A 144179-nucleotide genomic window follows, 5' to 3' on the forward strand; every position below is an offset into this window, starting at 1 on the left:
CCCAGGTTAAAAGACATACTATTAAATGTATTAAAAATGTACTTGAGCGTTTTTAGTAGGCCTACATTACAAATATAGCCTACTTTAATGCATTTTTTTTATACATTTAACAGAACGTATTTTCACCTGGGTTACATTTATTTAGTATAGGCCTATTTTATTGATTAATTTAAACCTTAAACAACAACACTAAATAATAATAATAATAATAATAATAATAATAATAATAATAATATGAAGAAGAAAAACCAGGAGGAGAAAAGTTTTATTCTGTCACGAAACGTCTGCTATTCCTCTGCTGTCGTCGCTTCAGTGATGGCTCTCCTCATCAAAGCTTCCGCCGTTTGTTCGGCTCTCCGTTACAAGGTTTGTAAACTCGCCAAATAAATATAAATACAGAGTGTACTCACTATCAAACACACACACATATATAAGCTAAATGTAGGCTATTATATTACCACGTTTTTACAGTGTTTACCACTTGTTATCTGGTATGAAGGTTTTGGCCGCGATGCTAACTACGTTGATCTAATGAACAAATGGAAATTACTGACTTATTGTCTTAGATTGATTTAGTCATTCAATTCAACATATTCTGTACAACTGTGTCTTCAAATTGCTGATATAGCCTATAATTTAGCTGATTCCTGTTGTCGTCATTGGCATTTGTTATGAATAACAAAAGCAGGTTAATACAGTTTGGTCTGTTTTTGTTTAGCGTTAGCCTAACTTAACGTTATTACAGGTGTCCTCTTTCTTTCAAATACCATTTTAAAGCCATTAACTGGTCAATAAATATTATGTTGTGAATAATCAGCTTTGTTATTTTGTTACTACCAGTACATTTCTAAAATAATCTGAACATTTCAGTGGCAACATTGAATTACAGTAATTTACCTGCACCACATGCAAGTACTTTATTACTATGAACTTTCTCTGTGAAATTGTATTGTTTGACTGTGTACTTGTGTTTTTTAATCAGTTATTCTCTGAAAATCTTCCCTCATGCTCTCAAATCTTATTAATGTTACTCAGAAAAATAATATCACAGGTTTGGTGCCAATAATGCTATGCATTTTTTCTTATATCTTTATCATTTGCATTTGAATGTAAGACATTTTAACTCTGAATTACAACTTCAAGTTTAGTCTTTTTCGACAAAAAAAAAAAGGAAAAATCTATTATATGGCTTCAGAAGACTTACAACACAACCCATAACACATGAGTTGTGAATTGATTATTTTTAGGATCTTTTCTGGGACATTTTGGAGCTTAACCATTTTTACATAAATTGTTGCATTGAATTGAACTAGACAAGTGTACATAAGAATGGTTTCATGAATGATTTATTTTTTTTCTGCTTGTGTTTCATGCAGTGAAAGCGGACGGTGACTGGGGTTGCATTATGCCTGAGATCTGCTTTTGGGTTCACAGACAGAAAGTCAAACAGGTTTGGAACGTCACAAGGCTGAGGAGATTATTTAAATTTCACAACTATCACATTAATAACCTTACTAACTGTAAATTTTGTACTTTGCAGGGATCTCAGTAAGCTGAAATAGCCTACAAGATTGAACATGAATAAAAATCCTCCTGTAGACCTGAAAATCACTGAAGTACCTGGACCATCCACCAGAAAAGAGGAAAAACAAACGGAAAACGAATCTGCTGTACCTTTTCACTTTTCTAACTCTTTAAGTATGATTCCTGTAACATGTCCCTTGTGAGGATTTTATTATTGATTGCATTTTATGTTGCAGCGAATAAAAGGTGCGGTAACATTTTTGAATTTTGTGAAATTACACAGGCAAAAAAGTCCATTGACCATTGTCAGCAGTGTAGCGGCGTAATGTATGAAGCACAGCTCACACAGGAGTCACTTTCAAGCAGCTTTCTGTTGGTGAAATCTAGCGAATTCCAGTGACTAACCTGATCCCATAGTGACATTTTTGACCAGAAACGAAATTGCTGATCATGTGGATTCTTATTGAAATGACTGGAATTCACCAGTGAACATTCACAGAACAACAGATAATTTTACTGCACCTTAATACTGTTTCCAGGTCGAACCCTCTACTCTATCTTGTTTCATGAGAATACTCAACAACCAATTCGTAACGGTCACCAGCTGGAGTGCCCTTGAGAGCAACCAGAGGGCACTCCACACCAGACTATCATATTTCACTCACAAACTACATTTCCCAGAACTCACTGCCCAGACTCATCAAAACTCATTATCACATTCACCTGTGTCTTGTTATCTTGTTTAGTTCACCCCATATAAGCCTGGTTCACCCCTTCACTCACTGCAAAGTTTTGTATGTTGTTGCACTGCACTTCTGAGCGTTTTCCCTGGTTTCATGTCTCTTGGTTTTTGGATTTCTTGCCTGTTCCGTGGATTACTCTCTTGCCTCTGCCCCCTGCCTGTTTTGTTTGTTTGTTTGGACTGTCTACTTGTGTTTTGACCCTTTGCCTGTTTATTGGATTTCATCTTTGGATTACCCCTTAATAAAGCTGCATTTGGATCCTCAACCTTTGTGTCTCGGAGCAGTCGTAACACATTTATTAACACTGTTGATTCAAGTCACATATTTATTGTAATGACCCTGACAAGTGCATTCAGCTTTGGGGAAGAAAGTATATTTTTACTCAAAAATAATATATTTATGGTATATTTCTTGTTTGTTTGGAAGACACTCTTAATTAATTTGTAATGTACTTGTAATATAAAAAAGTATGCTTTAATAGCACTAATCAAGCATGAAAATACGCATGTACTTAAAGTGTGCTAAGTATACTTAAAATTGTCTCGATTTAGCATCAAAAAGTACACTAAATACACTTAAAAGTTATACTTTAATATAATTTAATTATAATTAAAATACACTTAGTACAAAAAAATTATCCAAAATAGCACACTTCAAGTTAACTAATTATTAACACACTTGAAGTATACTGACAATTAGTCTGGCTGCAAGTATACTTAGCATACTTTTTTTCACTAGGGATGTCTATGATGTTAACAATATTTGAAGTCAAATTTTGGTTCGTTCTAAAATGATCAGGGATATGCAACTTTAGGTAATAATTATAAATAAATAAATTACTTTAAGGACTCAGTTTCATTGATCATTTAAATTTCATTTTTAAAAGAAATGTTTAATTGTTCAACATACAACAATTTAAACCACTTTACAGTCATTCAATTATAAGATTTAAATGGCTCTGAAGCAAAGACATTTCAGATATGTTTGGCGTAGTGGCCTCACAAGGTAGCGTAAGGAGGGAATTCTGTTGCGATTATCACAATACTTGAAACTATAAAAATACATCTCAATGTTTCTTGATTCTTGTTTGGTTGTCATGGTGATGACGAAATGCCCGCGTAGCGCATTTCGCAGTCAGATTGCGAACAGCCCATCCCCCCTTCACAACGACGAGCACATTTCACAGAGGGACACTTAAGTTTAGCTAAGTATGTTAAACTAAAATGAAACAGAGCAACTTACTAAAGTTCGTGTCAAGTCAAGTCACTAGCCGCCAGGGACGTCGTTAGGCCTAATTAGGGGGGCTGAAACTACCCCAAAATGTTCCTAAGCCCCCCTATGATAAGAAAAACACTAACAATTAGATTTATCAATAACCGTATCCTCATTCACATTTAGATACAACCAATGATATATATCCAACTACAAAAAAAATAACCAAAAAGTCGGAAGTTGGACAGAAGTACTAAGAGTCGTAAAAGAGCTGCCAACTCTCACGCATTCACCGTGAGACACACGCAATTGACACTTTTCACACGCTCTCACGCCACACATCCATTTTCTCACGCACATAAAAATCGCGAAGCAAAGAGGACACGGTCACGGAGACCAACAGACTAGACAGAGCAGGTTACTTTATGATATAAAAGAATCTCAACTCTCAGATTCTGTCAACTTTATTACGAAATTCAAACAATAAATACCGCTTTGGCGTTTGTAAATGTGACGTGACAGATCCCTAGCGCACGTGAACCGATCATCTCTTCTAGCTAATAGTAACAAGAACACTGTTGAAAGATACAGTAGTAGGCTACAACTTACCGAAATGTATATTCCTTATACAAAATATCGATCAATCAGTCTTTTTTTAATCAGCGTGAAGAGGTCAATAACATAGCTGGAGAACAATTGTCACATTTACCTCAGGAAAGCCATTTGATGACAATAATATAGCACGTAGTTGGCAAGAAAAAAGAGCTATAGAGAGTATTTCGCTAAATATGTGTTCTATATTAAATATTTATTATATTTTTACTTATATCATTAAATAAAGTTGTTATTATAAAAAAAAAATGCATTATATTTAATTTGAGTTATTTTTAACCCTTAAATAATACTACCAGCTGATAGGGCTGAATGTTTACAGCATTAGGTGAGTTGTTTTTTTCTTGAGAAAAATTAACGCCTCTTGAGTACCTAATATTTATCCAAATAAGTCAATATTAAGTCATATCACAATAATTGAATTGAATTGAAATAATAAAAAGCATAGCTTACCAGAAATTGTACCATGCACCATACAATTTACATATAATTTTACACTTATGCTATAGGCTACTAAAGCCTGAAATGGGCACTTTTTGTGACAGCAACCCTATAATTTTTTTATAAAAGATGTGGCTTGTAGCGTTTATACGCCCGTATAAATATAATTAATTATTATTCATAACAAAGTATGATCAATAATTAATCATTTAATTATTTTCAAAATTTACTGTAGCAGAATCAATAGTATGATCATTTTATCAGTTCATCCAATGAACAGAAAGCATAAACAATTATTAACTCTAGGAAATATAATATCTTCCTGGCCAAGAAAGAATAATCCCCAGCTAACAGTAAATTAAGAACTAAATCAAGGGTAAAAGCATCGGTAACTTATGGCGCTTTTCCACTACACAGTACCAGCTCGCCTCGGCTCGGCTCGGCTCGACTTGGCTCTGTTTGGTTTTCCACTGTGTAAAAGTTGTACCTGTACCTGCTTCCAGGTACTTTTTTTCGTACCACCCCCGGCGAGGTTCTAAGCGGGCTGAGGCGAGCTGAGGCGATACTAAAATGTGACGTGAAATCACGGTAGACTGCTGATTGGTCAGAGAGAATCATCACTATTCACTGCGTCATCATTGCACGCGACGCAGTATCCTGAATAAAAAAAAACAGCAAAAACATCCAAAAACAGCATACCGGTACACCTGATTTCCTCCATTGTCCTGTGTGTGTGGGTAGCGGGTGTGTCTCGCGCGTCTCGCGTAAAAGATTAAGTCATGGCAGTTTCCTGCGGCGTCGCTATGACGACCAGGTACTATTGTGGAGGTACTAGCTATCTGCAATGGAAAACGGAACGAAAAGCGAGCCGAGCCGAGCCGAGGCGAGGCGAGGCGAGGCGAGTCAAGCCGGTACTGGTAATGGAAAAGCGCCATTAGATCGAAGTTCAAGACAATAAATCCGTAAGCACATAACACAAGTAATCTCTTTTCAAATACAAACAATACTTTATTGATTATATACTAACACATAAAACTAATATCTAACACAAACACATGCACACGCATACACACACATTCATACAAGTTGCTGAAGAAAGGGAGTGAGAAAGATTTTGGAAAGAATGGGTTTAAGAGTGAGATGATGAAATCTCAAGATTCTATATGCACTTATAAGACATGACCTGGAACGAACCATCAATCATTAATTAACACTTCTATCGTTTCTTAGACAGGTTATTAAATTTATATCAATACACCAGTTCAGCTTAAGAGTCTGGAGGTACTTGCTCATTTTTGCTTTTGGGGATTCCCTTCTGTCAGAAAGGGGGTTTCCCGTTTGTTCATTGGCTGGTCTCCTCGTGCCTGGTCTGAGGCGGCCAATCACGTGGTGTACTGGCGGGTTGATGGAAGTCTTTGTTTGAAGCTGGCTTTGCAGAAGAAACGTGGACTGAAACTTTGCCGCAAAACTTAACTTAGAACCGAGACTCACAACGGAAAATAAAGGAAAACTTAGAAAAGAAAATTGAGACGAGAGTAGTAAGATGGCTTGAATAAAGCTGTTGAACCCGTTCTTCTGATCTTAATTTGGGTTCTTTGTGGGCCAATCCCAATTCTACCCCTTACCCCTTTACTTTCCCCTTCCCCTCTGTTTTGCGTGTGCACGTGAAGGGGTAGGGCTGTCTCAATTCTCTTTTGGTTGGAGGGGTAGGGGTAAGGGGAAGGGCCAGATAGCCCTTGAAACGAAGATTTTTCGGGACCACACTTCAAACGAAGGGGTATGAGAAATGTACCTGCATACACCGGCTACAGAGGCAACATGACTGCCAATAATCATTTTCTTTGTCACATTCAATCTTGTGTTCATATTTACGGTCATGTTCTTCAAAGAAACGGTTGCAAAAAAAAATCGTTAAAGTTCGTTAACAATATGACGCGTGTAAAAAGCAAAAGTTTGAAACGAAGTGGACGCGCGAATGAGGCGAATTTGCGTCCACCGCACCGCACTAAACGCCTCATTCACGAGTTCACACTTACATATAATGAAGGGGTAAAGTTTAATGCGTATTTGGCGTGCTGTCCGGAGGGAGGGCTCCGAGCTCGGAGTTTGGCCCGAACCCAGAGTACTCCCCCCGTATGTAAGTGTTTAGGACTAGAAGCGTGGAGAAGGGGTGGTGGAGGGATGCTGCAAACTGTCAATGGAATGAGGTGAGACTGCTGAGTATATATACACACCTCTTACCATTGATTGCTGAGTGCTCTCCACTTGTGTTAATTACCTGAACGTGTTCCTCCCGAACCTTGTTAATAAAACATCATTTCGCGACACAAGACCTCCAGATGCGCGTAATCGCGTCTTAACATTGAAATCACTCGCGCCAAACGCTCTATTCGCGTTTGGTGTGAACGCAATATTAGGCGTCGAAGATATCGTCATCTCTGTTGTTTTCTGCAAACTTCAGAAGAAAAATGCAAAAAAAATAGCTGTAACTCATGTAAGACTACAGCTGACGATGGCATCTTGGAAGTTTGTGATAAACATTGGCGCATCTCCTGTGATGTAGGCGCTAGCGACGATGTATAATGACATGTAATGGTGTAGTAGTGGTGTCCCATTTCTTAGGGGAATATTTTCACCCCTACGCCTTGACACTCTGTTTCAAGGGGCAAGGGTAAGGGGTAGGCGAAGGGTTAGGGGTAGGCGAAGGGGTATAAAATAGAATTGGGATTGAGCCTTAGTGTCTTTCACTGCCATGAAGCATCGGTATAAGAACAAATCCATTCCCATAGGGAAGACAAACCACTTTCTTATTTAGTTCCTTCTACTCAATGAGCTTTCTTTTCCCCGGTCTTCTTTCATCCTTTAGACGGGCTATGTTTATGAGCTTGGAATCACATGGACTGTCAAAGAAACTCTCTAAACTGTCAAGGTGGAACAAGTCACACACACATTTGATCAGATCTCTTTTCTTTGACAAATGCAAAGCCATCTTCAACCATAAAACAGGAGTCCTTTGTTTTTGTAGACACAGATGCCCGGTGGGGTGCTGGTATAGTATGAACTTTGGCATTATCCATCTCAGTGATTCTCTTGGAAAGCTGTGAAATTGGATTTGTTGCATTCCTGACACTCTTCTTTAGCTTGTGCTGATGGTTTTCGAATGGAAAAGCACAGATCTCGTTTAAAGACGTTCCAAAATGTCTAACGTCTTCTGCCAAGTGGATATGAGAATGCACATTGTACAACGGAAAGACAGGGCTGTAGAGTTTAGTAGATGTTTTATAAAAGTGCTCTTCAGCATAGGATGTATATGCCTTCCTCGTGTCATCATCAGCGTCCAACAGTATGGACATGGCAACGGTCAGTGTTAGAAAGTGGTGGTTGAAGCTGTCAGGCAACACATCACGAAGAACAACAGGTCCAGTATAGAATAAGAATTGCCGGAATTCGGTTGCTTTCCATCTTTCAAGAGAAGCAAGAGAACGTGGCTGTCTGGCAAATTCCCTTGGGAGTTTTCCGTTGAGAGACTCAAGCTTGGATGAAATCTCTCGAATTTGCCTCTGCGAAATTTTGCACTCTCTGGGACCCTGTTTCAAGAAGACGAGTAAGCATCTTACCACCCCTAGACAGACCAGATGCATGTAATCCAAGACAAAAGATTGTATGCATGACAAGCCTGCATCTACAAGGGGTGAGAGTCCATTTTGGTGGAAAGGGTAGGACAAACTACCAAATTCTCTTCTGTTCTCGACAAAGTGGTAATTGTGGTTGGTAATTGAAGACCAACCTGTGGTTCACGTAATTTCCTTCAATAGTGCATCACTCGCAACTATTGTAGGCATTGTGCCCCTTTATGCACTTTAAAAAAGCTCTCACTGGAGCATCACAGATGAAAACATTGACCTTGACATTTAAGGTTTCACCTTTGAATGAAATTCCATCATGCTGAAGCCTAGTGAGCTCTTCAAGAAATTCCGACATGAAATCCCTCACCGAATTGGGTTTTCCATTTCCACAAAACACGGCAACAACAAATGGCTTAAACCTCTTTACACTACACAGAATTGGCCAAATCTGGATATTAGATGATTTGAACAACAGTTTTAAAATTGAGAAGGACATGATTTTCTCTGGGTACTGTGAGCCCAGACTCAAGAACGAAATACATATTTTGACCACCACACAAATTCTGTGCATCTACATGGCGAGGCATCCCCAAAAGTTTTCTGGCATCCTTCGGCAGCCGATGTCTGTGTTTTCTCAACACAGAAAGGAGCTCATCTAGAGATGTCCGTGTTGTTTTGTTCCGAACCACCCATTTCGCCAAATCACTCCTTAAGTCACTGATTTCATCGGAAGAGGAGCCTGTTTCAGTGTCATCACTTTCACTGCTGTACTGCTGGTCATCCAGATACCATCAATTATTTAGGTTAGGTTACCATCAATTAAGTTAGGTTTGTAGTTATCCTAGGGTTATGTTGGTAACAGTCCATGTTTATTTATTACTATCTTGATATTAAGACGGTAGTTTCCAGTAAATTGCATTGTCTTACATAGTTGTTGTTCATTGCTACACCCATTTATAGAGGGTTTATCAAATAATTTACCTTACACTTACCTGGTAACTACCCCGCAGGAACAGTTTTCCCTAATGTCATGGCACATCTTAAATACTGGGTATGTTCTTGCAAATGTTTTTACAATTTACTCAGTAAGTAAAGTGCAACTGTACTGTAAAATGAAGCCTTGTTTATTTCCATGGTATTACCGAAATTGTACCATATGACCTGATAATTCCCTTTTTCATATAGTCACAATTTTTTACCTTGTATGTCCTGCAACGTTACCAAGGAAAACATGACAATTTACTCGGTAAGTAAAGTGTAACTGTACTGTAAAATTAAGCCTATTTACTATTGTGATTCTTAATATTCCAGATTAGTAATATTATATCAAAAAAAAAAAAAAAAAAAAAAAAAAAGGCAGTTGACTAAAATCTTCCATATCACAAATGTGAAAGCAAAATGGCCAGGATCTGTGCATGACTTTAGAATTTTCAGAGATTCAGATTTATGCACATTATTTGAAAGTGGTAAGGAAAGTTCCACAATTAAATATCAAGCTCACTGTATTACATACACTTATGCTGATCCTAACAGAACTGCATTTTTTCATAGGTGATTATGACATGTTCCTGCAGACAGGTGTTTTATGACCCCATTCCCTGACCCAAACCAGTTACAATGCAGCTCTAGCCAGGACAAGGGCACACAATGAAATGAACTTTGGCTAAAGGGAAGATTTCAGTGTCTGAAAAGTCTGAGGGTTGCACACCTGACAGGGCCTGTGACATTGTTGCATGTGCCATATTACACAACACTGCCAAAAAAAAAAAAAAAAAAAACTTTTCATTAAATGTTTAATAAAAGACAAATATGCTTAGTTCCTTGAGTTTTATTTCAGTTGTTCTTTGTAAAGAAAAGCCAGTGGTCAAGTGCCTGCAACAAGAGATATTAGACACATGCCTCATGCAACAAATAAAAAAGGAAAAGTTGGCTATACACTGCCCACCTGTAGGCCTATGTCTCCTCTGTGCAGACTCTTCTGTAGGCCTTTCTGTAGATGAGGAATCCTGCAGCTTATATTGCAGCCATAAAGCATACAAGTATACCGGTAAATGAAGTAAAGTTATTTATGCACTTGCAGGTAGGCTAGTTCCTCCATATGACAGTTATCTGAGAGGCTTTATTAACTATCCAGTGCAATGGAAACAAATGGACATTACAAAGTCTTATACTTTCTTTCCTTTGGAAAGTTAGAAAATGTCCACTTACTGCACATATTTCAGCACCACTTTCTTGGGAACAGATACAAGTGTTGGTGTATTATGTAAAAGTGCACAAAAGAGGAAAACACAATGGCCCTTATTTATCAAAAGTGTGTACACCAAATTTCCAGTGTACACCCAAAACCACGGTGACTTTGAGATTTATCAATATGGACGTTGGCGTACGGCACGCTCAAATCCTACGCCAGCTCAGGAGGTGGGGTACGCACGTTTTGAGTTAGTGCGGAAATGCGCAGAAAAACAATTCCTAACACCACAAAATGCACTGACAAACTAAAAGATATGATATATTATGACCCACTGTAAAAAAACAACAACAGCATAGTAATTATAAACTTCAGTGTTTAATTTGTGTGACTTTACCAAGCATTTGATTTGTAAGGCAAGGCAAGGCAAGGCAAGGCAAGTTTATTTATATAGCACATTTCATACACAATGGCAATTCAAAGTGCTTTACATAGAAGAAATTTAAATAATAAAAGAAATAAGAATAATTAAAACAGTTAAGAAAAATAAAATAAAATACAGTACTGTACAAACAGTCGGACGAGCATTGGCACAGTGCTCATTCAGTAAATGCACAGCTAAACAGAAGTGTTTTGAGTCTGGATTTGAATGTGACTACAGTAGGAGCACATCTGATCTCCTCTGGAAGCTGGTTCCAGCTGCGGCTGGCATAATAGCTAAAAGCAGACTCGCCATGCTTAGAGTGAACCCTTGGTATTTCTAGCTGATATGATCCTAGTGATCTGAGTGATCTGTTGGGTTTATATTCAGTGAGCATATCTGCAATGTATTGAGGTCCTAGGCCACTGAATGATTTATATACCAGTAATAATACTTTAAAATCAATCCTAAATTTAACTGGGAGCCAGTGTAAAGACCTGAGGACTGGTGTGATATGTTCATATTTTCTGGTTCTGCTCAGAATCCTGGCGGCAGCGTTCTGTATGAGCTGACACGGTCTTATTGTCTTTTTGGGAAGGCCAGTGAGGAGTCCATTACAATAATCCACCCTGCTGGTGATGAAAGCATGCACAAGTTTCTCTAAGTCTTGTCTGAAAACAAAGCATCTTATTCTTGCAATATTTTTCAGATGATAGTATGCTGATTTAGTTATTGCTTTGACATGACTACTGAAACTAAGGTCTGACTCTAGTGTCACACCAAGATTCCTGACTTGATTTTTAGTTGTTAGACCCCTAGAGTGAAGGTATGCGTTCACCTTGAGAACTTCATCTTTGTTTCCAAACGCAATGACTTCAGTTTTGTCTTTAGCCCCTTTCACACAGAGATTCCGGAAAATACACGGATAAAGTGACCCGGGATTTGAACCGGGTTCGTTTGATTTTGGCTCATTCACACTGCCAGTGATTTTCCGGAATCAGAGAGTCTTGAAATGTCTCAGCAGCGTCTTAAGTTTGCGTATGAGCTGCGATCTCTCTCAAGAAACCACGCTTGTGCATTTTTTTTTCTCTGAATCGATCATAAACTTGTGCTTAATGTACCGTTTCACAGCTGGCGAACGATCCCGGCTTCAGCATCATCACTACGTACACAGCATTATTACGGCTTTTGTTCACACAGTGCGCGTTCCGGAACTGAACACGGCAATGTTACTAGGTCCCCAACCCGGCATCGATCCCGGCATAAATCCCGGGTCGAGTTTGCGTTCACACAGAAGGCGCTCTGGCAATTTGCCGGCAATTTCCCGGGTTCAAAGCGCTGTGTGAAAGGGGCTTTTGTTTAATTGAAGAAAGTTTTGACACATCCAACTGTTTACTTCATCAATGCATTGGCACAGGGAGTCAATGGGGCTGTAGTCGTTAGGCGATAGGGCTAAGTAAATCTGTGTGTCGTCTGCATATCTGTGGTAAGAGATTTGGTTCTTTCTCATTATTTGGCTCATTGGGAGCATAAACAGGTTGAACAGGAGTGGTGCAAGAATTGAGCCTTGGGGGACTCCGCATGTCATGGATGTCCACTCAGACTTATGGTCTCTTATACTCACATAATAACCTCTCCCATCTAAGTATGACCTGAACCATTTTAGGACTATCCCAGAAAGCCCCACCCAGTTTTCCAGCCTGTCAAGAAGTATGTTATGAACGACAGTGTCAAATGCAGCACTGAGGTCGAGTAGTACCAGCACTGATAATTTGCCTGAATCAGTATTTAAGCGAATATCGTTTATTATCTTCTCTGTGCTGTGGTGCGGTCGGAAACCAGATTGAAAATGGTCAAAGGATCCATTCAAGCTCAAGAATTTGTTCAGCTGATTGAAGACAACTTTTTCAATGATCTTGCCTATGAAAGGAAGATTTGAGATCGGTCTATAGTTGCTTAATATGGTCTTATCCAGATTGCTCTTTTTCAGGAGGGGCTTGACAACTGCAGTGTATGGCATAGGCATATGTATTCCTTCAGTTGCGAGTCTGTGCGGTTTACCTGACGTTTCAGGGTTAGGCCCGGCAGGTGTGCACGGACTGGGTTCAGTAATGAAAGGCTTTCAGTGACCAAAAAATAATTCAGACTGACAAAATAATAAAAATGACATTCTTCTTCTTTAAATAATAATAATAATAACGACATTCTTCTTCTAAATAACAATAAGCATCATTAGTAATAAAAATCACAATAATAAGTAGAACAATATTACAAATTGTCATGCAATTATTAATGTGAATGAATGGTACTCCACATCTATGGAAGCTTGTTTCCGCCACAAAATAAAACATTTTAAAAGATAATTTCGACTTTTTATCTCACAATTGCGAGTTTACATCTCGCAACTCTGACTTTATAACACATAATTGCGAGTTTATATAATGTAATTCTGACTTTATATCTCGCAATTGCGACTTTATTTCTCAGAATTGTGACTTTATTTCTCACAATTCTGACTTCATACCTCGCAATTGTGAGAAAAAAAGTCAAAATTGTGAGATAAAAAGTCGCAATTATATTTATTATTATTTATTTATTTATTATTCAGTGGTGGAAACAAGCTTGAAGCTTCCATACACATCACATCATCATCACTATTGTACACCCCAATACATGTGAAGTGATGCGAAATTAAATGCTAATTGTTTCAAAACACGTGCTGTAAAATAATGCATTGTGATAGGTCATTTGCTCATCCAAGTTTCTCTTCTTTGCCGTCTTCCGTGTGTCCATGGCGTAAAATGAGGGCGTGGGGGAAGCGGAGACTTGAATATATAGGGGCGTGTTATTCTAATGACGATCGTTTTCAGCCGTGGCATTTATCAAGCGCAGGTATTGCGTACACCTGGATTTCAAAGGTACGCACAGCTTTATAAATCAGGTGGTGAGAGGAGTGTAAGCATAATCTTACGCCAACAAATACGCCCATTTCTACGCAAGAATGATAAATGAGGGCCAATATCATTACAATGAACTACACTCTGGAAAAATGTGATCAATAACTCATGGCAAAATATTTTTACATTAACATAAATTTTCACTTTCACAAGTCAAAGCAATTCATCATTACTCAAGATCTAACAGTTAAAATTACTATACGGCCTTAATTTAATGCAGCAAAAATGATTTTACAGTGTAGGCTACTAAGATCTTTTTTCTTTTTTTCTCAGCCTTTTTCTTGGTTGCTTTTATAATCAGACAACCATTTATTTAACAGTGCCTTTTATAAAAGACACTATATAAATAAAAATTACCATTATGTAGAATATTTTTGTACTTCACTTTTATTTGTTACCATGTTCTAGTGTGGTGACTCTGACATTACAATGATCAACATAATTATGCAATTATTAAAATACAAAAATATAGGCTAATAAGTGATAAAAACATCTAACATGGCCACTTCTAACGGATTTAAATTGTCTGCTACTTTTTGCCAGCCCTCTCTCCTGGCTTTTGCAGACTTTGAGGTGTTCCCTGGCGTTTTAATTAAACATTAAAATTCTGAATAAACTTCGACTGTTCTTGCTCTGCTGAGGAGAAGGTTTCATGATAAAAATGTAAAATGATAATAAAATAATTAAATCTGCAAGCAGCATTTATCGGGGTTCAAGCAGTTAAGGCCTTTAAGGCCTTTAAGCACACAAGCATCAAAAGACATTAAGTTTTATTTAGCAAGCATTTAACAACTGCCATCATAGATGAAAAAGTCAATTTACAGCCAATACAGGCAGTTTACCATAGGAAATATATGGTTTTAAAGCGTTTTTACAGTTATAGCACCTTTTTGCCTGAGTCTTCTTACAGTCTTGCCTGATCTCCACCACTTTTATTAGTAGTACTCAAAGTGTGTCCATATATATGTGTCAAATTTGTTGTAAATATGTAATTTTGATAAGGAGTTTAGACAATTATATTCAGTGGCGTAACGAGCCAACACCGGGCCCTTAAGTAGGATTATCAAGGGAGGGCCCCTTGATGACGCAATTGATGACATTGATGACGCAATGTCCGCGAGTAGGCTACCATGAATAGGGCAGGATATGATCATACACAGCATATAAGAGATGAGATGACTAACAAAATCAGGAGTAGCCTATGCTCACCAAAAAAAAAAAAAAAAAAAAACAACAACAAAAACACACTGGTGACAGCGCACCATAACACATTGTTAGTTCTAGGTCCAAATACATGAAAAAGATGCTCTCTTACATTATAGCGGGATTTTCCGGGCTTTCCTATGTGCAATTGCAAAGTTGTCGATTAGATCAGGATAGTGCGCACGGGCATTCTCAATTGACCCTTCGCAGGGAGTTTGATTGACAGGCGATCTGACTAATCATAATCCGCCATTTTGTCCCACAAAGCAGTCAGGAGAGTTAGTAGATTAACATTGGAGGATTTAAATTTGAAAAACAAAGTGTACTGACGTCTTAGCACTTTAAAACAACATTCCTTTTATGTTCATTCATTATTATTTTAATGCTATAAATTAACTAGAAGGAAGAGATGATCGGTTCACGAGCAGCTTTAACTGAGCCTTGAGTCTACAGCGATCTGTCTGACACATTAAAGAGTCACAAAACGGTATTTATTGCTTAAATGTCTCTAAAAAATGACTACATTTGAAAGGTGAGACTTTGTTTCATGTCAAAAGTACTTGTCTGTCAGCGCGCAGTCTCCTCTCTGATCTGCAATGTATTTTTCACTGCGTGAGAACTTGGTGTGTCTGTGAGTGTGGCGTCGCTTGTCAGATATAGCAACAGCAACTAAAGTGGGCGGGTCTTTGCGAACGGTCATTGACAGTATGGACGGGGATTCGCCAGTCCCAATTCAAAACAAATTTCATCACAATCCATCATTGTTCGTTTCAAACATGTGAGAGCATCAAAATGATCCATGGGTGAAATTGATTGGATTTAATTGATTTTTTTGTCAGTTTTTTTGTTGTTGTCTCGATCGGACTAACGGCTTTGAAGATAACCACAATTTTTTAAAGCTCTAAGTGACACTTACAAAAACCATAAGGCGAAACCTGGCATGTTTGGGTATTGTTGGACTCGGCAAGGATTCAGGAGTCTGTGAAAAAACACTGGCTTGAAACTTCTAAGGCTCCTTCAAGGCATTGTGCCAATGACATATACTGAGTTTTTTGAGATACATGTTCTCATAGACTATCATGGCACCCTGGACAAAGACACTGCATGCCAATTTTCAGTAGACTAACGGTTGGGAGCGCTTAGGGGAGAGTGGGGTGAGTTGTGCCAATTTTTACTCAGAGTGACTTTAAAGTGAGGCCATGGCAGTAATGCCTTCAACTTAAGGATGTACATATATTTCAGGATGTGGTGCATCCCTGAGAACAATAACTTTGGATCTGAAATAAATTGTTTCAGAAATATAGCTCTTGAAAAAAAAGTGGTCTCATGGCACAACTTGCCCCTGGTGCGGGGTAAGTTGTGCCTTTTGGGGAAATATGTTGGGGTAAATTGTGCCAGTGCTTTCTGAAGTAAAACAGAACATTTTAATGTATGAACCATACTGCTATATGAAAGCAAGATAAATTCAATACAAAATTACTCATTTAAGGTTTATTTAGATATTGTCACCCTGGAATACCATAGCATGCGTTTTTCCTACTATGGTCAACTGCATAGGGATTTTGTATTGAACACAACTCTGGATCACAGTGTCACAGAGACAAGGGGCAGGCTCATTTTACTCAGACGACCAATCAGTCTCTCAGGATCATTGTGAAGCTATCAAGCTACACCCTAGCAACCATTTAGAGCACCATAGCAACACAATATATGATATTTGTGAATCATTTCAGGCAAAAAGGCTTTGGCAATAGATGCCTGTTGACATAGCGCTGTCTGTCAATTATGTAACATATAAGAATAAAGTGACTAGGCTAATTTCTAAACATCATATTGTGACATAGGCCACTTAAAAATGGAATAAAACTTCTCTTTAATAACATAGTGCAAACTCAAAACTGAAATCAGTGTTAGCTAAATTAAACAAATAACAGGCAGGCCCAAGTAAAACAATGATGAGGCATGCCCATCTCCTCACTTCTCAAGATTATCCCCTGTGAGTATGTAGGTCTCTAGGTGGTCTGGATCTGGCACAACTTACCCCATGCCCTTTGGCACAAATCACCCCAGACCCACAAGTTTGAAAAACTAGCATGATCCAGCAGTTAAGAGCTAACATCATGCTAACTGTATAGACTCATTGTGTAGCGTACTAAAGCACTGAAACATGTGTGAATTGTTTTCAAACTTGTCTATAATTGTTCAGACACTACAATCAAAAAACCTTAATCATAGAAATTTTACTTTGAAAGGGAAAAAACAGTTTTTTGCACTAAAATATGCTTAACTCTCATGCCATGTGTCTCTCTTCTTTGGAGGACGAGTAAAAGTGATTGCTTTTCAAAATTATGTGGTCACATGACCAATTTCTTCTATGGTTTTCCAGAAACAAGGGTGGAACAACTTCCCCCCCTGGCACAAATCACCCCACTCTCCCCTATAGCTATTTTCATGATTTTTTTCACTGTTATAGCGCCACCAAGTGGCCAATTGTCACGATTTTTTTCATGTCAACTCAGATTAAGCTTATGAATATGTCCCAAGTTTAGTGAAAATATCTCTTTCTGCTCACAAGTTACAACCATTTTATAGCGCCACCAAGTGGCCAATTGTCATGATTTTTTTTCACGTGACCTCAGAATGAGCTCATGAACGTGTCCCAAGTTTTGCGAAAATATCTCTTTCTGTTCACAAGTTATTACCGTTTTATAGTGCCACCTAGTGGCCAATTGTTGCGATTTTTTTCAAGTGATCTCAGATTGAGCTCAGGAAGATGTATCCCAAGTTTAGCAAAAAAATCTCTTTCCGTTCACAATTTATAACCGTTTTAGTAAAAGTGGCCCTGGTGCCATCAAATATTTTGGTTCCCCTTATCGACCGTTAATTTAAATTTAGATTTTTTTGGATGATTATTGATTGTCAGACTCCAGAGAATATTCTTGCAGTAGTTTGGTTCCGATCGGACCAAAAACCTAGGAGAAGTTAGCAAAAATAGGTTTTTCAAAAAAATGTCATTTTACTCGAAATTGGAGCCTGAAGGGCAAGCAAATCAGAGATAGCCATTTTGTCCGCCTTGAGCCACGGATTCCAACGATATAAGGCACTTGATCCTGGGACAAACGGTCTAAGAGTTATGAGCAATTTTGAACTTTTGGTTGCTGTATCGCCACCTATGGGCCATTCGGGGTCATACTCTGATAGGTTGTCCCCAAATTGAGGCCTACCATCTGGCCAGGTTTCAAGTCTCTAGGCCTTATGGTTTGGCCTGCACGATGTGTTTTACAAATCCTTACAGTAGGGTTTCAGCATTTCATGCTTGAACCCCTAATAATGATGATCTTAATAATAATTTAAAAGGCAGAAATTATTTATTCTGTACATACATTAAGATATTCAACATATAGATCTTGTAAAAAAAAAATCAAAGTTGATTTATAAGTGTTTTTATTACCCTTTTTCAACCATTTAGCATTAAACATTATTTGAACGTGGTTTCAACATTGAAACAACAACTGTCATTATTTCAACCATATTTCAACGTTGAAGGTTGGTCATGTACCGGTTGGTTTTCAACCGTTAAGCATTAAACATTGTGTCAAACCATATTTCAACGTTGAAGGTCGGTCATGTGCCGGCTGGGTAGTCGCTACAATGGTCTATTGCTGAGCTCCTCAGTTCATTTGAATAATTAAAAAGTGCAAAAAAGTTTTGTCTCTTAGTGCAAAGTAATGATTTTAGAAAACTTCCAACAGCTCTGAGTTCATGAGATTTCTTTCTGTACGATGACATAAACAGTCGATTAGAGCATGGCTTACAGTTTCTATTTCTCCACATATATGCTTGTTTTCCAACCATCCTTCCTAAACCTATTAATGGCTTTGAGGTTTTGAGGCAATTAAATTATGCATGTTAGGTGATCAAATGAACTGATTTAGGCTAATGTATGTATTTAACAACCTTTGAAACCACGTGCTGAATATATTATGATGTTCGTTGATGTATTATTCTACATCATCAGTTAAATAATCATTAAAATACAGTAAAATACAGGATGAACTCTATCGGTGGCCCTTATTGGCTGCGGGGGTGTTCCGTTCGCGCATGCGTTGGAGGCCGATGACGCCACCGCTCGCTCGCGACGTCTCTTCCTCCTCATTTCAGTTTCAGCTTCGAGTCTTCTGAGATGAGGAGAGCAGTTCACGGTATTTTTCATATTTACACAACCATCACACACACTTTATACAGTTTGATTAAGCGTCAGACTCATTTCTGTATTGTTTTCATCGATCACAGCGATATTTGTGCGTCTTTTCTGGCGTCTTCCTACTGAAATAAACATTTAGTGCAGCAGCAGCGAGCATGAGGAGAATATGTTCAGTTCATTCAGACCTGAGCGATTTTGTGTTCGTTTGTGTGATTGTCTCGATGTTTGTGTGAGAACTGTTACTGAATGTCGAGTGAAGAGTTAAACTTAGAGATCTGTGAGGGGAATTGCTGCTACCGTTTTATGTCTAGCGTTACTCTTTTCACATCTTTAGCAGATCAGATTTGTTAATACAGGAACAGATACTGATAAATACTTTGTAAATAATACTTTGTGCCAATAGTGAGCCACGTGAGCTATTTTAAACTTAGGCTATAGGCTACATAAATGCTAATAGGTCTATAGCCTAGATAAATATGAATACAGTTTGATATAGACTAAACAATATTGTTTTGTGGTGCTCTTTATTTTAATACAGTTGTTGAACTTATAATCATTGTCAGTTTCTGAACAGTAACTTATACAAAACTGTAACACGTTAATGATCTCTAATTACATTATTGCAATGAATGTAGCCTAGTTATTAAAATGTCGAACTATATTGGAACATTTTATGGTTTAGTAGGGTAGTTAGGCCTACCTGAGTGTCAACAGTGTTTTTGTTTTTGCCATATTTTATGTTTTATGTGTGTAATATTGCGAGATACAGTATTGTCTTTTAATATAGTTGTCTTTCAGTATAGTTCATTATAGCTTTATAGTCATCTATCCTGACTCACATAATGTGTTTCTAACAGCAAACACTTAGAATAAAGTGAGATGATCTGCTGATGATCCTGAATGGCTTGTTGAATGAGTGTTGATAGTCTGAGGCTCATCAATATTAACAGATCTGCTGAAAACACTCTTTATTTCATGACAATAGTTCCTGTTTTCACCTCATTTATTATGCTGATGTCTTCAGATCTCCTGTAAATTGACACGTAAAGCTCATTTCATTGGTGTCAGCAGACTGAGGGTATTTGATGGTTACTATATGTAGCCTCTGTTTATTTCTGTTTATGCTTTCAACTGTTTTTCTTACCATTATTTATATTTGGGAGAATTTACATTATTATATTCTGTTGTCCATAAGCCACAAAAAAAAAAAAAAAAAAACTGTAACTGATATATTTTAGATTTTGGCAGATCAGCTCCTCCCACAGCAGTCACATCATCAGTGAAGCTCCTCCCACTGCTGAAATCTGCAAAGACTGAATTTATTAAAGAGGACAGTGAGAACATGAGTGATCCAGAACCCTGCAGAATGAAACACACTGAAGATCCTGAAGAACAAAGAGGTTGGTGTTTATTCTACATTCATTCATGATGCTGAAGAACATTCATGTTAGAAACATTCAAGCACTTCATCACTTTTAGATAATCAGTTCAACTATGAAATGGCTGCAAAAGTTTATTCAAATGGTCAGTAAAGGGAGGTTTCATATTGATTGTCAACATCAGGTCAAACTCAATTCAAATATTTTAACTGTTTTATTTTACATTTATTTTATATATGGTTTACAATTTGTAAGAATTTTACCAGAATTTGACCTGAATTTTGTGCATATTTGTACAAACATATAACAAAAAGTAATAATTCCAAAATGTACGAATGTTTTACTTTACTGCAAACATTTGTGTTCTTTCTCGCAGTGAAATTCACTTGATCTTGTGTTTCTTGTGTCACACTTTCACATGTGTGTGAAGTCAATGGAAGGAGAAGTTTAGTGTGAACGGCCCTTAAAGGGACAATGTGTAGGAATTTCTCCCATCTAGCGGTGAAATAGTATTTTGCATTCAAACAAATAGTGCTCTACAGCGCCTCTCTTTTTCAAATGCGTGTTGCTTCTCTGGTAGCCGTTATGTACCAAAAAGCTATTACAAGATGTCTTCTAATAGCACTTCATCGAGTTTTCCTTCGGGTGAACAGGTTTGTTATTTCAAACAAACTGCAACTTGACACAACAAACAAACGGGTGTTTGATAGAATTGAAAGTTTCCAAAGGCAAAGAAGCGACCAAGCAATGAAAATTGTAATTTAGACCATAATGTTGACTAACCTGTTGAGAAGAAAGCAGGCAAGTTCAGCGTCTCATTTGAAAGATTTCTCCTGCATCAACTCTTTCCACCTGGAAAAAGCTATCCCGACATTAACCCTTGTTTTTTTGCAATCTCCGGTCCTTTGGCTCCACATAAGTATGTTCCTCAATTATAAACTAGATGCAAAAGTTCGTCGAGACAAACTTTAAGTTGGCTTGAGAAAGTTTGGACCAGAAAGTTTGAAGAAGTTTAAAATAGTTTGGAGTTTAAATTAGTTTAAAGTTTAAAGTAGTTTAAATTAGTTTGAAGTTTAAAGTAGTTTAAAGTTTAAATTAGTTTGAAGTTTAAATTAGTTTAAAGTTTAAATTAGTTTAAATTAGTTTAAAGTTTAATGTAGTTTAAAGTTTAAATTAGTTTGAAGTTTAAAGTAGTTTAAAGTTTAAATTAGTTTGAAGTTTAAATTAGCTTAAAGTTTAAATTAGTTTGAAGTTTAAAGTAGTTTAAAGTTAAAAAGTTGTTGGGGGTTATCTAGTGGGTTGCTAAGGTGTTTTGGTTGTTGCTAGGTGGTTGCTTGTGTTTTCTGGGTGGTTGCTAGGGTGTTGCTAAGCGGTTGCTAGGGTATTTTTGGTGGTTGCTAGGGTGTTGCTAGGCAGTTGCTAAGGTATGTTGGTGGTTGCTAGGCGGTTGCTAGGGTGTTCTGGGTGGTTGCTATGGTGTTGCTAGGCGGTTGCTAAGGTATTTTGGGTGGTTGCTAGGGTGTTGCTAGGCGGTTGCTAGGGTGTTCTGGGTGGTTGCTAGGGTGTTGCTAGGCAGTTGCTAGGGTATTCTGGGTGGTTGCTAGGGTGTCTTGGGTGGTTGCTAGGCGGTTGCTAGGGTGTTTTGGGTGGTTGCTAGGCGGTTGCTAGGGTATTCTGAGTGGTTGCTAGGCGGTTGCTAGGGTGTTTTGGGTGGTTGCTATGGTGTTGCTAGGCGGTTGCTAGGGTGTTCTGGGTGGTTGCTAGGGTGTCTTGGGTGGTTGCTAGGCGGTTGCTAGGGTGTTTTGGGTGGTTGCTATGGTGTTGCTAGGCGGTTGCTAGGGTGTTCTGGGTGGTTGCTAGGGTGTCTTGGGTGGTTGCTAGGCGGTTGCTAGGGTGTTTTGGGTGGTTGCTAGGCGGTTGCTAGGGTGTTCTGGGTGGTTGCTATGGTGTTGCTAGGTGGTTGCTAGGGTATACTGGGTGGTTGCTAGGCGGTTGCTAGGGTATTCTTGGTGGTTGCTATGGTGTTGCTAGGCGGTTGCTAGGGTATTCTGGGTGGTTGCTAGGCGGTTGCTAGGGTATTCTTGGTGGTTGCTAGGGTGTTGCTAGGTGTTTGCTAGGCTGTTCTGGGTGGTTGCTATGGTGTTGCTAGGGTATTCTGGGTGGTTGCTATGGTGTTGCTAGGCGGTTGCTATGGTGTTCTGGGTGGTTGCTATGGTGTTGTTAGCTGGTTGCTAGGGTATTCTGTAGAGGTCGACCGATAGTGGATTTTACCGATAACGATAGCTAGGTTGGGCCATACTTGCCGATAACCGATTAATGAACTGATAGTTTTTAAAATTGATACTGGATAAAAACAAATTGCACCTTGATCATTCATGTTAGTTTGATGGTTAACAAATGGTAAACAAATAAAAACCTTAATTTAAAAATGTATTAGTACATGTTAATTAACAAACAAACAATGAACAATCCTTATACAGCAGTTATTAACCATAGTTAATGTTACATATGGAATTTTATTGTAAGTGTTATCATTTCATATAAATCCAAACAGTCATGCTTAAAGATGGCCAACTTTAAATATCTACAACGCCAGAGCATTGAAATGACATAAATATTACATGTATAGTCTCACACTTTTGCTTCTATTTTATAAACACTTGATGATTATCTAATCAAAATAACAAAATACATATTAAAGTGATGATGAAAAAATAACCGAAATCGAATGCTTTTCTGATTTATGTTTCTGTCGGCTGTATAAACATATCAGTTTGCTATCTTACATCTCTAGCTTTAAATATGCAACTTCTCTGCATATTTAATGCATAAAAGTGACTAGCTGGATATAAACTAATGCAAATAGATGTTAACAATTGTGACATTAAACATTCGGTTCGGACTTAGTTTATTTTTGTCTGTGTTTTAACCACTTGAGGTACTGGTACTAATGTTAGCGTCCTCTCAGCCTCGAAGGCAAACAAACAAACTGTTGTGCTGTTCTTTCTCTACTAATGCAGCATTTAGTCAACAAATTAATCGCTTTAAAATGATATGAAAAATACCTTTTAGCTGTTGGTGGGTTAAACGCGCATCTGAGCGCTCTCCACGCAGCGTGTGCTCTCAGTGCAGCACGCAGAATCACGTGTGGAAATAAACAACAGGAGGCATCAGTGATAGTTTGTATTACACCTCTAGAGGCCGCTCTTGTACTGCATGATGCCAGCAGAGCCTTCTCAGCTCTCTCTTACTGTGTAATGAATGACAGCGCGCGCTTCTCAGCCGCTCCAGCAACAGACGCAACCAGGAAAAACTATCGGTATGTATTTTTGCCGATAACGATAGTTCCACCAATCAACTATCGGTGCCGATTAATCGGCAAAACCGATGAATCGGTCGACCTCTAGTATTCTGGGTGGTTGCTAGGGCATTGCTAGGCGGTTGCTAGGGTATTCTGGGTGGTTGCTAGGGCGTTGCTAGGCAGTTGCTAGGGTATTCTGGGTGGTTGCTATGGTGTTGCTAGGTGGTTGCTAGGGTATTCTGGGTGGTTGCTAGGGCGTTGCTAGGGTATTCTTGGTGGTTGCTAGGGTGTTCTGGGTGGTTGCTATGGTGTTGCTAGGCAGTTGCTATGGTATTTTGGGTGGATGCTAGGGCGTTGCTAGGCAGTTGCTAGGGTGTTCTGGGTGGTTGCTAGGCAGTTGCTAGGTGTTCTGGGGGGTTGCTAGACAGTTGCTAGGGTGTTCTGGGTGGTTGCTACGGTATTTTTGGTGGTTACTAGAGCGTTTCTAGACGTTGCTAGGGTGTTCAGGATGGTTGCTAAGGTATTTTTTTTAGTTGCTATGGTGTTACTAGGTGGTTGGTAGTTGTCAAAGATGGTTGCTATGGAGTTTTTATAGAGTTATTAAAATCTTTAATAACGAGTGCCTTCAGTACGGCACTCGGCCTGCGGCCTCGTGCCTATGGCCGAATAGGCACAAGCATGGAGCAATATCGCAAGGCCACGAGTGTAATATTGCGTTAAAAAATACAAAAAAATGTAAAAAACATTTTTTTTTGGTTTAGGGTGGTTGCTAGGGAGGTCTTAGTGGTTGCTAGGGTGCTGAAACTGTTTGCTAGGGTGTGGCTATGAAGATTTTAGGCCATTACTTATTGGCTGCTTGATAATATAAATCCTCTGAGGGAGAGAGAGAGGGAGAGACGCAGGGGTGTCAGGCCCTTTGGAGTCTGTGTGTGTGAAAACGTCGGTTGGGATTCAAATATTTTTAGAACTCCCAATGTAAAGTCAATGGGACTTTTTTGGCCGCTTTTTTGCCCGCTGTGCGAACATCGTACACCCGATCGCTTAGAAAAGTCATAGCACACCTCTCCTTAATGAGCCGGTCGATTTGATGCCTCACTCAGTGGTCTGAGACAAACGGTGCGGGGCGAGTTTCGCGCCAAACTTTGTCCAGAATAAAAATAAGAATAACTAGAATGTACATTTCCTGAAGAAAATGTGAAGTGGTGCTTGCAGTGACAAAACTCACCACTCGGTTGCTAAAGTGCGTTTAGCTAGTTTTTAGCAAGATTATAACAAAATTATCATCATGCTAGCATTATAAGCATGTGACTAACATAATGCTAGCATGTTGCTAGCATGGTGCTAATATGATTTGCATGTTGCTAGCATCATGCTAGCATGTTTTTAGCAAAAGCTAACGTGAATGTAGCTAGCATGATTAGCATGTTGTTAGCATGATGCTAGCATTTTTTAACAAGATGCTAACATGAATAGCACGTTTGCTAGCATGTTTGTAGCAAGAAGCTAGCATGATTAGCATGTAGCTAGTATCATGCTAGCATTATTAGCATGTTGCTAGCATCATGCTAGCATTATTAGCATCATGCTAGCATCATGTTAGCATGATTAGCATGTAGCTAGCATGATGCTAGCTTGTTTTACCATGTTGCTAGCATGGTTTACCATGATTTACCATAGTTTACCATGATTTACCACAATTTACCATAGTTTACCAGATTTACTATAGTATACCATGATTTACCATGTTCAAGTATGATTTACTATGATTCTACCATGATTTACCACGATTTACTATAGTATACCATGATTTACCATGTTGAAGTATGATTTACTGATTCTAGCATGATTTACCATAGTTTACCATGATTTACCATAGTTTAACATGATTTACCACAATTTACCATAGTTTACCATGATTTACTATAGTATACCATGATTTACCATGTTCAAGTATGATTTACTGATTCTAGCATGATTTACCATAGTTTACCATGATTTACCATAGTTTACCACGATTTACCACGATTTACTATAGTATACCATGATTTACCATGTTGAAGTATGATTTACTGATTCTAGCATGATTTACCATAGTTTACCATGATTTACCACGATTTACCATAGTTTACCATGATTTACTATAGAATACCATGATATACCATGTTCAAGTATGATTTACTGATTCTAGCATGATTTATCATAGTTTACCATGATTTACCATAGTTTACCATGATTTACTATAGTATACCATGATTTACCATGTTGAAGTATGATTTACTGATTCTAGCATGATTTACCATAGTTTACCATGATTTACCATAGTTTACCATGATTTACCACGATTTACCATAGTTTACCATGATTTACTATAGTATACCATGATATACCATGTTCAAGTATGATTTACTGATTTTAGCATGATTTATCATAGTTTACCATGATTTACCATAGTTTACCATGATTTACCATGATTTACTATAGTATACCATGATTTACCATGTTCAAGTATGATTTACTATGATTCTAGCATGATTTACCATAGTTTACCATGATTTACCATAGTTTACCATGATTTACCACGATTTACCATAGTTTACCATGATTTACTATAGTATACCATGATATACCATGTTCAAGTATGATTTACTGATTCTAGCATGATTTATCATAGTTTACCATGATTTACCATAGTTTACCATGATTTACCATAGTTTACCATGATTTACTATAGTATACCATGATTTACCATGTTGAAGTATGATTTACTGATTCTAGCATGATTTACCATAGTTTACCATGATTTACCATAGTTTACCATGATTTACCACGATTTACCATAGTTTACCATGATTTACTATAGTATACCATGATATACCATGTTCAAGTATGATTTACTGATTTTAGCATGATTTATCATAGTTTACCCTGATTTATCATAGTTTACCATGATTTACCATAGTTTACCATGATTTACCATAGTTTACCATGATTTACCATGTTCAAGTATGATTTACTATGATTCTAGCATGATTTACCATAGTTTACCATGATTTACCACGATTTACCATAGTTTACTATGATTTACTATAGTATACCATGATTTACCATGTTTTAGTATGATTTACTATGATTCTAGGATGATTTACCATAGTTTACCATGATTTAGTCAAAAGAGCCAAGTCCCATCTCTATACTATGTTTTGATGCAGAGATATACGTTTTGCTAAACGGTTGCTAGGGTACTCTTTTTGGTTGCTATGGAGTTACTTGGCAGCTGCCAATGATGAAATTCCAAAGGCTTCTTGTCACTATGAATGATATAAACCAACTCCCATGCCTCTGTGACATTCAGAATGGAAGATATCCCTCTTTGGATTTTGGTTGCTAGGGTACTCTGTTTGGTTGCTAGGGAGTGGCTTGTCAGCTGCCAATCATGAAACTCCAAAGGCTGCTTGTCAGTATGAATGATATAAACCAACTCCCATGCCTCTGCGACATTCAGAATGGAAGATAACCCTCTTTGGATTTTGGTTGCTAGGGTACTCTGTTTGGTTGCTAGGGAGTGGCTTGTCAGCTGCCAATCATGAAACTCCAAAGGCTTCTTGTCAGTATTAATGATATAAACCAACTCCCATGCCTCTGTGACATTCAGAATGGAAGATATCCCTCTTTGGATTTTGGTTGCTAAGGTGCTCGACAATGGTTGCTAGGGAGGGGCTTGGAAGTGTTTAGGTGATTCATGATTGGCTGTTTGCTGCCCCGAGTCAAATGAGACCACCCCCATGTTTCTATGACAATTCAGTCTGGAGATATCTCTTTGAACTCTTTCAATGGAAGTCTATGGAACTTGTTGCTAAGGGGCTCTAAATGGTTGCTAGGGCGTGGCTTGATAGCTTCACAATGATCCTGAGAGACTGATTGGTCGTCTGAGTAAAATGAGCCCTCCCCCTTGTCTCTATGACACTGTGATCCAGAGCTACGTTCAATACAAAGTCCCTATGCAATTTACCATAGTAGGAAAAGCATGTGTGTTTCACGGGACGTTCCTTCCCCATAGTAAGTCAAAGGGGCAACTTTGGGCATCTCCTGCCCCCCAGGGGTGCAACTTTTACCCCATTGAGAGGTATGTTCTTACAGAGCCTGTCAGCCTCTTCAAATGTGGCAAATCACACGTTTCTGCGAAATCGTCGCTCAGAGTTATGACTCGTCAAAGTTTGTCGCAATGTTAAGTCTATGGGATTTTTCGGACGCTTTTTCGCCCCTGGGGCGAACACCGCACCCCCGATCGCTTATAAAAGTCATAGCACACCTCTCCTTAATGAGCCGGTCGATTTGACACCTCATTCATGGATCTGTGACAAACGGTGCGGGACGAGTTACGCGCCAAACTTTGTGTGGAATAATAAAAAGAAGAATAATAACTAGAATGTACATTTCCTGAAGAAAATGTGAAGTGGTGCTTGCAGTGGCAAAATTCACCACTGGGCAGATGCTAACACAATTAACATGTTGTGATACCATGATATACCACATTTTAGCATTATTTACCACGATTTACCATGTTTCTAAGATGATTTATTACGATTTACCACATTCCAGCATGATTTACTATGATTAACATGTTGTTAGAATGATGCTAGCAGGATTAGCATGTTGTTAGCATGATTAGCATGTTGGTTGGATGATGCTAACATGATTAGCATGTTGCTAGCATGCTTTTAACAAGATGCTAGCATGATTAGCATGTTGCTAGCATGCTTTTAACAAGATGCTAGCATAATTAGCATTTTGCTAGCATGTTTTTAGCTAGATACTAACATGATTAGCATGTTGTTAGCATTATGCTAGCTTTATTAGCATGTTGCTAGCATGATTAGCATGTTGCTAGCATGATGCTAGCTTGATTAGCATGTTGCTAGCATAATGCTAGCATGATTAGCATGTTGCTAGCATGATGCTAGCTTGATTAGCATGATGCTAGCATTATGCTAGCTTGATTAGCATGTTGTTAGCATGATGCTAGCTTTATTAGCATGTTGATAGCATAATGCTAGCATGATTAGCATGTTGCTAGCATGATGCTAGCTTGATTAGCATGTTGCTAGCATGATTAGCATGTTGCTAGCATGATGCTAGCTTGATTAGCATGTTGATAGCATGATGCTAGCTTGATTAGCATGTTGCTAGCATGATGCTAGCTTGATTAGCATGTTGCCAGCTTGTTTTTAGCAAGATGCTGTTGCCAGGTGGTTGCTAGGGTGTTCTGGGTGGTTGCTAGGCAGTTGCTAGGGTATTCTTGGTGGTTGCTAGGCAGTTTCTAGGGTATTCTTGGTGGTTGCTAGGGCGTTGCTAGGTGGTTGCTAGGGTGTTCTGGGTGGTTGCTATGGTGTTGCTAGGCAGTTGCTATGGTATTCTGGGTGGATGCTAGGGCATTGCTAGGCAGTTGCTAGGTGTTCTGGGTTGTTGCTAGGTGTTCTGGGTGGTTGCTAGGCAGTTGCTAGGTGTTCTAGGTGGTTGCTAGGCAGTTGCTAGGGTGTTCTGGGTGCTTGCTAGAGTTTTTTGTGGTTACTAGAGCATTTCCCGACGTTGCTAGGGTGTTCAGGGTGGTTGCTAAGGTGTTTTTGTTAGTTGCTATGGTGTTACTAGGTGGTTGGTAGTTGTCAAATATGGTTACTATGGAGTTTTTATAGAGTTCTTAAATTTTTTAATAACGAGTGCCTTCTGTACGGCACTCGGCCTGCGGCCTCGTGCCTATGGCCGAATAGGCACAAGCATGGAGCGATATCGCAAGGCCACGAGAGTAAAATTGCTTTAAAAAATATTAAAAAAATAAAAAAATGTTTTTTTTTGGTTTAGGGTGGTTGCTAGGGAGCTCTTAGTGGTTGCTAGGGTGCTGAAACTGGTTGCTAGGGTGTGGCTATGAAGATTTTAGGCCATAACTTATTGGCTGATTGATAATATAAATCCTCTGAGGGAGAGAGAGAGGGAGAGACGCAGGGGTGTCAGGCCCTTTGGAGTGGTGTGTGTGTGAAAATGTCGGTTGGGATTTGAATTTTTTTAGAATGCCCAATGTAAAGTCAATGGGGACTTTTTTGGCCGCTTTTTCGTCCGCTGTGCGAACATCGTACACCCGATCGCTTAGAAAAGTCATAGCACACCTCTCCTCAATGAGCCGGTCGATTTGACACTTCACTCAGGGGTCTGTGACAAACGGTGCGGGGCGAGTTTCGCGCCAAACTTTGTCCAGAATAATAATAATAATAATAATAATAATAATAAGAATAATAAGTATGAGCAATAACAATAGTGATGCCTTGCTTTCAGCAAGCACCACTAACTAGAATGTACATTTCCTGAAGAAAATGTGAAGTGGTGCTTGCAGTGACAAAACTCACCACTCGGTTGCTAGGGTGTTGTACATGATTGCATACGAGCCAACAACCATGCCTGTACGATGTTGTGGAGCTGAAATATGGCTTCTATATGTTGCAATATGGTTGCTAGGTGGCTCTAAATGGTTGCTAGGGTGTGAATACACAGTTACCATGGTGATATTTACAGACTGTTTTCCAACTGAAACTAATGAGCCAACCCCCATCTCTATACGATGTTCTGATGCAGAGATATATGTTTTGCTAAACGGTTGCTAGGGTACTCTATTTGGTTGCTAGCGAGTGGCTTGGCAGCTGCCAATGATGAAACTCCAAAGGCTTCTTGTCACTATGAATGATATAAACCAACTCCCATGCCTCTGCGAACTTCAGAATGGAAGATATGCCTCTTTGGATTTTGGTTGCTAGGGTACTCTGTTTGGTTGCTAGGGAGTGGCTTGTCAGCTCCCAATCATGAAACTCCAAAGGCTTCTTGTCACTATGAATGATATAAACCAACTCCCATGCCTCTGCGACATTCAGAATGGAAGATATCCCTCTTTGGATTTTGGTTGCTAGGGTACTCTGTTTGGTTGCTAGGGAGTGGCTTGTCAGCTGCCAATCATGAAACTCCAAAGGCTTCTCGTCACTATGAATGATATAAACCAACTCCCATGCCTCTGTGACATTCAGAATGGAAGATATCCCTCTTTGGATTTTGGTTGCTAAGGTGCTCGACAATGGTTGCTAGGGAGGGGCTTGGAAGTGTTGAGGTGATTCATGATTGGCTGTTTGCTGCCCCGAGTCAAATGAGACCACCCCCATGTTTCTATGACAATTCAGTCCGGAGATATCTCTTTGAACTCTTTCAATGGAAGTCTATGGAACTTGTTGCTAAGGGGCTCTAAATGGTTGCTAGGGCGTGGCTTGATAGCTTCACAATGATCCTGAGAGACTGATTGGTCAAATGAGTAAAATGAGCCCTCCCCCTTGTCTCTATGACACTGTGATCCAGAGCTACGTTCAATACAAAGTCCCTATGCAATTTACCATAGTAGGAAAAGCATGTGTGTTTCACGGGACGTTCCTTCCCCATAGTAAGTCAAAGGGGCAACTTTGGGCATCTCCTGCCCCCCAGGGGTGCAACTTTTACCCCATTGAGAGGTATGTTCTTACAGAGCCTGTCAGCCTCTTCAAATGTGGCAAATCACACGTTTCTGCGAAATCGTCGCTCAGAGTTATGACTCGTCAAAGTTTGTCGCAATGTTAAGTCTATGGGATTTTTCGGACGCTTTTTCGCCCCTGGGGCGAACACCGCACCCCCGATCGCTTATAAAAGTCATAGCACACCTCTCCTTAATGAGCCGGTCGATTTGACACCTCATTCATGGATCTGTGACAAACGGTGCGGGACGAGTTACGCGCCAAACTTTGTGTGGAATAATAAAAAGAAGAATAATAATAACTAGAATGTGTACATTTCCTGAAGAAAATGTGAAGTGGTGCTTGCAGAAGCAAAACTCGCCACTCGGTTGCTAGGGTGTTGTACATGATTGCATTTGAGCCAAAAACCATGTCTGTACGATGTTGTGGAGCTGAAATATGGCTTCTATATGTTGCAATTTGGTTGCTAGGTGGCTATAAATGGTTGCTAGGGTGTGAATACACAGATACCATGGTGATATTTACAGACTGTTTTCCAACTGAAACTAACGAGCCAACCCCCATCTCTATACAATGTTCTGATGCAGAGATATAGGTCTTGTAAAATGGTTGCTAGGGTACTCTGTTTGGTTGCTAGGGAGTGGCTTGGCAGCTGCTAATGATGAAACTGCAAAGGCTGCTTGTCAGTATGAATGATATAAATCAACTCCCATGCCTCTGTGACATTCCGAATGGAAGATATGCCTCTTTGGAGTTGGTTGCTAGGGTACTCTGTTTGGTTGCTATGGAGTGGCTTGTCAGCTGCCAATCATGAAATTCCAAAGGCTTGTTGTCAGTATGAATGATATAAACCAACTCCCATGCCTCTGCGACATTCAGAATGGAAGATATCCCTCTTTGGTTTTTGGTTGCTAGGGTACTCTGTTTGGTTGCTATGGAGTGGCTTGTCAGCTGCCAATCATGAAATTCCAAAGGCCTGTTGTCAGTATGAATGATATAAACCAACTCCCATGCCTCTGCGACATTCAGAATGGAAGATATCCCTCTTTGGATTTTGGTTGCTAGGGTACACTGTTTGGTTGCTAGGGAGTGGCTTGTCAGCTGCCAATCATAAAATTTCAAAGGCTTCTTGTCACTATGAATGATATAAACCAACTCCCATGCGTCTGTGACCTTCAGAATGGAAGATAGCCCTCTTTGGATTTTGGTTGCTAAGGTGCTCGACAATGGTTGCTAGGGAGGGGCTTGGAAGTGTTGAGGTGATTCATGATTGGCTGTTTGCTGCCCCGAGTCAACTGAGACCACCCCCATGTTTCTATGACAATTCAGTCTGGAGATATCTCTTTGAACTCTTTCAATGGAAGTCTATGGAACTTGTTGCTAAGGGGCTCTAAATGGTTGCCAGGGCGTGGCTTGATAGCTTCACAATGATCTTGAGAGACTGATTGGTCGTCTGAGTAAAATGAGCCCTCCCCCTTGTCTCTATGACACTGTGATCCAGAGCTACGTTCAATACAAAGTCCCTATGCAATTTACCATAGTAGGAAAAGCATGTGTGTTTCACGGGACGTTCCTTCCCCATAGTAAGTCAATGGGGCAACTTTGGGCCTCTCCTGCCCCCCAGGGGTGCAACTTTTACCCCATTGTGAGGTATGTTCCTACAGAGCCTGTCAGCCTCTTCAAATGTGGCAAATTACATGTTTCTGCGAAATCCTCGCTCAGAGCTCCGAGTGCTCAAAGTTTGGCGCAATGTTAAGTCAATGGGACTTTTTGGGCTTTTCGTTCGCCCCTGGGGCGAACACTGTACCCCCGATCTCTTATAAAAGTCAGTGGACACTTCTCATCAATAGGCCGCACGATTTGACGCCTCATTCATGGGTCTGTGACAAAAGCTGCGGGAGGAGGAGTGCTCTAAAAAAATTTACGGAATAGTAAGAATGTAATACTAGAAAAATTTCAATGGGGAAACTTTGGGACGCTCCTGCCCCCCAGGGGTGCAACTTTTACCCCATTGTGAGGTATGTTCTTACAGAGCCTGTCAGCCTCTTCAAATGTGGCAAATCACACGTTTCTGCGAAATCCTCACTCAGAGCTACGAGTGCTCAAAGTTTGTCGCAATGTTAAGTCAATGGGACTTTTTGGGCCGCTTTTTCGCCCCTGGGGCGAACACCGCACCCCTGATCGCTTATAAAAGTCATAGCACACCTCTCCTCAATGAGCCGGTCGATTTGACACCTCATTCATGGGTCTGTGACAAACGGTGCGGGACGAGTTACGCGCCAAACTTTGTCCAGAATAATAATAAGAATAACTAGAATGTACATTTCCTGAAGAAAATGTGAAGTGGTGCTTGCAGTGGCAAAACTCGCCACTCGGTTGCTAGGGTGTTGTACATGATTGCATACAAGCCAACAACCATGTCTGTACGATGTTGTGGAGCTGAAATATGGCTTCTATATGTTGCAATATGGTTGCTAGGTGGCTCTAAATGGTTGCTAGGGTGTGAATACACAGTTACCATGGTGATATTTACAGACTGTTTTCCAACTGAAACTAATGAGCCAACCCCCATCTCTATACGATGTTCTGATGCAGAGATATACATTTTGCTAAACGGTTGCTAGGGTACTCTATTTGGTTGCTAGCGAGTGGCTTGGCAGCTGCCAATGATGAAACTCCAAAGGCTTCTTGTCACTATGAATGATATAAACCAACTCCCATGCCTCTGCGACATTCAGAATGGAAGATATGCCTCTTTGGATTTTGGTTGCTAGGGTACTCTGTTTGGTTGCTAGGGAGTGGCTTGTCAGCTCCCAATCATGAAACTCCAAAGGCTTCTTGTCACTATGAATGATATAAACCAACTCCCATGCCTCTGCGACATTCAGAATGGAAGATATCCCTCTTTGGATTTTGGTTGCTAGGGTACTCTGTTTGGTTGCTAGGGAGTGGCTTGTCAGCTGCCAATCATGAAACTCCAAAGGCTTCTTGTCACTATGAATGATATAAACCAACTCCCATGCCTCTGTGACATTCAGAATGGAAGATATCCCTCTTTGGATTTTGGTTGCTAAGGTGCTCGACAATGGTTGCTAGGGAGGGGCTTGGAAGTGTTGAGGTGATTCATGATTGGCTGTTTGCTGCCCCGAGTCAAATGAGACCACCCCCATGTTTCTATGACAATTCAGTCCGGAGATATCTCTTTGAACTCTTTCAATGGAAGTCTATGGAACTTGTTGCTAAGGGGCTCTAAATGGTTGCTAGGGCGTGGCTTGATAGCTTCACAATGATCCTGAGAGACTGATTGGTCATCTGAGTAAAATGAGCCCTCCCCCTTGTCTCTATGACACTGTGATCCAGAGCTATGTTCAATACAAAGTCCCTATGCAATTTACCATAGTAGGAAAAGCATGTGTGTTTCACAGGACGTTCCTTCCCCATAGTAAGTCAATGGGGCAACTTTGGGCATCTCCTGCCCCCCAGGGGTGCAACTTTTACCCCATTGTGAGGTATGTTCTTACAGAGCCTGTCAGCCTCTTCAAATGTGGCAAATCACACGTTACTGCGAAATCCTCGCTCAGAGCTACGTGTGGTCAAAGTTCGTCGCAATGTTAAGTCAATGGGACTTTTTTGGCCGCTTTTTCGCCCCTGGGGTGAACACCGCACCCCCGATCGCTTATAAAAGTCATACCACACCTCTCCTCAATGAGCCGGTCGATTTGACACCTCACTCAGGGGTCTGAGACAAATGGTGCGGGGCGAGTTACGCGCCAAACTTTGTCCAGAATAATAAGAAGAATAATAATAATAAGTATGCAAGAGAACAATAGTGATGCCTTGCTTTCAGCAAGCACCACTAACTAGAATGTACATTTCCTGAAGAAAATGTGAAGTGGTGCTTGCAGTGGCAAAATTCGCCACTGGGCAGATGCTAACACAATTGACATGTTGTGATACCATGATATACCATATTTTAGCATTATTTACCACAATTTACCATGTTTCTAAGATGATTTATTACGATTTAACATATTCCAGCATGATTTACTATGATTAACATGTTGTTAGAATGATGCTAGCAGGATTAGCATGTTGTTAGCATGATTAGCATGTTGGTTGGATGATGCTAGCATGATTAGCATGTTGCTAGCATGCTTTTAACAAGATGCTAGCATGATTAGCATGTTGCTAGCATGTTTTTAGCTAGATGTTAACATGATTAGCATGTTGCTAGCATGATTAGCATGTTGCTAGCATGATGCTAGCTTGATTAGCATGTTGCTAGCATAATGCTAGCATGATTAGCATGTTGCTAGCATGATGCTAGCTTGATTAGCATTATGCTAGCATTATGCTAGCTTGATTAGCATGTTGTTAGCATGATGCTAGCTTTATTAGCATGTTGGTAGCATAATGCTAGCATTATTAGCATGTTGCTAGCATGATGCTAGCTTGATTAGCATTATGCTAGCTTGATTAGCATGTTGCTAGCATGATTAGCATGTTGTTAGCATGATGCTAGCTTGATTAGCATGATGCTAGCATTATGCTAGCTTGATTAGCATGTTGTTAGCATGATGCTAGCTTTATTAGCATGTTGGTAGCATAATGTTAGCATGATTAGCATGTTGCTAGCATGATGCTAGCTTGATTAGCATGTTGCCAGCATGTTTTTAGCTAGATGCTGTTGCCAGGTGGTTGCTAGGGTGTTCTGGGTGGTTGCTATAGTGTTGCTAGGCAGTTGCTAAGGTGTTCTGGGTGGTTGCTAGGCAGTTGCTAGGGTATTCTTGGTGGTTGCTAGGCAGTTGCTAGGGTATTCTTGGTGGTTGCTAGGGCGTTGCTAGGTGGTTGCTAGGGTGTTCTGGGTGGTTGCTATGGTGTTGCTAGGCAGTTGCTATGGTATTCTGGGTGGATACTAGGGCATTGCTAGGCAGTTGCTAGGGTGTTCTGGTTGGTTGCTAGGTGTTCTGGGTGGTTGCTAGGCAGTTGCTAGGTGTTCTAGGTGGTTGCTAGGCAGTTGCTAGGGTGTTCTGGGTGCTTGCTAGAGTTTTTTGTGGTTACTAGAGCATTTCTAGACGTTGCTAGGGTGTTCAGGGTGGTTGCTAAGGTGTTTTTGTTAGTTGCTATGGTGTTACTAGGTGGTTGGTAGTTGTCAAATATGGTTACTATGGAGTTTTTATAGAGTTCTTAAAATCTTTAATAACGAGTGCCTTCTGTACGGCACTCGGCCTGCGGCCTCGTGCCTATGGCCGAATAGGCACAAGCATGGAGCGATATCGCAAGGCCACGAGAGTAAAATTGCTTTAAAAAATATTTAAAAAATTTAAAAATGTTTTTTTTTGGTTTAGGGTGGTTGCTAGGGAGCTCTTAGTGGTTGCTAGGGTGCTGAAACTGGTTGCTAGGGTGTGGCTATGAAGATTTTGGGCCATTACTTATTGGCTGCTTGATAATATAAATTCTCTGAGGGAGAGAGAGAGGGAGAGACGCAGGGGTGTCAGGCCCTTTGGAGTGGTGTGTGTGTGAAAACGTCGGTTGGGATTCAAATATTTTTAGAACTCCCAATGTAAAGTCAATGGGACTTTTTTGGCCGCTTTTTCGTCCGCTGTGCGAACATCGTACACCCGATCGCTTAGAAAAGTCATAGCACACCTCTCCTCAATGAGCCGCTCGATTTGACCCCTCACTCAGGGGTCTGTGACAAACGGTGCGGGGCGAGTTTCGCGCCAAACTTTTGTCCAGAATAATAAAAAGAAGTAGAATAATAATAACTAGAATGTACATTTCCTGAAGAAAATGTGAAGTGGTGCTTGCAGTGGCAAAACTCGCCACTCGGTTGCTAGGGTGTTGTACATGATTGCATATGAGCCAACAACCATGTCTGTACGATGTTGTGGAGCTGAAATATGGCTTCTATATGTTGCAATATGGTTGCTAGGTGGCTCTAAATGGTTGCTAGGGTGTGAATACACAGTTACCATGGTGATATTTACAGACTGTTTTCCAACTGAAACTAATGAGCCAACCCCCATCTCTATACGATGTTCTGATGCAGAGATATACGTTTTGCTAAATGGTTGCTAGGGTACTCTATTTGGTTGCTAGTGAGTGGCTTGTCAGCTGCCAATGATGAAACTCCAAAGGCTTCTTGTCACTATGAATGATATAAACCAACTCCCATGCCTCTGCGACATTCAGAATGGAAGATATGCCTCTTTGGATTTTGGTTGCTAGGGTACTCTGTTTGGTTGCTATGGAGTTACTTGGCAGCTGCCAATGATGCAATTCCAAAGGCTTCTTGTCACTATGAATGATATATAAACCAACTTCCATGCCTCTGTGACATTCAGAATGGAAGATATCCCTCTTTGGATTTTGGTTGCTAGGGTACTCTGTTTGGTTGCTAGGGAGTGTCTTGGCAGCTGCCAATGATGAAATTCCAAAGGCTTCTTGTCAGTATGAATGATATAATCCAACTCCCATGCCTCTGTGACATTCAGAATGGAAGATATGCCTCTTTGGATTTTGGTTGCTATGGTACTCTGTTTGGTTGCTATGGAGTTACTTGGCAGCTGCCAATGATGCAATTCCAAAGGCTTCTTGTCACTATGAATGATATAAACCAACTCCCATGCCTCTGTGACATTCAGAATGGAAGATATCCCTCTTTGGATTTTGGTTGCTAGGGTACTCTGTTTGGTTGCTAGGGAGTGTCTTGGCAGCTGCCAATCATGAAACTCAAAGGCTGCTTGTCAGTATGAATGATATAAACCAACTCCCATGCCTCTGCGACATTCAGAATGGAAGATATCCGTCTTTGGATTTTGGTTGCTAGGGTACTCTGTTTGGTTGCTAGGGAGTGGCTTGTCAGCTGCCAATCATGAAACTCCAAAGGCTTCTTGTCACTACGAATGATATAAACCAACTCCCATACCTCTGCATTATTCAGAATGGGAGATATCCTTCTTTGGATTTTGGTTGCTAGGGTACTCTGTTTGGTTGCTATGGAGTGGCTTGGCAGCTGCCATTTATGAAACTGCAAAGGCTTCTTGTCACTATGAATGATATAAACCAACTCCCATTTATCTGTGACATTCAGAATGGAAGATATCCCTCTTTGAATTTTGGTTGCTAGGGTACTCTGTTTGGTTGCTAGGGAGTGGCTTGTCAGCTGCCAATCATGAAACTCCAAAGGCTTCTTGTCACTATGAATGATATAAACCAACTCCCATGCCTCTGTGACATTCAGAATGGAAGATATCCCTCTTTGTATTTTGGTTGCTAAGGTGCTCGACAATGGTTGCTAGGGCGGGGCTTGGAAGTGTTGAGGTGATTCATGATTGGCTGTTTGCTGCCCCGAGTCAAATGAGACCACCCCCACGTTTCTATGACAATTCAGTCTGGAGATATCTCTTTGAACTCTTTCAATGGAAGTCTATGGAACTTGTTGCTAAGGGGCTCTAAATGGTTGCTAGGGCGTGGCTTGATAGCTTCACAATGATCCTGAGAGACTGATTGGTCGTCTGAGTAAAATGAGGCCTCCCCCTTGTCTCTATGACACTGTGATCCAGAGCTACGTTCAATACAAAGTCCCTATGCAATTTACCATAGTAGGAAAAGCATGTGTGTTTCATGGGACGTTCCTTCCCCATAGTAAGTCAATGGGGCAACTTTGGGCATCTCCTGCCCCCCAGGGGTGCAACTTTTACCCCATTGTGAGGTATGTTCTTACAGAGCCTGTTAGCCTCTTCAAATGTGGCAAATCACACGTTTCTGCGAAATCCTCGCTCAGAGCTACGTGTGGTCAAAGTTCGTCTCAATGTTAAGTCAATGGGACTTTTTTGGCCGCTTTTTCGCCCCTGGGGCGAACACCGCACCCCCGATCGCTTATAAAAGTCATAGCACACCTCTCCTTAATGAGCCGGTCGATTTGACACCTCACTCAGGGGTCTGTGACAAACGGTGCGGGGCGAGTTACGCGCCAAACTTTTGTCCAGAATAATAAAAAGAACTAGAATGTACATTTCCTGAAGAAAATGTGAAGTGGTGCTTGCAGTGGCAAAACTCGCCACTCGGTTGCTAGGGTGTCGTACATGATTGCATACGAGCCAACAACCATGTCTGTACGATGTTGTGGAGCTGAAATATGGCTTCTATATGTTGCAATATGGTTGCTAGGTGGCTCTAAACGGTTGCTAGGGTGTGAATACACAGTTACCATGGTGATATTTACAGACAGTTTTCCAACTGAAACTAATGAGCCAACCCCCATCTCTATACAATATTCTGATGCAGAGATGTAAGTCTTGTAAAATGGTTGCTAGGGTACTCTGTTTGGTTGCTATGGAGTTGCTTGGCAGCTGCTAATGATGAAACTGCAAAGGCTTCTTGTCAGTATGAATGATATAAACCAACTCCCATCTCTATACGATGTTCTGATGCAGAGATATACGTTTTGCTAAACGGTTGCTAGGGTACTCTGTTTGGTTGCTAGGGAGTAGCTTGGCAGCTGCCAATCATGAAACTCCAAAGGCTGCTTGTCAGTATGAATGATATAATCCAACTCCCATGCCTCTGTGACATACAGAATGGAAGATATCCCTCTTTGGATTTTGGTTGCTAGGGTACTCTGTTTGGTTTCTATGGAGTGGCTTGGCAGCTGCCAAAGATGCAATTCCAAAGGCTGCTTGTCACTATGAATGATATAAACCAACTCCCATGCCTCTGCGACATTCAGAATGGAAGATATGCCTCTTTGGATTTTGGTTGCTAGGGTACTCTGTTTGGTTGCTAGGGAGTGGCTTGTCAGCTGCCAATCATTAAAGTCCAAAGGCTTCTTGTCACTATGAATGATATAAACCAACTCCCATGCCTCTGTGACATTCAGAATGGAAGATATCCCTCTTTGGATTTTGGTTGCTAAGGTGCTCGACAATGGTTGCTAGGGAGGGGCTTGGAAGTGTTGAGGTGATTCATGATTGGCTGTTTGCTGCCCTGAGTCAACTGAGACCACCCTCATGTTTCTATGACAATTCAGTCTGGAGATATCTCTTTGAACTCTTTCAATGGAAGTCTATGGAACTTGTTGCTAAGGGGCTGTAAATGGTTGCTAGGGCGTGGCTTGATAGCTTCACAATGATCCTGAGAGACTGATTGGTCGTCTGAGTAAAATGAGCCCTCCCTTTTGTCTCTATGACACTGTGATCCAGAGCTACGTTCAATACAAAGTCCCTATGCAATTTACCATAGTAGGAAATGCATGTGTGTTTCACGGGACGTTCCTTCCCCATAGTAAGTCAATGGGGCAACTTTGGGCATCTCCTGCCCCCCAGGGGTGCAACTTTTACCCCATTGTGAGGTATGTTCTTACAGAGCCTGTTAGCCTCTTCAAATGTGGCAAATCACACGTTTCTGCGAAATCCTCGCTCAGAGCTACGTGTGGTCAAAGTTCGTCGCAATGTTAAGTCAATGGGACTTTTTTGGCCGCTTTTTCACCCCTGGGGCGAACACCGCACCCCCGATCGCTTATAAAAGTCATAGCACACCTCTCCTTAATGAGCCGGTCGATTTGACACCTCACTCAGGGGTCTGTGACAAACGGTGCGGGGCGAGTTACGCGCCAAACTTTTGTCCAGAATAATAAAAAGAATAATAATAAGTATGAGCAATAACAATAGTGATGCCTTGCTTTCAGCAAGCACCACTAATAACTAGAATGTACATTTCCTGAAGAAAATGTGAAGTGGTGCTTGCAGTGGCAAAACTCGCCACTCGGTTGCTAGGGTGTTGTACATGATTGCATACGAGCCAACAACCATGTCTGTACGATGTTGTGGAGCTGAAATATGGCTTCTATATGTTGCAATATGGTTGCTAGGTGGCTCTAAATGGTGGCTAGGATGTGAATACACAGTTACCATGGTGATATTTACAGACTGTTTTCCAACTGAAACTAATGAGCCAACCCCCATCTCTATACGATGTTCTGATGCAGAGATATACGTTTTTCTAAACGGTTGCTAGGGTACTCTATTTGGTTGCTAGCGAGTGGCTTGTCAGCTGCCAATGATGAAACTCCAAAGGCTTCTTGTCACTATGAATGATATAAACCAACTCCCATGCCTCTGCGACATTCAGAATGGAAGATATGCCTCTTTGGATTTTGGTTGCTAGGGTACTCTGTTTGGTTGCTAGGGAGTGGCTTGTCATCTGTCAATGATGCAATTCCAAAGGCTTCTTGTCAGTATGAATGATATAATTCAACTCCCATGCCTCTGTGACATTCAGAATGGAAGATATGCCTCTTTGGATTTTGGTTGCTAGGGTACTCTGTTTGATTGTTTTGGAGTTACTTGGCAGCTGCCAATGATGCAATTCCAAAGGCTTCTTTTCACTATGAATGATATAAACCAACTTCCATGCCTCTGTGACATTCAGAATGGAAGATATCCCTCTTTGGATTTTGGTTGCTAGGGTACTCTGTTTGGTTGCTAGAGAGTGTCTTGGCAGCTGCCAATCATGAAACTCAAAGGCTGCTTGTCAATATGAATGATATAAACCAATTCCCATGCCTCTGTGACATTCAGAATGGAAGATATCCCTCTTTGGATTTTGGTTGCTAGGGTACTCTGTTTGGTTGCTATGGAGTTGCTTGACAGCTGCCAATGATGAAACTGCAAAGGCTTCTTGTTATTATGAATGATATAAACCAACTCCCATGCTTCTGTGACATTCAGAATGGAAGATATCCCTCTTTGGATTTTGGTTGCTAGGGTACTCTGTTTGGTTGCTAGGGAGTGGCTTGTCAGCTGCCAATCATGAAACTCCAAAGGCTTCTTGTCACTATGAATGATATAAACCAACTCCCATGCCTCTGCGACATTCAGAATGGAAGATATCCCTCTTTGGATTTTGGTTGCTAGGGTACTCTGTTTGGTTGCTAGGGAGTGGCTTGTCAGCTCCCAATCATGAAACTCCAAGGCTTCTTGTCACTATGAATGATATAAACCAACTCCCATGCCTCTGCGACATTCAGAATGGAAGATATCCCTCTTTGGATTTTGGTTGCTAGGGTACTCTGTTTGGTTGCTAGGGAGTGGCTTGGCAGCTGGCAATCATGAAACTCCAAAGACTGCTTGTCAGTATGAATGATATAATCCAACTCCCATGCCTCTGTGACATTCAGAATGGAAGATATCCCTCTTTGGATTTTGGTTGCTAGGGTACTCTGTTTGGTTGCTATGGAGTGGTTTGGCAGCTGCCAATGATGAAACTCCAAAGGCTGCCTGTCAGTATGAATGATATAAACCAACTCCCATGCCTCTGTGACATTCAGAATGGAAGATATCCCTCTTTGAATTTTGGTTGCTAGGGTACTCTACTTTGTTGCTAGGGAGTGGCTTGTCAGCTGCCAATCATGAAACTCCAAAGGCTTGTTGCCACTATGAATGATATAAACCAACTCCCATGCCTCTGCGACATTCAGAATGGAAGATATCCCTCTTTGGATTTTGGTTGCTAGGGTACTCTGTTTGGTTGCTAGGGAGTGGCTTGTCAGCTACCAATCATGAAACTCCAAAGGCTTCTTGTCACTATGAATGATATAAACCAACTCCCATGCCTCTGTGACATTCAGAATGGAAGATATCCCTCTTTGGATTTTGGTTGCTAAGGTGCTCGACAATGGTTGCTAGGGAGGGGCTTGGAAGTGTTGAGGTGATTCATGATTGGCTGTTTGGTGCCCCGAGTCAAATGAGACCACCCCCATGTTTCTATGACAATTCAGTCTGGAGATATCTCTTTGAACTCTTTCAATGGAAGTCTATGGAACTTGTTGCTAAGGGGCTCTAAATGGTTACCAGGGTGTGGCTTGATAGCTTCACAATGATCTTGAGAGACTGATTGGTCGTCTGAGTAAAATGAGCCCTCCCCCTTGTCTCTATGACACTGTGATCCAGAGCTACGTTCAATACAAAGTCCCTATGCAATTTACCATAGTAGGAAAAGCATGTGTGTTTCACGGGACGTTCCTTCCCCATAGTAAGTCAATGGGGCAACTTTGGGTATCTCCTGCCCCCCAGGGGTGCAACTTTTACCCCATTGTGAGGTATGTTCTTACAGAGCCTGTCAGCCTCTTCAAATGTGGCAAATCACACGTTTCTCCGAAATCCTCGCTCAGAGCTACGAGTGGTCAAAGTTCGTTGCAATGTTAAGTCAATGGGACTTTTTTGGCCGCTTTTTCGCCCCTGATGCGAACACCGCACCCCCGATCGCTTATAAAAGTCATAGCACACCTCTCCTCAATGAGCCGATCGATTTGACACCTCATTCATGGGTCTGTGACAAACGGTGCGGGACGAGTTACGCGCCAAACTTTGTGTGGAATAATAATAATAAGAACTAGAATGTACATTTCCTGAAGAAAATGTGAAGTGGTGCTTGCAGTGGCAAAACTCGCCACTCGGTTGCTAAAGTGCGTTTAGCTAGTTTTTAGCAAGATTATAACAAAATGATCATCATGCTAGCATTATAAGCATGTGACTAACATAATGCTAGCATGTTGCTAGCATGATGCTAATATGATTAGCATGTTGTTAGCATCATGCTAGCATGTTTTTAGCAAAAGCTAACGTGAATGTAGCTAGCATGATTAGCATGTTGTTAGCATGATGCTAGCATTTTTTAACAAGATGCTAACATGAATAGCATGTTTGCTAGCATGTTTGTAGCAAGAAGCTAGCATGATTAGCATGTAGCTAGTATCATGCTAGCATTATTAGCATGTTGCTAGCATCATGCTAGAATTATTAGCATCATGCTAGCATCATGTTAGCATGATTAGCATGTAGCTAGCATGATGCTAGCTTGTTTTACCACGTTGCTAGCATGGTTTACCATGATTTACCATAGTTTACCATGATTTACCACAATTTACCATAGTTTACCAGATTTACTATAGTATACCATGATTTACCATGTTCAAGTATGATTTATTATGATTCTAGCATGATTTGCCATAGTTTACCATGATTTACCACGATTTACTATAGTTTACCATGATTTACTATAGTATACCATGATTTACCATGTTCAAGTATGATTTACTGATTCTAACATGATTTACCATAGTTTACCATGATTTACCATAGTTTACCATGATTTACCACAATTTACTATAGTTTACCATGATTTACTATAGTATACCATGATTTACCATGTTCAAGTATGATTTACTGATTACAGCATGATTTACCATAGTTTACCATGATTTACCATAGTTTACCACGATTTACCACGATTTACTATAGTATACCATGATTTACCATGTTCAAGTATGATTTACTGATTCTAGCATGATTTACCATAGTTTACCATGATTTACCATAGTTTACCATGATTTACCACGATTTACCATAGTTTACCATGATTTACTATAGTATACCATGATATACCATGTTCAAGTATGATTTACTGATTCTAGCATGATTTATCATAGTTTACCATGATTTACCATAGTTTACCATGATTTACTATAGTTTACCATGATTTACTATAGTATACCATGATTTACAATGTTCAAGTATGATTTACTATGATTCTAGCATGATTTACCATAGTTTACCATGATTTACCACGATTTACCATAATTTACTATGATTTACTATAGTATACCATGATTTACCATGTTTTAGTATGATTTACTATGATTCTAGGATGATTTACCATAGTTTAACATGATTTAGTCAAAAGAGCCAAGTCCCATCTCTATACTATGTTTTGATGCAGAGATATACGTTTTTCTAAACGGTTGCTAGGGTACTCTTTTTGGTTGTTATGGAGTTGCTTGACAGCTGCCAATGATGAAACTGCAAAGGCTTCTTGACACTTTGAATGATATAAACCAACTCCCATGCCTCTGTGACATTCAGAATGGAAGATATCCCTCTTTGGATTTTGGTTGCTAAGGTGCTCGACAATGGTTGCTATGGAGGGGCTAGGAAGTGTTGAGGTGATTCATGATTGGCCGTTTGCTGCCCCGAGTCAAATGAGACCACCCTCGTGTTTGTATGACAATTCAGTCTGGAGATATCCCTTTGATCTATTTCAATGGAAGTCTATGGGACTTGTTGCTAAGGTTCTCTAAATGGTTGCTAGGGCGTGGCTTGATAGCTTCACAATGATCCTGAGAGACTGATTGGTCATCTGAGTAAAATGAGCCCTCCCCCTTGTCTCTATGACACTGTGATCCAGAGCTACGTTCAATACAAAATCCCTATGCAATTTACCATAGTAGGAAAAGCATGTGTGTTTCACGGGACGTTCCTTCCCCATAGTAAGTCAATGGGGCAACTTTGGGCATCTCCTGCCCCCCAGGGGTGCAACTTTTACCCCATTGTGAGGTATGTTTTTACAGAGCCCGTCAGCCTCTTCAAATGTGGCAAATCACACGTTTCTGCGAAATCCTCGCTCAGAGCTACGTGAGGTCAAAGTTCGTCGCAATGTTAAGTCAATGGGACTTTTTTGGCCGCTTTTTCGCCCCTGGGGCAAACACCGCACCCCCGATCGCTTATAAAAGTCATAGCACACCTCTCCTCAATGAGCCGGTCGATTTGACACCTCACTCAGGGGTCTGGGACAAACGGTGCGGGGCGAGTTTCGCGCCAAACTTTGTCCAGAATAAAAATAAGAATAATAATAACTAGAATGTACATTTCCTGAAGAAAATGTGAAGTGGTGCTTGCAGTGGCAAAACTCGCCACTCTGTTGCTAGAGTGTGGTACATGATTGCATACGAGCCAACAAACATGTCTGTACGATGTTCTGGTGCTGAGATATGGTTTATTCATGTTGTTCAGGTGGTTGCTAGGGTGTTGCTAGGGTGTTCTGTGTGGTTGCTATGGCTTTGCTAGGTGGTTGCTAGGGTGTTCTGGGTGGTTGCTATGGTGTTGCTAGGCGGTTGCTAGGGTATTCTGGGTGGTTGCTAGGGCGTTGCTAGGCAGTTGCTAGGGTGTTCTGGGTGGTTGCTAGGCGGTTGCTAGGGTATTCTGGGGGGTTGCTAGGCGGTTGCTAGGGTATTCTTGGTGGTTGCTAGGGCGTTGCTAGGCAGTTGCTAGGGTGTTCTGAGTGGTTGCTATGGCGTTGCTAGGCGGTTGCTAGGGTATTCTGAGTGGTTGCTAGGGCGTTGCTAGGCAGTTGCTAGGGTATTCTGGGTGGTTGCTAGGGCGTTGCTAGGGTGTTCTGAGTGGTTGCTATGGTGTTGCTAGGGTGTTATGGGTGGTTGCTAGGCGGTTGCTAGGGTATTCTTGGTGGTTGCCAGGGCGTTGCTAGGCAGTTGCTAGGGTGTTCTGGGTGGTTGCTATGGTGTTGCTAGGCGGTTGCTAGGGTATTCTGGGTGGTTGCTAGGGCGTTGCTAGGCAGTTGCTAGGGTATTCTGGGTGGTTGCTATGGTGTTGCTAGGCGGTTGCTAGGGTATTCTGGGTGGTTGCTAGGACGTTGCTAGGCAGTTGCCAGGGTGTTCTGGGTGGTTGCTAGGGTGTTGTTAGGCGGTTGCTAGGGTATTCTGGGTGGTTGCTATGGTGTTGCTAGGCGGTTGCTAGGGTATTCTGGGTGGTTGCTAGGCGGTTGCTAGGGTATTATTGGTGGTTGCTAGGGCGTTGCTAGGCAGTTGCTAGGGTGTTCTGGGTGGTTGCTATGGTGTTGCTAGGCGGTTGCTAGGGTATTCTGGGTGGTTGCTAGGGCGTTGCTAGGGTGTTATGGGTGGTTGCTATGGTGTTGCTAGGCGGTTGCTAGGGTATTCTGGGTGGTTGCTAGGGCGTTGCTAGGCAGTTGCTAGGGTATTCTGGGTGGTTGCTATGGTGTTACTAGGTGGTTGCTAGGGTATTCTGGATGGTTGCTAGGCAGTTGCTATGGTATTCTGGGTGGTTGCTATGGTGTTGCTAGGCGGTTGCTAGGGTATTCTGGGTGGTTGCTAGGATGTTGCTAGGGTATTCTATGTGGTTGCTAGGGCGTTGCTAGGCAGTTGCTAGGGTATTCTGGGTGGTTGCTAGGGCATTGCTAGGCAGTTGCTAGGGTGTTCTGGGTGGTTGCTATGGTGTTGCTAGGTGGTTGGTAGGGTATTTTGGGTGGTTGCTAGGGAGTTGCTAGGCAGTTGCTATGGTGTTCAGGGCGGTTGCTAAGGTATTATGGGTGGTTACTATGGTGTTACTAAGTGGTTGGTAGTTGTCACAGATGATTACTATTGGAGTTCTTAGCATTTTCTTGGCATGATTTAGCACTTACCTAGTCGCTATTAGCATGTAGCTATTCACAGCTAGCATGTGTAGCATGTTGGAATTCCTCTTTGCTAGCATGAGTCAAAAGAGCCAACCCCCATCTCTATACGATGTTCTGATGCAGAGAAATAGGTCTTGTAAAATGGTTGCTAGGGTACTCTGTTTGGTTGCTATGGAGTTGCTTGGCAGCTGCCAATGATGAAACTGCAAAGGCTTCTTGTCACTATGAATGATATAAACCAACTCCCATGCCTCTGTGACATTCAGAATGGAAGATATCCCTCTTTGGATTTTGGTTGCTAGGGTACTCTGTTTGGTTGCTAGGGAGGGGCTAGGAAGTGTTGAGGTGATTCATGATTGGCTGGTTGCCTCCCTGAGTCAACTGAGACCACCCCCATGTTTCTATGACAATTCAGTCCAGAGATATCCCTTTGATCTCTTTCAATGGAAGTCTATGGGACTTGTTGCTAAGGTGCTCTAAATGGTTGCTATGGCGTGACAAGATAGCTTCACAATGATCCTGAGAGACTGATTGGTCGTCTGTGTAAAATGAGCCCGCCCCCTTGTCTCTATGACACTGTGATCCAGAGCTACGTTCAATACAAAATCCCTATGCAATGTGTAGGACGGCCCATTTCATGGGCCGTCCTACACCATTGTAAGTCAATGGGAAACTTTGGGACGCTCCTGCCCCCCAGGGGTGCAACTTTTACCCCATTGTGAGGTATGTTCTTACAGAGCCTGTCAGCCTCTTCAAATGTGGCAAATCACACGTTTCTCCGAAATCCTCGCTCAGAGCTACGAGTGGTCAAAGTTCGTCGCAATGTTAAGTCAATGGGACTTTTTTGGCCGCTTTTTCGCCCCTGGGGCGAACACCGCCCCCCCGATCGCTTATAAAAGTCATAGCACACCTCTCCTCAATGAGCCGGTCGATTTGACACCTCACTCAGGGGTCTGTGACTAACGGTGCGGGGCGAGTTACGCGCCAAACTTTGTCCAGAATAATAATAAAAAGAATAATAAGTATGAGCAATAACAATAGTGATGCTTTCAAAAAAGCACCACTAACTAGAATGTACATTTCCTGAAGAAAATGTGAAGTGGTGCTTGCAGTGGCAAAACTCACCACTCGGTTGCTAAAGTGCGTTTAGCTAGTTTTTAGCAAGATTATAACAAAATGATCATCATGCTAGCATTATAAGCATGTGACTAACATAATATTAGCATGTTGCTAGCATGATGCTAATATGATTAGCATGTTGCTAGCATCATGCTAGCATGTTTTTAGCAAAAGCTAACGTGAATGTAGCTAGCATGATTAGCATGATGCTAGCATTTTTCAACAAGATGCTAACATGAATAGCATGTTTGCTAGCATGTTTTTAGCAAGAAGCTAGCATGATTAGCATGTAGCTAGTATCATGCTAGCATTATTAGCATGTTGCTAGCATCATGCTAGCATTATTAGCATCATGCTAGCATCATGTTAGCATGATTAGCATGTAGCTAGCATGATGCTAGCTTGTTTTACCACGTTGCTAGCATGGTTTACCATGATTTACCATAGTTTACCATGATTTACCACAATTTACCATAGTTTACCACATTTACTATAGTATACCATGATTTACCATGTTCAAGTATGATTTACTATGATTCTAGCATGATTTGCCATAGTTTACCATGATTTACCACGATTTACTATAGTTTACCATGATTTACTATAGTATACCATGATTTACCATGTTCAAGTATGATTTACTGTTTCTAGCATGACTTACCATAGTTTACCATGATTTACCATAGTTTACCATGATTTACCACAATTTACTATAGTTTACCATGATTTACTATAGTATACCATGATTTACCATGTTGAAGTATGATTGACTGATTCTAGCATGATTTACCATAGTTTACCATGATTTACCATAGTTTACCCCGATTTACCACGATTTACTATAGTTTACCATGATTTACTATAGTATACCATGATTTACCATGTTCAAGTATGATTTACTGATTCTAGCATGATTTACCATAGTTTACCATGATTTACCATAGTTTACCATGATTTACCACGATTTACCATAGTTTACCATGATTTACTATAGTATACCATGATATACCATGTTCAAGTATGATTTACTGATTCTAGCATGATTTATCATAGTTTACCATGATTTACCATAGTTTACCATGATTTACTATAGTTTACCATGATTTACTATAGTATACCATGATTTACAATGTTCAAGTATGATTTACTATGATTCTAGCATGATTTACCATAGTTTACCATGATTTACCACGATTTACCATAATTTACTATGATTTACTATAGTATACCATGATTTACCATGTTTTAGTATGATTTACTATGATTCTAGGATGATTTACCATAGTTTAACATGATTTAGTCAAAAGAGCCAAGTCCCATCTCTATACTATGTTTTGATGCAGAGATATACGTTTTTCTAAACGGTTGCTAGGGTACTCTTTTTGGTTGTTATGGAGTTGCTTGACAGCTGCCAATGATGAAACTGCAAAGGCTTCTTGACACTTTGAATGATATAAACCAACTCCCATGCCTCTGTGACATTCAGAATGGAAGATATCCCTCTTTGGATTTTGGTTGCTAAGGTGCTCGACAATGGTTGCTATGGAGGGGCTAGGAAGTGTTGAGGTGATTCATGATTGGCCGTTTGCTGCCCCGAGTCAAATGAGACCACCCTCGTGTTTGTATGACAATTCAGTCTGGAGATATCCCTTTGATCTATTTCAATGGAAGTCTATGGGACTTGTTGCTAAGGTTCTCTAAATGGTTGCTAGGGCGTGGCTTGATAGCTTCACAATGATCCTGAGAGACTGATTGGTCATCTGAGTAAAATGAGCCCTCCCCCTTGTCTCTATGACACTGTGATCCAGAGCTACGTTCAATACAAAATCCCTATGCAATTTACCATAGTAGGAAAAGCATGTGTGTTTCACGGGACGTTCCTTCCCCATAGTAAGTCAATGGGGCAACTTTGGGCATCTCCTGCCCCCCAGGGGTGCAACTTTTACCCCATTGTGAGGTATGTTTTTACAGAGCCCGTCAGCCTCTTCAAATGTGGCAAATCACACGTTTCTGCGAAATCCTCGCTCAGAGCTACGTGAGGTCAAAGTTCGTCGCAATGTTAAGTCAATGGGACTTTTTTGGCCGCTTTTTCGCCCCTGGGGCAAACACCGCACCCCCGATCGCTTATAAAAGTCATAGCACACCTCTCCTCAATGAGCCGGTCGATTTGACACCTCACTCAGGGGTCTGGGACAAACGGTGCGGGGCGAGTTTCGCGCCAAACTTTGTCCAGAATAAAAATAAGAATAATAATAATAAGTATGCAAGAGAACACTAATGATGCCTTGCTTTCAGCAAGCACCATTAACTAGAATGTACATTTCCTGAAGAAAATGTGAGTGGTGCTTGCAGTGGCAAAACTCGCCACTCGGTTGCTAGAGTGTTATACATGATTGCATATGAGCCTACAACCATGTCTGTCCGATGTTCTGGTGCTGAGATATGGCTTATTCATGTTGTTCAGGTGGTTGCTAGGGTGTTCTGTGTGGTTGCTAGGGCTTTGCTAGGTGGTTGCTAGGGTGTTCTGGGTGGTTGCTATGGTGTTCTGGGTGGTTGCTATGGTGTTGCTAGGCGGTTGCTAGGGTATTCTGGGTGGTTGCTAGGCGGTTGCTAGGGTATTCTGGGTGGTTGCTAGACAGTTGCTAGGGTGTTCTGGGTGGTTGCTATGAAGTTGCTAGGCGGTTGCTAGGGTATTCTGGGTGGTTGCTATGGTGTTGCTAGGCGGTTGCTAGGGTATTCTGGGTGGTTGCTAGGCGGTTGCTAGGGTATTATTGGTGGTTGCTAGGGCGTTGCTAGGCAGTTGCTAGGGTGTTCTGGGTGGTTGCTATGGTGTTGCTAGGTGGTTGCTAGGATATTCTGGGTGGTTGCTAGGGCGTTGCTAGGCAGTTGCTAGGGTATTCTGGGTGGTTGCTATGATGTTGCTAGGCGGTTGCTAGGGTATTCTGGATGGTTGCTAGGGCGTTGCTAGGCAGTTGCTAGGGTGTTCTGGGTGGTTGCTATGGTGTTGCTAGGCGGTTGCTAGGGTATTCTGGGTGGTTGCTAGGGTGTTGCTAGGCAGTTGCTAGGGTATTCTGGGTGGTTGCTATGATGTTGCTAGGCGGTTGCTAGGGTATTCTGGATGGTTGCTAGGGTGTTGCTAGGGTGTTCTGGGTGGTTGTTATGGTGTTGCTAGGCGGTTGCTAGGGTATTCTGGGTGGTTGCTATGGTGTTGCTAGGCGGTTGCTAGGGTATTCTGGGTGGTTGCTAGGGTATTATTGGTGGTTGCTAGGGCGTTGCTAGGCAGTTGCTAGGGTGTTCTGGGTGGTTGCTAGGGCGTTGCTAGGCAGTTGCTAGGGTATTCTGGATGGTTGCTAGGGCGTTGCTAGGCGGTTACTAGGGTATTCTTGGTGGTTGCTAGGGCGTTGCTAGGTGGTTGCTAGGGTGTTCTGGGTGGTTGCTATGGTGTTGCTAGGCAGTTGCTATGGTATTCTGGGTGGATGCTAGGGCATTGCTAGGCAGTTGCTAGGGTGTTCTGGGTGGCTGCTAGGTGTTCTGGGTGGTTGCTAGGCAGTTGCTAGGTGTTCTAGGTGGTTGCTAGGCAGTTGCTAGGGTGTTCTGGGTGCTTGCTAGAGTTTTTTGTGGTTACTAGAGCATTTCTAGACGTTGCTAGGGTGTTCAGGGTGGTTGCTAAGGTGTTTTTGTTAGTTGCTATGGTGTTACTAGGTGGTTGGTAGTTGTCAAATATGGTTACTATGGAGTTTTTATAGAGTTCTTAAAATCTTTAATAACAAGTGACTTCTGTACGGCACTCGGCCTGCGGCCTCGTGCCTATGGCCGAATAGGCACAAGCATGGAGCGATATCGCAAGGCCACGAGAGTAAAATTGCTTTAAAAAATATAAAAAAAATAAAAAAATGTTTTTTTTTGGTTTAGGGTGGTTGCTAGGGAGCTCTTAGTGGTTGCTAGGGTGCTGAAACTGGTTGCTAGGGTGTGGCTATGAAGATTTTAGGCCATAACTTATTGGCTGCTTGATAATATAAATCCTCTGAGGGAGAGAGAGAGGGAGAGACGCAGGGGTGTCAGGCCCTTTGGAGTGGTGTGTGTGTGAAAACGTCGGTTTGGATTTGAATTTTTTTAGAATGCCCAATGTAAAGTCAATGGGGACTTTTTTGGCCGCTTTTTCGTCCGCTGTGCGAACATCGTACACCCGATCGCTTAGAAAAGTCATAGCACACCTCTCCTCAATGAGCCGGTCGATTTGACACTTCACTCAGGGGTCTGTGACAAACGGTGCGGGGCGAGTTTCGCGCCAAACTTTGTCCAGAATAATAATAATAATAACTAGAATGTACATTTCCTGAAGAAAATGTGAAGTGGTGCTTGCAGTGGCAAAACTCGCCACTCGGTTGCTAAAGTGCGTTTAGCTATTTTTTAGCAAGATTATAACAAAATGATCATCATGCTAGCATTATAAGCATGTGACTAACATAATGCTAGCATGTTGCTAGCATGATGCTAATATGATTAGCATGTTGTTAGCATCATGCTAGCATGTTTTTAGCAAAAGCTAACGTGAATGTAGCTAGCATGATTAGCATGTTGTTAGCATGATGCTAGCATTTTTTAACAAGATGCTAACATGAATAGCATGTTTGCTAGCATGTTTGTAGCAAGAAGCTAGCATGATTAGCATGTAGCTAGTATCATGCTAGCATTATTAGCATGTTGCTAGCATCATGCTAGAATTATTAGCATCATGCTAGCATCATGTTAGCATGATTAGCATGTAGCTAGCATGATGCTAGCTTGTTTTACCACGTTGTTAGCATGGTTTACCATGATTTACCATAGTTTACCATGATTTACCACAATTTACCATAGTTTACCAGATTTACTATAGTATACCATGATTTACCATGTTCAAGTATGATTTACTATGATTCTAGCATAATTTGCCATAGTTTACCATGATTTACCACGATTTACTATAGTTTATCATGATTTACTATAGTATACCATGATTTACCATGTTCAAGTATGATTTACTGATTCTAACATGATTTACCATAGTTTACCATGATTTACCATAGTTTACCATGATTTACCACAATTTACTATAGTTTACCATGATTTACTATAGTATACCATGATTTACCATGTTCAAGTATGATTTACTGATTATAGCATGATTTACCATAGTTTACCATGATTTACCATAGTTTACCACGATTTACCACGATTTACTATAGTATACCATGATTTACCATGTTGAAGTATGATTTACTGATTCTAGCATGATTTACCATAGTTTACCATGATTTACCATAGTTTACCATGATTTACCACGATTTACCATAGTTTACCATGATTTACTATAGTATACCATGATATACCATGTTCAAGTATGATTTACTGATTCTAGCATGATTTATCATAGTTTACCATGATTTACCATAGTTTACCATGATTTACCATAGTTTACCATGATTTACTATAGTATACCATGATTTACCATGTTCAAGTATGATTTACTATGATTCTAGCATGATTTACCATAGTTTACCATGATTTACCACAATTTACCATAGTTTACTATGATTTACTATAGTATACCATGATTTACCATGTTTTAGTATGATTTACTATGATTCTAGGATGATTTACCATAGTTTACCATGATTTAGTCAAAAGAGCCAAGTCCCATGTCTATACTATGTTTTGATGCAGAGATATACGTTTTGTTAAACGGTTGCTAGGGTACTCTTTTTGGTTGTTATGGAGTTGCTTGACAGCTGCCAATAATGAAACTGCAAAGGCTTCTTGACACTTTGAATGATATAAACCAACTCCCATGCCTCTGCGACATTCAGAATGGAAGATAACCCTCTTTGGATTTTGGTTGCTAGGGTACTCTGTTTGGTTGCTAGGGAGTGGCTTGTCAGCTGCCAATCATGAAACTCCAAAGGCTTCTTGTCAGTATGAATGATATAAACCAACTCCCATGCCTCTGTGACATTCAGAATGGAAGATATCCCTCTTTGGATTTTGGTTGCTAAGGTGCTCGACAATGGTTGCTAGGGAGGGGCTTGGAAGTGTTTAGGTGATTCATGATTGGCTGTTTGCTGCCCCGAGTCAAATGAGACCACCCCCATGTTTCTATGACAATTCAGTCTGGAGATATCTCTTTGAACTCTTTCAATGGAAGTCTATGGAACTTGTTGCTAAGGGGCTCTAAATGGTTGCTAGGGCGTGGCTTGATAGCTTCACAATGATCCTGAGAGACTGATTGGTCGTCTGAGTAAAATGAGCCCTCCCCCTTGTCTCTATGACACTGTGATCCAGAGCTACGTTCAATACAAAGTCCCTATGCAATTTACCATAGTAGGAAAAGCATGTGTGTTTCACGGGACGTTCCTTCCCCATAGTAAGTCAAAGGGGCAACTTTGGGCATCTCCTGCCCCCCAGGGGTGCAACTTTTACCCCATTGAGAGGTATGTTCTTACAGAGCCTGTCAGCCTCTTCAAATGTGGCAAATCACACGTTTCTGCGAAATCGTCGCTCAGAGTTATGACTCGTCAAAGTTTGTCGCAATGTTAAGTCTATGGGATTTTTCGGACGCTTTTTCGCCCCTGGGGCGAACACCGCACCCCCGATCGCTTATAAAAGTCATAGCACACCTCTCCTTAATGAGCCGTTCGATTTGACACCTCATTCATGGATCTGTGACAAACGGTGCGGGACGAGTTACGCGCCAAACTTTGTGTGGAATAATAAAAAGAAGAATAATAATAATAAGTATGAGCAATAACAATAGTGATGCCTTGCTTTCAGCAAGCACCACTAATAATAATAATAATAAGAACTAGAATGTACATTTCCTGAAGAAAATGTGAAGTGGTGCTTGCAGTGGCAAAACTCGCCACTCGGTTGCTAAAGTGCGTTTAGCTAGTTTTTAGCAAGATTCTAACAAAATTATCATCATGCTAGCATTATAAGCATGTGACTAACATAATGCTAGCATGTTGCTATCATGGTGCTAATATGATTAGCATGTTGCTAGCATCATGCTAGCATGTTTTTAGCAAAAGCTAACGTGAATGTAGCTAGCATGATTAGCATGTTGTTAGCATGATGCTAGCATTTTTTAACAAGATGCTAACATGAATAGCACGTTTGCTAGCATGTTTGTAGCAAGAAGCTAGCATGATTAGCATGTAGCTAGTATCATGCTAGCATTATTAGCATGTTGCTAGCATCATGCTAGCATTATTAGCATCATGCTAGCATCATGTTAGCATGATTAGCATGTAGCTAGCATGATGCTAGCTTGTTTTACCATGTTGCTAGCATGGTTTACCATGATTTACCATAGTTTACCATGATTTACCACAATTTACCATAGTTTACCAGATTTACTATAGTATACCATGATTTACCATGTTCAAGTATGATTTACTATGATTCTACCATGATTTACCACGATTTACTATAGTATACCATGATTTACCATGTTCATGTATGATTTACTGATTCTAGCATGATTTACCATAGTTTACCATGATTTACCATAGTTTAACATGATTTACCACAATTTACTATAGTTTACCATGATTTACTATAGTATACCATGATTTACCATGTTCAAGTATGATTTACTGATTCTAGCATGATTTACCATAGTTTACCATGATTTACCATAGTTTACCATGATTTACCACGATTTACCATAGTTTACCATGATTTACTATAGTATACCATGATATACCATGTTCAAGTATGATTTACTGATTTTAGCATGATTTATCATAGTTTACCATGATTTACCATAGTTTACCATGATTTACCATGATTTACTATAGTATACCATGATTTACCATGTTCAAGTATGATTTACTATGATTCTAGCATGATTTACCATAGTTTACCATGATTTACCATAGTTTACCACGATTTACCACGATTTACTATAGTATACCATGATTTACCATGTTGAAGTATGATTTACTGATTCTAGCATGATTTATCATAGTTTACCATGATTTACCATAGTTTACCATGATTTACCATAGTTTACCATGATTTACTATAGTATACCATGATTTACCATGTTGAAGTATGATTTACTGATTCTAGCATGATTTACCATAGTTTACCATGATTTACCACGATTTACCATAGTTTACCATGATTTACCATAGTTTACCACGATTTACCACGATTTACTATAGTATACCATGATTTACCATGTTCAAGTATGATTTACTGATTCTAGCATGATTTATCATAGTTTACCATGATTTACCATAGTTTACCATGATTTACCATAGTTTACCATGATTTACCATAGTTTACCATGATTTACTATAGTATACCATGATTTACCATGTTGAAGTATGATTTACTGATTCTAGCATGATTTACCATAGTTTACCATGATTTACCATAGTTTACCATGATTTACCACGATTTACCATAATTTACCATGATTTACTATAGTATACCATGATATACCATGTTCAAGTATGATTTACTGATTTTAGCATGATTTATCATAGTTTACCATGATTTATCATAGTTTACCATGATTTACCATAGTTTACCATGATTTACTATAGTATACCATGATTTACCATGTTCAAGTATGATTTACTATGATTCTAGCATGATTTACCATAGTTTACCATGATTTACCACGATTTACCATAGTTTACTATGATTTACTATAGTATACCATGATTTACCATGGTTTAGTATGATTTACTATGATTCTAGGATGATTTACCATAGTTTACCATGATTTAGTCAAAAGAGCCAAGTCCCATCTCTATACTATGTTTTGATGCAGAGATATACGTTTTGCTAAACGGTTGCTAGGGTACTCTTTTTGGTTGCTATGGAGTTACTTGGCAGCTGCCAATGATGCAATTCCAAAGGCTTCTTGTCACTATGAATGATATAAACCAACTCCCATGCCTCTGTGACATTCAGAATGGAAGATATCCCTCTTTGGATTTTGGTTGCTAGGGTACTCTCTTTGGTTGCTAGGGAGTGGCTTGTCAGCTGCCAATCATGAAACTCCAAAGGCTGCTTGTCAGTATGAATGATATAAACCAACTCCCATGCCTCTGCGACATTCAGAATGGAAGATAACCCTCTTTGGATTTTGGTTGCTAGGGTACTCTGTTTGGTTGCTAGGGAGTGGCTTGTCAGCTGCCAATCATGAAACTCCAAAGGCTTCTTGTCAGTATAAATGATATAAACCAACTCCCATGCCTCTGTGACATTCAGAATGGAAGATATCCCTCTTTGGATTTTGGTTGCTAAGGTGCTCGACAATGGTTGCTAGGGAGGGGCTTGGAAGTGTTTAGGTGATTCATGATTGGCTGTTTGCTGCCCCGAGTCAAATGAGACCACCCCCATGTTTCTATGACAATTCAGTCTGGAGATATCTCTTTGAACTCTTTCAATGGAGGTCTATGGAACTTGTTGCTAAGGGGCTCTAAATGGTTGCTAGGGCGTGGCTTGATAGCTTCACAATGATCCTGAGAGACTGATTGGTCGTCTGAGTAAAATGAGCCCTCCCCCTTGTCTCTATGACACTGTGATCCAGAGCTACGTTCAATACAAAGTCCCTATGCAATTTACCATAGTAGGAAAAGCATGTGTGTTTCACGGGACGTTCCTTCCCCATAGTAAGTCAAAGGGGCAACTTTGGGCATCTCCTGCCCCCCAGGGGTGCAACTTTTACCCCATTGTGAGGTATGTTCTTACAGAGCCTGTCAGCCTCTTCAAATGTGGCAAATCACACGTTTCTGCGAAATCGTCGCTCAGAGTTATGACTCGTCAAAGTTTGTCGCAATGTTAAGTCTATGGGATTTTTCGGACGCTTTTTCGCCCCTGGGGCGAACACCGCACCCCCGATCGCTTATAAAAGTCATAGCACACCTCTCCTTAATGAGCCGGTCGATTTGACACCTCATTCATGGGTCTGAGACAAACGGTGCGGGGCGAGTTACGCGCCAAACTTTGTGTGGAATAATAATAAAAAGAAGAATAATAACTAGAATGTACATTTCCTGAAGAAAATGTGAAGTGGTGCTTGCAGTGGCAAAACTCGCCACTCGGTTGCTGGGGTGTTGTACATGATTGCATACGAGCCAACAACCATGTCTGTACGATGTTGTGGAGCTGAAATATGGCTTCTATGTGTTGCAATATGGTTGCTAGGTGGCTCTAAATGGTTGCTAGGGTGTGAATACACAGTTACCAGGTTGATATTTACAGACTGTTTTCCAACTGAAACTAATGAGCCAACCCCCATCTCTATACAATATTCTGATGCAGAGATGTAGGTCTTGTAAAATGGTTGCTAGGGTACTCTGTTTGGTTGCTATGGAGTTGCTTGGCAGCTGCTAATGATGAAACTGCAAAGGCTTCTTGTCAGTATGAATGATATAAACCAACTCCCATCTCTATACGATGTTCTGATGCAGAGATATACGTTTTGCTAAACGGTTGCTAGGGTACTCTGTTTGGTTGCTAGGGAGTGGCTTGTCAGCTGTCAATGATGCAATTCCAAAGGCTTCTTGTCACTATGAATGATATAATCCAACTCCCATGTCTCTGTGACATTCAGAATGGAAGATATGCCTCTTTGGATTTTGGTTGCTAGGGTACTCTGTTTGGTTGCTATGGAGTTACTTGGTAGCTGCCAATGATGAAATTCCAAAGGCTTCTTGTCAGTATGAATGATATAAACCAACTCCCATGCCTCTGTGACATTCAGAATGGAATATATCCCTCTTTGGATTTTGGTTGCTAGGGTACTCTGTTTGGTTGCTAGGGAGTGGCTTGTCAGCTGCCAATCATGAAACTCCAAAGGCTGCTTGTCAGTATGAATTATATAAACCAACTCCCATGCCTCTGCGACATTCAGAATGGAAGATATCCCTCTTTGGATTTTGGTTGCTAGGGTACTCTGTTTGGTTGCTAGGGAGTGGCTTGTCAGCTGCCAATCATGAAACTCCAAAGGCTTCTTGTCACTATGAATGATATAAACCAACTCCCATGCCTCTGTGACATTCAGAATGGAAGATATCCCTCTTTGGATTTTGGTTGCTAAGGTGCTTGACAATGGTTGCTATGGAGGGGCTAGGAAGTGTTGAGGTGATTCATGATTGGCCGTTTGCTGCCCCGAGTCAAATGAGACCACCCTCGTGTTTGTATGACAATTCAGTCTGGAGATATCCCTTTGATCTATTTCAATGGAAGTCTATGGGACTTGTTGCTAAGGTTCTCTAAATGGTTGCTAGGGCGTGGCTTGATAGCTTCACAATGAGCCTGAGAGACTGATTGGTCGTCTGAGTAAAATGAGCCCGCCCCCTTGTCTCTATGACACTGTGATCCAGAGCTACGTTCAATAGAAAATCCCTATGCAATTTACCATAGTAGGAAAAGCATGTGTGTTTCACGGGACGTTCCTTCCCCATAGTAAGTCAATGGGGCAACTTTGGGCAGCTCCTGCCCCCCAGGGGTGCAACTTTTACCCCATTGTGAGGCATGTTCTTACAGAGCCTGTTAGCCTCTTCAAATGTGGCAAATCACACGTTTCTGCGAAATCCTCGCTCCGAGCTACGAGTGCTCAAAGTTCGTCGCAATGTTAAGTCATTGGGACTTTTTGGGCCGCTTTATCGCCCCTGGGGCGAACACCGCCCCCCCGATCGCTTATAAAAGTCATAGCACACCTCTCCTCAATGAGCCGGTCGATTTGACACCTCATTCATGGATCTGTGACAAACGGTGCGGGACGAGTTACGCGCCAAACTTTGTGTGGAATAATAATAAAAAGAAGAATAATAACTAGAATGTACATTTCCTGAAGAAAATGTGAAGTGGTGCTTGCAGTGGCAAAACTCGCCACTCGGTTGCTAAAGTGCGTTTAGCTATTTTTTAGCAAGATTATAACAAAATGATCATCATGCTAGCATTATAAGCATGTGACTAACATAATGCTAGCATGTTGCTAGCATGATGCTAATATGATTAGCATGTTGTTAGCATCATGCTAGCATGTTTTTAGCAAAAGCTAACGTGAATGTAGCTAGCATGATTAGCATGTTGTTAGCATGATGCTAGCATTTTTTAACAAGATGCTAACATGAATAGCATGTTTGCTAGCATGTTTGTAGCAAGAAGCTAGCATGATTAGCATGTAGCTAGTATCATGCTAGCATTATTAGCATGTTGCTAGCATCATGCTAGAATTATTAGCATCATGCTAGCATCATGTTAGCATGATTAGCATGTAGCTAGCATGATGCTAGCTTGTTTTACCACGTTGTTAGCATGGTTTACCATGATTTACCATAGTTTACCATGATTTACCACAATTTACCATAGTTTACCAGATTTACTATAGTATACCATGATTTACCATGTTCAAGTATGATTTACTATGATTCTAGCATAATTTGCCATAGTTTACCATGATTTACCACGATTTACTATAGTTTATCATGATTTACTATAGTATACCATGATTTACCATGTTCAAGTATGATTTACTGATTCTAACATGATTTACCATAGTTTACCATGATTTACCATAGTTTACCATGATTTACCACAATTTACTATAGTTTACCATGATTTACTATAGTATACCATGATTTACCATGTTCAAGTATGATTTACTGATTATAGCATGATTTACCATAGTTTACCATGATTTACCATAGTTTACCACGATTTACCACGATTTACTATAGTATACCATGATTTACCATGTTGAAGTATGATTTACTGATTCTAGCATGATTTACCATAGTTTACCATGATTTACCATAGTTTACCATGATTTACCACGATTTACCATAGTTTACCATGATTTACTATAGTATACCATGATATACCATGTTCAAGTATGATTTACTGATTCTAGCATGATTTATCATAGTTTACCATGATTTACCATAGTTTACCATGATTTACCATAGTTTACCATGATTTACTATAGTATACCATGATTTACCATGTTCAAGTATGATTTACTATGATTCTAGCATGATTTACCATAGTTTACCATGATTTACCACAATTTACCATAGTTTACTATGATTTACTATAGTATACCATGATTTACCATGTTTTAGTATGATTTACTATGATTCTAGGATGATTTACCATAGTTTACCATGATTTAGTCAAAAGAGCCAAGTCCCATGTCTATACTATGTTTTGATGCAGAGATATACGTTTTGTTAAACGGTTGCTAGGGTACTCTTTTTGGTTGTTATGGAGTTGCTTGACAGCTGCCAATAATGAAACTGCAAAGGCTTCTTGACACTTTGAATGATATAAACCAACTCCCATGCCTCTGCGACATTCAGAATGGAAGATAACCCTCTTTGGATTTTGGTTGCTAGGGTACTCTGTTTGGTTGCTAGGGAGTGGCTTGTCAGCTGCCAATCATGAAACTCCAAAGGCTTCTTGTCAGTATGAATGATATAAACCAACTCCCATGCCTCTGTGACATTCAGAATGGAAGATATCCCTCTTTGGATTTTGGTTGCTAAGGTGCTCGACAATGGTTGCTAGGGAGGGGCTTGGAAGTGTTTAGGTGATTCATGATTGGCTGTTTGCTGCCCCGAGTCAAATGAGACCACCCCCATGTTTCTATGACAATTCAGTCTGGAGATATCTCTTTGAACTCTTTCAATGGAAGTCTATGGAACTTGTTGCTAAGGGGCTCTAAATGGTTGCTAGGGCGTGGCTTGATAGCTTCACAATGATCCTGAGAGACTGATTGGTCGTCTGAGTAAAATGAGCCCTCCCCCTTGTCTCTATGACACTGTGATCCAGAGCTACGTTCAATACAAAGTCCCTATGCAATTTACCATAGTAGGAAAAGCATGTGTGTTTCACGGGACGTTCCTTCCCCATAGTAAGTCAAAGGGGCAACTTTGGGCATCTCCTGCCCCCCAGGGGTGCAACTTTTACCCCATTGAGAGGTATGTTCTTACAGAGCCTGTCAGCCTCTTCAAATGTGGCAAATCACACGTTTCTGCGAAATCGTCGCTCAGAGTTATGACTCGTCAAAGTTTGTCGCAATGTTAAGTCTATGGGATTTTTCGGACGCTTTTTCGCCCCTGGGGCGAACACCGCACCCCCGATCGCTTATAAAAGTCATAGCACACCTCTCCTTAATGAGCCGTTCGATTTGACACCTCATTCATGGATCTGTGACAAACGGTGCGGGACGAGTTACGCGCCAAACTTTGTGTGGAATAATAAAAAGAAGAATAATAATAATAAGTATGAGCAATAACAATAGTGATGCCTTGCTTTCAGCAAGCACCACTAATAATAAGTATGAGCAATAACAATAGTGATGCCTTGCTTTCAGCAAGCACCACTAATAATAAGTATGAGCAATAACAATAGTGATGCCTTGCTTTCAGCAAGCACCACTAATAAGTATGAGCAATAACAATAGTGATGCTTTTAAAAAAGCACCACTAATAACTAGAATGTACATTTCCTGAAGAAAATGTGAAGTGGTGCTTGCAGTGGCAAAACTCGCCACTCGGCAGATGCTAACACAATTAACATGTTGTGATACCGTGATATACCACGTTTTAGCATTATTTACCACGATTTACCATGTTTCTAATATGATTTACTACGATTTACCACATTCCAGCATGATTTACTATGATTAACATGTTGTTAGAATGATGCTAGCAGGATTAGCATGTTGTTAGCATGATTAGCATGTTGGTTGGAGGATGCTAGCATGATTGGCATGTTGCTAGCATGCTTTTAACAAGATGCTAGCATGATAAGCATGTTGTTAGCATGCTTTTAACAAGATGCTAGCATGATTAGCATTTTGCTAGCATGTTTTTAGCTAGATGCTAACATGATTAACATGTTGTTAGCATTATGCTAGCTTGATTAGCATGTTGCTAGCATGATGCTAGCTTGATTAGCATGTTGGTTGGAGGATGCTAGCATGATTAGCATGTTGCTAGCATGCTTTTAACAAGATGCTAGCATGATAAGCATGTTGCTAGCATGTTTTTAACAAGATGCTAGCATGATTAGCATTTTGCTAGCATGTTTTTAGCTAGATGCTAACATGATTAGCATGTTGTTAGCATTATGCTAGCATGGTTAGCATGTTGCTAGCATGATGCTAGCTTGATTAACATGTTGCTAGCATGATGCTAGCTTGATTAGCATGTTGCTAGCATGATGCTAGCTTTATTAGCATGTTGTTAGCATGATGCTAGCTTTATTAGCATAAAGCTAGCTTGATTAGCATGTTGTTAGCATTATTCTAGCATGATTAGAATGTTGCTAGCATGATGCTAGCTTGATTAGCATGTTGCTAGCATGATGCTAGCTTGATTAGCATGTTGCTAGCATGATGCTAGCTTGATTAGCATGTTGCCAGCATGTTTTTAGCAAGATGCTGTTGCCAGGTGGTTGCTAGGGTGTTCTGGGTGGTTGATATGGTGTTGCTAGGCAGTTGCTAAGGTGTTCTGGGTGGTTGCTAGGCAGTTGCTAGGGTATGCTTGGTGGTTGCTAGTCAGTTGCTAGGGTATTCTTGGTGGTTGCTAGGGCGTTGCTAGGTGGTTGCTAGGGTGTTCTGGGTGGTTGCTATGGTGTTGCTAGGCAGTTGCTATGGTATTCTGGGTGGATGCTAGGGCATTGCTAGGCAGTTGCTAGGGTGTTCTGGGTGGTTGCTAGGTGTTTTGGGTGGTTGCTAGGCAGTTGCTAGGTGTTCTAGGTGGTTGCTAGGCAGTTTCTAGGGTGTTCTGGGTGCTTGCTAGAGTTTTTTGTGGTTACTAGAGCATTTCTAGACGTTGCTATGGTGTTCAGGGTGGTTGCTAAGGTGTTTTTGTTAGTTGCTATGGTGTTACTAGGTGGTTGGTAGTTGTCAAAGATGGTTACTATGGAGTTTTTAGAGAGTTCTTAAAATCTTTAATAACGAGTGCCTTCTGTACTCTATGGCCGAATAGGCACAAGCATGGAGTGATATCGCAAGGCCACGAGAGTAAAATTGCTTTAAAAAATATAAAAAAAATAAAAAAATGTTTTTTTTTGGTTTAGGGTAGTTGCTAGGGAGCTCTTAGTGGTTGCTAGGGTGCTGAAACTGGTTGCTAGGGTGTGGCTATGAAGATTTTAGGAAATTACTTATTGGCTGCTTGATAATATAAATCCTCTGAGGGAGAGAGAGAGGGAGAGACGCAGGGGTGTCAGGCCCTTTGGAGTGGTGTGTGTGTGAAAACGTCGGTTGGGATTCAAATATTTTTAGAACTCCCAATGTAAAGTCAATGGGACTTTTTTGGCCGCTTTTTCGTCCGCTGTGCGAACATCGTACACCCGATCGCTTAGAAAAGTCATAGCACACCTCTCCTCAATGAGCCGGTCGATTTGACACCTCACTCAGGGGTCTGTGACAAACGGTGCGGGGCGAGTTTCGCGCCAAACTTTTGTCCAGAATAATAAAAAGAAGTAAAAGAATAATAATAAGTATGAGCAATAACAATAGTGATGCTTTTAAAAAAGCACCACTAATAATAAGAAGAATAATAAGTATGAGCAATAACAATAGTGTTGCTTCGCCTTTGGCAAGCACCACTAATAATAAGTATGAGCAATAACAATAGTGATGCCTTGCTTTCAGCAAGCACCACTAATAATAATAAGAAGAATAATAAGTATGAGCAATAACAATAGTGTTGCTTCGCCTTTGGCAAGCACCACTAATAAGTATGAGCAATAACAATAGTGATGCTTTCAAAAAAGCACCACTAATAATAAGTATGAGCAATAACAATAGTGATGCTTTTAAAAAAGCACCACTAATAAGTATGCAAGAGAACACTAATGATGCCTTGCTTTCAGCAAGCACCATTAATAATAATAACTAGATTAAAAAGTTCGTCGAGACAAACTTTAAGTTGGCTTGAGAAAGCCGGACCAGAAAGTTTGAAGAAGTTTAAAATAGTTTGGAGTTTAAATTAGTTTAAAGTTTAAATTAGTTTAAAGTTTAAAGTAGTTTAAAGTTTAAATTAGTTTGAAGTTTAAAGTAGTTTAAAGTTTAAAGTAGTTTAAAGTTTAAAGTAGTTTAAAGTTTAAAGTAGTTTAAAGTTTAAATTAGCTTAAAGTTTAAATTAGTTTAAAGTAGTTTAAAGTTAAAAAGTTTTCTAGTGAGTTGCTAAGGTGTTCTGGGTGGTTGCTAGGCGGTTGCTAGGGTGTTCTGGGTGGTTGCTATTGTGTTGCTAGGCGGTTGCTAAGGTATTTTGGGTGGTTGCTAGGTGGTTGTTAGGGTGTTCTGGGTGGTTGCTATGGTGTTGCTAAGCGGTTGCTAGGGTATTTTGGGTGGTTGCTAGGCGGTTGCTAGGGTGTTCTGAGTGGTTGCTATGGTGTTGCTAGGCAGTTGCTAAGGTATTTTGGGTGGTTGCTAGGGTATTCTTGGTGGTTGCTAGGTGGTTGCTAGGGTGTTCTGGGTGGTTGCTATGGTGTTGCTAGGCGGTTGCTAGGGTATTCTGGGTGGTTGCTAAGCGGTTGCTAGGGTTTTCTGGGTGGTTGCTATGGTGTTGCTAGGCAGTTGCTAAGGTATTCTGGGTGGTTGCTAGGCGGTTTCTAGGGTGTTCTGGGTGGTTGCTATGGTGTTGCTAGGTGGTTGATAAGGTATTTTGGGTGGTTGCTAGGGTGTTGCTAGGCAGTTGCTAGGGTGTTCTGGGTGGTTGCTATGGTGTTGCTAGGCGGTTGATAGGGTGTTCTGGGTGGTTGCTATGGTGTTGCTAGGCGGTTGCTAGGGTATTCTGGGTGGTTGCTAGGGTATTATTGGTGGTTGCTAGGGTGTTCTGGGTGGTTGCTATGGTGATGCTAGGCGGTTGCTAAGGTATTCTGGGTGGTTGCTAGGCGGTTGCTAGGGTGTTCTGGGTGGTTGCTATGGTGTTGCTAGGCGGTTGCTAGGGTATTCTGGGTGGTTGCTAAGCGGTTGCTTGGGTGTTCTGGGTGGTTGCTATGGTGTTGCTAGGCGGTTGCTAAGGTATTATGGGTGGTTGCTAGGCGGTTGCTAGGGTATTCTGGGTGGTTGCTATGCTATTGCTAGGGTGTTCTGGGTGGTTGCTAGGCGGTTGCTAGGGTGTTCTGGGTGGTTGCTATGGTGTTGCTAGGCGGTTGCTAGGGTATTCTGGGTGGTTGCTAGGTGGTTGCTAGGGTGTTCTGGGTGGTTGCTATGATGTTACTAGGTGGTTGGTAGTTGTCACAGATGGTTACTATGGAGTTTGTATAGAGTTCTTAGCATGATCTTGGCATGATTTAGCATTTAACTAATCGCTATTAGCATGTAGCTATTCACTGCTAGCATGTAGCTATTCACTGCTAGCATGTGTAGCATGTTGGAAGTGCTGTTTGCTAGCATGAGTCAAAAGAGCCAAACCTCATCTCTATACGATGTTCTGATACAGAGATATAGGTCTTGCAAAACGGTTGCTAGGGTACTCAAGTTTGGTTGCTATGGAGTTGTTTGGGAGCTGGAAGCTTTAAACGTAAGAAGTTTAAAGTGGTTTGAAGTTTAAAGTAGTTTACGAGTTTTGAGTTTACAAGTTTAAATGAGTTTAGAGAGAGAGAGAGTGTGTGTGTGTGTGTGTGTGCACACACACACTCAGAGTTTATGAGTTTAGAGTTTATAAGTGTATAAATTGATGAGTTTATAAGTGTAAGAGTTTTTCAGTTTAGAGTTTATAAGTTTTAAATGAGTTTAGAGTTTATAAGTTTAAATGAGTTTAGAGTTTATAAGTTTAAATGAGTTTAAGAGTTCAAAGTTTATTAATTTATGAGTTTAAGAGTTCATAAGTCTATGAATTCATGAGTTTATAAGTTAATTAGTTTATAAGTGTATGAGTTTAGAGTTTATTAGTTTAAATGAGTCTCAATGGCTCATATAGTATATAGAACGGCAGTTTGGTTTAGTCTTCAAGGTGTTTAGATCAGTCCGATCAGTCTGAAAAGATATAGCACACCGAGTCAGATCAGTTTGAGTGTCTGAGCCGAATTTGGAGTTTGTAGAGTTAAAGCTCTAGGAGGAGTTAGAGTTGTAAATTTTAGGGTAAGAATAATAATAATAATATGTTTAAATAGGATTTCAGTAAGTTGGCTCTCTCAAGCCAACTTAATAATAAGTTTAAATAGGATTTCAGTAAGTTGGCTTTCCCAAGCCAACTTAATAAGTTTAAATAGGATTTCAGTAAGTTGGCTTTCTCAAGCCAACTTAATAAGTTTAAATAGGATTTCAGTAAGTTGGCTTTCCCAAGCCAACTTAATGAGAACATGGGCCCATACTTCTGAAATTCCCGAAATCTTGTTGTAAACTCCGACTCAAGCCCGCTGATGTATTTGCATATTTCAGCGGTGCTGATGCTGTGCTCCGTGGACAGCTTCCTTTAGTGTCTGAAGTAGCGGAAAGTGGAGGTGGCAATGTCGCTTGAAAAAATTGTCAGCTCTCCAACAAAAGCAGCCCATGTGTCATACATGTCCAAAACTGTTTGCCCTGCACCTTGTAGGCGGAGATTTAGCTCGTTGAGGTGTCCCGTAATGTCCGTGAGAAACATAAGTTTCACAACCCATTCCTCGTCCTGCAGTTCGGGATAGTCTTGGCCTTTTTCTGCCAGGAAGGCCTTTATAGCATCAAAGCAGCTGACAAACCGCTCCAAAACTTTCCCGCAGCTTAGCCACCTGACTGCTGTGTGGAGAGGGATATCTTTATATGCGCAGTTCATTTCCTCGAGCAGAGATGTGAACTGTCGGTGTGTTAGAGCAGTTCGCTTAACCCCCTGAGGTCGGCTATCGCGCCGGCGCGATAGGCTCGTTTTTTTCCGTATGAGTGCAAAAAAATAATAAAATAAAAATAATAATGTTTATCTTTTAGGCTTGTTTTGTACATCAATCGATTCTGTTAAATGTGTATTATTTTTGAGTATACTCACAATAAAAACAAAGTGTTGTGCTTTTTGCCAAATAAAGAAAAATATACGTGATGCGAGTTCTGCCTTCTATCTGCCAGTGTCGTCCATTCTGAAACGCGTCCGAAAATGAACAATAACTCAGCGAATACTCAGTCAAACAGGCATTCAGACACACAGGCATGAAGCTTGAATTCTCTTCTCTTAAATGAAGTAATTTATATAAAAAACAAATATTCTCATGTTGTGAAATCTGTATTAAAAGAGAGCGATTCCAGTCGACCTAATTAGAGCTAATTCAAATGTAATGTGACTCCGCCTACGGAGAGCGCGCACTATTCAAACGCAAATGAATGAGGCAATCCAAGCAAACCTGTGAATGCCCACATATCAGTTTATTCAGATCATTACTTTAACACCGTCTCGCAGCACTGTGAGCAATAACAATAATGAAAAAAGTACCTCAGAAGTGCGGGTATATCGAGGAGCGAGCTGAGGAATACTGTAAGTTTTTTTTTCTTCTCACGTGAATCGGGTTTCTGTTTTTGATGAATGAACGGCAGAGATGCGCGCTGTTTACCACAGCTCGCAAAAAGACAGTTTAAATTTAAATCGCGTGTGTGAATGAATGAGGATGTTTTAGCAAACTGTATTACTATGAGTAAAAATCGACTGAAATATGTTGAAATAAAATGTAGTAAAATGTATAAGTTTAAATGAGTGTGTACGAGTTTTAACACACATAGACACACACACACACTCTCTCACACACACACAAAGCATGCACGCACAGACACACTCACTCTCTCACACACTCACTCTCTCACACACTCTCTCTCTCACACACACACACTCTAACTAACACACACTCACTCACTCACGCACATATACTCAGGGGCGTAGCACCAAATTTTGGGCCCTGGGTACAAACCATCTTGCTGGGCCCCCGTACCAAATACCATAATGATACCAATGGGTGGGGTATTGCATTTTTATAATAAAAACATTTAAAATGTAAACAAAATAAGCCACACTGTGATTAATATATTTTGTTTTATTGTCAAAAGTACAAGTTAATTGATGATTATTTGTCTGTTTAAAATAAATGCAGACTATAGAATCACAGGGTACACTAACCGCCAAACTAGACATTCAGTCTTTGAATTACGTTTTTAAAATAAGTCATTTTCAATCATTAAGATGTGCATTAAACTGAGAACAATACTGTACTTAAATGTAAGAGCGTGCGCGAGCTAATTTAATGCGGTAAAAATAGGCGCTAACGATCTGTGTTTTTGCGGGTGTTAGATTTTGACAATGGAGGGAAATATACAGTGTTTTTATGTAAACTTCTGATTTTTGCAGTGTAAGGTTACGGTTAACACCTTTAAATATTACATAAATGTATTATTATGTATTTTTATTAAACTTATTGAGTGTATAAATCAGCAGCAAAAAGTAATTCTTGAAAAAATCTGCACAGTAATTTTATCAAATCTACACGTTAATAAAAACAAATTGCTATTAGTACTCTTATAAAATTCAATCAGGCAATCATACATTTCTCAATTTTATATTTATATATTAATGTCAAGAATTTAGAAGTGTATTTATATAGCCTACGCTACACTAAACAGAAATAATACACAATTAAATTATGCTTATTTTAAATGTATTGAGCAGGCTAGGTATAAAAAAATATAGGCTTTGAATAATCTTTCAGTGCGCAAAACCATGATAATATGAAACGCTTCAAAACAGAGCGTGTCGCGCATCGCGGGTGCAGAATGATGTGCTCAAAGCGACATGGAGTCACAGCAAGTGTGCATTTAAAAGTTCACGGCGCAAAGCGAAGACGTCGAGCGCACAAATCCTTGTGTATATCTGTCCAACAGTTTATTGATCATTTGTTTCTTCACAGTTTTATATTCCAGTTATTGTGCGTTTGATGCCGATTCATAACGTTAGTCCTTGTGCTGTTTGTGATCTAACAGGCACACGGGTAGCGAGTCGTTTAAAAACAGCAACAAACTCCAACAAAATAAAGCCATTTTATGCAAATCCACAGCCTTTCTCTACAGATCAAGCATTATAATGTTAATATCATATTGGAGAGAGTTTTTCCGTGCATCCTGCTGTAACCGGTAGAGGCGCGCGCGCTGTTTGAATAACGTTAGCTGCGACTGAATGGAGAATGATTGACAGCCGCAGAGGAGGGAAAACGAGTTTCCGTAAACTTTAATGATGTAAATAGACGTCTGTCCCTCACATTAAGCTATGGAATGGCTTCAGATGACTTTGTCACCCAAACTGACGTGAAAAAAGCGCGAGGCGTCGAAAAGCGTGCTGTTTGCATCCCTGTATGTAGGGTGTGATACTATAAAGTATTGGTATATTATTCAAACAGAGTACGAACATAAATGTATGCAATTCAACCTGGAGTAGATATTTATGTTAAAACAATGTCAATGCTCGATGATGCATTTGGAGCTCACCTTTCTTTAAAAAAAACTGAGTGAGCAACTGCTTGCCCTCATTTGCCTTTCTCTCTTTAATCTTTTCTTTTCGTTTTTGAGACACTTATTTTCCTTTCTTAAGGAAAGACATGACTCTTCCCCTGTCTTCCTAGTTCCTATCACGGATCACTCCAGCTCCTGTCTCATCAACTGATTCACCGCGGGTCCGTAGCAGAAGCACCTGACCTGCGGGTCGTACCATTTACATTGATTCGAGAGGGGTGGTGGGGCCCTGCACAGCATGAAATGGACTTTTTTATACCAAACCAGTGCCTAACTACAAGTTTAGTTTTGCACAGGAACTTTTTTATTTGTACATAAATGCTATGCAAATGTTAGTGCATGTATATGTATGTATAGAAAACTGACTTCTAAGGGCCCCCCCCTGCCTCGGGCCCTGGGTACTCGGTACCCTTTATCCCCCCAGTCCGACGCCCCTGCATATACTCACTGACACACACACCCTCACTAACTCTCACACACACACACACACACACCCTCACTAACACACACACACACACACACACACACACCTCACTAACACACTCACACACAGACATGCTCACTGTCTCACATACAGTTTGTGAGTTTTTGAGTTTATAAGTTTAAATGAGTTTAGAGTGAGTGTGTGTGTGTAGTTGGCACACTAACTAACTCACACACACTCTAACACACACACACACTAACTAACTAACTCACACACACACACACACACACACACTCACTCACATATACTCACTCACACACAGACACACACACCCTCAGTAACACACACACACACACCCTCACTAACACTCACACACAGACATGCTCACTGTCTCACACACACACATAGTTTGTGAGTTTTTGAGGTTTGAGTTTATAAGTTTAAATGAGTTTAGAGTTTAAGTTTAAATTTCAGTAAGTTGGCTCTCTCAAGCCAACTTAATAATAAGTTTAAATAGGATTTCAGTAAGTTGGCTCTCTCAAGCCAACTTAATAACCGTGCAGTGCAGCCTTTTAAACTTGCCGCGGCAGTGACAAGCGTCTCTCAAATCTTCTTGTCCAGTCACGTGACGCTGACTCTGAACGAAAACGCGTTGTGGAAACGCGGTGGCCTAGTACTTTTTGTCCCTCTCTGGTATTATAGTTTTTCAAGATGGCGGAATGACATGGAAGCCTCCGTGGACCTACCCGTCCCATGTATATAAAGAGAATAAATTAGTTGTTTACAAGGATAAGTCAGATCATTGGCAGATGTATTTGTACACCATTGAGGACATATTGATGAATAACAATATTGATTTTAGATAATAAAATACTTAAAAAAACTAGACATTGTCCCTTTAATAATTAAAATGTTTTAGTAGTTTTTAACATAACTATATATCAATCTAAAAGTTGGTGTCAAAATTAGGGTCCAAAATATCCAAAATAAAAGTTTGTGTTTACATAATATATGTGTGTGTACTGTGTATAATTATTTTGTATATATAAATACACACACATGCTTGTATATATTTAAGAAAAATGTGTAATTTATATATAAAAAATATATATTTATATATAATATAAACTATATATAAATATATACAGTATATGTATGCAAATATTTCTTAAATATATACAAGCATGTGTGTGTATTTATATATACAAAATAATTATACACAATACACGCACATATATTATGTAAACACAAACTTTTATTTTGGATGCGATTAATCTTTTGACAGCCTTAGTCAAAATATGGCAGTATTGTGTATTTTAATGTTCATTTCATGTTAGATAATTGTGTCATTGATCAAAAATATTTAATAGTTCTCACAAAAGAAACATGGGATTTGTGCCTATAATGTTTACAAAATAATAACTGGAAGATCAGTGTACCTCATTCATGGAAAGTTTCAGGGACGTTTAATTAATTTATAAAAATACATAAATTGGAATATTTTAAAGCAGTTGTCTGTTACATCTGGGATTTTTTTATCTCCATTCACTCCATATTTCTCTCTTTTAATTATTTTGATTATTTCAAAAATTAGAAAATTAATTTTTCTTTGAATTCAGACCTGATAAAAGTGAAGGAGGAGAGTGAAGAACTGAGTGAAGTGAAGGAGGAGAGTGAAGTGAAGGAGGAGAGTGAAGAACTGAGTGAAGTGAAAGAGGAGAGAGAAGAACTGAGTGAAGTGAAGGAGGAGAGTGAAGAACTGAGTGAAGTGAAAGAGGAGAGAGAAGAACTGAGTGAAGTGGAGGAGGAAAATCATGTCAAACCTGGAGAAAAACCTTTGAGTCGCTCAAAGACTAAAAAAACATTTTTAAAGAAAAGAAGGGCCAAGAAATCTTTCACCTGCACTCAGTGTGGGAATAGTTTCACAACCAAACACAGTCTTGAGCGTCACATGAGGATCCACACCGGAGAGAAGCCGTTCACATGTGATCAGTGTGGAAAGAGATTCTCAATCAAAAACTCTCTTAAGATTCACATGACGATCCACACAGAAGAGAAGCCGTTCCCATGCAATCAATGTGGAAAAAGTTTCAGTAAATCTTCACTCCTTAATTTTCACATGAGGACCCACACCGGAGAGAAGCCGTTCACATGTGATCAGTGCGGGAAAACATTTATCTGTGCATCAAACCTGAAGAGACACCTGAGAGTTCATACGAAGGAGAAGCCGCATTCATGTTCTGTGTGTGGAAAAAGTTTTTCACTGCTGCTATATTTACATATTCATCAGAAAATTCACACTGGTGTGAGAGAGTACGTGTGCTTTGAGTGTGAGAAGACTTTTACTAGAGCTGAACATTTGAAACTGCACCAGAGAATTCACACTGGAGAAAAACCTTACAAGTGTTCACACTGTGACAAGAGATTCAGTCAGTCAGCAGATCTGAAAACACATGAGAGAATTCACACTGGAGAAAAACCTTACAAGTGTTCACACTGTAACAAGAGATTCAGTCAGTCATCAAATCTGAAAACACATGAGAGGATCCACAGCAGAGAGAAGCCACACACGTGTGATCAGTGTGGAAAGAGTTTCTCTATTAAAACTCACCTGAAGCGACACATGAAGATCCATGCAGTGGAGAAACCACATCACCGCAGTCTGAGATCACAGTAAGTAGTTCATCTTTAGGCCATCCTTAAAAATATTTTGGTTTGCCGTAACAGCCAAAAAGAAAAAAGAAAAAAAGGTTGGTAGGTCGGTCTGTATTTTTTTATCGAGATTTAATGTAAAAAAAAAAAAAGTAAAATTTTGGGTCATGGTGATTACGTTGGTATGAATTGAAACAAATTTGCATGTCGGGACTTAACTGACAGTTTTCCAGAACTTCGTGCCAAGTTATATATATATTAGGGTTGTGCCGCATCCATCGTGATGGCTGACCGACATCACGATGGTGAGCCACCATCGTGATGCCACGCTCCCACCCTGTGAGACCAGCCCAGTCTCACGGCAGTTCGTATTCATGTGTACACCAGTGGTTGGGAAGAAGAAGCCGCACCTGGCTCTTAGGCAAAAATCATGTGGCTCGCAAGGTCTCCCACCCTTTACCAACGAACGATAAAAAAATTAAGACGTGCGTGTTCAGTGCTGTTCGTGAGTGTCACGAGTCACCACAGCAATCAACTAACCGCTTACCAGTCCCTCCAGGATTTCGCGATTTTTTTTTGTGTGATTTTTGCGATCAAAATGACTGATTTTGTGGTGGTAATTTCCAGAAATTTGCGAAAAAATTTGCGATTTTTATATTTTATAATTAGGACATCACATTTACCATAATAGTATTATGTCAGATGCACAATAGTCATACACACAAATCACAAACAAAAGAATTCTAATCAAATTCTCATCAAATGAAAAACTTTTGAAACAGCCTATATTAAATATTAGAGCAGGTGTAGTAATCAGGCATGTGATTGGCGAAGGACAAAAAAGCAGGAAAATATACTGAAATTCAATCAGGCAATCATACATTTCACAATTTTATATTTATATATGAATGTCAAGAATTCAGAAGTGTGTATATTTATATAGCCTACACTACACAGAAATAACATACAATTAAATTATGATTATTTTAAATGTATTGTGTATGCTAGGTATACAAAAATACAGGCTTTTAATAATCTTTCAGTGCGCAAAACCATGAAAATATGAAACGCTTCAAAACAGAGCGCGTATGCGCATCGTGGGTGCAGAATGTTGTGCTCAAAGCGACAGTTTATTGATCATTTGTTTCTTCACAGTTTTAAATCCCAGTTATTGTGCGTTGATGTCGATTCATAGTCCTTGTGAATGTGATGTGTGATCTAACAGGCACACGGTAGCAAGTCGTTTAAAAACAGCAACAAACTCCAACAAAATAAAGTCATTTTATGCAAATACACAGCCCTTTCTCTACAGATCAGGCATTATAATGTGAATAACATATTGGAGAGAGAGTTTTACCGTGCATGTATGCTGCTGTAACCGGAAGAGGCGCGCGCGCTGTTTGAATAGGCTACTGAATGGAGAATGACAGCCGCAGGAGGAGGGAAAACGAGTTTTCGTGAACTTTAATGATGTAAATAGACTTCTGTCCCTCACATTAAGCTATGAAATAGGCTTCAGATGAATTTGTCTCCCAAACTGACGTGAAAAAAGTGTGAGGCGCCGAAAAGCGCGCTGTTTGCATCCGTGTACTTGGAAAGGAAGGAAAAATGCATCTCTTTGCCATGGTGACGTGCCGCCCGGTGGCCCTGTTGCGCCGGGACGGCGATTGTGGTTTAAATGAAACTAGAGATATCAAATGGGTGATTATAATTTAATGTGTTGTGAGGTCTTTTTCATTTTTGTGATTATTTTGCGGTTAAATTAGGAATTATGCAGGATCGCAAAAAAATGCGACAATTTGTTGATTTTGCGTTGTATTCAGCGATCGCGGAATCGCGAAAAACTGGAGGGACTGGCTTACGTTTCTGTGGTAACCTAACAGTTACAGCTCCTGCACTGGGATTCAAGCAGCTGCTGCTTGTTTAAGGTGATGGCGAAAATCATTTTAGAACAGCAGCGAAAATGTAAAAGTAGGCTATATAAACTTTAATATATCCTTTTATTGAAATGGGTGCTTTACTGTTCAGAGACATTTCGAAACATTTCACCCGCTGGCCGCTGGTAACTTTACTTTCACTTTTGCCGCAGAGACCCTTTATGTCCTATAAATGTGTCATATTGTTGATAATCCGCGCAGATTTCAGCTGACGATTCTGTTTAAAGTTATTAATAATAAAACATGAATGAATGAGAAAGAAAAGAGCAGGATGTGCTTTATATTGAAAAGAAATATTAAAAGCGCGATAAGTCGTGAAAGAGACCTGAATTGTACTGACAGGATGCTGTGCGCGCGCTCCGAGCGCAACACGGACAAACATATAGTCTTTGTCTTCGGTTGCGAGCCTAAACGGCCAAATAAACATATAAATATTTCAAAATGCCAAGCCGAGTATTCCCGTGGCGTAAACACAGTAGAAGTAGCTACTGTAAACATCGTCAACTGTAAACAACATTTCACTGTAAACATCGTCAACTGCCAATTTAGGGGACATCGCCCAACCCTAATATATATATATATATATATATATATATATATATATATATATATATATATATATATATATATATATATAAAATAACAATTAGAAAACCTGTATAAACTGAACACCAAAGAATAATATTATAGCGGTGGTGACGTGTTCATGTAACATGAAGGCTAAGGGTGCGCTGCCAATAACGTGCCTAAAAGCTGTCAGAACTGGGAAAAGTTGCCTAATGATTATTAGTATGTCAAATATATCAAGGAGACATTTCAATTGTTTATAAATAAACAAGTATTTTCTGTGTCAAAGATTAAGTTGACGATGCTGACTCGCGATCTTTGCAGTAGTGAACACGCCAGAGAGAAATGCACATTTCATTACATAAGCAGAGAACAGTCTGTTTCTTTTTTCTAAGTCTTTCGTTTTGAATTTTGTTTAAAAGTGTACATTTCATGCTTTCTCTCTCTCTCTCTCTCTCTCTCTCTCTCTCTCTCTCTCTCTCTCTCTCTCTCTCTCTCTCTATATATATATATATATAAATATATATATATATATATATATATATATATATATTAGTGTTGCATGGTAGCCTGGCTGCGCCCTCCTACGCACTTCAGCTCAATTTCATTTTCCTTCAGTACTACGTCTGGGACTGCTGTATATTCTTAGGTTTCCAGAAATCAATTTTTTGTAGGACCAATCAGCGAACAGAGGGAGTGGCTGAGAACGATGACGTTGATGCGATCACACACATGACTAGCGTCGGCCAATAGTGAGCCTACGTGTGAGGCACAACACAGACGCGCTGCTCTATCAAACTACGTGAAAAGACTCGAGGCACAGAGAGAAGAAAAATGAATAGTGGAATAAAGTCGTTATTTTTGTTTGTTTTTGCGCACAAAAAGTATTCTCGTCGCTTTATAAACTTTATTCTAAACTATTAATTCTATTAACTTATTCTAAACATAATTCTCTGATCATTCGGACTTGTTGTTTCCGGCCGGTTTCGGTGCATGACATACGTCACGACCACACGTTAGCGATTGGTTATGGCAGATCCTGAGTGACTCTGGGCAGATCCAATAGTTTTGAACTTTAACAGAGAACCCGCCTACAAGGAAGTAAACGTTTCTCAATGGAGAGAGGCCAGACTCTCTGTACAAATGAAATGTACGAGAGTCTGGTAGAACCAGGCTAGTTGCATGGTGTACCGATACTTCAAAAGTATCGCGATGCTCGGAAATTAAAAACGTCACGATACCTAAATTTATCAGTATCGATACTTAAAAAAAAAAAAAAAAACGCCTCCATATGGACGTCTGTATTTTTTTCCTGACGCACGCAGCAAAGAACCTGCCGCTGTCAGTGTCATGTGACAAAACACTACAGCGAGATGGCTGCATGTGCGAGCATGAGTGGTCCACGACTCGTAGAAAAAGATGACGCGAGGAGTGACATATGGAAGTACGTTGCCTACCTTGCTCTGTTGCACGGTGCTCCGATACTTCAAAAGTAAATCGGAAATTAAAAACGTCACGATTCCTTAATTTATTAGTATCGATACTTCTAAGAATGACCGCGTTCCAGATTTGTAAGGCCGGCGACACACTGGCTGCGTGTCGTGTCCGTTTTTATTTCGGCTCCCATGTTAACTGCCTGCGTGAAAACGTGTGCATGCTAGAAATAGAACCGACGCCTATTTTTCACATGACACGCAAGCGTGTTGGCGTTCCTAGGCAAAATAGAATAGGAAAAGATGTTTCTGTGTCATTTTGACACGAATACATATTAATAAATGACTTTTTGATGTTTGAAAGTTTTGACATAAATACAATATAAATGTAATTTAAAAAAAATATTATCGGTTTTCAAATATTGCACCTCTCAATACAGAACAAATTATTCTGTAGCCTATTTTGCCGTCAACACTGCCGACGTTGTCTTTGCTGCTATATATTTATGTTTAACATGAAGTATAGGCCTAGGCCTTCCACAACTCTCTCCCCATATGTCAAATATATCACCAATGAGGCTTATATGTTACCAATATTAAACATTGTTTAATATAATCGCTGTTCATATTTTTATTCAAAGTTCAGAATCAAGATAAAGCTCTTATGTTTCTTATGATAAATGAGATAATGCTGCTAAATTTATAAAAAAGAATTACCTTTGTTCTATTTCATATTTTGTTCTAATGTTTAATATATCTGCTGTTCATATGTTCATTTATTAGTGTGTTATATGATTAGAATGTTGTCCCGGTTTTAAAATAAAGCACAGCAATGATGTTTGAGAGTGTTTCTCCCTTTTCAGGAAAAGTATCGAAAAATTATCGAAATCGCAATACTTGACTTGGTATCGGTATCGAAACAATAATTTTGGTATCGTGACAACACTAATATACAGTACCAGTCAAAAGTTTGGAAACAATACTATTTTTAATGCTTTTGAAAGAAGTCTCTTGTGCTCATCAAGCCTGCAGTTAAAAACTTAAACAAACAGTAATATTATGAAATATTCTTACAATTTAAAATAATGGTTCTCTTTTTTAATATACTTTAAAATGTAATTTATTTTTGTGATGCAAAGCTGAATTTTCATCAGCAAGTACTCCAGTCTTTGGTGTCTTATGATCCTTCAGAAATCATTCTAATATGATGATTTATGATCAATGTTGGAAACAGTTGTGCTGCTTAATATTTTTTTATAACCTGAGATACTTTTTTCAGGATTATTTGATGAATAAAAAGTTAAAAAGAACTGTATTTATTTAGAATAGAAATCTTTTGTAACAATATACACTACCGTTCAAAAGTTTGGGAACAATAACTCTTTTTTTTTTTTTAAGAAATTAGTACTTTAATTCAACAAGAATGCGTTAAATTGATAAAAGGTGATGGTAACGATTTATATTGTTAGAAATGTTTTTATTTTGAATAAATGCTGTTTTTATGAATAAATGCTGTTAACGTTTTCCTCATCAATGAATCCTTAAAGTATTCCAAAAAAATATATTAAGCAGCACAACGGTTTCCATCATTGATAATAACTGAGTATCAAATTATCATATTAGAATAATTTCTGAAGGATCATAAGACACCAAAGACTGGAGTACTTGCTGATGAAAATTCAGCTTTGCATCACAAAAATAAATTACATTTTAAAGTATATTAAAAAAGAGAACCATTATTTTAAATTGTAATAATATTTCATAATATTACTGTTTTTTTTTTGTTTTTAACTGCAGGCTTGATGAGCATAAGAGACTTCTTGCAAAATCATTAAAAATAGTAGTGTTTCCAAACTTTTGACTGGTACTGTATATATATAATATGTCGCAGGTCTGTGAGGCAAGTAGCTTATATGCTGTGTTTCGGTTCATTTAAGAGACCAGATCCAGTTCACGCGCCGGCGACTCCGTGTCCTGATTATATTGCCTGCTATATTTAGCCTCTTATTTATTAAATTCAAGAAATTGGTTGATGAAACATTGATTAAAAATAAGATACAATTAATACAAAACGAAATTCACTTTAAAGACAGGCTGCAAAAACAAACTTAATGAAGTGGTCAAAATCATGTCTGCCCACTCCATTTGTCTCCCGATATTTTCGGGATCATCTTATGCTTTTCACTTTTCATATAATCAACATGAAATTTTAAAAATATATATTATTTTATTTAAACATGAATATGAAACTAAATCGTTTTTTAATGACTGGGCTACAACACATGTACATGTATAGGCCTATTTATATTCACAATACTTACTAAAATATAGGGTTGGGCGGTATTACGGTAATATCGGATACCGCGGGATCTTAAAATAGCACCGGTATCAGTTTCAATACCGTCATTACCGGCACTTATATAGCCTATAATATTTATAATTTATTTATTGCCTAAAAAATGCTTATGTGTGGTTGCAGTTTGGCAATATTTCTGGTTCCAACCGAATGAGAAGGGAGAGGCGGTAAATACTGACGAGGCAATTTGTAAATTGTGCAATAAAAAGGTGACCGCGAGAGATGTAAACAACTCTAACCTAATGTCGCATCTCCGAAACAACCCCCACTCACTGCTGCCAGGATGCATAAGCGCATTAAGTTTCGTATTTGTTAAAATATTATAATGTTATTTTTTCCATCTTTGTTGATTATGAAAAGTGAACAGCACAAATAAGATGGGATGCATCGAGTCAAACGATTTGACCACTTCAATAAATTTAGTTTTGTAAAAGGCCTCTTTAAAACGAATTTCGTTTTGTATAAATTGTATCTACATTTTTTTTTGTATCGTGGATTTAATATAACCATGACATGATGGGCATGCCGCTGTCACTTGCATTGAAATCTCATTAAAAAGGCTATGCCTCACAGACTTGACAAATAAATAAAGCTTGAAATTTCTTTAAACGAAACAATTAAAAACGAAAGAAATAGGCAACTCACTGATTAGGCTAAGTAATCCATGATGTGCATTTCTCTCGTTCATACAGAGATGCGATCGTCAATTTCATTAAACGAAACAATTCAAAACGAAAATAAATATAGTCTGATTAATCAATGGTGTGCATTTCTCTCTAGGCGCGTTCATACAGAGATGGCGATCGTCAATTTCTTTAAACGAAACAATTCAAAACGAAAGAAATAGGCTACTCACTGATTAGGCTAAGTAATCCACGATGTGCATTTCTCTCGTTCATACGGAGATGCGATCGTCAATTTCAGTAAACGAAACCATTCAAAACGAAAAGAAATATAGTCTGATTAATCAATGGTGTGCATTTCTCTCTATAGCGTTCATACGGAGATGGCGATCGTCAATTTCTTTAAACGAAACTATTCAAAACGAAAAGAAATATAGTCTGATTAATCAATGGTGTGCATTTCTCTCTAGGCGCGTTCATACGGAGATGGCGATCGTCAATTTCTTTAAACGAAACTATTCAAAACGAAAGAAATTGGCTACTCACTGATTAGGCCAAGTAATCCACGATGTGCATTTCTCTAGGCGCGTTCATAGGGAGATGCGATCGTCAATTTCAGTAAACGAAACCGTTCAAAACGAAAATAAATAGACTAGCCTACTCTCTGTAATCCACGATGTGCATTTCTCTCTAGGCGCGTTCATACGGAGATGCGATCGTCAATTTCAGTAAACGAAACCGTTCAAAACGAAAATAAATAGACTAGCCTACTCTCTGTAATCCATGATGTGCATTTCTCTCTATAGCGTTCACTACGGAGATGCCGATCGTAAATTTCTTTAAACGAAACAATTCAAAACGAAAAGAAAAAGGCCACTCTCTGATTGTGTAATGATGTGCATATCTCTCTATAGGCGCGTTCACTACAGAGATGGCGATCGTAAACTTCCATCTTTGCAGAAAAGTTTTATTAATAAAAATCAATGGACACGCGTTACCGGATTACAAAGGCACTTCTTGCTTGTTGCACGCACACAGATATTATGTTGAATAATGGTGGGCTCCGGCTCATAATAACAGTTAATGCCGTCGGCCTGACTCAGACACAATGTGCAGGTTTTGGGCTTGTTTTTTTTGCCCGATCTGGCATTCAGTTTCTGAACGGTGTAGGCACAAGCCAACAGTTTGGTGACGCCGTCTGAGCCCATTATGTCATATTTTTTAATTAGTCACGGTAATACCGTATATCCCGGTAAAATAGGGAGGCGGTTTGACGGTTTAAAAATTCGAATACCGCCCAAGCCTACTAAAATATAATTAATATCATTTTATTGCATTTGTATTAGTTGTTTGAAGAGTAAAAAAAAAATCGGTCGGTCTTAACGCAAGTTTACAACCGGCAAGTCGGTTGGACTAAAAGGGAAAAAAAATTGTTTAATTGGGTCGGTCCTAAATTGACAGGGTCGGTCGATCGGTTACGGCAAACAAGAATATTTTTAAGTCAACAAAAATATTTACTAATTACTAAGTACTTATTTTTATACAAAATTATTTGGCTTTATTAAAATGTGTGCGTAATTTACTCACTAAAATAATAAAATAAGTCGAAATAAGTGATTCAGATGACCAAAGCACAAGGTTTTCTTTCATAATTAACATTTTAGCTACTCGTCCACAGAGCTACTCGGTTCACTGAGCTGCACATGCGCTGCTACTTTAGTGGAGGGAGGGATTTCAGTGAACGAGGAATATTAGACAGTGGATTACTGTCAGATCCTGGTTCTCCCTAAACTTTCTCAAGCTCAACAGTGACAAAACTGAACTCCTCCTTATTGGCACTAAATCCATCATATCTAAAATAAATGACTTCTCCATCTCCATCGACAATTCATCTGTGTTCCCCTCCCCTCGGGTCAAGAGTCTGGGTGTCATCCTAGATAGCACTCTGTCATTCCAGTCCCACATTAATAACATCACTCGGTCAGCATATTTCCATTTACGTAATATCTCTCGCTTACGCCCATCTCTCTCCCCCAACAGTGCTGAAATTCTGGTTCACACCCTGGTCACCTCTCGCCTAGACTATTGCAACTCTCTCCTCTATGGTCTACCTGACAAATCCATCCATAAACTGCAACTAGTCCAAAACTCTGCTGTCCGTATCATTACCAGAACCCCCTCCATCAGTCACATAACACCAGTCCTGCAGCAACTTCATTGGCGCCCCTTCAAATACCGTATAATTTATAAGATCCTCCTCCTTACATTTAAAGCTATCAACAATTCTGCCCCTAAGTATCTCACTGAGCTGCTCCATATCAAGATACCCACTCGTTCTCTCAGGTCCTCTTCCTCCATTCAGCTCATCCTCCCACATGCTCGTCTGGTTACCATGGGGTTTAGAGCTTTCAGTCATTCAGCCCCACACCTCTGGAAATCTCTGCCCCACTACATTCAACACTCCACGTCCATAACCATTTTCAAAACTCACTTAAAAACTCATCTTTTCAGACAGGCTTACTCTCTTTAATTTTTTATTTGTTTTGACTGTAATGACCCCACCCTTTCTCTTGTTTTTTTTATTATTAATAGTATTATCATGTTATTCTATTGCCTGTTTTCTCTGATTGCTTGTTTAATGGATTGAGTGTTTTATTGTTGATTTTGTAAGGTGACCTTGAGTGTTGAGAAAGGCGCCTATAAATAAAATGCATTATTATTATTATTATTATTATAATTATTACGTGAACAAGAACGATTCGTTCACCTAAAAGATTCTTTCAAAAAGAATGATTCGTTCACAAATGTAACGTCACTAGTGTGTAGGGTTGCAAAATTCTGGGAATTTTCACAGATGGAAAGTTTCCATGGGAATTAATGGGAATTTAAGGGAATTAACAGGAATTTATGGGAATAAACGGGAATAAACTGGGAATTTTCAAAGTTAAAGGTTGGCTCTTCGTAGGGAACTTAAATATAGTTGAGGAAAGTATATTTTAGCATAATCTTGACTAAAACAAACAGATGCCATTCAAATACACTTGAATATCCATGCCATTCCTCAATCACATGCACATAGCACACTGCTTACTGCATGGCTATTGAGACCACACCCCCTACTGGCACTGCGCATGCCTCCATCGCATGTACAGAAGCCCAAAGCACAAGACTATTGAAGGCACACATTTGAGCCTGTGGACTAAACAAAGTGAAGTAAGTTTTGATGATATTATGGGGAAATATATTTATTAAATATTCATCTAGTAGATGGCAAGCTGATAAGTTAGATGCTAAATAGAGATGCGCCGATTACAATTTTCTAGGCCGATTCCGATTTTTCATTGAGTTTGACCTGCCGATACTGATTTTAGCCGATTCCGATTTAATTTTTTTCTAACCACTTAACAGCACACACAAATATTTATTTTCGATCTTTTCTTTAACCCTTTCACGCATAAGTTTAAAATATTCGAACTGACACCCCCACCCCCCAGAGTGAGTTTTTTCCAAGGCGAACGTTCCCTTTAATGTTTCCATGGCAACGCGTCACGCGACACACCGCAGCCACAATAATACTGTATGACAGATGTGTCGCTTTTATTTCGCTTTTCCTTTTTTATTCAAAATATTCACAAACTTGCTTACCATGTCATCAACTAGCCTATCTGATATTACGATTCTCAAATACGTGTAAGTGAGTGTGTTTGGTTGTTTAAAAACCTTTATAAATAATCTTGATCTATAAACATAAGATGGGCGCCGCAATGTTGTCCTGTCAGTCGGATTTACAGCACGTGAATTCATCAGTTTCTCCCGAATAATTAAAATTGTTCTGTTCTACTTACAAATAAATATGTTGAGTATCTGTTGAAAACATTTTCATTGGATGTTTTCTTATGACTTCTGTTTATATTTATGCTTGGATATGATACAATGATCGATTACATTACAATTAATTCCCAGTTAGTTCCCCTAAATTCACATTAATTCCAATAATTCCCATGGAAAGTTTCTAATATGGAATATTTCCAAAATTCCCCAGCTTAACTTCCCATGTAAATTTACCGGAAACTTTGATCGATCAAACATATTTAATAGTTCTCACTTCAGAATCATGGGATTTGTGCCTATAATGTTTAAAAAACAATAACTGGAGGATCAGTGTACCTCATTCATGGAAAGTTACAGGGACGTTTAATTTATAAAACTGTTACATCTGGGATAATTTCTATCTCCATTCACTCCATATTTCTCTCTTTTAATTATTTTGATTATTTAGAAAATTTGAAAATGAGTTTTTCTTTGATTTCAGACCCGATGGAAGAGCGAGGAGAGTGAAGAACTGAGTGAAGTGGAGGAGGAGAGAGAAGAACTGAGTGAAGTGAAGGAGGAGAGAGAAGAGCTGAGTGAAGTGAAGGAGGAAAGTGAAGAACTGAGTGAAGTGAAGGAGGAGAGTGAAGAAATGAGTGAAGTGGAGGAGAGAGAAGAACTGAGTGAAGTGAAGGAGGAGAGAGAAGAGCTGAATGAAGTGAAGAAGGAGAGTGAAGAACTGAGTGAAGTGAAGGAGGAGAGAGAAGAGCTGAGTGAAGTGAAGGAGGAGAGAGAAGAGCTGAGTGAAGTGAAGGAGGAAAGTGAAGAACTGAGTGAAGTGAAGGAGGAGAGTGAAGAAATGAGTGAAGTGAAGGAGGAGAGAGAAGAACTGAGTGAAGTGAAGGAGGAGAGAGAAGAACTGAGTGAAGTGAAGGAGGAGAGTGAAGAACTGAGTGAAGTGAAGGAGGAGAGAGAAGAACTGAGTGACGTGAAGGAGGAACATCATGTCAAACCTGGAGAAAAACCTTTGAGTCGCTCAAAGACTAAAAAGACATTTTTAAAGAAAAGAAGAGCCAAGAAATCTTTCACCTGCACTCAGTGTGGAAAGAGTTTCCCAAGCAAACAAAATCTTGAGCGTCACATGAGGATCCACACCGGAGAGAAGCCATTTCCATGTAATCAGTGTGGGAATAGTTTCAGTCAAAAAGCAAACCTTAATGTTCACATGATGATCCACACCGGAGAGAAGCCGTTCCCATGCAATCAATGTGGGAAAAGTTTCAGTCTATCTTCACACCTTAAAGAACACATGAGGATCCACACTGGAGTGAAGCCGTTCACATGTGATCAGTGTGGGAAAACATTTCTTACGGCATCACACCTGAAGATACACCTGACAGTTCATACAAAGGAGAAGCCGCATTCATGTTCTGTGTGTGGAAAGAGTTTTTCACAGCTGGATAGTTTACATAAACATCAGAAAATTCATACTGGTGTGAGAGAGTACATGTGCTTTGAGTGTGAGAAGACTTTTATTACAGCAAACTGTTTAAAACGGCACGAGAGAATTCACACTGGAGAAAAACCTTACAAGTGTTCACACTGTGACAAGAGATTCAATCAGTCAACAGATCTGAAAAGACATGAGAGGATCCACACTGGAGAAAAACCTTACAAGTGTTCACACTGTGACAAAAGATTCAGTCACTCATCACATCTGAAAACACATGAGAGGATCCACACTGGAGAGAAGCCGCACGCGTGTGATCAGTGTGGAAAGAGTTTCTCTTTTAAAACTCAACTGAAGCGACACATGAAGATCCATGTAGTGGAGAAACCACCTCACCGCAGTCTGAGATCACGGTAAGTAGTTCATCTTTATGTGCTGAGAAACAAAAGCTGCTTTTCCACCTTTGTAAAAGGTTCCAGTTGTGTTTCCACTTGAGCTGGTACGGCACGGCACAATTACAAACTGTTCTCGGCCCTGAACTCTCAGCACACTTGGATAACCGTGTCGAACCGTGATGGTAGTGTGTGTGTGTGTACTAGTGGTGGAAATTTTTATTATTTCCAGAGAATCGTTCATTTTCAGTTCATTCACCAAAATGATTCGTTCATTGTTTCATTCAGTGACAATTTCTTCATATTACATAAATACGCCAGCAGGGGTGAAAAATTAGTGTGTTATGTCTTAAGTCAACACAAATATTTACTTGTAACAAAAAAATTATTTGGCTTTATTAAAATGTGTGACTAATTTACTCATTAAAATAATAAAATAAGTCGAAATCAAAGCACAAGGTTTTCTTCCATAATTAACATTTTAGCTAGCCGTCCACAGAGCTAGAGTTCTCAACGGGCCTGAAAATTACAACCCGACCCGACCCGGCCCGTGGCTTTTAAAGCCCGGACCCGATGTAACCCGACACATAAACATGAATTATCTGCCCGAACCCGACCCGCGGCCCGATGCCGCGTCAGTTTTTTTTTTTTTTTTTCTCTCATACACATATTATCATGACCAGCAGACGGGAATTCAAATCAACCTTTAACCCTCTGAGGTCGACAAACGCGCCGACGCGTTTTGCCGGATTTTCTCCACATTGTAGCACTATAAACTTAAATTACTCCATCATTTATGGTCATACAGAAAAAAGAAATATAAAAAAAGAATCTGTGATATTTCTCCTTTTGTATGTGTCCACTTACAATCAAATCAAAACATTGTGCTTTTGTAAAATAAAGAAAATAAACAGGGTGTGCGTTCTGCCTCTCTGTCGCGGTGAACTTTTTTTTCTTGAGCACGTCTATAAACTGAAACAAAACTCAGCGAATACTTGTCACACATTTATGAGCCATATACCTTTATAAACATTTAAGTGTGTACTTTTAAATGATCGGATTCAAAACGAAAACAAATATTATCTGTTTAAGTAATTTGTATAAAACCAACAAGATGTCCAGCTTCTCAAACGCTTGCTCATTACAGTTAATTTGGCCACGCCTACTCGCGCAAAAGATATTCACATGCAAATCTCCACATGGAACGCGAACGCGCTCGTTACCTCAACAACAAAACACTTCACTTCACTTTTCGTCGAGTTTGAAAGACGTGCCTGAGCTTACATTGGATTTAGGCTACCTCAGAAGAAGAAGAACGCGATTTGAAGACAAGAAAGATAAGGTAAGAAATTCTTACATAGCCTAGTTTGTTATTGTTGCATAAATGTCACGTTGCAGCTGAACTGTTGCTAGATATATGGGGAATATTATAATATTTAGACCCGTGTTTACTGTGTTTGTGGATATCTGCTCAAACATAGATATGTTTATGGTAACCATAATGTTTTATATTTGAGAGTGATCGCGTTTGAATGTATCATATTTTGCAAGCGATCGCGTTTGAATGTATCATATTTTGCAAGCGATCGCGTTTGAATGTATCATATGTGTTTACTGTGTTTGTGGATATCTGCTCAAACATAGATATGTTTATGGTAACCATAATGTTTTATATTTGAGAGTGATCGCGTTTGAATGTATCATATTTTGCAAGCGATCGCGTTTGAATGCATCATATTTTGCAAGCGATCGCGTTTGAATGTATCATATTTTGGATGAAAGCAAAACGCACCAAACGGCTTCATGTTTTTATTATTATCTCATTTCATATCATCATAACGGATGGAAACATTTGAAGTAACATGATAATCAATATATTTTTCTCTAGCTTCTTTTGGAAGATTTATAGGCTGCTATAGGTTATTTATTGTTATTATTATTTTATCCGCACTGCGCATATACCTTATGCCTACAAGGCACAACAAACCTGGTGTTCATTATATTATATATCGTTGGAAACGTGTGTGTGTGTGTGTGTATTCTGTGAATTTTAAAAAGGAATTTTAAAAAGCAATTTTAACCAGAAAAATCTAATATTTATTTCCAAAATCATGCAGGCCTTTCTCTTGATATCAGTATGTTCACTTTTTTTTTTTCAGGTCCCAGATGCCACTGAGGACTTCAACATTCACATGAGTCTCAGTACGTGAACATGGTAAAGTGAAAATCTTGGAAATGAAAGGTATGTACAATGTTTTTAGGAATGGCACAAAGGTCTCTGTCTTTGAAGTGCTTTTTTGGCATTTGTTGTGTATCTTTGGATTATGTTGTGTTGTAAATAAATCCAAACAATTTAAAAGCCATTATTTTTTAAATCTCCTCATTTACAGTATTGTGCAAGGTTGCTCAGAATGATAGGGGCCTGATAGCTCCTAATAGGGCCGTTAGGGGAGGTTCTTTGTCTTTCTCAGGTGAGAAAAGCTTACATATTAATGAGCTCTCGCATAAGGCTTTTTCACACAAAACACGTCGTAAAATTTTTAAATCAATATATTGTCTTATCTGAATGAGCAGTCAGGGTGATTTTCACATAGTTTTGCAGCAAATATTCTAGGCTACGTCATACAATTTTCAAAAGTCTTGTGAAGAAATAATCAGTATGGGTTTCATGGCCTTATTTCAGTGAGAATTTTTTTTTGTATTTTCAAAAACCACGCATAAATGTCATTATCTCAAAACTACAAACTTTTACATACATGCTGCTGATATATTATTGTAGCAGAGTTTGTGCTGAATACAGTGTAATTAGACTTTAGCCATGAAAATGTCACAAGTAACAGAAATAACCAGAAATGTCAGAGCATGTCAGAACACCTCCAGGGCCCAGAAAACAGCTCAGACCTCAGAGGGTTAATGTTCACGCCTTTTAACAATACAAACAATACAAACAACTGAAACAATACACTTTAAGTATATAATTAGGCTGTAGTAGCGACGGTGAATTCACCTGTGGCAAGTTTACTTCTCACCAACTCCATCTTCTTCTCCAGGCTAAAGGCGTGCACGCAGCGGCGTTAGGTCTGCCCCCGCCCCTCTCCATGATGCACGTTACACGCAGCAGCCAGACTTTCTTTACGGTGACCAGCAGCGATGATTAATAAATGTTTTTTTTTTTTTTTTACTGAGCGGAAAAGATTAAGCCCGAGGTCCGACCCGACCCGAGTCATTTCATTATATTTTCGACCCGAACCCGGCCCGAACCCGCGGGTCCCGTCGGGTTTGTCGGGTCGGGCCGACCCGACCCGTTGAGAACTCTACACAGAGCTACTCTGAGCTGCACATGCGCTGCTACTTTAGTGGAGGCAGGGCCGGTTCTAGACATTAGGAGGCCCTAGGCAAAATTCATGTTGGAGGCCCCCCACCCCCACTAAAAAAAACACTTAAAACAAATATGATTCCTAACCTTTTTATTTATACAGCATTTAATTTTAAAAGCAGTATATTTTTACTTACACAGTACATAACATAAGTTTGGACACATTACTATTTTTAATGTTTTTGAAAGAAGTCTCTTATGCTCGTCAAGCCTGGATTAATTTGATCAAAAATACAGAAAAATAATATAGTGAAATATTATTAAAATTTAAAATAATGGTTTTCTATTTTACTATACTTTATATTTCTGTGATGCAAAGCTGAATTTAGTGTCACGTGATCCTTCAGAAAACTTTATAATATTCTGATTTATTATCAAATGTTAGAAATGGTGCTTAATATTTATTTTATAACCTGTGATACTTTTTTCAGGATTTTTGATTATTAAAAAGTTGTTTTAAAAAAGTCTTCACTATCACTTTTTATATATTTAACACACCCTTGCTGAATATTCCTGTATTTTTTTCTGTATTTTTGATCAAATAAATGCAGGCTTGTAGAGCATAATAATAAACTTCTTTCAAAAAACATTAGTAATGGGTCCAGACTTTTTACCGGTACTCTATGTACATATTAATCAAACTTTATCTAAGGTAATCTCTTTTTTGTTTAATGAAGATGTTATTGTTGTTGTTGTTATTTTGCTGTTTTATTCAACTTATTCACAGTTCCAGAATCCCACTTCAGTAGATGAGCATAAGTGCTTTTATATTGCATTGCTACCTTAAATATGCTATGCACAAATCAAGTTGAAGAGAAAGACACGATCGGTACTGAGCAGAAAAAAATATATAAACTGATATTATTGGCGTAATGTCAGGGTATAATTTAATCATCAGCAGAATTTAAAAGATAGACCCATAGATATGAGATCCTTTATTTGAAACATTTAAAAATGTTGTAGTGTGTTGGCTTTTTAACTTAGAATACAGACGTCTTGTCTTTTAATTTTGTAGCTTTTTTACTAGTCAGCTCCCGACGCGATGTTATTCATTGTACGCGCAAATTCAAAGCGTCGCGTCTGGGCACGTTAATGACGCTCGCGCTCTTTTGAACTCATAATAAAGCGGTGAATGATTTTTCCAGAAATGACGCTGATTTACAGTACAAGTTTATATTTAGAATACATTGCAATCACTCCAAAATAGATGACGACAACTCACACACCTGCATTTTGAGCTGTGCTTCTTTGTGTGCTTAGGCTTTTGCCTCGCAGCACCTGATGGATGCGTTCGTTACACATACGTTCAGAAGCCGGCACCCGCTTTGTAACGGACACATTAATTGGTTTAACTGCAGTAATGTAACAGTCTATGGTTAAGATAAACATCGTCACTATTTTTAGTTAATTAATAAATATTGAGATAAATTGTAGATAGGACATTTGTACCTTTTTTTAAAAAACATTTTTTTGTTTTTTGTTTTGTTTTTTTGTCCCTCTGGGCCCCATCCCGCCAATCGGGCCCTAGGCACGTGCCTAGTTTGCCTTTGCGTTAATCCGGCTCTGTGTGGAGGGAGGGATTTCAGTGAACAAGGAATATGCGTCAATGGATTCGTGTGCTCACCATGCACCATTCATTTCCTGATGTGTTTTGTCCATAGAAATGTTTTCTATGGAAGCAGCTTCAACTGGAGCTTAGATACACCCCCCAGTGGGACTAATAATGCTTGGATGATGAGTATAGTAGCAAGATGTCTAAATTATGCAGGTGGAGTTGGGGAGGTGGAGGGACACCAGAACAGCTGATGCCAGAGCGAGGTGAATATTAGATGGGTTCACTCCTCCCGAAATTACCTTGTGAACTTCACTAATTGTTTATTTTCATTATCGATATCAGCAATTAGTTCTCGCAGCCCTAGTTAATTTAAGTTTGTTTTGATCATCAGAAACAATTTAAGTAAATGAAACATCATGATACTGAAGAACAAAGATATTGCCGTTTATTCTTGATTCTTTCTTCATTCGTCATGCTGACACTCACCAGATTTACGTTGTTTCAGGTCAACAATAAAAAAAGACTAATTAAACATTAAAGGGTCATGAAACCCTAAACCCCAATTTTTCTGAGATTTTAACAGAGGTAGGTGTGTTGAACACCATAGAAGACAATGTTATAATCTGTAAAATTTAATAATAGGATATAAATGGTTAAATTTGAGTTTTTATCGGCTATTTTCGTCTTCCGGGTTTGAAATCTTCATCGAGTCCACGTCACAGGATGTGACGTTTTTCTGTACGGATCGTCCAGTGATGACTCATCGTTCTCTCATAATTATTAATGAGGCTGAGCCTTCATATCCAATGAGAAGACACTTCACTGAATTAATCATGATACCACGTGGATCTTTCCAAAGACAGACATGTCAAACTGTGATATCGCGTAGTAGATGAGAGAGGCAATGATGGGACGCGCGTTTGTTTTCATGGTGCAAAAGTTCCGGTGCATCTTTCCCCGCGATGCTGCCAGGGCTGGACTCTGACTGCGGGCGGTTGGTTGGCCATCAACCATGGGCACATCTAAACTATGTGTGTGTAGCAACCATTCAACTGGAGAATGGTGGACTTCAGCCTTGTACACCAATGCAGGTTTCGTCTTGCTAGTGATGCGGTCCCGAGGACTTTTCTATCGCTTCAGAGGTGTGTGTGTGTGTGTGTGTTTGTGTCTAAATGTAACCCTGACCGTTTTTTCTTGCCTTTTGTTAAATAATCACTCGTTATTAAAATGTAGATATTTCGATAATACATCAACGCATGCTTAGTTTGTGCAAATTTATGTCACATTCATTGTCCATCTTTAGTGGGTTTAGGGGGCGTGTAGTCTAGGCTATTTACGGAACGTTTTTTTTTTTTTTTAAGCGGAAAATTTATTATTTTCAAATATATGCATTTATAGTGTTAGTGTATATAAACAAATATATATTTTATAATGGCCGACATGCATGTACATGTATATGTTTTAAATAGAATGATTACTGTAGTAGGCTAATATGTGTAGCAGGGCATTCAGTTACTTTTTAAGGACAAAAATAAGGTGTCAGTGTATTTCATTAGACTTTAACTTTGCCAGCTATAAAAAATCTAGCATTTCCTCACGTTTTACCACTGACAGTGACGGTCGATATGCATTGGCCACTGGCTTTGACCACACCAACTCCCCCTCCCTTCTTCTCACAGCCACCACGCCCATTTAAGTTGCATTTTTCAAAAAGATTATGAGCTAGACTTGAGCTGAAAGAGGGGGGTTTCATGACCCTTTAAATTATTTTGACATAGAACTTTTTTAAAACAGTGTAATGCAACAACTCATGCATAAACATGCATAAAAACACCTTTTACAAACTATTGCAAATGTGTTATTAAGGGTAATCAATCAAATGCAATCAACAAATCATCTAATATAAATATTAAGTATCTGTATAATATGTGGGTTTTAATACATTTTTAGGGCTCTTTTTGTTTTTTTGCATGGATTGCTCAGCTAAACAGGCAAATAAGAGACTATCAACTACTAATATTTTATTATTATTATACAAAAGTCTCATTAAAACGTCTACAAATGTTTAAAACGGATCAGAGATCAGGCAAAACCCATAGACACTTGTTCAATGGTTCACTGCATGATGGGTTCACAGAGATCATTGACATTTCTAAACGCTTATGAGGCAAAGAAGCCTCATTTACTGAAATCATGTGACTTTCGCAGTTTGATACACGCTCTGAAACAACACAAATCTGAACATGATTTGAAACAAAGATTCATAAAGGTGTCTGAGCTTCGTGAAGCAGTGTTTCGAGATCTCCCATCACTACTTCAACTACATGAGTAAGACATGATTAGCAAGTTGTTTGCATAAAATAGTCCATTGAAACTCACTTGATTTAATGTTTCTTTTAGACCTGATGGACGTGAACAAGAAAGGAAAAGCAGAAGGCAATAAATCTGTCTCCTGCCCTCATTGTAAGAAACGCTTCACATGAAAATCAAGTCTGAAGATTCACATGAGAGTTCACACTGGGAAGAAGTGAAATGCAAGAAGTCTTTCACTACAGAAGATGAACTGAAAGAGCACCAGCAAATTCACACTGGAAAAATCGGATTATTTTTGTACTCATTCTTCATTGTTTTTCATCAGAACATCTAATTTCTCTTCCACTTCTACTCTTGGAAATGCAATATATACTCTCATGTATCTTTGAAACTGGACTCTTCTCTTCTTCTCTTGAGATGCTTTGGCTCTTGTAAGTCAGTAAAGAGAGAGATCTGTCTCCTTCTTCACTTTTACTTAATGTTTGTATTTTCTTCAGATGATGATTCATTAAACTCTTTACTCAATTTATCAACATCTCATTGTTATTGTCCATTTACTTATTTTTTGCTGATTCTGCTTGAATCAGGAATAATTTTAGTTCTGAAAGTCATTAAGTATCCTGATATTATTGCTTTTTAAACTTTCCATGTTTTAAATTTCTCAATAGAGCTTTTAAATGCCTAACTAAATTATATTACCCACAAATAACTGACATTGAATGAGACTGCGGTCTGTCTACATTACTAATAGTTTCACCCTTGATATCCAGTATCATATATACATTTCAAAGAGTTTGTTCTAGTCAGTTTGATGTTTCATTCACACCATGAGGCTTAATGAAGTCAGAACAATTACTATGAACTTTAAACAACACCAGCTCCAGCTTTGAGATGTAGGGCAGGCCAAGTGAAATTCCTAGTTTTAATATTACTTTATTTTTTTCCCCGTAACAAAACTTTATTTTATAACAAAAGTGGCAGGTCTTGATATTTGCAGGGCTAAACACAAATGAGTTTTTCTACAGGTTCATTCTGGTTCAGATGTTTACTTGCCCTGCAAAATATTTCACTGGACCAACCAAGTATTTTAATAAATATAAAGACCCAACATCCCCCAAAAAAATCCCAACATCTCTGCCACTTTCCATAATTTTCATCCAGATTTGGGCCTTAGCTTCTGCTTTACTAATTGAAATTGACATTTCAACAACTTCCCTTTTACTGGCTTGTTTTACCAAACCATCTACCATTTCATTTCCTTTGACGCCAACATGTGCTGGAACCCATGTAAACTTTACCCTCATCCCCATTGACAAACCCGTGTGTAACATTCTAGAACCTCATATACCATGTCCTGCCTTGATTGTGACTTGAATGATTGCAAACTCTTTAGAACTGCACTAGAGTCGGAGCAAATTACAACTTTATCTGCTCTAACTTCTTCTACCCACTGTAATGCCAACCAAATACCCAACATCTCCACTGTAAATATGGATAAATGATCAGACAGTCTCTTTTGCACCTTGATCCCCATCTTTGGTACTCCGAATGCAGTCTCAGTTTGTCCAGATTGAGGATCCTTAGATCCATCTGTGTACATATCCAGATATCCATACTCCCTATTCAGATGATTATAAAGTACTTCACATATATCCACTCCCCCTGTACTCTTTTCTTGATGCAGATCAGTATCTGCAGGTCCACACTGGGTTGTACTAGCAGCCACGGTGGTCTGACTGGCATCGGAACTGTTGAACTAAATTCCCTTCCCTCCAGCCCCATCTCTTTTCCTATAACATCAGCCACCCATCCAAAACTCTGACTTTTCATGCTCCCAGCATGCCTGAATTACTGCCTTTGAGGGGTGAGACCTATAATGCCCTTGTATATTTACTCAATAATTGACTGCTAGCTGTTCCCTCCTTAACTGCAGAGTCAAGGTGGTCTGACTGATCCCTCAGTGATTGCCTACTCGCCCCCCAGTCCACTCCTGCCAGACACCTCATTACATTTAATACCTTTTTACACTTTACTATAACTTTCTCTATGTGGCCTGCCCATGTTAACCTAGCATCAAAAGACTCTTGCCCATATAACTTAAGATTATTATCTTCCCCCACCTTTTTCCTATTCTCATCTGAATAGATCGTCCATACAGAAAATCCTTCACCCAGTTAAAGGCCCTACCTCCTACTCCCAAAATATCTAATTAATCAACAACCCCTCTTTCCACATTACAGTATATTGTATGCCTTCTCAACATCTAAGAAGACTGCCACCACTGTTTCCCTATTAACCTGGGATTTCCTTATTTCATCTTCCAGGCAAAGCACTGGATCCATTGTCCCTCTACCCTACCTGAATCCACATGAAATGATGAAATTCATTTCCTCTTCTCCAAAAAATAAACCAGTCTATCCGTAATCATATGTTCCATAATTTTACCTACATGAGAGGTTTATAGCTAGCAGGTTTTGTAGGATCCTTCCTGGTTTTCTCCTCACTGACCAGTACAGTGTAGTCCCATTCCCTCATCACACCCCCCATCTTCCTTATCACCCCCCCCCCCCCATACTTCTCCCACCAGTGTCATTCTGCCTATTGAGCTGCAGAACTGATGCCAATAATTCCTCTTAGCCCGGCGCATAGTCTTTCTTACTAATGCTTGAGCTGTTATACTGTAATAAATGCTCATAATTATGGGTTCGTCTCAATTGCCTGAAAGTCCTATTCCTACTTTCTACTACTTCTCTGCATTCCTCTGTCCACCATGGAACTGCTTTCCTTTTCCTTTTCCCAGAACTCTTGGGAATAGATTCATCTGCCACCCCTCTAACAATTTCCAGGAAACTACTATACTCTCTATACATATCCATACCTCTAACCTCGCCAGTTAACCTTTCCTCACATAACTCCTTGAATTTTGCCCAATTAGCCTGACCAAACACCCATCTCCCTACTCCCTCTTCAGAATGTTTTTCTTCCCGCATTCTAATTGAGCATAATATAGGAAAATGATCACTTCCTACTGTCGACCCCTCCCATATCTCCCTTTCACATAACCTTGCTATATCATTAGATGTAATAGTAAAGTCTAGTGCAGCCTCATTTCCTGAAACCATATCATTCCTTGTTCCTCTACCATCATTAAGACACACCAATCCTTTCAAATCCAACAACTCTATCACCCGACCATTTTGATGACCAACTTTTTCCCACCCCAAAGTGGACTGTGAGTGTTAAAATCCCCACACCACACTACCTTTCGTCTGTCCTGTCCCTCAGTATCTTCTATTTTGTCCAATTACAATTCCTTACATGGATTGTTAAAGTTAATTATAGCTACACTGTCCAGTCCTACCCACACTTCCACCACCATATATTCCAACTCCTTTCCCAATCCCAGGATCCTATATGGGAGTCCCCATTTAATAAATGTAGCACATCCTCCCCCACCTCCTTCATTTCTATCTCGATGAACAGACACATACCCTTGTATCACAAAATCTAGTTTTGGTCTAAGCCAGGTCTCCTGGATACAAATAACATCTGTCTTTTGTACCACTTCATCAATAAAGCTTTTAAACTGTTGTCCATTTGCTACCAAGCTTCGGGCATTCCATTGTATTAATAACACCATGGTTAATATCAACCAACCCATGTTTCCTGACTAGACTGATGTTTGAGGTCATCTCTCACTGTTTCCCATGTCAGCCCCATTACATCCAAATGTCGCTCTGCTGCCATAACTATCAACTGTATTCTCTCAGTCTTTGATTTTACATTTGCTGTACCATTAATCACACCAGTTATAAATGTCACTAGTTTCCTTACATTTACTTGCATCATATTCCCCTCATTCTGTTTTATTTGTTTATTTCTATACACTATCCACACTGTTGTCTGTTTCGGAGCATTGTAACTGCTTCTGCATATGACACCTTCTGCCATACTCTCACTTGTTGTGCATGTACCGCTTCCTTCATCACTGCACATCCTCCATTAGCCACAATATTAGCACCTACACGGTTACAACATTTAGGTGAGACACCTTTCCCACACTGACCATAACTATGATTTCCTCCACATCTGGCACACCTTCTTGTCTCCCTGCACATTACGGCTACATGTCCAAACCGCTGACAGTTATAGCATCTAAGTGGTTTTGGCACGTAAGGTCTTACAAAGTAACTCATATAACCAATTGTTACTTCCTTTGGGAGGGCCCTCTCCCTCAAACTGTAACAAAACTGACTGACTATCCTCCTTAATTCCTTCTCTTGTTGTTTGAAGTCTTTGTACACTCATCATTATCCCACCCCTTATATTAGCCTTCACCTCTTCCATCTCTACACACACTGGAATACCTGTAATTACCCCCTTACTACATTTCGTCTTTCCCTGATCAGATACAGCACTCTCCACCTGAAACTGCCCCATTCTTTCCAGCTTGAGTGCCCAATCCCTCTGATCCATGTCATTACAAGTAATCAATAAACTCTCATTTCTTAACACCCTTGCTGGCTGCAATTATATCACCAATCGCCTTTTTTTAAAGCTGATGTCAGTCTAACTGGATTTATACCTTCTACTCCACCCTACTCCCTAAACTTGATAACTACTTTATAATCTTTGTCATCTTGTTCCTCTAATGTACACATATCACTCTCCCCACCACTCAAATCCGAGTTACTATTTGTACCTAGTGTGCTAGACTTCCTTTTCTTCATAAAATTTTCATTTTTACTTCCTACCTTCTTCCTTCTTCCTTCCTTCTTCCTACCTTCTTTCCCCTTATCTCGTCCTCTTCCATGCCCTTCCTCCATCTCCAGTTCAGTCACAGTACAGCTGTGCCAACCTCCTGCTGTTGTTGTTGTTATGCAACATGTTTAAGAGCATGCTTGTTTTCCAACCATCCTTCCTAAACCTATATTAATATTTATATGGCTTTGAGGTTTTGAGGCAATTAAATTATGTATGTTAAGTGATTACATGAACTGATTTAAATGTTTGTATTTAATAACCTTTGAAACCATATGCTGAATATATTATCATGTTCGTTGATGTATTATTCTACATGATCAGTTAAATAGTCATTAAAATACAATACAGGATGTGCTCTATCAGCATAATTCTTCCTATTTTGTGCTTCATTTAAAAAAAAAAATCCTTTCACATTTAGTAACTGGACTGGAGTCACTTCAGTTCTAAAATAGTACTAATTGAATGCTAATTGGCTGCGGGGGTGTCCCGTTCGGCATTCGCATGACGTCACCGCTCGCTCGCAACGTTTCCCTCATTAAGCAGTTCACGGTATTTCTCATATTTACACAACCATCAAACACACTTTATACAGTTTGATTAAGCGACAGGCTCATTTCTGAATTGTTTTCATCGATCACAGCGATACTTGTGTGTCTTTTCTGGCGTCTTCCTACTGAAATAAACATTTAGTGCAGCAGCAGCGAGCATGAATAATTAATTGTTTACGTTTTTCCACGGTTGAAACACTGATTGAGCGATTCCATGTGACATGATACAGATTTCAATAAGTTGTACTCTATCTTCTAACACACTTTCAGATGCTCATTCGTGTTTTTTTTCGCGCTGTAACTGGTATTATTAAGGTAGAAGAGAAGATCATGTGCTGCTGCTTCTCTTGAGCTGAGCCAGAGCGATCTCACACCACAGCGACAAAACGGTATTGTTTGTTTTTTAATTTCTTAAGAAAATGAATTGTATGTAATTTGAAATCTGAGACTTTGTTTCATATCAATAGTAACAAAGCACAATTATTGCGATTTATTGGATGGGATGCGCGCTACAATGTTTTATTCATTCATCAACTGAAAACAGGATGACTAATCGATTCTTGGGATTTAAGAATCGATATCGGTTCGTAAAAATGAGAATCGGTTAAAATCAAGAAATCAATATTTTTTTACCCAGCCCTAGAGAATGTCTGTGGATTGTAAGTTATGCACTGAGGAAATTATTAGATTGCAATTCAGCTTAAAGATTATTAATAGAGGTATATTTGTTCCCACCAATCACTGCGCAAGTTAATGTTACGTATGATGACGAAAGCACATTAGTGCTAGCCCAACAAGAACCCATAGAGAATGCATTGCCGTGGCTGTAGATCAAAAAAATTATAATATTTTTAGGGAAGTCTATGGGAACACTGGGCGATTATCGGCCAGAGTGAAATCGCCCAAAAAGAGGCGGTACTCCACAGAACGTGACTGGACTATATCCAGAGGCAGAACAACAGTGACTGCTAGTGTAACTGTGGTTGAATGCGAATGTGATTGATAAAGTCCCTTTCACACTTTAATAGTGCCGACATTTGGCAGATTACATTTACTTATTAAACTTGATGTCTATTCTAACACTTTATATTGCCCCTGTTTCTGTAGACACAAATCTGTAACATGTTAATTATGGAATTACTTTGTTGCAATTAATAGTTTTTATAAAGTCAAACTATATTTACATTCACATATTATGGTGTTGTAGTTATTTGCCTGTAAGATAGGATAGGCCTATTTATTTAACCCTCTGATGGTCTTTATTTATGTCTACACTCTGGGTTTTGGGGTCTCTAGAGACCCCAGACAATAACATTTAATTTTGTAACAAGATAATAATTTTTTTTTTTTTACAAATGTAATTTTATTCTGTTTGTTAATGTTTTTACTCAACATTTGTGCAGTTTTTGGAGAATTTATGATATTTTTTAAATTTCTATAAATAAATAAATAAATAAATATTTAAATAGCCTTTTTACAAAAAAACAGCATTTTATGTAAAATTCACTTTATAAAAGACCCAGATTTCTAACTTTCATTCATGGGGATAACATGGATAATTTTAAATGGTTTAATGTAAAATTTTTGCCCATTTTTTGGAAAATGCAGTTTTAAAATAAAAAATAATCATTTTAACCACTAGATGGCTATAGAGCTCCAGTATATGCTATTTGCTATTAGACTACCTGAAAGATATCTTTTCACAAGTTGGATTCAGTTGGATTCATATCTAAATATTATAAAATCACAATTATAACAAAAATAAAATATTTTGTCAAAGTTTAGCATTTTTTGTACCAAAAAACCCCCCAGTTTTTCAATAATGTTACATTATGATTAGAATCAAACCTGAACAAAATGTTACAAAGAGAACTGTTGGAGTCTTAAGATTTTATCATTTATTTCAATCATTTATTTTTAATCTAATTCTAGATTCTAGACACACACAATTGTGTGTGTGTGTGTGTGTGTGTGTGTGTGTGTGTCTGAGAGAAGAGAGAGAGAGAGAGTGTGAGTACACATTGTCGATGTGCCAGTGTCACCACACCACTTTATATTTGTAGTGGTTCTGCATTTTGGATGATTTTATTTGACACATTATAGCCTTACAAATGTTCCTGTGTGTGTGTGTGTGTGTGTGTGTGTGTGTGTGTGTGTGTGTGTGTGTGTGTGTAAATTTTCAATGTGTCAGTATCACCAATTTATTTTCGTGGTGGTACTGCATTTTGGATGATTTTATTTGACAAATTATAGCCTTACAAATGTTCCTGTGTGTGTGTATGTGTGTGTGTGTGTGTGTGTGTGTGTGTGTACATTTTTCAATGTGTCAGTGTCACCAATTTAGTTTTGCGGTGGTACTGCATTTTGGATGATTTTATTTGACAAATTATAGCCTTACAAATGTTCCTGTGTGTGTGTGTGTGTGTGTGTGTGTGTGTGTGTGTGTGTGTGTGTGTGTGCACATTTTTCAATGTGTCAGTGTCACCAATTTAGTTTTGCGGTGGTACTGCATTTTGGATGATTTTATTTGACAAATTATAGCCTTACAAATGTTCCTGTGTGTGTGTGTGTGTGTGTGTGTGTGTGTGTGTGTGTGTGTGTGTGTGTGTGTGTGCACATTTTTCAATGTGTCAGTGTCACCAATTTATTTTTGTGGTGGTACTGCATTTTGGATGATTTTATTTGACAAATTATTGCATTACAAATGTTTGTGTGTGTGTGTGTGTGTGTGTGTGTGTGTGTGTGTGTGTGTGTGTGTGTGTGTGTGTGCGCATTTTTCAATGTGTCAGTGTCACAAATTTATTTTTGTGGTGGTACTGCATTTTGGATGATTTTATTTTACAAATGATAAGAGAACAGTTTTTATAGTCTCAAAAATGTATTCCTCTATATGTGTGTGTGTGTGTGTGTGTGTGTGTGTGCGCGCTTGTTGTGAGCAAAATAATTCAGCATTGTGGATGCTTTTTGAATTGGTGGAAGTGTGCCACTTTATTTCTGTCATTTCTGTCGATGTGTTCTGCGTTGTTTCTGATTTTGATGATGAATTTTGTCTATTTTGATTGCGGGGTCTCCAGAGACCCCGAGGACCTCGAGTGTCACAAATTTTGTCACGCTAACATAAAAACAGATATCATTCCGCTTTATTTATTTTTTTTGTAGATCTAGAAAGTGTTAAGAGCCGTAGAAGGTTTCATACCATTTGGACAAAGGGAACATTTTTTTTTAATTTGAGCAAAAGTCATTTGGGGTCCCAAAAGACCCCGCGGACCATCAGAGGGTTAATTATTTTGTTTTATTATTGATGATTTATCCATGTTATATTGTATATCAATAAAGCAGTTTTACAGGCTTTTAAATGAAAACTCTCTTTATTTCATGACAATAGTTCCTGTTTTCACCTCATTATTATGCTGATGTCTTCAGATCTCCTGTGAATTGACACTTAAAGCTCATTTCATTGGTGTCAGCAGACTGAGGGTATTTAGTGACAAATCTGTAGGTTTACTTCTGTTTATGCTTATAACTCTTTTTCTTATCATTATTTATATTTGGGAGAATTTACATCATTATATTCTGTTGTCCATGAGAAAAAAAAAAACCTCAGTAACTGATATTTTAGATTTTGCCAGATCAGCTCCTCCCACTGTAATTCATCATTAGTGAAGCTCCTCCCACAGCAGTCACATCATCAGTGAAGCTCCTCCCACTGTAATTCATCATCAGTGAAGCTCCTCCCACTGTAATTTGTCATCAGGGAAGCTCCTCCCACTGCAATTCACCCAATAAATACTGCAAATTCCCATCAGCTACAAGTGAAGACGAGCATCAGGAAGAGCTGAAATCTGCAAAGACTGAGTTTATTAAAGAGGACAGAGAGAACATGAGTGATCCAGAACCCTGCAGAATGAAACACACTGAAGATCCTGAAGAACAAAGAGGTTGGTGTTTATTCTTCATTCATTCATGATGCTGAAGAACATTCATGTTAGAAACATCCAAGCACTTCATCACTTTTAGATAAACAATTAAACTGTGAAATGGCTGCAAAAGTTTCTGTTTTCTTTTTTAATATACAAATGATCAGTAAAAGGTTTCATATTAATTGTCAACATCAGGTCAAATTCTATTTAAATATTTTAACTGTTTTATTTTACATTTATTTTATATATGGTTTACAATTTGTAACAATTTGTTTGACCAGAATTTGACCTGAATTTTGTGCATATTTTTACAAACATGTATAACAAATAATAATCATTCCAAAATGTAGAAATGTACAATCTACTGCAAACACTTGTGTTCTTTCTCGCAGTTCTTTTTCTTGTATCACACTTTCACATGTGTGTGAAGTCAATGGAAGTAGAAGTTTAGTGTGATAATAGCCTTTAATAATTAAAAAGATTTAGTCGTTTTTAACATAACTATATATAAATATAAAAGTTTGTGTCAAAATATGTCAGTATTGGGTATTTTAATGTTCATTTCATGTTAGATAATTGTGTCACTGATCAAATATATTAAATAGTTCTCACTGCAGAAACATGGGATTTGTGCCTATAATGTTTAAAAAACAATAACTAGAATATCAGTGTATCTCACTCATGGAAAGTTTCAGGGACGTTTAATTTATAAAACTGTTACATCTGGGATAATTTCTATCTCCATTCACTCCATATTTCTCTCTTTTAATTATTTTGATTAATTAGAAAATTAGTTTTTCTTTGATTTCAGACCCGATGGAAGACAACGAGGAGAGTGAAGAACTGAGTGAAGTGGAGGAGGAACATCATGTCAAACCTGGAGAAAAACCTTTGAGTCGATCGAAGACTAAAAATACATTTTTAAAGAAAAGAAGAGCCAAGAAATCTACAACCTGCACTCAGTGTGGAAAGAGTTTCACAACCAAACAAAGTCTTGAGCGTCACATGAGGATCCACACCGGAGAGAAGCCGTTCACATGTGATCAGTGTGGAAAGAGATTCTCAATCAAAAACTCTCTTGAGCGTCACATGAGAGTTCACACCGGAGAGAAGCCGTTCACATGTGATCAGTGTGGGAATAGTTTCAGCCGATCGACAAACCTTGAAAGTCACATGAGGATCCACACCGGAGAGAAGCCGTTCACATGTGATCAGTGTGAAAAGAGATTCTCAAACAAAAAATCTCTTAAGATTCACATGAGAGTTCACACCGGAGAAAAGCCATTCACATGCAATCAATGTGGGAATAGTTTCAGTCAATCAACACTCCTTGATGTTCACATGATGATCCACACCGGTGAGAAGCCGTTCCAATGCAATCAATGTGGGAAAAGTTTCAGTCGATCTTCAAACCTTAATGTTCACATGAGGATCCACTCCGGAGTGAAGCCATTCACATGTGATCAGTGTGGGAAAACATTTCTTTTGGCATCACACCTGAAGACACACCTGACAGTTCATACGAAGGAGAAGCCGCATTCATGTTCTGTGTGTGGAAAGAGTTTTTCACTGCGGCAACATTTACATGCACATCAGAAAATTCATACTGGTGTGAGAGAGTACATGTGCTTTGAGTGTGAGAAAACTTTTACTGCAGCGAACATTTTAAAACAGCACCAGAGAATTCACACTGGAGAAAAACCTTACAAGTGTTCACACTGTGACAAGAGATTCAATCAGTCAACAACTCTGAAAAGACATGAGAGGATCCACACTGGAGAGAAACCTTACAAGTGTTCACACTGTGACACAAGATTCAGTAATTTAACAACTCTCAAAATGCATGAGAGCATCCACACTGGAGAGAAGCCGCACATGTGTGATCAATGTGGAAAGAGTTTCTCTATTAAAACTCAACTGAAGCGACACATGAAGATCCATGCAGTGGAGAAACCACATCACCGCAGTCTGAGATCACGGTAAGTTGTTCATCTTTATGTGTTGAGAAACAAAAGCTGCTTTTCAACCTTCAGAAAATGTTTCAGTTGTGTTTCCACTTGAGCTGGTACGGCACGGCACAATTGCAAACCGTTCTTGGCCCTGAACTCTCAGCACACTTGGCTAATCGTGCCGAACCGTGATGGTGGTGTGTGTGTGTGTACTAGTAGTGGTGGAAATTTTCATTGTTTCCAGAGAATCGTTCATTTTCAGTTTGTTCACAAAAATTATGCATTCATTGATTCGTTCGGTGACAATTTCTTCATATTACATAAATACGCCAGCAGGGGTGAAAAATAGTGTCTAATGTGTTTTGTCTTAAGTCAACAAAAATATTTACTTGTGACAAAAAAAATGATTTGGCTTCATTAAAATGTGTGCCTAATTTACTCATTAAAATAATGAAATAAGTCAAAATTAGTGGTTCAGATGACCAAAGCACAAGGTTTTCTTCCATAATTAACATTTTAGCTACTCGTCCACAGCGGCTCTGCTTTCGTTGGCGAAAAAGTTAAAGGGATACTCCACTTTTTTTGGAAATAGGTTCATTTTACAACTCCCCAGAGTTAAACAGTTGAGTTTTACCGTTTTCGAATCCATTCAGCCGAACTCCGGGTCTGGCGGTAACACTTTTAGCATAGCTTAGCATAGATCATTGAATCAAACAGGACCATTAGCATCTCTCTTAAAAAAATGACCAAAGAGTTTAGATATTTTTCCTATTTAAAACTTGACTCTTCTGTAGTTACATTGTGTACTAAAACCGACAGAAAATTAAAAGTTGAGATTTTCTAGGCTGATATGGCTGGGAACTATACTCTCATTCCTGCGTAATAATCAAGAAACTTTGCTGCCGTACCATGAGTCCAGCAGGCGTAATGATATGACGCAGCACCTGAAAATAGGTCTAATAGGTTAGACAAACTTAGTCCCGGTCACGTTGGAAGTTACCAAGCTGGGGACTATTTTCATAACTCAGCTTTTCAAAGGTTCGAATCTTTGTAAAAAATGATTCACTATTTTAAAGCGTTCAAAACGCCACACGCTGGTCAGGATACAGTGTAAATAAAAAAAACTTTAAAAAAAACTCAGGCCAAACATGCATAGGCACATCTTTTACAAACTATTGCAAATATGTTATTGAGGGTAATCAATCAAATGCAATCAACAAATCATCTAATATCATAAATATTAAGTATCTGTATAATACGTAGGTTTACATTATATAGGTACATTTTCAGGGCTCTTTTTGTTTATTGTATGGATTGCTCAACTAAACAGGCGAATAAGAGACTATCCACTACTATTATTATTTTTAATTATACAAAAGTCTCAAAACATCTACAAATGTTTAAAACTGATCAGAGATCAGGCAAAACCCATATACACTTGTTCAATGGTTAACTGCATGATGGGTTCACAGAGATGAGGCAACAAAGCCTCGTTTACTGAAATCACATGACTTTCGCAGTTTGATACACGCTCTGAACCACCACAAATCTGAACATGATTTGAAACAAAGATTCATAAAGGTGTCTGAGCTTCGTGAAGCAGTGTTTAGAAAGCTCCCAACACTACTTTAACTACCCGAGTAAGACATGATTCGCAAGTTGTTTGCATAAAATAGTCCATTGAAACTCACTTGATTTAATGTTTCTTCTAGACCGGATGGACGTGAACAAGAAAGGAAAAACAGAAGCCAAAAAATCTGTCTCCTGCCCACAGTGTAAGAAACGCTTCACATGAAAATCAAGGCTGAAGATTCACGTGAGAGTTCACACTGGGAAAAAGAGAAATGCTGGAAGTCCTTCACTACAGAAGATGAACTGAAAGAGCACCAGGAAATTCACACTGGAGGTTTCAAAACCTTTGAAGGCAAAGTTCAGGAGCTGAAGAAGAGGCCATAACACTGTTAAGAGAGACATGAATCTGATGTTAATTTTTTTCTCGTTCCTCATTGTTTTTCATCAGAACATCTAGTGTCTCTTCCACTTCTACTCTTGGAAATGCAATATATACTTTCATGTATCTTTGAAACTGGACTCTTTTCTTCTCTTGTTCTCTTGGGATGCTTTGGTTCTTACAAGTCAGTAAAGAGAGAGATCTGTCTCATTCTCCTTCACTTTTACTTAAAGGGTTAGTTCACCCAAAAATGAAAAGTATGTCATTAATGACTCACCCTCATGTCGTTCCAAGCCCGTAAGAACTCCGTTCATCTTCGGAACACAGTTTAAGATATTTTAGTTTTAGTCCGAGTCGGAGCTTTCTGTCCCTCCATTGAAAACCTATGTACTGTTTTCTGTCCATGTCCAGAAAGGCAATAAAGACATCAAAGTAGTCCTTGTGACTACAGTGGCTCAATCTTAAGTTTATCAAGTGATGAGAATACTTTTTGTGTGCAAAAAGTAAACAAAAATAACGACTTTATTCCACTATTCATTTCCTTCTCTCTGGGCCTCGAGTTAGTTCACATAGTGTTTTAGCGCAGCACTTCTGTGTTGTACGTCACATGTAGGTTCACTATTGGCTGATGCTGGTCATGTGTGTGATGCGTGCGTGCTGCGCTAAAACACTACTGTACGTGAACTCACTCGAGGCCCAGAGAGAAGGAAATGAATAGTGGAATAAAGTCGTTATTTTTGTTTACTTTTTGCGCACAAAAAGTATTCTTGTCGCTTGATAAACTTAAGATTGAGCCACTGTAGTCACATGGAGTACTTTGATGTCTTTATTGACTTTCTGGACAAGGACAGAATACCGTACATATGTTTTCAATGGAGGGACAGAAAGCTCTCGGACTAAAACTAAAATATCTTAAACTGTGTTGCGAAGATGAACAAAGGTTGGTCTTACGGGCTTGGAACGACACGAGGGTGAGTCATTATGACAATTTTCATTTTTGGGTGAACTAACCCTTTAATGTTTGTATTTTCTTCATATAATGATTGATTAAACTCTTTACTCGTTTTATCAACATCTCATTGTTATTGTCCTTTTTTCGGCGTGCTCCTGAAGACCGTTGGGTTTCAAAATGCACATCAGGATTGGTTAGAAAAGAAAAGGTGGTGCTTAGCAGCGGGGTGATTTGAATACACAATTTAGATATCTTTAAAGTAATTTTGACAAGTCATAATGTTATTTCCAGATATCTACATTGTAATTCTTCCTGGTCACAAAGCTAAATGCAGATATCTCCAGAGAAAAGTCTTCCTTGTCAAAAATCTGTTAGAGAAATCCATAACAGAATTGCAGATATCTTTAAATGATTCATTTCAAATGAATTTAAGATATCTCTTAAGTTTTGCCTACAAATGTATTTTGGATATTAAAAAAATTATGAACTATAGATATATTCAATTTGATTATGACTAGTCAAAAACCAGTTAGAGATATCTTGAGTTATAATTTTTACTAGTAATAATTCAGTTAGAGATATCTCTAATGTAATTATCACTATTGTAATTCGAGATATTTTAGGATTATGCCTAGTACAAAATCAATTCTTGATATCTTTAAAAACTCAAAACTCATTTGAAAATATCCGGAAATATTTTCCAATGGAAGAATATGACTAGTCAAAATAGTATTGTAGATATCTCAAATGTATATTATGACTAGTCAAAAACTGGAATTAAGATATCTGGAAAAAAAACTAAACTACGACCAGTGGAGCCAGGGTTATTTAATGCTAAACGGCTTGCCATAATAGCGAGGACATTCTCGAAGAAATAAGAATGGAGCTGCAGCATGTCCTTGTTTTATGCTCTGGGTATTTGGCGTGCTTTTTATTTACTTTATTTTATTATGCTTGCAAACAGTACAGAGATGACATTCATAGTATACAATTTTGTAACAAAATTATAAAAAAAATATGTACAAAAATGTAACAACAATATGTACAATGTCATCTGAACATACAGAATAAAGGAATAAGTTAGCAATGCGTAACTAACTAAAACAAAGATAAAAATAAAAGGAGAAATAGATGATAGAAAAAACATTAAAAAACACGAGGATACGATTTTATTTTATACATCCTTTAGTGTACACAAATTAAAGTCATTACAATTAGAAATTGAGAAACTTATTTACTGAGGAAGAAATATTTGGCGCGTCTTTGATCATCCACCGTTGGCGGCCGCTGCCGATGACGTCACCACGCTCGCCGTCTCTTCCGTCACACATCAGAGTTTCAGCGTCGATTCTTCTGAGGAGAGGAGAGCAGTTCACGGTATTTCTCACATTTACACTCCATCAAACACACTTTATACAGTTTGATTAAGCGACAGGCTCATCTCTGTATTGTTTTCATCGATCACAGCGATACTTGTGCGTCTTTTCTGGCGTCTTCCTACTGAAATAAACATTTAGTGCAGCAGCAGCGAGCATGAGGAGAATATGTTGAGTTCATTCAGACCTGAGCGATTTTGTGTTCGTTTGTGTGATTGTTTCGTCAAGTCAGAAGTCAAAGTCAGTTTGAGATCAGTGAGGGGAATTGATATGGGAATCAATCTCAAATAAATCAGGTGAAAATCAAATAAATCAAAAATCAAGTGTCATACTGGAACAGAGACTGCTAAATGCTTTACATTGAGCTTATAATGAGCCACGTGAGACATTAAATTAATACTAATAAATATGAATAGCGTTTTACCCTAGGAACAATAGTGCAACTATTTGGAACATAACTATTCCCTTAGTTCCCATAACTATTTGGAAAGTTTTATGATGATTTTCAATTTCTGTGTATGTGAATATATCAATTCTGTATGTTATTATTTTAATGATCTAACTACTTTAGTGATTAATGTAGTTATCATAAGATCAAACTAGCTATATTTAGATTAATTTGGACATTATGCTGCTGTAATTATTTATAGTGGTTGATGAAGATGAGTGTCATTAGTGATTGTTTTTGTGTTACTGATGTGTTTTATTCATGTCATAGTGTGAGAAATAACAGTATTGTCTTTCAATAGAGCAGTTTTACAGGCTTTTATCATGTATCCTGACTCAAATAATGTGTTTCTAACAGCAAACACTCAGAATAAAGTGAGATGATCTGCTGATGATCCTGAATGGCTTGTTGAATGAGTGTTGATAGTCTGAGGCTCATCAATATTAACAGATCTGCTGAAAACACTCTTTATTTCATGACAATGGTTCCTGTTTTCACCTCATTTATTATGCTGGTGTCTTCAGATCTCCTGTAAATTGACACGTAAAGCTAATTTCATTGGTGTCAGCAGACTGAGGGGATTTGTTGGTTACTATGTGTAGCCTATGTTTATTATTTCTGTTTATGCTTTCAACTGTTTTCCTTACCATTATTTATATTTGGGAAAATTTACATTATTATATTCTGTTGTCCATGAGAAAAAAAAAAAAAAAAATTTAAACTCTAAAACTATTTTAGATTTTTGGCAGATCAGCTCCTCCCACAGCAGTCACATCATCAGTGAAGCTCCTCCCACTGTAATTCATCATCAGTGAAGCTCCTCCCACTGTAATTTGTCATCAGGGAAGCTCCTCCCACTGCAATTCACCCAATAAATGCTGTAAATTCCCATCAGCTACAAGTGAAGACGAGCATCAAAGCATCAGGAAGAGCTGAAATCTGCAAAGACTGAGTTTATTAAAGAGGACAGTGAGAACATGAGTGATCCAGAACCCTGCAGAATGAAACACACTGAAGATCCTGAAGAACAAAGAGGTTGGTGTTTATTCTTCATTCATTCATGATGCCGAAGAACATTCATGTTAGAAACATTCAAGCACTTCTTCAGTTTTAGATACACAGTTGAAAACTATGAAATGGCTGCAAAAGTTTCTGCCTTTTTTTATTCAAATGGTCAGTAAATATTTTCATATTGATTGTCAACATCAGGTCAAACTCAATTTACATATTTTAACTTTTAGTTTACATTTATTTTATATATGGTTTATAATTTGTAACAATTTTACTAGAATTTGACCTGAATTTTTTGCACATTTTTACAAACTTACAATCTACTAGTCGCTTTACTACAAACATTCTTTCTCGCAGTGGAATTCACTTGATCTTGTGTTTCTTGTGTCACACTGTCACATGTGTGTGAAGTCAATGGAAGTATCTTGAACGGCCATTAATAATTGAAACGTTTTAGTAGTTTTTAACATAACTATATATCAATCTAAAAGTTTGTCAAAATATGGCAGTATTGTGTATTATAATGTTCATTTCATGTAAGATAATTGTGTCATCATTAATCAAATCTATATTTAATAGTTCTCACGACAGAAGCATGGGATTTGTGCCTATAATGTTTACAAAATAATAACTGGAAGATCAGTGTACCTCTATGTATCACCCCGCAAGAACAATTACAGTGCTTTACAACTATAGAACAAAAAGAGTTAAATAAACATATCACTTCATCTAAAACAACAACATGTTTATTAGATCCTATACCAACTAAACTACTGAAGGAAGTGTTACCTGTAGTGGAAGAGCCTCTCCTCAATATTATTAACTCATCTTTATCTTTAGGTCATGTTCCAAGAACATTTAAATTTGCAGTTATAAAACCACTCATTAAGAAACCACAATTTGACCCATATAATCTAGCAAATTATAGACCCATCTTCCATTTATGTCTAAAATATTAGAAAAAGGTGTGTCCGCTCAACTGGGCTCTTTCTTGCAAGAAATTTACATCTATGAAAAGTTTCAGTCTGGGTTCAGGCCGCATCATAGCACTGAAACTGCGCTCGTTAAAATCACAAATGATTTACTTTTAGCTTCTGACCAAGGCTGTATCTCGATACAAGTTTTACTTGATCTTAGTGCTGCGTTCAATACTATAGATCACACAATACTCTTAGATCGACTACAAAATTATACTGGTGTTCAAGGACAAGCATTAAGCTGGTTCAGATCATACCTATCTGACCGCTACCATTTTGTCTATTTAAATGGAGAAAAATCGATCATAACTCCAGTAAACTATAGAGTGCCGCAGGGATCTGTGTTAGGCCCTCTGTTATTCTCAATATATATATGCTGCCACTTGGAAATATTATAAGGAAACATGGAATTAGTTTCCATTATTATGATGATGACACTCAAATATATATTTCATCACGGCCGGATGAAAACGCTAAATTATCCAAATTGACAGAGTGTGTCAAAGATATAAAAGATTGGATGACGCGTAATTTTCTTTTATTAAATCCAGACAAGACAGAGGTAATACTTATCGGTTCAAAAAACCACCCACAAAACCTCTCACAAGACAACTTTAACATAGTAGGATGTCCTGTTACTTATCCTCTACAGTAAAAGACCTGGGTGTAATACTAGATTGCAACCTGTCTTTTGAAAATCATATTTCATATGTTACAAAAACAGCCTTTTTCCACCTTAGAAACATTGCTAAGCTACTTAACATGCTATCAGTTTCTGATGCAGAAAAGTTAGTTCACTAGATTACTGTAATGCTTTATTAGCTGGTTGTCCTGCATCCTCAATAAACAAGCTACAGTTAGTCCTAAATGCAGCCGATAGAGTTCTTACTAGATCAAGAAAATATGATCATATAACACCGATTTTAACATCACTACATTGGTTACCTATAAAGTCCTGTATTAATTACAAGGTATTGCTACTGACTTATAAAGCCCTAAACGGCTTAGCTCCAGTCTATTTAACGGATCTTCTATCACCCTATAATCCATCGCGCTCTTTAAGATCAATAAATTCAAGGCTTTTGGTCATACCTAGGATATCCAGATCCACCAAAGGAGGGAGAGCATTTTCACATTTAGCTCCTAAACTCTGGAATAGCCTTCCTGATACTGTTCGTTGCTCAGACTCGCTCTCCCAGTTTAAAACTAGATTAAAGACGCATCTCTTCAGCCAGGCATTCATATAATATTTTTTAATCTTACAGTTAAATCCAGTCTCTAGTTCATAAATGCCAGAGGAGAACTGGCCCCCGACTGAGCCTGGGTTCTCCCAAGGTTTTTTTTTCTCCATTAGGTCACCTGATGGAGTTTCAGGTCACCATTAGGTCACTTGATGGAGTTTTTCAGTTCCTTGCCACTGTTGCCTTTGTCTTGCTCAGTTGGGGATATTTTGGGGATATTTCATTTAATTTTATCAATCAATAAATTCCACTAGAAACAAACCTTGTTGTATTATTTTAATTTAATACTGTGAAGCTGCTTTGATACAATCTGTATTGTGAAAAGCGCTATACAAATATACTTGACTTGACCTCATTCATGGAAAGTTTCAGGGACGTTTCAAATTTTAATTAATTTATAAAAAGACATAAATTGTAATAAATTATTGTACTATTTTATAGCAGTTGTCTGTTACATCTGGGATAATTTTTATCTCCATTCACTCCATATTTCTCTCTTTTAATTATTTTGATTATTTAGAAAATTTTAAAACTAGTTTTTCTTTGATTTCAGACTCGATGGAAGTGGAGGAGGAGAGTGAAGAACTGAGTGAAGTGAAGGAGGAGAGAGAAGAACTGAGTGAAGTGAAGGAGGAGAGAGAAGAACTGAGTGAAGTGGAGGAGGAGAGTGAAGAACTGAGTGAAGTGAAGGAGGAGAGTGAAGAACTGAGTGAAGTGAAGGAGGAGAGTGAAGAACTGAGTGAAGTGAAGGAGGAGAGTGAAGAACTGAGTGAAGTGAAGGAGGAGAGTGAAGGACTGAGTGAAGTGAAGGAAGAGAGAGAAGAACTGAGTGAAGTGAAGGAGGAGAGTGAAGAACTGAGTGAAGTGAAGGAGGAACATCATGTCAAACCTGGAGAAAAACCTCGATCAAAGACTAAAAAGATATTTTTAAAGAAAAGAAGAGTCAAAAAATCTTTCACCTGCACTCAGTGTGGAAAGAGTTTATTAAGCAAACAAATTCTTGAGCGTCACATGAGGATCCACACTGGAGAGAAGCCATATCCATGCAATCAGTGTGGGAATAGTTTCAGACAATTAGCAAACCTTAATGCTCACATGAGGATTCACACCGGAGAGAAGCCGTTCACATGCAATCAATGTGGGAATAGTTTCAGTCAATTAGCAAACCATAATGTTCACATGAGGATCCACACCGGAGAGAAGCCGTTCACATGTGATCAGTGTGGGAAAAGTTTCAGTCAATCTTCATACCTTAATGCTCACATGAGGATCCACACTGGAGAGAAGCCGTTCACATGTGATCAGTGTGGGAAAAGTTTCAGTCAATTAGCAAACCTTAATGCTCACATGAGGATCCACACTGGAGAGAAGCCGTTCCAGTGTGATCAATGTGAAAAGAGATTCTCAAACAAAGTCCGTCTTAATGTTCACATGAGGATCCACACTGGAGAGAAGCCGTTCTCATGTGATCAGTGTGGGAAAACATTTCTCTGGGCATCAGACCTGAAGACACACCAGAGAGTCCATACCAAGGAGAAGCCGCATTCATGTTCTGTGTGTGGAAAGAGTTTTTCACAGCTGGATAATTTACATAAACATCAGAAAATTCATACTGGTGTGAGAGAGTGCATGTGCTTTGAGTGTGAGAAGACTTTTAAAATGGCAAACAGTTTAAAACTGCACCAGAGAATTCATACTGGAGAAAAGAGGTGGAGGGACGCCAGAACAGCTGATGCCAGAGCGAGGTGAATATTAGATGGCTTCACTCCTCCCGAAATTACCTTGAGCTTCACTAATTGTTTATTTTCATGATCGACTTCAGCAATTAGTTCTTGCAGCCCTAGTTAAGTTTGTTTTTGATCATCAAAACTCAGCTTTTCAAAGGCTCGAGTCTTTGTAAAAAAATATCCACTGTTTTAAATCATTCAAAACGCCACACGCTGGTCAGGACAGTGTAAATGCAAAAAAATAAATAAATTTAAAAAATCAGGCCAAACATGCATAAAAACACCTTTTACAAACTATTGCAAATGTGTTATTGAGGGTAATCAATCAAATGCAATCAACAAATCATCTAATATCATAAATATTAAGCATCTGTATAATATGTAGGTTTTACATTATGTAGGTACATATTCAGGGCTCTTTTTGTTTGTTGCATGGATTGCTCAACTAAACAGGCGAATAAGAGACTATCCACTACTTGAAAGATTCATAAAGGTGTCTGAACTTCGTGAAGCAGTGTTTCGAGATCTCCCATCACTACTTTAACTACATGAGTTGATTAGCAAGTTGTTTGCATAAAATAGTTAATTGAAACTCACTTGATTTAATGTTTCTTTTAGACCTGATGGACGTGAACAAGAAAGGAAAAACAGATGCCAAAAAATCTGCCTCCTGCCCTCAGTGTGAGAAACGCTTCACATGAAAATCAAGTCTGAAGATTCACATGAGAGTTCACACTGGGAAGAAGCGAAATGCAGGAAGTCCTTCACTACAGAAGATGAACTGAAAGAGCACCAGAAAATTCACACTGGAGGTTTCAAAACCTTTGGAGGCAAAGTTCAAGAGCTGAAGAAGAGACCATAACACTTTTAAGAGAGACATGAATCTGATGTTAATTTTGTACTTGTTCTTCATTGTTTTTCATCAGAACATCTAGTGTCTCTTCCACTTCTACTCTTGGAAATGCAATATATACTTTCATGTATCGTTGAAACTGGACTCTTTTCTTCTCTTCTTCTCTTGAGATGATTTGGATCTTATAAGTCAGTAAAGATAGATATCTGTCTCATTCTCCTTCACTTTTACTTAGTGTTTGTATTTTCTTCTTATAATGATTGATTAAACTCTTTACTCAATTTATCAACAGCTCATTGTTATTGTCCTTTTTTATTTTCTGCTGATTCTGCTTGAATCAGGAATCATTTTCGTTCTACCAAAAAGACTCAGGAGGATTCACAAATGAAATATGAAATCTCCATGTTTCAGATCATTTCTTCATTACTTTCAGTCTACAACTCTCTACTTTGTTTTCAACCAAGTAACATCTTTCTTGTCTCTGAACAACCAGCTGGATGTCAACCAATTCGGCTTCAAGATAGGGCATTCAACTGAGCCTGCATTACTGTCGGTCACAGAAGCCCTACGGATCGTAAAAGCTGCTTCCAAATATTCAGTTCTCATTATCCTGGATCTGTCTGCTGCCTTCGACACTGTGAATCATCAGATCCTTCTGTCCAGCCTCTCATCACTGGGCATCACAGGTACTCCTCTCCACTGGTTTGAGTCCTATCTCACAGGTAGGTCCTTCAGGGTCGCATGGAGAGGCGAGGTATCGAAAGCACATCGACTGATCACAGGGGTTCTTCAGGGTTCAGTTCTTGGACCCTTGCTCTTCTCCATCTACACCACATCTCTGAGACACATAATACAGGCACATGGTTTCTCCTACCACTGCTATGCTGATGACACACAGCTCTTCCTCATTTCAACCTGATGATCCCACAGTAGCTGCACAGATCTCAAGCTGTCTGGCGGACATCTCAACATGGATGAAGGAACATGCAGCTCAACCTGGCAAAGACTGAGCTTCTCGTCCTCCCTGCCAATCTATCTCTACAACACAACTTCACTAACCAGCTAGATTCATCATCATCAATCACCCTATCAAGGTCGGTCAGGGCCTCCCTGCTCAGCCAAAAATCAGGTTGTGTGTCACGGTCATTAAAAAACCTGTCCAGCACTGGCACGCTCAGGTCTATCCTGCAGTACATGGGTCTGGTCTGATTTAGAGAAACAAACAAAAGAGAAATTGTTTAGAGTTGTGACAAAGTAATTGTTGGAAGATATAGTGATACTTAAACTACTTTTAGTAAGTATTAATGGAACATTGGGGACATTTTAGTAGTTATATTTAAAACCTTACTTTTGTACAAGTGTTACCTTGCATACTTGTATTTAATTTACCTAATATATCAAGGCAAGGCAAGTTTATTTATATAGCACATTTCATACATAATGGCAATTCAAAGTGCTTTACATAGAAGAAAATAAAATAATAAAAATAAATAAGAATAATTAAAACATTTTAGGAAAATAAAATACAGTACAGTATAGTACAAACAGTCGGACAAACATTGGCACAGTGCTCATTCATTAAATGCATAGCTAAACAGAAGTGTTTTGAGTCTGGATTTGAATGTGACTACTGTAGGAGCACGTCTGATCTCCTCTGGAAGCTGGTTCCAGCTGCGGCTGGCATAATAGCTAAAAGCAGACTCACCGTGCTTTGAGTGAACCTGTTGCATGTCGAAATGAATGAATTCCAAGACGTGCATAATTTGATGAGTTTGTTTAATCTTGTTCACTGCTTACATTAACTCAGCATTTATTCGCAGTCCACCAAAACTCTGTGCGCGTTCACAACACTACTCAAAACTCTCTTTTTCTGTTTCTAATCAACGCCCGCACTTCTCTTCCGTGGGCGCCCCCTCTCCTGTAGGATCGCTATAACATGCCTGCTTGAGCATCACTTCAGTCTTTATACTTGATGCTAAGTAGTCTTGAAACTGTCTTTGCGTGACATCTATCTCCCATTTCATGTCATCTGCTGACGTAGACACCACTGGCCACATGATATCTGAAACATTGCTCCGTCATGCGACGGGCCACGCATCAAGTGCTGAAAGGTCGCAACCATTAACATATTTTATGCTCTATATACACAGACCCACATATGCTATTTTGATTGTATCATCATATTTTAGCAAACTATGTGTCAATGTCTGTTTACTGGTACTTTATGTGTATTAAATGAAACATAATAAGTTCATGAAGAACTTTTTCTTCATTATGAACCTATGAACTGTGTTTTTACTACTTCACATAGCAACTATGAAATCAAATGACTCTATGTGTAATAGAGGGTGTGCCTAATGTATCATATGTCAGTGTTGTTGGTGGGTGTCTTTGTCTGAAAGGAAACTTTCTTTGTGGCAGGTGAGTTGCTGCTGGGCTGATGTCGTCTGCCTCATCGGATGATGTCTCCTGTCCCCCTTCTGCCACCTCATTTTCATCCTCCAATTCATCTGCAGACTTCTCTGCATTTCTATCCTCTTCATCACACATCTCCATGGGCAGTACATGTTCGCACTCTGGCTCTTGGTCCAATTCTCCTTCTGTTGCCCTTAATTGGAACTCATCCTCCTCAGCTCTTGGTCGGCTTTTTCTCTCTGCGCGTTGCTGTATCGGCAATGTCGTCCAGCCTCTCCAGTCATCCTCGTCCTCGGAATCCTCTTCCATCTCAGCATCCACTTGATGTGTGTCCTTTTTCCCCTTTGCCACTGTCACTTTCCCCCTTGATTGAGTTGTATTCCTGTTCTGCTGGACATAGTCAACAGGTAGGAAGTCGCAAGGCAGCAAAAAGTTTCGGTGTAGGACCCTCGCTTCCCCTGGGCCACGTTCTGGCTTAACCACATAGACTGGGCCGTCTGCATACTTCCTTTCTGTCACGACATGTACTCGATCCTCCCAGTATGACCGGAGTTTCCCCGGACCACCTCTTTCTCCACGATTTCTCACCAAAACTCTGTTTCCTGGCTGGAGATCTGCTCCATATATCTTCTTGTCGTAGCCTTGCTTTGCTCTCCTCTGCTCCTTCTGAACTGTCCTTGATGCCAATTCATATGCCTCTTTCATGCGATTTCTCCACTTGGCAGCATAATCACTATGCGACACTCCACTCTCCCTTGGCTTCAGGCCAAACATTACATCGATGGGCAGCCTCGGGTGTCTGCAATACAGAAGGTAGTATGGGGCATAACCTGTCACTTTACTTCGCGTACAGTTATACGCATGGACAACCTTGTTTAGAGAGCTCTTCCAATCGGCCTTGGAAGGCTCTTTTAACTCAATGGCTCTGAAAAGGAAGGCTTGTGGTGATTCATTGGTACTTTGAGTGATGTTCAACAATTTGTAGTACAGGTCAGTAGAACTGTCCTCCTTGAAATGTCCCTTTAATATTGTTTTCAGCTGTGACAGAGTGCGATCTCTTTTGATTTCCAGCATTTTGCGTAAACTCAATCCTGGGTTGATGGCTTTTATTACTGCTTCAATAATTTCTGCTTCACTGTGGCCTCTTCTCAGCCCTTTGTCAACCAGATGCATCAAATTAGTGAATGACAGTTTATCCTTTTGCCCACTCTTTACAATCTGACCGCAGACTTTGAAATCCCTCCTCACCGTGACTTCAGGGGCCATGCCAATGAATGCTGGCTGTTCTAGAGGCTGTTTTTTCCCTTTTTCACTCTCTTTTCCCTTTTTTCCCATTTGATCTCTCATATTCGTATTTCCAATCTGCAGTTAAGAGTGATTTTGCTGTGAATCTGCCTCGTTCACTACATCATGCTCAATCTGTGAGATTTCCGTCTCAATTTTATTTCTGCCGCCATTTTCGTCAATTTCGTTCTCTCCCTGTGCCTCCATGAGCGAAAACATTGAATCCAAATAGTGCTTCGCTACTTCTTCTTCTTCCGTATCAATCGCGGCATCAATCGACTCTGTAATCTTCCTGATAAGTGCGCGCTTAGTAGAGACATTGGCGGTAGGGATTTTGTTACAATCACATACCTCCTTCACTTGGTCGAGCCGCAACAGCCACAGTCTCTCTGTTACACGTTCGGCTAGTGCTTCCAGATCCATCTGGCGCTGACATGCACTCGCTTACTCGGCCGAGAATCTCCGCTCTCCCGCGTGCTCGCGGCGTTCCCTCCGGCTCGCACTTCGGCTCGCACTTATTAGAAATCCCAGCGGTGCTTTCAAGTTTGTTGCATGTCGAAATGAATGAATTCCAAGACGTGCATAATTTGATGGGTTCGTTTAATCTTGTTCACTGCTTACATTAACTCAGCATTTATTCGCAGTCCACCAAAACTCTGTGCGCGTTCACAACACTACTCAAAACTCTCTTTTTCTGTTTCTAATCAACGCCCGCACCTCTCTTCCGTGGGCGCCCCCTCTCCTGTAGGATCGCTATAACATGCCTGCTTGAGCATCACTTCAGTCTTTATACTTGATGCTAAGTAGTCTTGAAACTGTCTTTGCGTGACATCTATCTCCCATTTCATGTCATCTGCTGACGTAGACACCACTGGCCACATGATATCTGAAACATTGCTCCGTCATGCGAAGGGCCACGCATCAAGTGCTGAAAGGTCACAACCATTAACATATTCTATGCTCTATATACACAGACCCACATACCGTAAATCCTCTAATAGTGGCCTGTATTCCATTAGTGGCCGGGTCTCTAACATTGGCCGGTCTCGCTGTTGGCGGAGGTAAATAAAGGCCGGTCCCTAATAGTGGCCGGGGCTATTATTAGAACCAACGTTTTTCTGGGCAGGCCACAACATTATGCTTGTGATAGTAACATGCAAATACCACAGGGGGGCAATGTTTGCTAATGAATCCAAGCCATAGCTATGGTAGCCTGGTCATGTCAATCACTTCGCTCTTGACTCGCACGTGAGAATTCAGTCACCGGTAGGCTAATGTTGTTTACCATGGCAGCTGCGGAGCCAAAGAGGATTTTTGGCGAAAATCTATTTTTTAACCCCCTGGGATCGACAATCGCACTGGCGCGATAGGCTCGCTTTTTTTCTTAAGTGCAAACGAGTTTCAAAATACTCTGTTGACTTTGATCTCTTAATTACGGAGAGCGCGCGTTATTCAAACGCAAATAATCTGAGGCGATCCACGCAAACCTGAACGCCCACAATCAGCTGGATAACACACATCTATCTAAGTAATAATAATCCTGGAAAATGTACCTCAGAAGTGCTTGGAAGTATTATTTCGAGGAGCAACGGATCCAGCTGAGAAATAGGTCCGTTCTATTTGCTTTGTTCTAATCGCAATAGTGTCTGTAAGTTACACGCAAAAAGACACGCGTTTCTAGTGTGTGAATGAATGAATGAAATCAATGAATGCACAGATGCGTGCTGTTGTGGAGCTAACGTTACTACTGCTGGAACAAATACTGTTTCAAAATGAATCATTGCTTTTCACAAAATTTTTTATTTATATTGTATTTATTTGTTGTTAATGTTCTGTATGCATACCATAATGTTATATGGTAAATAACTGTACGTTTTCAATAAATTAACCTAGTATTTTATAGGTTAAAATAGACACAAAATCTCGTTTTTATTCATTCTACTGGTAGTCCGTTTTGCTCAAATACAAATAAAGGCCTGTCTCTAATTATGGCCTCCTTCCAATAAAGGCCTGGGCCGCGATGCGCTTGAGTAAAATAAAGGCCCCGGCCTATATTAGAGGATTTACGGTATGCTCTTTTGATTGTATCATCATATTTTAGCAAACTATGTGTCAATGTCTGTTTACTGGTACTTTATGTGTATTAAATGAAACATAATCCCATGAACTTTTTTCATTTTGAACCTTTCATTTTCTTCATTGTGAACCTATGAACTGTGTTTTTACTAATTCACATAGCAACTATGAAATCAAATGACTCTATGTGTAATAGAGGGTGTGCCTAATGTATCATATGTCAGTGTTGTTGGTGGGTGTCTTTGTCTGAAAGGATACTTTCTTTGTGGCAGGTGAGTTGCATTTATTCGCAGTCCACCAAAACTCTGTGCGCGTTCACAACACTACTCAAAACTCTCTTTTTCTGTTTCTAGTCAACGCCCGCACCTCTCTTCCGTGGGCGCCCCCTCTCCTGTAGGATCGCTATAACATGCCTGCTTGAGCATCACTCAATATAAACCAAGCAGAGATTATGCGTTTGCACAAACATTGACTTAAACATATTTCCAGTATTAACCCCATCAAGAATTTAGAATATATATGAACTAAGTGAACAATAAAAATTAAATAAAGACATATGGGGGGGGGGGGGGGGGGGCTCTCTCTCTAAACATTAGCATTACAGGGAATGTTATTATGAACCCCACAAACCCTTGGTATTTCTAGCTGATATGTAAGGGATAATCTATGGAAGCCCGTTTCCGCCACGTTGAGTAAAAAAAAAAAGATTCTTTAAGTCATAATAATGAGAAACTTTCTCATAATAATGACTTAACATCTCATAATAATGAGAAACTTTCTCATAATAATGAGAAACTTTCTCGTAATAATGACTTAACATCTCATAATAATGAGAAACTTTCTCATAATTATGACTTAACATCTCATAATAATGAGAAACTTTCTCGTAATAATGACTTAACATCTCATAATAATGAGAAACTTTCTCATAATTATGACTTAACATCTCATAATAATGAGAAACTTTCTCATAATAATGAGAAACTTTCTCGTAATAATGACTTAACATCTCATAATAATGAGAAACTTTCTCGTAATAATGACTTAACATCTCATAATAATGAGAAACTTTCTCATAATTATGACTTAACACCTCATAATAATGAGAAACTTTCTCATAATAATGAGAAACTTTCTCGTAATAATGACTTAACATCTCATAATAATGAGAAACTTTCTCGTTATAATGACTTAACATCTCGTAATAATGAGAAACTTTCTCGAAATAATGACTTAACATCTCGTAATAATGAGAAACTTTCTCGTAATAATGACTTAACATCTCGTAATAATGAGAAACTTTCTCGAAATAATGACTTAACATCTCGTAATAATGAGAAACTTTCTCGAAATAATGACTTAACATCTCGTAATAATGAGAAACTTTCTCATAATAATGACTTAACATCTCGTAATAATGAGAAACTTTCTCATAATAATGACTTAACATCTCGTAATAATGAGAAACTTTCTCATAATAATGACTTAACATCTCGTAATAATGAGAAACTTTCTCGAAATAATGACTTAACATCTCATAATAATGAGAAACTTTCTCGTAATAATGACTTATTTTCTCGCACTTCTACGCATGCGCAAAGCAGCGGAGCAGAAGGGCGTGCCACACTAGCGACATCCGCTGGTCAAAGCCGTGTAAATGCATCACAGCAAACATGGCACGCTCTGCAAAACAGTTGTTTTCATTAAAGTCAGTTTGATCTACTAAGTGCAATCTGTAGTATCATTAAATAACATCATCAGTAGGCCTATATCTTCCATACTTTTCCATGCGCACGATAAGGTGTGAAAGTGGGATGCAGAAGCAGGACGGTTACCATGGTAACGAAGGACGCCTGCTTGTGCACACCGATGGAAATTGTTACATGAATTTACAAAACTATCAGATTAAAGTTGGAATATTACATTTATTCGTCAAGTTTAAGTGTAACACATATGTGTGTTAATATAACACGTATTTTGCAGATATTTGCTAGGTATTTGATGTGCAGGTTCATCTGGAAGATATCAATACAGAAATCACCTTTAAGATGTTTATGACTTTGGGGACATTTAAACATAAGTGGGCAGTGGAATGGGGGAAAACGCAAAGTCGAGACGTGTTTTTAAAAGCTGAACTTCTTTTCAATTGAGCGCCGCGTTTTTAGAACGGCGTGTCATGCGCGAGACGCTGCAGAAGAGCGAGCGCAACGTCCGTCTAGTGCGCGTTTGCCTAGAAAAGCAATGAAAAAGCGCGTTCTGTATGAACGGACCCTTACACAGATTTCCAGATGAAGTGTTCTTAAACAGATTTGGAAAGGTGTGCTAGCTGTCTTATCATTCCTCCATCTATTTGAAATCCATGGATCACCCTTGTGTTGCTGCTTGTTCATACACAAAAATACAAATGAATATTACAAATGAATAAAAGACTATCTAGTATGGAAGCCTGTCTCATACTGATCATTTATCATTAATGTTATTCACTGCAGAGCGTGCCATTTGCTGTGATGCATTTACACGGCTTTGACCAGCGGATGTCGCTAGTGTGGCACGCCCTTCTGCTCCGCTGCTTTGCGCATGCGTAGAAGTGCGAGAAAATAAGTCATTATTACGAGAAAGTTTCTCATTATTATGAGATGTTAAGTCATTATTACGAGAAAGTTTCTCATTATTACGAGATGTTAAGTCATTATTATGAGAAAGTTTCTCATTATTACGAGATGTTAAGTCATTATTATGAGAAAGTTTCTCATTATTATGAGATGTTAAGTCATTATTATGAGAAAGTTTCTCATTATTACGAGATGTTAAGTCATTATTACGAGAAAGTTTCTCATTATTACGAGATGTTAAGTCATTATTACGAGAAAGTTTCTCATTATTATGAGATGTTAAGTCATTATTACGAGAAAGTTTCTCATTATTATGAGATGTTAAGTCATTATTACGAGAAAGTTTCTCATTATTATGAGAAAGTTTCTCATTATTATGACTTAAAGAATCTTTATTTTTTTACTCAATGTGGCGGAAACGGGCTTCCATAATAATCCACGGCTAGCCATGCATTAAAGTATTTTAATGCACGACGTAGAGGCGAAGAACAACCCGGCGCAAAGCGGAGGGTGGTTGCCTCTATGTCGTGCATTAAAATCCTGTAATGCACGGCTAGCCGTGGATTATCCCGCTTATACCTTGGTTATTTGCCAATTTAAAAACAATTTAAAGCTGTAACTGATGTTTACAGTGTAATTTTTTAACAGACGGGTAAAAATGACGGTTATTTTTCTTAAGTTAAGTCTCGAGTTCACGCGCATAGGTTTAGTTACCTATGATCACGCGCGTGAACTCGACAATCGACTACTTTGGACTTTGACCGAAAACAGGATGTAAATACAGGTATGAGCGCTGGCTGAATCAACATCACTTTTATTCATATCTTTCACATCTACTGCAGTCAGATTCACCCGTGATCACTCTGAAGGAATCACTCACATTAGCTGGGCACTTGTAATGACACATCAAGGATGTTAAGAGGGTAAAAGCAGGTTTAAAACTTGCCCCATTGAAGTCAACGGTGCAAATTTTAAAAAGAGGATAACACGGTGTAGGCAACACCGATTTTTGTCGTTGTTCTCTGTACTGACAGCACTCAAATTTACAAAAAAATGAGCTCAATGTTAAAATTGACCGGAGTTCTTTGAACTTAATTGAACTTAATGATTCTTTATTGGATTTATTACAAAATTATTTATGAATGACAGGCAACACTGACAGTGACAAGGCAATCTTTATTTGAACTAATCATGTCATTTATTGAATGAATTATGTAGAGTGTGAAATAAAACAGGCGTCTCTAACCACGATTACTATATAAAGACACATTACATTTGTTGAAATGCATTAAATTAAATAAAAAATAAAAAATAAAAAAACAGTTGGGAATTTCGATAGGGGATTGTTTTATTCATCATTATACTAACTGATGTTAAACTCCACATTTCCATTTATCGTGAAGTTAGACATGGAAAAGGGTAGGGTTAATTCAGGTTTAGGCTTGGAGGTGAAATTATGTTTCGCTTTGCTTGTTGAGGTTCTAGATGTCAGTATGTCACTCCATGCCCTCCTCTCTGACAAAGATGGGGCCCAATATGACCGCAAACTCGCCTCGCACCGGTGGCCTGTAGGGTTGCCAACTGTCCCGAATTTTGGGCCTAATTTATTTGTCCCATGCGTGACCTCCCGTGTCCCGTTTTTTGACAAGCTGATCTAACCACTGACTGATACAACAGCAACAGCAGCAGTCTGGTCGCTTCCGCTTCAAGCCGGACTCGTCTCGCGCTAACGGTAATTTCCTTTCACTGTCCATGTTTTGATTTCGGCAAATCAATTTTGGCGAATGCAAACAACGTGATTATTGTTCACGAGTCTAACATCCAGCCACGCAAGAAAACATGTAATCTACCTGAGGGAATAATATGCTCAAAAAACATTTCTGATTATTATTAATGTTTAAAAAAAAAGCTTTTAGAAAGTAAATAAAAAGCTTTTGTAACATTATAAATGTCTTTACTGTCACTTTTGATTAATGTAATGCATCCTTGCTGAATAAAAATAGGCAATTACTTTCTTTATTTTTTTTCAAAAAAAAAAATCTTACTAACCCCAAACTTTTGAACTGTAAGCCTAGTGTATAATGTTAAAAAAGCTTTCTATTTTAGATAAATGCTGTTATTTTGAACGATGGTTTGTTTGTAATGTGACTTTTTTATGTATGACATTAAAATTATTTTTAGAATTAAATACATAAATAGGTTAAGCAATACAAATGTGTTTATGTCTGATAACCTTTTAAACACATGCTTAACTGCAGACATACTGTACAAATATTTTGAGTGTCCCTCATTTTCCTATAAATAACCACGATTGTCCCGCATTTTCCTTTTCTGAAGTTGGCAACCCTAGTGGCCTGTCACTGACATGATCTGGCGACTATCTAGTCCTGCATCAGAGAGTCATCCAACGGCAGTGCTCCGCAAACTATGGTTTGTGTACATTTGTGAGATACCTTCCACCTGAACAACAAGAATTTAAAGTATACAATTTAGATTTGGAAAATAATATAAACACAGTTTAAATTCATGGGCAAAAACGAAATATCTATTACCAACCTCTTCACAAATACTTTTTAGCATATTGCCAAGGTAGTTGAGCCCCATCAGCTCCCTGGTGAACCACACTTCGGTGCTCTCGAGTTTGCACAGAGGGATGCGTCTCAGATGCAAACAGAACGCTCCGGCATTTTCTGGACACTTTGACAGATATTTTTTAAAGCTGTCCATGGGACAAAGTGGGTCGCCAGGGCTCGCAAACATAAATCCTTGTAAATTCTCCTAATCCGATGCAGTGGGATCCTTGTGTTTTTTTGTCTCTGGGTTATGCGCCAGGGTCAGGTACTCTTTCCCATTCTCGTCTTGCCGGAGAACGAAAGACTCTTTTGATAGGTTACGGTTTACTTCTCTTCGCCTCTGTGCAAAACACAGCTGTATGTCAAACCAAACTTTTCTTACAAGTCCTGTGGGTGTGAAAGGGGAGAGTGCAGGTGCATTTCTAATTTTTTTTACAAGTCAGACTCAGTAATACGCGGATGATGAACGCTGGTGTCTTTTCCATTTTTCCTGTAGCGCTTTAAAACTGATTTAAAGACGGCATTGCTTAACTTGAAGTCTTTATCACTTATGATGTTGTATTTTGTAATGCGACGGTTTATACCTGCTCTGAGACACATCAAACTTGCAACACTGTATTCGCGTCCAGCGGTAGACTGAACAGAGGCATAAAACTCCCGCAATGTCTCATTTAAAAGAGAAGCAGAGTAGGTCTCGAAATCACAATTGTTCTGTCTTTGGCGCAAAAAGTCACTGAAAGTGTTAACTGCCCATTTAGTTGTCTTTTTCGTATTGACCTCATCTTTGTCGTCTTCGATCTTATCTAGCTCTGCCGGTGTTAATTCCTTGTGCCGCTTTTTGTCATTCAACGTCTTCTCCAAGTCTTCTATTTCGTCTTGTGCCTGGGCCCATTTCTCAAAATTGCCATATTCACCATACAAATTAAACGATATGCAAAAATCATCCATTTAGCCTACCTAAATAAACGTTTTCATATGTGTCTCTCACTCTGCTTGCAAGTGTAACTGTGTTACTATGGTTACCAATGTTTATAGTAGCGGATTAATTTCGAACTGTAATCAAACTGGCTGGAACTACCTCTGCATTAAACGCAGGGCTTAAAGTATTCCGGCGGGGGGCCGGATTTCCGGCTTGAGGGCAGGTCCGGTCTCCGGCACAGGCAAAATTTATTTATCAGGCTGCAAATTACAGTCCGGAGGCACTTTAATCTGACTTGAATAACACACTGGTCCCTTTCAACCTACCTGTCACCACTATTGCCACCCGCTGGAGAACTCGACTGTTATATATTTGTCCCGATTTTCCGCGCATTTGTGAAAAAAACAACTCGCCTTTCCCGCACTTCTTCTGACGAATCATCGGATAAAGAGGCGAAGAGCAGCAAGTTCTACGACTGATCCACAGTGAGTGTAAGTTAGAGTTTATATGCTTATTCTGTGGAGTAAAGTCGGGCGAACGGGGTCGCTGCGTTGCCACGCTTATCACCGGCGCTAAAATAAGCACTAAAAGGCTCTGTCTCAATTCATTCGCTGCATCGGTTCTGTCCATCCCCGGTACCCCGCACGAGAGCACGGTGTCGGACCATCCCCGCTCCGCTACGTGCCTCCCTTCTGCAGCCGTGCGCGCGGTGAGACAGGTGTGCACGGGAAAGACACGCGGTGTAACCCCCCCACTAACCCTCTGTAAAAAGCAAAACGTAACGCCTTCATATTGAACTGAGCCTCGCACTGTTCTTTATTCACAAATACTCGAATTTAAGAGTTTCGGGTGGAGTAGACTTTTTTTTTTTTTTTTTACTGCACACCTTCCAGCCAATCAGAATCGAGTATTTAAACAGCCGGTGGTATAAGATCCTAATGATCTGAGTGATCTGTTGGGTTTACAGTATATTCAGTGAGCATATCTGCAATGTATTGAGGTCCTAAGCCATTGAATGATTTATATAACAGTAATAATACTTTAAAAGCAATCCTAAATCTAACTGGGAGCCAGTGTAAAGACCTGAGGACTGGTGTGATATGTTCATATTTTCTGGTTCTGCTCAGAATCCTGGTGGCAGCGTTCTGTATGAGCTGCAACTGTCTTATGGTCTTTTTGGGAAGGCCAGTGAGGAGTCCATTACAATAATCCACCCTGCTGGTGATGGAAGCGTGAACAAGTTTCTCTAATGGCTCGTTTCCACTGAGCAGTACGGTACGGTTCGGGTCTGTTAACCATGATCTGGCTAGCGTTTCCACTGCCAACAGTACCCTTACTTGATAGGCGTGGTGTTTCGATCTACGTCATTTTCGCGCGAAGAAGAACATAGTAAACTACAATGGATGACATACAGCAGATCTTGTTCTTGCTCCTCGACATGTTTGTCACAAGAAGACAAGCGCCGACATTAGGCTTTTCTCAATATCAAGTACGCAAAGTTTGTACTTGCCATGTGCGACTCATGCAAATGGCAGCGCGTTCTTAAAGCGTCACTCAGCTCGCTCTGCTACTCCGGTTATCTCTGTTACTCTGTATGTACATTTTAAGCGACAATAAAACTAAATATGTTATAAAACACCTACTCTTTTTGTTTTCAGTTAAATAAATTAAACATTATAGGGACACAAATGTGGTTCATGCGCAAGCGCAATGCATATTGATTATTCACTGCACATTATACGTTATTCTATTTATAACAAAACGAAATTTAAAACGCAACCCTAACGTTACCTCTTTTCGTTTAAATAAAAAAAAATTAAACATATTCCAGGCAATATATGCATTTGTACAAATGTTGCAATAAACATCAGTGATAATCTTGTAACTAGAAAAAAAAGTTTGTTGAGACAAACTTTAAGTTGGCTTGAGAAAGCCGGACCAGAGAGTTTGAAGAAGTTAAAAGTAGTTAGAAGTTTAAAGTAGTTAGAAATTTGAAGTAGTTTGAAGTTTAAAGTAGTTTAAATTTTGATTGATAAATTAGTTAGAAAGAAGAATAGTTAGAAAGAAGGAAAGATTAGTTAGAAAGAAAGAAGATTAGTTAGGAAGAAAAAGAAAGATAGATTAGAAAGAAAGAAAGATAAGTTAAAAAGAAAGATTAGTTAGAAAGAAAAAAGATTAGTTAGGAAGAAAGAAAGATTATAAAAAAAAGAAAAAATATTAGTTAGGAAGAAAAAGAAAGATAGATTAGAAAGAAAGAAAGAAAGAGAAAGAAAGAAAGAAAAAGATTAGGTAGAAAGAAAGAAAGAAAGAAAGAAAGAAAGAAAGAAAGAAAGAAAGAAAGAAAGATTAGGTAGAAAGAAAGAAAGATTAGGTAGAAAGAAAGAAAGAAAGTAAGAAAAAGATTAGGTAGAAAGACAGAATGAAAGAAAAAAGAAAGAAAGAAAGAAAGAAAGAAAGAAAGAAAGAAAGAAAGAAAGAAAGAAAGAAAGATTAGGTAGAAAGAAAGAAAGATAAGTTAGAAAGAAAAAAAGAAAAGAAAGAAAGGAAAGATTAGTTAGAAAGAAAGAAAAAGAAAAAAGAAAGATTAGCTAGAAAGGAAGAAGAAAGATTGGCTAGAAAGAAAAAAGAAAGAAAGATTAGTTAGAAAGAAAGAAAAAAAAGATTTGTTAGAAAGGAAAGAAAGATTAGTTAGAAAGATTAGATAGAAAGATAAGTTAGAAAGAAAGATTAGTTAGAAAAAGAAAGAAAGAAAGAAAGAAAGAAAGAAAGAAAGAAAGAAAGAAAGAAAGATTAGTTAGATAGAAAGATAGATTGATTAGTTAGAAAGAAGAAATATTAGTTGGAAAGAAAGAATGAATGAATGGTGGATTAGTTAGAAAGAAAGAAAGAAAGAAAGAAAGAAAGAAAGAAAGAAAGAAAGAAAGAAAGACTAATTAGTTAGAAAGAAAGATAGATTAGTGAGAGAGAAAGAAAAAAGATTGATTAGAAAGAAAGAAAGAAAGAAAGAAAGAAAGAAAGAAAGAAAGAAAGATGGATTAGTTAGATAGAAAGATAGATTAGTTAGAAAGAAAGATAGATAGATTAGTTAGAAAGAAAGAAAGATAGATTAGTTAGAATGAAAGAAAGAAAAATATATTAGTTAGAAAGAAAGATGGATTAGTTCGTTAAAAAGAAAGAAAGATGGATTATTTAGTTAAAAAGAAAGATAGATTAGTTAGTTAAAAAGATAGATAGATAGATAGATAGATAGATAGATAGATAGATAGATAGATAGAAAAGGTTTGAAGTTAGATAGATAGATAGATAGATAGATAGATAGATAGATAGATAGATAGATATATAGATAGATAAGTTCAAAATATAGATTTAGCCAAATATAGTTTACCATGATTTACCATAGTTTACCATGATTTACTATAGTATACCATGATTTACCATGTTCAAGTATGATTTACTGATTCAAGCATGATTTACCATAGTTTACCATGATTTACCATAGTTTACCATGATTTACCACGATTTACCATAGTTTACCATAATTTACTATAGTATACCATGATTTACCATGTTCAAGTATGATTTACTGATTCTTGCATGATTTGTCATAGATTACCATGATTTACCATAGTTTACCATGATTTACCACGATTTACCATAGTTTACCATGATTTACTATAGTATACAGCGATTTACCATGTTCAAGTATGATTTACTGATTCTAGCATGATTTAGCATAGTTTACCATGATTTACCACGATTTACCATAGTTTACCATGATTTACTATAGTATACCACGATTTACCATGTTCAAGTATAATTTACTGATTCTAGCATGATTTACCATAGTTTACCATGATTTACCACGATTTACCATAGTTTACCATGATTTACTATAGTATACCATGATTTACCATGTTCAAGTATGATTTATTGATTCTAGCATGATTTACCAGTTTACCATGATTTACCACGATTTACTATAGTTTACCATGATTTACTATAGTATACCACGATTTGCCATGTTTAAGTATAATTTACTGATTCTAGCATGATTTACCATAGTTTAGCATGATTTACCATAGTTTACCATGATTTACCATGATTTACCATAGTTTACCATTATTTGCTATAGTATACCATGATTTACCATGTTCAAGTATGATTTACTATGATTCTAGCATGATTTACCATAGTTTACCACGATTTACCATAGTTTACCATGATTTACCATAGTTTACCATGCTAGCATGATTATCATGTTGCTAGCATGATGCTAGAATTTTTTTTACCATGTTGCTAGCATGGTTTACCATGATTTACCATAGTTTACCATGATTTGCCACGATTTACCATAGTTTACCATGATTTACTATAGTATACCATGATTTACCACAATTTAACATAGTTTACCATGATTTACTATAGTATACCATGATTTACCATGTTCAAGTATGATTTACTGATTCTAGCATGATTTAGCATAGTTTACCATGATTTACCACGATTTACCATAGTTTACCATGATTTACTATAGTATACCATGATTTACCATGTTCAAGTATGATTTACTGATTCTAGCATGATTTTGCATAGTTTACTACGATATTTAGAATCATTTAGCATGATTTACTACGATATACCATAGTTTACCATGATTTACTATAGTATACCATGATTTACCATGTTCAAGTATGATTTACTGATTCTAGCATGATTTACCATAGTTTACCATTATTTACCACGATTTACCATAGTTTACCATGATTTACTATAGTATACCATGATTTACCATGTTCAAGTATGATTTACTGATTCTAGCATGATTTATCATAGTTTACCATGATTTACCATAGTTTACCATGATTTACCATGATTTACCATGATTTACTATAGTATACCATGATTTACCATGTTCAAGTATGATTTACTGATTCTAGCATGATTTATCATAGATTACCATGATTTACCATAGTTTGCCATGATTTACCACGATTTACCACGATTTACCATAGTTTACCATGATTTACTATAGTATACCACGATTTACCATGTTCAAGTATGATTTACTGATTCTAGCATGATTTATCATAGTTTACCATGATTTTACCATAGTTTACCATGATTTACCACGATTTACCATAGTTTACCATGATTTACTATAGTATACCACGATTTACCATGTTCAAGTATGATTTACTGATTCTAGCATGATTTAGCATAGTTTACCATGATTTACCATGATTTACCATAGTTTACCATGATTTACTATAGTATACCACAATTTACCATGTTCAAGTATAATTTACTGATTCTAGCATGATTTAGCATAGTTTACCATGATTTACCACGATTTACCATAGTTTACTATGATTTACTATAGTATACCATGATTTACCATGTTCAAGTATGATTTACTGATTCTAGCATGATTTATCATAGTTTACCATGATTTAGCATAGTTTACCATGATTTACCACGATTTACCATAGTTTACCATGATTTACTATAGTATACCATGATTTACCATGTTCAAGTATGATTTACTGATTCTAGCATGATTTATCATAGTTTACCATGATTTACCATAGTTTACCATGATTTACCACGATTTACCATAGTTTACCATGATTTACTATAGTATACCATGATTTACCATGTTCAAGTGTGATTTACTGATTCTAGCATGATTTATCATAGTTTACCATGATTTACAATAGTTTACCACGATTTACCATAGTTTACCATGATTTACTATAGTATACCACGATTTACCATGTTCAAGTATGATTTACTGATTCTAGCATGATTTAGCATAGTTTACCATGATTTACCATAGTTTTCCATGATTTACCATAGTTTACCATGATTTACCACGATTTACCATAGTTTACCATGATTTACTATAGTATACCATGATTTACCATGTTCAAGTATGATTTATTGATTCTAGCATGATTTACCATAGTTTACCATGATTTACCACGATTTACTATAGTTTACCATGATTTACTATAGTATACCACGATTTGCCATGTTCAAGTATAATATACTGATTCTAGCATGATTTACCATAGTTTAGCATGACTTACCATGATTTACCATAGTTTACCATGATTTACTATAGTATACCATAGTTAACCATGATTTACCACGATTTACTATAGTTTACCATGATTTACAATAGTATACCATGATTTACCATGTTCAAGTATGATTTATTATGATTCTAGCATGATTTACCATAGTTTACCATGATTTACCATGATTTACCATAGTTTACCATGATTTACCATAGTTTACCATGCTAGCATGATTATCATGTTGCTAGCATGATGTTAGAATTTTTTTACCATGTTGCTAGCATGGTTTATCATGATTTACCATAGTTTACCATGATTTACCACGATTTACCATAGTTTACCATGATTTACTATAGTATACCATGATTTACCATGTTCAAGTATGATTTACTGATTCTAGTATGATTTACCATAGTTTACCATGATTTGCCATAGTTTACCATTATTTACCACGATTTACCATAGTTTACCATGATTTACTATAGTATACCATGATTTACCATGTTCAAGTATGATTTACTGATTGTAGCATAGATAGATAAGGTTTGAAGATAGATAGATAGATAGATAGATAGATAGATAGATAGATAGATAGATAGATAGATAGATAGATAGATAAGGTTTGAAGATAGATAGATAGATAGATAGATAGATAGATAGATAGATAGAAAATGTTTGAAGATAGATAGATAGATAGATAGATAGATAGATAGATAGATAGATAAGGTTTGAAGATAGATAGATAGATAGATAGATAGATAGATAGATAGATAGATAGATAAAGTTTGAAGATAGATAGATAGATTTATTAATCCATAGAATGGTAGTTTAATTGAGTCTAGGGCTTCAGGGAGTTTAGATTTGAGTTTTTGGCTTGTACACTAATGGGCCACCGTAGTCTTGGCTCAATATGAGCACTCTGCAATGTAAGTCTATGGGATTTTTATGGTTTTTAATATTAATTTTTAAGAAAACTGAAAGTCAAATCAGTCTGAAAAGATATAGCAACTCGAGTCAGAACAGTCTGAAGGTCTGACCCGAGTTTGGAGTTTGTAGAGTTAAAGCTCTAGGAGGAGTTAGAATTGATAAATTTTGGGTCAGAAGAATAAGAAGAAGAAGAATAACTAGAAAAAAAAGTTTGAGACAAACTTTAAGTTGGCTTGAGAAAGCCGGACCAGAGAGTTTGAAAAGGTTAAAAGTAGTTAGAAGTTTGAAGTAGTATGAAGTTTAAAGTAGTTTAAATTTTGATTGATAAATTAGTTAGAAAGAAAGAAAAAATATTAGTTAGAAAGAAAAAGATAGATTAGTTAGAAAGAAAGATTAGTTAGAAAGATAGATTAAAAGAAAGATTAGTTAAAAAGAAAGACAGATTAGTTAGAAAGCAAGAAAGCAAAAAAGATTAGAAAGAAAGAAAGAAAGAAAGAAAGAAAGAAAGAAAGAAAGAAAGAAAGAAAGAAAGAAAGAGAAAGAATAGTGGATTAGAAAGAAAGAAAGAAAGAAAGAAAGAAAGAAAGAAAGAAAGAAAGGTGGATTAGTTAGAAAGAAAGAAAGAAAGAAAGAAAGAAAGAAAGGTGGATTAGTTAGAAAGAAAAAAAGAAAGAAAGAAAGAAAGAAAGAAAGAAAGAATGGTGGATTAGTTAGAAAGAAAGAAAGAAAGAAAGAAAGAAAGAAAGAAAGAAAGAAAGGTGGATTAGTTAGAAAGAAAGAAAGAAAGAAAGAAAGAAAGAAAGAAAGAAAGAAAGAATGGTGGATTAGTTAGAAAGAAAGAAAGAAAGGTGGTTTAGTTAGAAAGAAAGAAAGAAAGAAAGAAAGAAAGAAAGAAAGAAAGAAAGAAAGAGAAAGAATGGTGGATTAGTTAGAAAGAAAGAAAGAAAGATGTTTATTGATATTTGATCATAGTTTACCATAGTTTACCATTATTTACCACGATTTACCATAGTTTACCATGATTTACTATAGTATACCATGATTTACCATGTTCAAGTATGCTTTACTGATTCTAGCATGATTTATCATAGTTTACCATGATTTACCATAGTTTACCACGATTTACCATATTTTACCATGATTTACCATGATTTACCATAGTTTGCCATGCTAGCATGATTATCATGTTGCTAGCATGATGCTAGAATTTTTTTTACCATGTTGCTAGCATGGTTTACCACGATTTACCATAGTTTACCATGATGTACCACGATTTACCATAGTTTACCATGATTTACTATAGTATACCAAGATTTACAATGTTCAAGTATGATTTACTGATTCTAGCATGATTTCCCATAGTTTACTGGATTTACCATAGTTTACCATTATTTACCACGATTTACCATAGTTTACCATGATTTACTATAGTATACTATGATTTACCATGTTCAAGTATGATTTACTGATTCTAGCATGATTTATCATAGTTTACCATGATTTACCATAGTTTACCATGATTTACCATGATTTACCACGATTTACCATAGTTTACCATGATTTTACTATAGTACACCATGATTTACCATGTTCAAGTATGATTTACTGATTCTAGCATGATTTATCATAGATTACCATGATTTACCATAGTTTACCATGATTTACCACAATTTACCATAGTTTACCATGATTTACTATAGTATGCCAGGATTTACCATGTTCAAGTATGATTTACTGATTCTAGCATGATTTAGCATAGTTTACCATGATTTACCACGATTTACCATAGTTTACCATGATTTACTATAGTATACCATGATTTACCATGTTCAAGTATAATTTACTGATTCTAGCATGATTTACCATAGTTTACCATGATTTACTATAGTATACCATAGTTTACCATGATTTACTATTGTATACCATGATTTACCATGTTCAAGTATGATTTATTGATTCTAGCATGATTTACCATAGTTTACCATGATTTACCACGATTTACTATAGTTTACCATGATTTACTATAGTATACCACGATTTGCCATGTTCAAGTGTAATTTACTGATTCTAGCATGATTTACCATAATTTAGGATGATTTACCATAGTTTACCATGATTTACCATAGTTTACCATGATTTACTATAGTATACCATGATTTACCATGTTCAAGTATGATTTATTGATTCTAGCATGATTTACCATAGTTTACCATGATTTACCACGATTTACTATAGTTTACCATGATTTACTATAGTATACCATGATTTACCATGTTCAAGTATGATTTACTATGATTCTAGCATGATTTACCATAGTTTACCACAATTTACCATAGTATACCATGATTTACTGATTCTAGCATGATTTATCATAGTTTACCATGATTTACCATGATTTACCACGATTTACCATAGTTTACCATGATTTTACTATAGTACACCATGATTTACCATGTTCAAGTATGATTTACTGATTCTAGCATGATTTATCATAGATTACCACAATTTACCATAGTTTACCATGATTTACTATAGTATACCAGGATTTACCATGTTCAAGTATGATTTACTGATTCTAGCATGATTTACCATAGTTTACTATGATTTACCATGATTTACCATAGTTTACCATGATTTACTATAGTATACCACAATTTACCATGTTCAAGTATAATTTACTGATTCTAGCATGATTTACCATAGTTTACCATGATTTACCACGATTTACCAAAGTTTACCATGATTTACTATAGTATATCATGATTTACCATGTTCAAGTATGATTTACTGATTCATGCATGATTTACCATAGTTTACCATGATTTACTATAGTATACCATGATTTACCATAGTTTACCATGATTTACCACGATTTACCATAGTTTACCATGATTTACTATAGTATACCATGATTTACCATGTTCAAGTATGATTTACTGATTCTAGCATGATTTATCATAGTTTACCATGACTTCCCATAGTTTACCATGATTTTCCACGATTTACCATGATTTACTATAGTATACCATGATTTACAATGTTCAAGTATGATTTACTGATTCTAGCATGATTTATAATAGATTACCATGATTTACCATAGTTTGCCATGATTTACCACGATTTACCACGATTTACCATAGTTTACCATGATTTACTATAGTATACCACGATTTACCATGTTCATGTATGATTTACTGATTCTAGCATGATTTATCATAGTTTACCATGATTTTACCATAGTTTACCATGATTTACCACGATTTACCATAGTTTACCGTGATTTACTATAGTATACCATGATTTACCATGTTCAAGTATGATTTACTGATTCTAGCATGATTTATCATAGATTACCATGATTTACCATAGTTTACCATGATTTACCACGATTTACCATAGTTTACCATGATTTACTATAGTATACCACGATTTACCATGTTCAAGTATGATTTACTGATTCTAGCATGATTTAGCATAGTTTACCATGATTTACCATGATTTACCATAGTTTACCATGATTTACTATAGTATACCACAATTTACCATGTTCAAGTATAATTTACTGATTCTAGCATGATTTAGCATAGTTTACCATGATTTACCACGATTTACCATAGTTTACCATGATTTACTATAGTATACTATGATTTACCATGTTCAAGTATGATTTACTGATTCTAGCATGATTTTTCATAGTTTACCATGATTTACCATAGCTTACCATGATTTACCACGATTTACCATAGTTTACCATGATTTACTATAGTATACCATGATTTACCATGTTCAAGTATGATTTACTGATTCTAGCATGATTTATCATAGATTACCATGATTTACCATAGTTTACCATGATTTACCACGATTTACCACGATTTACCATAGTTTACCATGATTTACTATAGTATACCACGATTTACCATGTTCAAGTATGATTTACTGATTCTAGCATGATTTAGCATAGTTTACTATGATTTACCATGATTTACCATAGTTTACCATGATTTACTATAGTATACCACAATTTACCATGTTCAAGTATAATTTACTGATTCTAGCATGATTTACCATAGTTTACCATGATTTACCACAATTTACCAAAGTTTACCATGATTTACTATAGTATATCATGATTTACCATGTTCAAGTATTATTTACTGATTCTAGCATGATTTACCATAGTTTACCATGATTTACCATTATTTACCACGATTTACCATAGTTTACTATGATTTACTATAGTATACCATGATTTACCATGTTCAAGTATGATTTACTGATTCTAGCATGATTTATAATAGTTTACCATGATTTACCATAGTTTACCATTATTTACCACGATTTACCATAGTTTACTATGATTTACTATAGTATACCATGATTTACCATGTTCAAGTATGATTTACTGATTCTAGCATAGACAGATAGATAAGGTTTGAAGATAGATAGATAGATAGATAGATAGATAGATAGATAGATAGATAGATAGATAGATAGATAGAAAAGGTTTGAAGATAGATAGATAGATAGATAGATATAAAAGGTTTGAAGATAGATAGATAGATAGATAGATAGATAGATAGATAGATAGATAGATAGATAGATAGAAAAGGTTTGAAGATAGATAGATAGATAGATAGATAGATAGATATATAGATAGATAGATAGATAGATAGATAGATATATAGATAGATAGATAGATAGATAGATAGATAGATAGATAGATTAGTTATTAGTTAGAAAGAACATAGATAGCTTAAAGCTTAATTGAGTATCAATGGCTTCTAGCAGTTTACATTAAACATAGTTCAAACAGACATGGACTTTTGGTCAATGAAAGTCTATGGGATTTTTATGATTTTTAATATTAATTTTTAAGAAAACCATAACTCAAACCAGTCTGAAAAGATATAGCACACCAAGTCAGAACAGTATGAAGGTCTGACCCGAGTTTGGAGTATGTAGCTTGAACGGTCTAGGAGGAGTTAGAGTTGAAAATTTTTGGGTCAGAAGAATAAGAAGAAGAAGAAGAAGAAGAAGAAGAATAATAATAAGTTTAAATAGGATTTCAGTAAGTTGGCTTTCTCAAGCCAACTTAATAAAAAAATGACAAGAAAACATATTTGTTTTTGTAAAATTTCAGTTTTATCAATTATAGCCAATATAAAAGTTTAAGTAAAAGGTACAAGAAGCTATACAATAAGAAATAAAGCAAACAATTCAGTCAAATATCCAAATGCAGCGCTCTAGTCTATTTTAAGTCTACATTACAACAGTAAAGTTAAATACAAATAGCCTATAACGTTAATATGAAACTAAACTTAGCCCTCAGCCAAAACGATTGACGGAACGAATTATATATTTACGAGATTAAAGATCGTCCGTTAGGTCTACACAAGACGAATTATATTTTATGTTTAACAACTACATTCTCGCCTGAAAAACTCTTAAAATTACATTTCGTGATACAGATTAACACTAGGCGATTTCCTAGGCAGATATTGACTTGGGACTATATTAGGGGGAAGCACAGGCGAAGCACAGCTGCTTAGACGAATCACTGCTACTTCGGCGCAGAGATATCACGCAACACATGAAATCCCACGACTTCTGTCAACATACCGGCGTGAATTTTAGCTGCCTGGCTATTTTCCTTACAGTACACGAATGACGATGAACATGGCTGATTTTGTGAGAGACGAAGAGGGTGACTTCTCAGACAGTCAAGAACCAGAACCATACCTATTTGAACCAGAGTTTACAGAAGACGAGCTGCGTGCTTTGGAAATAGAACGACAGGAGGAGGAGGTTGCGACCGCTCAACAGCCTGAGGACGTGAGGATGAGAGCCAACATGAACTGGTGGTGTGAATGTGGGGGAATATGCCAACCTATGCCGACTGAAATAGAGTGTCTGTGCTGTGGCGAGTGGGACAAGTTTCTGCCATCGATGACCAGCCTCATCGTGCCAGATCAAGATGAGCGTACCCGCAGTTGTGTCACAGCTACAGAGGATTTCACGGCGCTGATCCATTCTGCAGTACTCGAATTTTTTTTTCCGGTGTGATAAGGTGAACTGGAAAAAACGCCCCACGCCGAATGAACCAAATGGACAGCTGTCCACAGAGTAAGTGATTATTTTAATCATGACGCATGTATAGATCGACCCATATTATACCTGTATTCACATAGAGTTGATGTTTTCACAGGCAATATAGGTTGGTGGCTTATCGTGTTGTGCTGGAGTGGGCCTTGAAGGGAGAGACATTGGGCAGAGGAAATCGAACACCATTGCCATCATGTGTTGTCGTTGCTATTCGTAAAAAATATCCATCAGAGTCTGGTATATATATTGGCTTCCAAGAGGCACAGGAGGCAATAAATATGTTGTAACTGATTTCATGAATAAAGTCTTTGCAAAACCTGTCATCTCTGTTTACTTGATTTAATAAACTCTGGTAATGTATTACCAACATGTGATAAAACAGCTTTTACTATAGAAGTATCACATCCAAGTCAATGTGCATGCTGATTCGCCATAACAAGAGAAAACAGAGAGAAAACTGAGAAATACTGTTATTTATCATTTTGATTAAACATATGACAATAAAATTACAAAAATATGAATTGGAGAAGGCACTGAAGGTCTAAAACTAAGTTTTGAATCTTGATGTGTGGCCTTCGATGACGTCCTCCTTGCTGGGTTTTGGATGGAGGCCAATATTTGCTGCCAGGCACGGGACTTGAATGCAAAATGATGAGTCTTTATATTTGATGGATGGGTCCAGTCTTCTTTTAACAACATCCTCCATAAGGTCATCTCTGAAATTTTGGGTTGTCTTTGTGTAAATAGGTCTTGCAATCCACTGTTTTGACTGTTTTTGGTACACAATGTTGTGTCTTGGGAGGCCTAAAATTAAAACGGTCATGGAGGAGTTATAATAATTTGGTAAGTCGGATATCCATTACCAAAACAAGTATTGTTACATTCTAAAACATTAATTTGGTCAGATATAAGTCAAGGCCAGATATTAATTTAAAATCAATAGACATTTCTATTGCTGTAATGTAAAACGTGGTTCAGGTTCTCGTTTATCATAGTGCGAACATAATTTACCTTTTCCATTTTGTATATGAAAAGTAACAATGTTCAATTGGTCATAGGATAACTTATAATTGGTATATTTTTGGTACTTACCACTTGTTGCTTCAGGTTTATGTGGTGAGTCATGATTTTCATTGTGGTCCATAATGGCCAACATTGTGCGTGCCTGCATGGATTGGTACTCAAAATGCAGGCGCTTCGGGCAGTACTTCAACAGGGCGTTGTGGAAAACCTCGAGTTGTCCTGTTAAAACATAAATCAAAATTGACAGTAGAGATTAGAAAATGTATACAAGTTACTGAAACTTGTGTGCTTGATCTGTACAATAGTGGAAATAGTCAAGTTTTGACTAGTGTAAAATGTAGACACTGGTAAAATTTCAGGGCATGGCCCCTCACTTGCTTAGACATACCTGTGTGCTTGAACAGCGCCATTTGCTCCAGATCTTTCAGTAGACGCGTGTTCAACACAACGTCATAGAGAGCTTTGTAGGCAGGTGAGTCCTGAGACAGCCATTTCTTCTTCCGTTGTTCATCTGATGAGAGGTCAGCGTGGTAGCACTTATATTCAATTCCGTTTTCCTCCCATCGATGGACACCACATATGTGATGGAGGATGGACGTCCATCGTCTAAGCAACTCCTGATAATTACATTAGAGCACAAACAGAATTTTTTAGACATTCCATTACATTCCTTTCAAGATGAATCTGAAAAAAATGCATGCTATAATGTTGTTTGTGTCAACTGTCTGTGATAATAGCAGTTGTACTATGCATTTTACATCTATTCAATAAGCTTGTACCTTTTTATCTCCTTTAGAGGAGCAGCAGCTCCACCACATATGGTTGCTCACGCTTCTTACCCATGGAGCAAGGTCCTTGCAATGTTTACGGTTAGAGGCCATAACCAATTTCTTTTTTATTCCTGAATTATAACAGAAAAATGTTATAATGAAAGTGGACCTCAGACAATGCACATACAAATTGTTTTTCTCCAATGGTACCTGTCAAACACAGAGTATCACAGAGAACAAAGGAGAATAAGTATTAGGGGATGTGCATGTAATTAGACTAATAGACTTACCTTTTGCTACATGCCATGGGTCAAACTGGTGTGCGATGTCCGGATAGTCCTCTCGCATCATCTTCCTGATGGAGGGATGTCTGTCGGTGGTCACCACTTTCACATTAATCCCTTCATCTAAAAGCTTATCCAGACCTTTTTTGAAACCGATTGGTTCCATGGCGACAGAATTTTTGGCTTGGGTCACCTAAGGGGGATAAGGTTACACATGATGACATTTTAGACCATATTTAATGAAGGTTTGTGTCCATTATTGACTGTTTTTGTTTGTTTGTTTACCTGAATCAAATCAAAATCAACAATTTGGTTGGTAGAGTCATCCATGAATGAATATGTGGTGTATTTGCACGAATGGCCTGGGCTGTCGCTCCTCCCATCCCCACAGACATGCACACCCTCACCATCCAGAGTCTGGCAGATGAGTCTGGCTTTGATGATGCTTTCCTGCTTCTTGTAGGCTTCACTGATGACAGGAATAAGGTAGCTTGATTGTATGGTGTAAAATGCGGATTTTTGAGGTAGTTGAAGATTCAATAGCCCCGCCCAGTCAGCAATGTCTGTGTATGTTGCACCTGTGAAAAGTGTGGCTGCTGCTGAAAGGAGGTTATTTTCAGCCATTCCCCGAGTATTGGGACATGACTCCCATTCCCCAGTGTGTCCATTGTTGCATTTCCATGTGATTTGTATTCTGCTGGCAAATGTTTTAATGTTCTGGTTGAGGTTGCACATTGCTACTCCGCAAATTGTACATTTTTGAAAGAGTTCCATTAGTTTGGATTCGTTTACCATCCACTTCCTTTCCTTCCATCCTCGGTGTGGTCCAGACAGGCTTGCTGAGTTTCCTGTGGTGGAGGTGGAGGGGCTTGACAGAGGAACAAAACTGATGTCCGCTGGGTCAGTAGCCGGCTCTGAGGTCATGCTGACATCAAAGGCAGATGTTGAGCTGATGTCCATTTCACCAGAAATAATATGGTGTGTTTCCTGTTGTTGACAAATCCACATTGAATTATTTTATTACTCACATTTGCATTCTAGTGTTTGAGTACAATGTGTTTGTCACATCACATTAAAATGACTGCTCTATGCCTGCATTTGAACGCGTTTCACGTAAATGCCAGAAGAATGACTAAACAATAACTGTAACCTTTTCATAACTTCCATCATGAATCAAAGATATCACACAACTTGGCCACTCACATCAAAGGTTAGACTCATTCTTGGACCGCACACAGCCGTCATGGTGGACAAAGACGCAATGTCCTGCAAAAGAAATATATTTCATGTTA

The 144179-nt window shown here is 38.5% G+C and overlaps 2 protein-coding genes across 8 annotated transcripts; both read left to right on the top strand.

The window, feature by feature from the left end:
* The first annotated feature begins 19028 nt into the window (after positions 1–19028).
* On the top strand, positions 19029–107547 carry LOC311076416 (uncharacterized protein). 6 transcript variants are annotated; one of them, XR_014604662.1, is made up of 5 exons: positions 19144–20531; positions 85519–86879; positions 103169–103352; positions 104129–105313; positions 106996–107547. XR_014604662.1 is itself a non-coding variant. In XM_084104634.1 (4 exons), exons 1-4 carry the CDS (start codon positions 19111–19113, stop codon positions 85550–85552), a joined length of 1269 nt encoding a protein of 422 aa, XP_083960760.1. In that variant the 5' UTR covers positions 19029–19110; the 3' UTR covers positions 85553–86075. The 6 variants fall into 6 exon arrangements, 4 of the variants coding, with proteins under 4 accessions (XP_083960760.1, XP_083960763.1, XP_083960762.1 ...); XR_014604663.1 differs by having other exon boundaries at positions 104146–105313; XM_084104634.1 differs by lacking the exons at positions 103169–103352; positions 104129–105313; positions 106996–107547 and adding exons at positions 19029–19129; positions 73258–74311 and having other exon boundaries at positions 20370–20531; positions 85519–86075.
* A 603-nt stretch (positions 107548–108150) lies between these two features.
* LOC311076314 (uncharacterized protein) lies at positions 108151–116104 on the top strand. Of its 2 annotated transcripts, XM_084104414.1 has the most exons (5): positions 109522–109563; positions 110749–111045; positions 113793–114984; positions 115585–115613; positions 115687–116104. In XM_084104414.1, exons 2-5 carry the CDS (start codon positions 110988–110990, stop codon positions 115749–115751), a joined length of 1344 nt encoding a protein of 447 aa, XP_083960540.1. In that variant the 5' UTR covers positions 109522–109563; positions 110749–110987; the 3' UTR covers positions 115752–116104. The 2 variants fall into 2 exon arrangements, with proteins under 2 accessions (XP_083960539.1, XP_083960540.1); XM_084104413.1 differs by having other exon boundaries at positions 108151–111045.
* Positions 116105–144179: the final 28075 nt, after the last annotated feature.

The sequence above is a fragment of the Abramis brama genome (genome assembly GCF_963993115.1).
Source record: "Abramis brama genome assembly, chromosome: 1".
Lineage (NCBI taxonomy): Eukaryota > Metazoa > Chordata > Actinopteri > Cypriniformes > Leuciscidae > Abramis > Abramis brama.

Coding starts and splice junctions, on each gene's coding strand:
- LOC311076416 (XM_084104634.1), top strand. Junction 20,532..73,257: donor AGATCCTGAAGAACAAAGAG/GTTGGTGTTTAT, acceptor CTTTGAATTCAG/ACCTGATAAAAGTGAAGGAG. Junction 74,312..85,518: donor CACCGCAGTCTGAGATCACA/GTAAGTAGTTCA, acceptor CTTTGATTTCAG/ACCCGATGGAAGAGCGAGGA.
- LOC311076314 (XM_084104413.1), top strand. CDS start 110,988: ATGAGTGATCCAGAACCCTGCAGAATGAAACACACTGAAGATCCTGAA. Junction 111,046..113,792: donor AGATCCTGAAGAACAAAGAG/GTTGGTGTTTAT, acceptor CTTTGATTTCAG/ACTCGATGGAAGTGGAGGAG. Junction 114,985..115,584: donor ACAGCTGATGCCAGAGCGAG/GTGAATATTAGA, acceptor TGTTTCTTTTAG/ACCTGATGGACGTGAACAAG.